The sequence below is a fragment of the Schistocerca serialis genome, chromosome 8 (assembly GCF_023864345.2).
Source record: "Schistocerca serialis cubense isolate TAMUIC-IGC-003099 chromosome 8, iqSchSeri2.2, whole genome shotgun sequence".
Taxonomy (NCBI): Eukaryota; Metazoa; Arthropoda; class Insecta; order Orthoptera; family Acrididae; genus Schistocerca; species Schistocerca serialis.
In genome coordinates this window covers 153,355,094-153,499,272 of record NC_064645.1, presented here as the reverse complement: position 1 = coordinate 153,499,272, position 144,179 = coordinate 153,355,094, and the positions used below count along the sequence as shown (strand labels likewise).

The window sequence follows — 144,179 nt, the reverse complement described above, 5'->3', positions numbered from 1 at the left end:
CCCCATACCATCACGCTGGGTGATACGCCAGTATGGCGATGACGAATACACGCTTCCAATGTGCGTTCACCGCGATGTCGCCAAACACGGATGCGACCATCATGATGCTGTAAACAGAACCTAGATTCATCCGAAAAAATGACGTTTTGCCATTCGTGCACCCAGGTTCACCATCGCAGGCGCTTCTGTCTGTGATGCAGCGTCTAGGGTAACCGCAGCCATGGTCTCCGAGCTGATAGTCCATGCTGCTGCAAACGTCGTCGAACTGTTCGTGCAGATGGTTGTTGTCTTGCAAACGTCCCCATGTGTTGACTCAGGGATCGAGACGTGGCTGCACGATCCTTTACAGCCATGAGGATAAGATGCCTGTCATCTCGACTGCTAGTGATTTGAGGCTGTTGGGATCCAGCACGGCGTTCCGTATCACCTTCCTGAACCCACCGATTCCATGTTCTGCTAACAGTCATTGGATCTCGACCAACGCGAGCAGCAATGTCGCGATACGATAAACCGCAATCGCGATTGGATAGAATGCGACCTTTATCAAAGTCGGAAACGTGATGGTGATTGATTTAGTTATGCCTTAACTGAACATGTTTAACAATATAACTAACTTAACAAAACTAATTGTTTAGTTAATTGAATCTAGTTTATAACTGGAAGTGACACATTAACCTAATGAGGGATTTTTTACAGGTTTTACACTTATTTTTTCCTCTGTAATACTTTTACGTGATGGAATATGTTGTGGGGCAGTGGTGTTTTGGATTATATATTCTAGCTTAGACTAATCTTAATACTAGTGTTTACAAGTTCTCCTTTCCTGCTTTGCAGTACTTGGAGCTGGTTGCTACAATGTTTTTTGCCTTATATCTAGTTTTACATATTCTCCTTTCCCTTTGGTGGTACTTGGAGCTGTTTTTTTGTTAACAATAGTTCTTATCTAGTCTATGATTTCCTTAATGTTATCGTGTTATTGTGCTTTGTGTTATGGGGTGTGTTGTGTGTTGAGTGTGAGGGGCTGTCGTGGTGCACTAGGTCATTTGTTGCTGTGTTATTGTCTTTCGTCTAGGTGGAGTGGGGTGGGGTGGTTTTGCCTCCTGTCAGTTGTGTCATTGTGGGTGCTAAGTCGGGGAACTCAGTTGTGTATTTTGTGCTACTGTACGCGCCGGGTAAATGTATTTCTTTTTCGGGCGTCTTGCTGTGCGTGGCTTGGTCATCAGAATGTCTTCCATATCGGGTCGTTTGTGTAGGATGTGTGAGCCGTATCTTGCCCTGAGTTTTGTCAGTCTTGTTTGCAGTGGGGTTATTTCTGTCGTCTCGTATACTTCGTCGCTAGGGGTGCGGCATGGTAGTTTTACTATGCTGCGTAGTAGTCGGCGTTCTGTCGAGCACAGTCTGTTTGCTATTGTCTTTGGTATTCCGCCCAGTGGTGCAGCGGCGTATTCGTATATTGATTGTATGTATGTCTTGTATGTGTGTATGGCTGTCCTGGTGGAGCAGCCATACAGTCGTCCTTGCACTTGTCGGTTTAACTGTTGTCGTTTCCTCGTTTTGTTGAGCAGGTATTGCAGGTGGGCTTGGTAGTTGAGGTGTTTGTCTAGGTAGACACCGAGGTATCTCGCGTTGTCAGTCAGTTGTAGGGGTTCGTTCCATAGTCGGAGTGTTATGTCTTCTTGTTTTTGCTGTCGTTTTCTCGTCAGGTTGCGGTGTTGGAATAGGACTAGTTGTGTTTTGGTCGGGTTAGGTCGGATTCTCCATTTAGTCATCCATGTCTCTAGTTTGGTCAGGTATTTTGCAGCTTTTCTTTGTATTACGTCAGTTCTGAGTCCTGTGCACCAATATGCAGTGTCATCTGCATATAGTGCGATTTTTTCGTGTTGGTCTGTTGGGTTCGGTATGTCGTGTGTGTATAGCGCGTGCAGAAGCGGGGATGATATTGCACCTTGCGGGACTCCTGCCTCTGGGGTGAATGGTTCGGGGAGGTGGCGTCTTGCACATGTACTCTGCTGTGTCGTCCGGTGATTTGGGTTTTTATGAGGCGTACGAATTTCGGTGGAATGCCGAGTTTGAGCAGTTTCAACAGGAGCCCATTGTGCCATAGACGGTCGAAGGCGCGCTCGATGTCCAGGAATATGGCTAGCGTACAGTGCGATCTGTTGAAGCCCTGGGTGATGTCACATGTCAGTTTGAGAAGTGGGTCTATGGTGGAGTGGTTGGGGCGGAAGCCGGCTTGGAGTAGGGGGAGTAGTTGTTTGCTGTCCACATATTTTCGCAGTCTGTCGGTCAGTATACGTTCATAAGTTTTTCCTATAACGTCCAGTAGTGAGATAGGTCGGTAGGAGAGGGGGTCCGTTCGTGGTTTGTCGGGTTTGGGGATCATTATGGTCTTGCTTGTCTTCCACGCGGTCGGGATTGTTTCTGTCGTTAGGCAGTAGTTGAACATCAGTGAGAGGATTGGGGTTAAGGCAGGGAGGGGGGGGGGGGGGGGCGTTCTGCAGGTGGATACGTTTGATGTTGTTTTGTCCTGGGGCTGAGTTTCGTCCGGTCCGTATTGCGTTGGTGATTTCAGCGTCTGTTATAGGTTTGGTCAGTTCGGAGGTGTCTTCTGTTTCTGCTGTTGGACTTAGTAGGTCAGGGAGTTGGTTCTCTACGTGTCGGTAGAAGTCATTGTCGAACTTGGCGTCTGTTGGGAAGGAGTGGATGATTCGGAGGGCGTTCTGGAATGTGTCTGCTTGTGTTTTAGGGTCTGTGATTGGTTCGTTGTCTACTATTAGTGTCTGGTTGGGGGGGTTTCTTTTGTCCAGTCAGCGTCTTGAATTTGTTCCAGAATTTTCTGCCTTCTTTGTAGTTGAGTTGGCGGCAGGTGTCGTCCCACTCGTTTTGTTTGTGCTGGGAGATCATGCGTTTCGCTTGTGCTTTTAGTCGGTTCCACTGCCGTCTTAAGACTGGGTTATTTGTACGTCTAATTTCGCGCTGTAGTTGCCTTTTCCGCCTTAGGATCGCTAGCGCCTCCGCCGGAATGGTGGGCCTCCAGTTCTCTATCGTCTTTTGTGGGATTGCCTCGTCTATTGCTGTTGTGAAGGTGGTTTCTAGTCGTTCGTTTAGGTATTCCAGGTCGGCGTTGTCTGTCAGGGTAGTTGGCATCGCTAGTTCGTCTTGTATGATGGTTTTGAATTTCCTCCAGTCGGCTTTTGCGTATAGGCGGATGTTGCGTTGTGTGGGGTGAGGCGGTGGTGGGTTTATAGCGGTTGTGGCGAATATGATGGGGAGATGGTCGCTGGTTATGGGGTCTCCTAGGGAGGGATTGGAGAGGTTATTGGTTAGGATCGGGCTATGGAGGATATGGTCTGGGGTGGAGGAGCCGCGGTGTCCGATGAACGTAGGTTGGTCGAATGCAAGTCTGGATATCGGGTCGGTTGTTAGTATGTCAAAGAGTGCTCGTCCATTGTCGTTCGTTGCTGTGCAGCCTAGTTGCGTGTGGCGTGCGTTCAGGTCGGTCAGCAGGATGAATTTGTTGTAGGTCGTCATCAAGTACTGCAAGAAGTCTTGTGGGATGGGGTGTCCGGGTGGATTGTACAAACATGCGACAGTCAGCTTGCATCTTTGTTGTGTCCTAATTTGCACCACAACAGCTTCCGTATCCTGTAATTGCACCTCTATAACTGGGATGTTGCTATCTGTGTATATTGCTACGCCCCCCCTGCCGTCGGGTCTGTTTTTGGAGTGGCAGGTGTATCTGCTTAGTTTGCAGTATTGTTGTGGGCGTAGCCATGTTTCGGCCACGCCAAGGATATGTATCTTGTGTTGATGCATGCTGTGCATAAGTGTATGTTTTCTGTTTCGTAGCCCTTGGAGATTCACAGACATGATGTTGGCGCTGTCGTTCTCTATCGGTCCCGCCATCGTGCTTCTGACCGTTGTAGGGGGGGAGGGGTGGAGGAGTTGTTTACGTCGTGTCTGTAATTGTGACGTGGACCCTGTTGTTGCTTTGTGTCACTTCCAGATCTTTGTTTAGGAGTTGTCTAATAGTTTGGCGTAGGACAGTCTTGATTTCGTGTTTCCTGTCTTGGAAGACGTTGAGCAGGACGGTAGTAAGTGTGCGGATGAAGTCTTCCTTCATGACTGCCTCTTCTTTCAGTTCTGCTGTTGTTTGGGGGCGTGGGGCAGGTTCGTCAATCGTTTTTATGACGGCCTGTGCATAGGTCTTAACCGCTTCTTTCGGTCGGCTCTGGCATTTCAGTGATAGTGCAGAGTGGGTTTCTCCGCAGTTCGCGCATTTTGTGTTGTGTGGAGGCGCGTTACACCTTGAGAGCGTATGTTCGCCGCTACACTGTGGGCATTTTGGCTTGGCCACGCAGCCGTGCGTTTTGTGGTCGAATGACAGACATCGACCGCATTGCGCCGGCTGGGGGGGCAAGAGGTTCGATGGTTCTACCGCTCGTACTTTGTAGTCGATCTTGACACCATCGTTTAACATTCTGTCGATGGTGTCAGGATCGTGAGTCAGTACGCGGAATTTCATCGTTGGCCCACCAGTTTCGCGGGAGGTGATTCGCCAGGTTTTGTGGACCTTCAATCCCTGCTCGATCAGCTGTTGTTTTACTTCTTCCTCATCCACCTCTTGCTCTACACCCTTGATTACTGCGCTAAGGGAGGGCTTGTTCAGTTGCCTGCGTTGTAGTGGTTCCCTGGGTGGGAGCAGTTGCACTTCAACTGCTGGGGAGAGGTGGTTGCGGAAGAAGGTTTGCAGGATTGGCGCAGCTTCCTCGGACGCGTATTTTATTATTGTTGATAGGCCTCTCCTGACATTGATGTTTACAATGTTCGCCTTCATATTTGTGCTGGCGAATTGTTTGAAGGTTGTTGCGATGGTGTTTTGTGTGGTTTCTCGTGGCAAGCTGAATATTTCATAGGTGGATACTCTGGGTCTTCGTGGCGGCGTGCTGCAGCAGGTGCTCGGTGAGGTATCTCTCGATGACGGGGTCCGGCTCCTTTGATCCCGTTGTGCAGATGGTATGTCACCTGGGGATGCTGGGCTGATGGCAGTGGGGCTGGGGGGGTCACCAGTCGGTCGTCCAGTCATCTCGGATTGGTTTTGATGGTGCGCTGGCGTGTTGTCAGCTCGGTAGTCTAAATATTTAGGCATGTGTGGCCGCACTTGGGGCCCTGAGTTCCCGCTTGGTTGGCACCTTGCTTTGACGCCTGGAGGTATCCACGGGAGTGGTCAGCCCTATCTACTCGTGCGTGAGTTACGGAGCAGTGCTGCCGGCCCTGGCACGGATTTGTCCCTATAGAGGGGGGCAGAGCTGCTCTGCCGTGCGGCGCTATGTGTTGAATGGGGCTGTGGCTTTATCGCTTTAGATTCGTTTCGCTGCCATGACGAAACGGTATTCGACACTTTTGCTTTTTTTGATTTAAACGAAAATTGCTTTTCTGGATGTTACCGTTTTAGCGGCAACAGCTATCGTTGATTCCCGGCCTATCTCCTATCTCTGGACGCTTCGACTCGTCCGCTGGCCGCTGCTGCCTTTGTCCTGCGGAGGGGGCTAAACGGTGGCCTGCGACCCCCTCAGCGCTCTGCTTAGACGACCTACACGCTCCGGCTGCCACGGCTCGAGTCTCTTCCCCGGCGCTCTCTCGGACGTCCGCGCCCGACTTGGTCTCCATCTGTGGCAGCTGTCTGAGGCCCGTCTCGCGTCGGGCGCTCCGTTCGCGGTTCACGCCCGCCTGGCGCTGCTCCTGCGGTGTTGGCACTTCCCTGGTGCTCCGACGGTCGTCCGCGCTCGGCTCGTCCATCATCTGCGGTCGTGGCGGCTGTCAGAGGCCCGTCCTGCGTCGGGAGTTGCGGTCGCGGTCCGCGCCCCCCTGGCGCTGCTCCTGCGGTATTACTACTTCTTGAGGAGTTTCTTGGTTCCTTTCGTTGGGCCCTGATAAGCTCCAGAGCCGGAGTCCACGCCGAGCTGAGCTGGTAACCGCTGTCTCAGTTTATTAGGTCGTCTGTGACCTTTATCTTGGTGGCCTCCTTTATAACACCGTCCCAAAATCTTGGAGTCTGTGTCACAATTTTGGTGTTGTTGTAGTCCATTGAGTGGCCGAGCTCCAGACAGTGCTCCGCTATGACAAATTTGGTTGCCTGTCCGAGTCTGGTGTGCCTCTGGTGTTCTTTGCACCTGATGTCCACCGTCCTGGCTGTCTGGCCAATGTATGATTTTCCACACTGGCACGGGATGTTGTAAATGCGTGGTTTACGTAGGCCCAGGCCGTCCTCCACGCTCCGTAACATTGTCCCAATTTTGGAGGGTGGACAGAAGATACTCTTTATATCATATTTTGAAAGAATTCTGCTGATCTTTGCAGAAATAGGTCCAGCATATGGCACGTATGACACCTTCTTCGCCTCCTCTGGCTCCTCTTCTATACCCTGTGGTTGGCTGGTAGCACGAAGTGCCCTTTGGATGTATGTGGAGGAGTATCGATTTCTGCTGAACACCAGCTGTAGATGACCTATCTCTGTGGCCAGACTTTCCGTATCCGACAGAGCCCGAGCCATGTGAACTAATGTTTTCAAGACTCCATTCTTCTGTGCCGGGTGGTGGCATCTACTGGCTTGAAGGTATAAGTCAGTGTGGGTGGGCTTACGATACACACTGTGCCCCAGAGTGCCATTTGCCTTCCTCTTGACCAGGACATCCAAGAATGGGAGCTGTCCATCCCTCTCTAGCTCCAAAGTAAATTTTATACTTGGGTGGCGTGAATTTAGATGTTCCAAAAAGTCATCTAGCTTCTCCCTGCCATGGGGCCAAATGACAAAAGTGTCATCGACATACCTAAGAAAGCACTTGGGTTGGTAAGTGGCTGATGCAAGTGCCTCCTCTTCGTACCTTTCCATGAAAAGGTTGGCTACCAATGGTGATAGAGGGCTGCCCATTGCCACTCCTTCTGTTTGCTCATAAAATTGACCCCTGTAAAGAAAATATGTTGAGGTCAGAACATGCTTGAACAGGACGAGCAGGGCACCATCTAACTTCTCTCCAATGATATTGAGTGAATCGGTGAGTGGCAGTCGTGTGAAGAGCGACACCACATCGAAACTGACCATGATGTCAGAGTCCACAGTGTGTAGCTGCCTTAGCCGTTGTAGGAAGTCCTCCGAGTTCCGCATGTGGTGTGCACATTTGCCCACGTATGTTGCCAATATCATCTTCAGGTATTGTGCAGTGAGGTATGTCGCTGTGCCGATGTTACTGACAATAGGTCGAAGAGGGATCCCCTCCTTGTGGACCCTGGGGAGTCCATAGAGTCCGGGTGGTACAGATGCTTTGGGATGAAGCTTCTTGATGACCTGTTCAGGTGGACCTGTCTCCTTCAGCAACTTCCGGGTCTTCTTGTCCACGTCCGAGGGAGCACCGGCGAATAGACAACACGTTACAAGCAGCGCCAGGCGGGCGCGGACGGCAGAGAGAGCACCCAGCGCCCTCTGGGCATAAATACTGGACAAGATCCTCCAATATGGCAGTCTCAGGTAGCCCCTGAAGAAGGCAACGAGTTACGTGGCCGAAATATTGTGCCAGAGCGACACAAACTCCGGCAGTAGACCCGATAATTCGACATGTCTATGAAAATTGCTATTTGGTTTTTTGGTCAGAAATGAAAGAAACCCGTGTTTCACTGTTTTTGGAAATTCAACCTCTAAGGCAGTGAAATAGAGAAGGACTGAATCAATGACTCATCACGGCCCAGCCGAAACTACTGAGGATAGAAATTTGTAATTTGGAGATGGTGTGGATCTTATACTGTAGATAGAGTTCAAGAAGGGATTGTCAGAAACTCCGCTGCAGAGGGGGCGAAAAAGGGGATGAAAGGCTTTTTGAAAATACGTGGCTATTAATGCAATTTTCAAGATAGAACTACGAAAACTGGCATTTGGTTTCTCAGTCAGAAATAAAATTAATACGTATTATACTATTTTTGGAAATGCAACCATTAAGGGGGTAAAACAGTGGGTGAAAGTTTATTACGAAATAATTCATATTAAAAAGAAATACTACAGCATTTTAAGGCAACATGTATTAAAATCGGTATTTGACTTCACGGTTAGAAATAGAAAAACATGTTTCAGTGTTCTTGGAAATTCAGCACCTAATGGAGTGAAATAGGAGATGAAAAGTCTTATGAAATTATTTTGTTATGAAAACATTTTCAAAGCGAAATTTATAAAAATCTGTATTTGCCTTCTCTGTTAAAAATAAAAATATGCGTGTTTCACAGTTTTTGGAAATTCGACCCCTTAGGCAGTGAAATAGGGGGTGAAAATTTTCGTTATATTACAAAATGTTTGAAACTACGAGGGTGGCTCGAAAAGTTCTCGGAATGGAATAGAAAAAAAAGTATTTACATCACCGGAACTTTTTTTTTATTTTTCAATGTAGTCTCTTTGTAGATTAAAGCACTTGGTCCAGCGTTATCTAGTGCCTTGTTCCCATCTCGGAAACGACTTTCCTCCAGGCCTGCAAAATATTTGTCAACTCTGACTATTAATTCTTCATTTGAAGTGAATCTTCGTCCATCAAGAAAAATTTTCAGTTTTGGGAAGAGATGGAAGTCTGACGGAGCAGTATCAGGTGAATAAGACGGATGTGGCAACAATTCATACCTTAGTTCGTGTAATTTTGCCATGGTGACGGCACATGTGTGCAGGCGCACATTGTCTTGATGGAAGATGACTTTCTTCCTTGCTAAACCTGGCCTTTTTTTAGCGTATCTTTTGTTGCAGCTTGTCCAGGAGGTTAGCATAGTATTCTCCAGTAATTGTTTGCCCAGTGGGGAGATAATCTACAAACAAGGATCCCCTTCGCATCCCAGAACACTGATGCCATGACCTTTCCCGCCGAAGGGATTGTCTTTGCTTTCTTTGGTGGCGGAGAATCAGCGCGTTTCCACTCCTTTGACTGTTGTTTTGTCTCTGGGGTACAGTAGTGCAACCATGTTTCATCTGTGGTCACAAACCGTCGCAAAAAGTCTCGTTCGTTTCTCCTAAAATGGGCCATACATTGTTCCGATATGTCCGTTCTCATGCGTTTTTGATCCAGCGTCAAGAGTCGCGGCACACATCTTGCAGAAATTTTTTTTTCATTTCTAATTCTTAAGTTAAAATGTGATATACCCTTTCATATGACATCTGGCAAGCGTGAGCAATTTCACGCACTTTCAATCGGCGATCCTCCATGACTATTTTGTGCACTTTTGCAATGATTCCAGGAGTAGTGACACATCTTGGCCGATCACTGCGTGGATCATCGTCTAAGTTCTCCCGCACAAATTTAAATCCATTTGCCCACTTGGCAACAGTTGAATATGGAGGACCAGAGTCCTCCAGTGTTTTCTGGAAATCAGCATGAATGTCCTTTCTAATCATACCTTTCTTTACGAAGTACTTAATCACTGCTCGAATCTCGACTTTTTCCATCTACGCAAATCACTACGTGGGAACAACAGTCACGTCACCGCCACAGCTCTCTTCCAAGAGCACTGACGTGGCACGTGTTTACAGGCAACAGTCCAATGAATATCACGCGAACAACTCCTCGTTACGTTAGCGCTGACCTCTCGTGGTGATTCCGAGAACTTTTCAAACCACCCTCGTAAGTATACGAAAATTAGTATTTCAGTTTTCGGTTAGATATTAAGAAATACGTATTAGGGAATTAAAGTTCCTGCGGAAATATCACTGCAAGAACGCAAAAGGCATGACTAACAAAAACGTTGGACTCCAGCTACCAGAATCGCTTTTTGGTCAGAAGTACATGCGGAAAAGACCACGCTTCTGTTGCCTTAATTTGCAAAGGTTAGAAGGTGTTGCAGTTTGTGAACAACATAATAATTTGAGTAAAGAAAAACAAAAAGTAAAAAACATCTGTGCAGACCATACAGACTACGCAAGCGAAGCAACAGGTTTTATTTATTTATTTATTTATTTTGTGGGATCTAAAATTTAAAAAACCTCTCTCACACCGGCCTGATTTAGCTTCACTGATCAGGATAGTAAAAACCATGCGGATATTAAGGGAATTTTCATTCACAAAGCAGGCTTATCACATTCACACAGTTCAATACTGTTCTATCCTGAGTAAATTGAGCTTAACTTAAATTCCATAAGGCAGTGAAGCAATTTCGAAGTCTCGGTGCGACGAAAATTGTCAGTCGATCTCCTGAAAGCATTTGTAATAATTATTAACTTTCGGTGATCACATGGGGAAGACCGGAGATCTGCTGGTAAGACCGTGTTAGCCTATTTATTGAAAGCAATAAACTGGATATCTTGAGCATACAAAACGGCAGGTTCGTCCAGTGCAAATCAGACGTTCCCCACTGATCCCGTGCAACACAGCGTAATAAGCAGACACTGTCAATAATAAATAGTTAAATAATACGCGAACACACTTACTTTAGTTTAGTTCATGTATTAAATTCCTTCTCATACAGAATCTCATCAAGATGGCGACTAGCTCAACAATACATACATATCCAGCTTTGTTCTTTCACGGCTAATCCGCAAGATCTCCTTCATTCTTTTCATAAGACAAAACATAGATAGCAGAGAAGCTATTCCATGGAGTAAATGCACGCTCCACGGAATAATAGGGCTTGAAACTACTTTGCATTGATAATCATCGTATATTAAAGTTTATGAACCGGTAAGATAAGAAGAGATATTTCGAGATATGTACTGAGTTATATAATTTATAAAATTTCTGAAAATATCGCGGAGAGACCGCTGCAAGAGACATTACAGGGTGCTAAGATAGTTTCAAATAAAGCACCTAAATGTCTAAGAAATGCATGAATATGACACATAGGTTTATAGAATAAAAATAGGTTTATACGAACAGAAAGAATTAAATGAATTACACATAAATGAAGAAAATATATATGTACAGTAAATCAGCGGAAATTTAAGCAGCTTAGAATGCAATGAAAATAACATTAAAATGAACACAAAAGTAAATGACGAGTATGTCGGACCAGATAATTCGAGAAGTGTAGACAAAGGATCATATGAAGTTCAGGAAGGAAAAGTTCTGAACGAGCTTGACCATTTAAAATTAAGTGTGGACTGTGTATTAAATATATGTTGATCTTGAGGGTTTCCAAGAGAGTCACCTGTCCTTACTACAGCTGCCGCACGCAAGACTGTGTATTTCTGACAGCTGTGACTAATAAATAGTAAATGTGCCAGACTTCTGCAACAATCAGCTAAGCTCATGTTCAGATTACCTGCTGTTTTATTTATTTTTAATGTTTAATAGTTGGTATGGTTCCAGAATGGAGCTTTTCATAGTCAGGACCCGTGATGTTATGTACTGCACCGCTCTCTAGCAATTTTAGAGGAGAAAATAGAACCTGCGAAAGCAGCGTGAGCAAGTCCTGGGTACCACCACTTTTGCCTGTTGCTTCTTCAAGCGTGAATGGAGCTCCCACGCACCAGCTGAGTTTACTGACGAGAAAGCAACCCAGCGCGACCCAACAAACGCGCTGCGAGGCACGGTCCTGACACACTGGAAACATCACTCACTCAGTTCGATGGGGCGCCTGTTTGACATGCGTCCCTCTGCACGTCAGCAACCCAGGGTTTGTTTTTACTCGTCGTTTACGTTCCTTCCTGCTGCTTCCTTCTCCATGAGGACTGCCTTGTATACCATGCAGAGTAACGTTTATTTGTTTTTTATCCTAAAAAACTAAACGCAAGTAATATTCCTCGTTATCAGAAACTGGGAACTCACTAAAAGTAGATAGTACAGGTGAAACTACAATAAAATCGAAAATAATAATTAGCTATCATTAACTATCCACTCATTATAGCTTAGAGACGTCAACCATTATTGGATCCATCGTTACGTCTTACACGTCTATTTAGATTTATTTTACGACAGAAGTTCCAGCATTAAATTATGATAGTTCTCAGTGACAAGGAAAGGGTCAAGCAAAATGATTATTTCGTTTCATATAGGTCTAATGACCTACAGTAATAACGTAATTCACTTATTTTAAGGGAACAAATGTATTGGTCTCTGTGCTGCGTATATCAAATTCGTGTAAGCTATCCAAATGTTCCACAATGGCCGGTCTGGGTGGCCGAGCGGTTCTAGGCGCTACAGTCTGGAACCGCGCGACCGCTACGGTCGCAGGTTCGAATCCTGCCTCGGGCATGGATGTGTGTGATGTCCTTAGGTTAGTTAGGTTTAAGTAGTTTTAGGGGACTGATGACCTTAGAAGTTAAGTCCCATAGTGCTCAGAGCCATTTGAACCATTGTTCCACGATACGTAGAATTGTAGACGAAGTTGGACACTCCTTGACGAAACTCAGTGTAGAGCATCACCAAGACACACACACACCTCTATAGTTGGCCTCTTGGCCATGTTTTTTTTCGGTGATGTCTTATGCCAACCTCTATATTTCAGAGTAGCAGCTGCGCCACCCTGCGTCCTCATTTAGTTGTTGGATATATTTGCAACCTGCGTTCCCTTGTAGTTTTACCCTCTACAGCATTGGTTCTCAAACCGTTAGGCGCGACCCCAGGGGTTGCTCGAAGGCATGCAGGGGGGGCGTGGTATATTAAAAAAAAAGTTCTTAGTAACAAACAACTTATCTTTTCCTTCGAACAAAAGACGCAATTGATCTGGACTGAATTTCGCCCGACGTCGGTGTTAACACCAGACACGGGCGACGGCTATGAAACCGCCGTCACACTTTCGGCATCGTCGGCGAGCTGGCAGACGTCGACCGTTGGCGGAATAGTCCGCTGTCTGCTGCACTATGATCGTATCCTGAACTAAAGCGCGCAGCGCAAGCCTCGTCTCATGCATCTCAAAGCCTCCTTATGGTCTTTCGGACTTCGCGCGGAAGATTTGTCTGCCGTATAAAGCAGATCCTGATTAGTGACAGACATGAAGACATCAGTGGTCCGTCAGCTGGAGGTTCAAATGGCTCTGAGCACTATGGGACTTATCTGAGGTCATCAGTCCCCTAGAACTTAGAACTACTTAAACCTAACTAACCTAAGGACATCAAACAACACCCAGTCATCACGAGGCAGAGAAAATCCCTGGCCCCGCCGGGAATCGAACCCGGGAACCCTGGCGTGGGAAGCGAGAACGCTACCGCACGACCACGAGCTGCGGACATCAGCTGGAGGATCGGAGGGAGATACTCGAAAGGCGAAAATGGGAAGGCATGAACTATTTATCGTTGGGCTTCACGAAAACCACAATCAGTGTCGAAGAACGTCCGCAGTGTGTAATACCTTTAACTGTTTTAGCTGTTGACAGCATGATGCCTAACAAGTTAGAGAGACATCTTGAAACAAAAACGACCTGAATTAACGTAAAAACCAAAACAATTTTTTGTCAAGAAACTGAATGTTTTATTGTCTACACAGAAGAACTTTACTAAAACAACGAATGTGACTTCTGAGGCCCATTTAGCCACTTACCACATTTCGCACAAGATAGCTAAACATAAGAAACCACACAAGGTTTCAGAAATTTTGGTTTTACCAGTAGCGATTGATATAGTATTAACAATGTTTAGTGTCTTCGCAGAACAACTCAGCTAAGTCCGCCCCGATAGCTGAATGGTGCCAGTACAGCAGCTCAGCGTGTTCGGTCAGAGGGTTAACTACCCTCTGTAATAATAATTAAAAAAACTGAGCGAACGGATTAACGAAGAACCTGAACGGGTGTCATGGCACGTCCGCCCCGAACAAATACAATGAACAATATAAAACAAAATGGTTCGATTCCCGGCTGGGTTGGAGATTTTCTCCGCTCAGGGACTAGGTGTTGTGTTGTCCTCATCCCCATCGACACGCAAGTCGCCGAAGTGGCGTCAACTAAAAACACTTGCACCAGGCGACCGGTCTACCCGATGGAAGGCCCTAGCCACAGGACATTTCATTTCCTTTCAACTCTGCTAAAACTACGAATGTGACTTCGAAACGTCACCTTAGAAAATTTATGATTTACTATGCTGGTAAACCTCTTACGTTATTTGATTTTCAAACAGCTGAGCAAAACTGAACGTACTCAGACACTTCTCTCTTTACTTATTCTGATCAACACTAAACTGACACACAATATTTTTAGCGCAGCGCAATCTGACTTTCAATAATCCCCACAAGAGAATGGCCCTGACTAACAATGATCTCTACCTTTCATGAATCACTTACCTCTCAAAAATCTTCGTTACTCAATTACTGCAATACAGCGAACGCAAATACAGCCAGCTAAATAAAAGGTTCAAGATTTTAAACATGGCTGAAACAAGCAACTGTTGAAATTTTTCAAGGTAAATGATGACAGCCAAAACAGTTGCAGGATAAACATTTATTAAAATTCTTGATCATGGTTTCGGTATATATAAATATACATTCCTCAGAAGTAAAACATCTAAAATTACATCCTGCAATGGTGATTAATAAAACAATTGTTCCAAAGCCGTCGTTATATTGTAAAGACATCATCTCCTTTTGTACAACATGATTATGGACACAGGGTCAACGCGAACACAGTTTAGCACCAGTACTTCCCCAGTAACCGAAAACATGAACCACTTCAGCTCTACACTTACGTACGAGGGCAGTTCAATAAGTAATGCAACACATTTTTTTTCTCGGCCAATTTTGGTTGAAAAAACCGGAAATTTCTTGTGGAATATTTTCAAACATTCCCGCTTCGTCTCGTATAGTTTCATTGACTTCCGACAGGTGGCAGCGCTGTACGGAGCTGTTAAAATGGCGTCTGTAACGGATGTGCGTTGCAAACAACGGGCAGTGATCGAGTTTCTTTTGGTGGAAAACCAGGGCATCTCAGATATTCATAGGCGCTTGCAGAATGTCTACAGTGATCTGGCAGTGGACAAAAGCACGGTGAGTCGTTGGGCAAAGCGTGTGTCATCATCGCCGCAAGGTCAAGCAAGACTGTCTGATCTCCCGCGTGCGGGCCGGCCGTGCACAGCTGTGACTCCTGCAATGGCGGAGCGTGCGAACACACTCGTTCGAGATGATCGACGGATCACCATCAAACAACTCAGTGCTCAACTTGACATCTCTGTTGGTAGTGCTGTCACAATTGTTCACCAGTTGGGATATTCAAAGGTTTGTTCCCGCTGGGTCCCTCGTTGTCTAACCGAACACCATAAAGAGCAAAGGAGAACCATCTGTGCGGAATTGCTTGCTCGTCATGTGGCTGAGGGTGACAATTTCTTGTCAAAGATTGTTACAGGCGATGAAACATGGGTTCATCACTTCGAACCTGAAACAAAACGGCATTCAATGGAGTGGCGCCACACCCACTCCCCTACCAAGAAAAAGTTTAAAGCCATACCCTCAGCCGGTAAAGTCATGGTTACAGTCTTCTGGGACGCTGAAGGGGTTATTCTGTTCGATGTCCTTCCCCATGGTCAAACGATCAACTCTGAAGTGTATTGCGCTACTCTTCACAAATTGAAGAAACGACTTCAGCATGTTCGTAGGCACAAAAATCTGAACGAACTTCTCCTTCTTCATGACAACGCAAGACCTCACACAAGTCTTCGCACCCGAGAGGAGCTCACAAAACTTCAGTGGACTGTTCTTCCTCATGCACCCTACAGCCCCGATCTCGCACCGTCGGATTTCCATATGTTTGGCCCAATGAAGGACGCAATCCGTGGGAGGCACTACGCGGATGATGAAGTTATTGATGCAGTACGACGTTGGCTCCGACATCGACCAGTGGAATGGTACCGTGCAGGCATACAGGCCCTCATTTCAAGGTGGCGTAAGGCTGTAGCATTGAATGGAGATTACGTTGAAAAATAGTGTTGTGTAGCTAAAAGATTGGGGAATAACCTGATGTATTTCAATGCTGAATAAAACAACCCCTGTTTCAGAAAAAAAAATGTGTTGCATTACTTATTGAACTGCCCTCGTAGGTAGTTTGGAAGGAGTGGAGCCTATCTCTTAGGAAGGCATTTATGTTTCCTGCTTTTTTAAGTACATTTATTTTGCTTTAAACAAGCGTATCTACAGGAGATTCACGTCACCACCAGCTATAATTGCATGAGTTGGATAGCTATTTGAAACGAGATTCTTGTTTTCTGTGAACTGTACGATCTGAGTCGGTGGAGGGGGACGCTAAAAGGTACCAGTTCTTAATTTATTGCGGTTATCAAGTATAACCTCTACCCTACTAACTCACAGAAACTCCTGCTGCAATTTCGGTACAAGGTAAAGTACAACTAATAGCAACACCCACGTTACTACCAAATTATGTAAGTATACTTTATGAACACCGTTAGATCCTTTATAAAAATTTCGGCTGAACTTATCTCCGGCTTTAACCAGCTTTCAGTACCCATAACAATTGGAGCTTCGGTGCTTTCTATTAGCGTTTGGCGTTGAGGTTCTTTCCCTGCGCAGCTACGAGAATTTACAGCTACAGCACCAGTTTTTGATGGGTCTACCCATGTTTAGTGTTCACCCTACACCCTTTGAGTCTGAAGCCCTTTCTGTACCTGTTATACAATTCTCTGTTTTCTTGGTGCGTCACATAACCCTCTTTCTATTCAAAACCTGACTGTTGCATTCAAAATGGCGGCTTCCAAAATGATCCTAATGTTTGTAACATATCCCAGCAGCTTTTGTCCCTCTCCTATCTGATACTGCTGGACTTTGAATTTCTGCTTATCCACCTGCTTTTGTTTTAGAAACCTATATTTTGGTCTACGGAGGAGCATGCAAAATTCACATTAAAAACTTATTTTATAAAATTTGTAGGTGGTAGAGGTTTCTTGCTGTCGCCGACAGTGCTGTCGTACGTGATTGTTGGTAGGATGGAAATTTGAAGTAATGACTGCTTTATTTCTTTTATTACGAGGGCGTTCAATAAGCAATGCCACACTGTTTTTAAAATCAGGTTGGATTTATTCAGGATTCCAACACACCATATTATTCCCCACTCTTTGGGCTACAAAATCATAATCTCCTTTCAGTATAATAGCCTTACGCCACCTAACTGGGAGGACCTGTATGCCTGCATAGTGCCACTGCCCTGGTCAACGTCGGAAGCAACATCTTGAGCAACAATAACCTCCCCATCATCCACGTACTGCTAGCCTCAGTGTGGTGTTACCGCCAGACACCACACTTGCTAGGTGGTAGCTTAAATCGGCCGCGGTCCATTTAGTACATGTCGGACCCGCGTGTCGCCACTGTGTGATCGCAGACCGAGCGCCACCACAAGGCAGGTCTCGAGATACGGAATAGCACTCGCCCCAGTTGTACGACGACTTTGCTAGCGACTACACTTACGAAGCCTTTCTCTCATTTGCCGAGAGATAGTTAGAATAGCCTTCAGCTAAGTTCATGGCTACGACCTAGCAAGGCGCCATTAGCCTTACATAGTTTGATAGCTATCGTATGAAATGTCTCATCAAGAATGCTGTATTCACATCAAAGAATAAAAGATAAGTATACGAGGAGCTGCATACTTTTCTTATTAGCATTCAATACTTATCCTGTTCCAGAATTCACGCCCGTCTGCGTTAGATAGCTTCCATTTCGGACTCCTCTATCTACAAGGTGTTGGCACATTTACCAACACATCACTCAGAGTGCTTCTTTCACTAGGTCAGATGGAATTCAGAAGGTGCGAGATCCGGGTTATAGGATGGATTAGGAACAACAGTCCAATGAAGTTCAAAAATGGTTCAAATGGTTCTGAGCACTATGCGACTTAACTTCTGAGGTCATCAGTCGCCTAGAACTTAGAACTAATTAAACCTAACTAACCTAAGGACATCACACACATCCATGCCCGAGGCAGGATTCGAACCTACGACCGTAGCGGTCACGCGGTTCCAACTGAAGCGTCTAAACCGCGCGGCCACACCGGCCGGCACCAATGAAGTCTTGTGAGCTCCTTTCGGGTGCGCAGTCATGTGTTAGGGCTTGTGTGACGGCTTGTGTTGCCATGGAGAAGACGTTCGTTTGTATTTTTGTTGTGACGAAAACTTGAAGTCTAACACTGTAGGAATCACAGCTGTGTGCGATCGGCCGGCATGCAGAAGATTTGACAAGTCTGCACGATCTTGTTGCGATGATGACAGACGCCTCTACATCTACATCTACATCCACACTCCGCAAGCCCCCTGATGGTGTATGGCGGTTCTCCCTTCTATTCCAGTCTCGTATAGTTCGTGGAAAGAAAGATTTTCGGTATGCTTCCTTGTAAGCTGTAATCTCTCTGATTTTATCCTCATGGTCTCTTCGCGAGATATACGTAGGAGGGAGCAATATACTGCTTGACTCCTTGGAGAAGGTATGTTCTCGAAACTTCATCAAAAGCCCGTACCGAGCTACTGAGCGTCCCTCTTGCAGACTCTTCCACTGGATTTTATCTGTAATCTCCGTAACGCTTTCGCGATTACTAAATGATCCTGTAGCGAGGAGCGCTGCTTTCCGTTGGATCTTCTCTACCTCTTCTATCAACCCTATCTGGTACTGATCCCACAGCGGTAAGCAGTATTCAAGCAGGGGGCGAACAAGTGTACTGTACCCTACTTCCTTTGTTTTCGGACTGCATGTCCTTAGGATTCTTCCAATGAATCTCAGTCTTGCATCTGCTTTACCGACGATTAATTTCATATGGTCATTCCATTTTAAATCACTCCTAATACCTACTCCCAGATAATTTATGAAATTACCTGCTTCCAGTTGCTGACCTGCTATATTGTAGCTAAATGATAAAGGATCTTCCTTTCTATGTATTCGCAGCACATTACACTTTTCTACATTGAGATTCAGTTGCCATTCTCTGCACCATGCGTCAATTCGTTGAAGATCCTCCTGCATTTCAGTACAATTTTCCGTCGTTACAACCTCTCGATATATTACAGCATCATCCGCAAAAAGCCTCAGTGAACTTCCGATGTTATCCACAAGGTCATTTATGTATATTGTGAATAGCAACGGTCCTACGACACTCCCCTGCAACACACCTAAAATCACCCTTACTTCGGAAGACTTCTCTCCATTGAGAATGACATGCTGCGTTCTGTTATCTAGGAACTCTTCAATCCAATCACACAATTGGTCTGATAGTCCATATGCTCTTACTTTGGTCATTAAACGACTATGGGGAACTGTATCAAACGCCTTGCGGAAGTCAAGAAACACGGCATCTACCTGGGAACCCGTGTCTATGGCCCTCTGAGTCTCGTGGACGAATAGCGCGAACTGGGTTTCACCCGATCGTCTTTTTCTAAACCCATGCTGATTCCTACAGAGTAGATTTCTAGTCTCCAGGAAGGTCATTATACTCGAACATAATATGTATTCCAAAATTCTATAGCTGATCGACATCAGAGATATAGGTCTATAGTTCTGCACATCTGTTCGACGTCCCTTCTTGAAAACGGGGATGAACTCCGCCCTTTTCCAATCTTTTGGAACGCTACACTCTTCTAGAGACCTACGGTACACCGTTGCAAGAAAGGGGCAAGTTCCTTCGCGAACTTTGAGTAAAATCGAACTTGTATCCCATCAGGTCCAGCGGCTTTCCTCTTTTGAGCGATTTTAATTGTTTTTCTATCCCTCTGTCACTGTTTCGATATCTACCATTTTGTCATCTATGCGACAATCTAGAGAAGGAACTACAGTGCAGTCTTCCTCTGTGAAACAGCTTTGGAAAAAGACATGTAGTATTTCGGCCTTTAGTCTGTCATCCTCTGTTTCAGTAGCATTTTGGCCACAGAGTGTCTGGACATTTTGTTTTGATCCACCTACCGCTTTGACGCAAGACCAAAATTTCTTAGGATTTTCTGCCAAGTCAGTACACAGAACTTTACTTTCGAATTCGTTGAACGCCTCTCGCATAGCCCTCCTCACACTACATTTCGCTTCGTGTAATTTTTGTATGTTTGCAAGGCTTTGGCTATGTTTATGTTTGCTGTGAAGTTCCCTTTGCTCCCGTAGCAGTTTTATGACTCTCACAACGACTCACCGTGGTTTTGTTCACTGCTAGGAGTCTCCGTAGACATTCTGCAAGCGCCTATGAATATGTGCGACGCTCTGTTTTTCCTCCGAAAGACACTCAATGACAGCTCTCTGCTTCAACGCAGCTCTGTTATAGACGCCATTTTGAAGGCTGTTATTCTTCCGCCACCTATTCAAACTTCATGAAACTATAGGGATCGAAGCGGGAATATTCCACGATGTCCCACAATAAATTTTGCAGTTTTTCTGCCGTAACTGGACGGGAAAAAAATGTATTGCATTACGTATTGAACGCCCTCTCGATTTGCGTTCATAAAAAGGAGGAAATGAGCGCTTCAGCTAGTCCAATCGTTCGTATTTTCTTATCCTTCATATTCTGGTGGAAAGTGAGCTTACATATTTCACTTCATGTTTCCGTGGAAGCTCTTGTACATGAATGCCTTCTGGTGAAGTAGAAGATAGTAGTCTTGTCTGAATTGTTTCGTTTTATTTTTCCTACACCAGCTTTCTGTTAGATCCAGATGTGTTGAAGTCTTCTTATTGTTCCAGGCTCCTATTAAACAATGCTGTGTCGTATGCGCAGAGGGGGGGGGGGGGGGATGTAGGCCTAAGTCATCTGCAACGCAAGGTCAGTTCATCAGTGCAACTGACTATAATGAAAGGGCTGCTCGCCGAAATTTTGTCCCAGTTCGAATCGGACATTGGCGGTACACTTCTTTCAACACGTCTGGAGAAGCTGAAGTATTTGACTAAGCGGGTCCCCCCCCAAAGCAATAGAGCAATAGCGCATGGTGTTTGAAAGACATTCGTCCAATTTCATCAGACTATATCTTCTAGGTGAGTGAAAGTTGAAACTTTGGGTAAATTTTATCTCAATGGAAAGTGTAAACTGGAGTGTCTAGATACACTCATACGTCGATGTTTGTGCAACAGAATACACGAATGGATCCCAAAATTTAGTCAAACGTACAGCTGAGACGGGGCACCTGTGATAAATGTTTAAAAAAACCTAAATAAAATATTAATCTGGGAAGCAGGATTTTGTTACGGTATTATCTTCAACGACGTGAAGAGATAAATTCAGCATACTATGATTAAACACAGTTTCAAATAAATGTTTTCGTGCGAGATACTTACTTCATAGTAATTTGAGAAAACGATTATCAAAATAGGTTTCCTCATGCAAGACGTAAACAACGAAAGGAAAGAACCTAAACCAGAACAAAAATTAATCATATGACTGTGAACAAAAAAGTAGGTGACAAAACTTCGTTACTTACTAAAAGCAGAATTAACTATTTAACCTAGTCTGGCGTTTCACAAGCAAAAACTCGGGCAAGAGAAACAGTTCTGACTGGATACTTGTCACTGTTCCTCTCAGAAAAACCACCAAATAGGCTTGGGATATTGGAAAGCTATATGTCGAAATATCGATATATCAAATCAAAGTGAGCCAGCAGCTATGGCCGAGCGGTTCTAGACCCTTCAGTCCGGAGCCGCGCTGCTACTGCGGTCGCAGGTTCGAATCCTGCCTCGGGCATGGATGTGTGTGATGTCCTCAGATTAGGTTATGTTTAAGTAGTTCTAAGTCTAGGGGACTGATGACGTCAGATGTTAAGTCCCATGCTGCTTAGAGCCATTTGAATTTGAAATCAAAGTGAGCGATATATTTAATCGATACTTGCCCAGCAGCGATATCGGTACTATCCATATTTTGCGACGATATAATATGTTATTATTATTATTATTATTATTATTATTATTATCTTTCCTTTCTCAGACCTTAGGTCTGGTTCGGAATGAAAGTGACGCGGACCTTGATCAAGCGTCACTTCCTTTTAACTGTACGGTATATGTTACATTGCGTTTAGGAACTTTCGGGTAATTGAACATGTATCAATAATTACGGATTTCTGAAGTTGTATATATAATTTTGGATGTAGCTGTATTGCATTGATGTACTGGTGGATATTGCGTGGTATGACTCCTGTAGTTGAAAGTATAATTGGTATAATGTCAACTTTATCCTGATGCCACATGTCCTTGACTTCCTCAGCCAGTTGGATGTATTTTTTAATTTTTTCTCCTGTTTTCTTGTGTATATTTGCTGTATTGGGTATGGATATTTCAATTAGTTGTGTTAATTTCTTCTTTTTATTGGTGAGTATAATGTCAGGTTTGTTATGTGGCGTTGTTTTATCTGTTATAATGGTTCTGTTCCAGTATAATTTGTATTCATCATTCTCCAGTACATTTTGTGGTGTATACTTGTATGTAGGAACGTGTTGTTTTAAAAGTTTATGTTGTAAGGCAAGCTGTTGATGTATTATTTTTGTGACATTGTCATGTCGTCTGGGGTATTCTGTATTTGCTAGTATTGTACATCCGCTTGTGATGTGATCTACTGTTTCTATTTGTTGTTTGCAAAGTCTGCATTTATCTGTTGTGGTATTGGGATCTTTAATAATATGCTTGCTGTAATATCTGGTGTTTATTGTTTGATCCTGTATTGCAATCATGAATCCTTCTGTCTCACTGTATATATTGCCTCTTCTTAGCCATGTGTTGGATGCGTCTTGATCGATGTGTGGCTGTGTTAGATGATACGGGTGCTTGCCATGTAGTGTTTTCTTTTTCCAATTTACTTTCTTTGTATCTGTTGATGTTATGTGATCTAAAGGGTTGTAGAGGTGGTTATGAAATTGTAGTGGTGTAGCCGATGTATTTATGTGGGTGATTGCTTTGTGTATTTTGCTAGTTTCTGCTCGTTCTAGAAAGAATTTTCTTAAATTGTCTACCTGTCCATAATGTAGGTTTTTTATGTCGATAAATCCGCTTCCTCCTTCCTTTCTGCTTAATGTGAATCTTTCTGTTGCTGAATGTATGTGATGTATTCTATATTTGTGGCATTGTGATCGTGTAAGTGTATTGAGTGCTTCTAGGTCTGTGTTACTCCATTTCACTACTCCAAATGAGTAGGTCAATATTGGTATAGCATAGTTATTTATAGCTTTTGTCTTGTTTCTTGCTGTCAATTCTGTTTTCAGTATTTTTGTTAGTCTTTGTCTATATTTTTCTTTTAGCTCTTCCTTAATATTTCTATCATCTATTCCTATTTTTTGTCTGTATCCTAGATATTTATAGGCATCTGTTTTTTCCATCGCTTCTATGCAGTCGCTGTGGTTATCCAATATGTAATCTTCTTGTTTAGTGTGTTTTCCCTTGACTATGCTATTTTTCTTACATTTGTCTGTTCCAAAAGCCATATTTATATCATTGCTAAATACTTCTGTTATCTTTAGTAATTGGTTGAGTTGTTGATTTGTTGCTGCCAGTAGTTTTAGATCATCCATGTATAGCAAATGTGTGATTTTGTGTGGGTATGTTCCAGTAATATTGTAACCATAATTTGTATTATTTAGCATGTTGGATAGTGGGTTCAGAGCAAGGCAGAACCAGAAAGGACTTAATGAATCTCCTTGGTATATTCCACGCTTAATCTGTATTGGCTGTGATGTGATATTATTTGAATTTGTTTGGATATTAAGTGTAGTTTTCCAGTTTTTCATTACTATGTTTAGGAACTGTATCAATTTAGGATCTACTTTATATATTTCCAATATTTGTAGTAACCATGAGTGGGGTACACTATCAAAAGCTTTTTGGTAATCGATGTATGCGTAGTGTAGCGACCTTTGTTTAGTTTTAGCTTGATATGTCACCTCTGCATCTAATATCAGTTGCTCTTTACATCCTCGTGCTCCTTTGCAACAGCCTTTTTGTTCTTCATTTATAATTTTGTTCTGTGTTGTATGTGTCACTAGTTTCTGTTTAATGACTGAAGTTAATATTTTGTATATTGTTGGTAGGCATGTTATGGGGCGATATTTAGCTGGGTTCGCTGTGTCTGCTTGATCTTTAGGTTTCAGATAAGTTATTCCATGTGTAAGTGTATCAGGGAATGTGTATGGGTCTGCAATGTAACTGTTAAATAATTTAGTTAGATGTGAATGTGTTGAGGTGAACTTCTTTAACCAGAAATTTGCTATTTTATCATTTCCAGGGGCTTTCCAATTGTGAGTAGAATTAATTGCTTGGGTGACTTCATGTTGTAAAATTGTCACTTCAGGCATTTGTGGTATCATCTTGTATGTGTCTGTTTCTGCTTGTATCCACCGTGCATGCCTGTTATGTTGTACCGGGTTTGACCATATGTTGCTCCAGAAGTGTTCCATGTCTGTTATGTTTGGTGGATTGTTTATTTCAATGTGTGTGTTATCTATTGTCTGGTAAAATTTCTTTTGGTTTGTGTTGAATGTTTGGTTTTGTTTCCTTCTATTTTCACTTTTTTTGTATCTTCTGAGTCGTTTGGCGAATGCTTGTAATTTCTGCTTCTTTTCGTCTAATTGCTCTGTCGCTTCTTGTTGTGAGATTTTACCTAACCTTTTTCGTTTTTTTTCCGAGATTTCATTTCTTATAAATTGTGTTAGCTGTCCGATGTCTTTTCTCAGTTTTTCTATTTTGATCTGTAGCCTGTGTTGCCATGCTGGTTTTGTGGGTTTCTTCTGTGTGTTGGTTGGTTCTGATCTCTGCCTAGTGTGTATATTTAGTGTAGTGAGTGCTCCTATATATACCAGTAGTTGTAACTCTTCCATAGTTGTGTTTTCATTTATTTTGTTGTGTATGATTGTGTTGATAGTTTTTATTGTTGTTTCGACTTGTGGGTTATTTGGTGGTCTATGCAAGAATGGTCTAATGTCTGTATTTGTGTCTTTGTATTCTATATATGTTAGCTGAAATTTTTCTTCTATATCTAATATCTGTGTCACTTTGTGTTCTATTTGTGCTTGTTCTGGTGGCTGCCTTAAGATTTCGTTTTCCTCTGATTGTTTAATTGGTGCGTGTTGTTCTTTGTTTGTTTGCTCTGGGATGTTTGAGTCCATTACTGTATTTTCTTCTTCTTCTGATTGCACATTATTTTGTTCCAGTATTTGTTGTACTTGTTGTTTGATGTTATCTAATTCTGACTGGGGTATCCTGTTATTTTTTATTATTACACGGATCTGATCAGCTAGTCGTTGTTCTGTTAAAAATTTTAATTCTGGGTATCTGGTAATAAATGTTGTGTATACTTGTGATCTGTATCCAGTTGTGTTGGTTCCTAGGTTTGTTGCTTGGTAATAACAGAACATGAGGTGTCGATTAACTTCATCTGACCATCTCATCCTCTGTCTTTGTTTTCCTTCTAGGGTGGTTGCAGGAAGCATATCCTGCAAAACACCTCTATTTGGATTTAAATCATTTTCCAGTTGGCTAGCAGTGTCGTTACCATTGTGGGCAGGCATAGGGTTCAAGCGTCGTCCCCGACCATGACAGCGCTTGTCCGAGGCTTCATTAGTTCTGTCCTGAACCAACAAATCACACTAAAAGGGGGGTTAGCCCTATTAGTGGTTTGTTCTTTTCGTCGCCTTTTACGACTGGCAGAACATACCGGAGGCCTATTCTTTTCCCGGGCCTCCACGGGATTATTATTATTATTATTATTATTATTATTATTATGAGTGTCATCATTATCTAACTCATAATGAAAAAAACTCAGCTTTATTTAAAAACTGTCATAAAGTAACCCCATTTTACGGTATTGAAATATTTACAACATAATAACGATACCTACACTTTTCTATTTTGAAGTTCCTAGAGAAGTTTTATTTGTTCTCGATTGTGTATTTTTCATCCAAAAGTAAGGTTGGCAGAAATATTGGCAATGTGGAAGTTAAAAAAAAGAGAATAACTGTAGGCACTGAAGACACTTTTCATCAGTATATGTATGAAAACCACCATCTGGACTGTTAGGAGATAACTCATTCACAATGTGGAGGGAAATATCTCAGCCAAGTTCTAGTCTGCATCACATAGCTAGGAATTATTGGTCTGTTGGGGCCTTCGGTTACAGAAGAAAGATTTTTTTCAATAGCTGATGAAGTGATTTCTGTTCAAAGAAGTATATTAAAAGCCGAACATGTTAACTAATTATTTTTTAAGTTCTCTTAAAATAAGTTTTGAAATTTTTTCATTTGTATTATCTGTATTTTCCAGTGATTTTTTCCTGTCTATTTTTTCATATGCTGTAGTGTAACATTTTTATTTTTCCCGAAGATTTCTCTGTTTATATCTTGAGTAATGTACAATTACATTTTGCTGTCCTTAATTTTTTATTAATTCATAAAACCCGCCCCATACAGTTTTAAATAACACGTGAAACTATAATTAGCTTGAATTTTAAAATTAAATTTTTGATACCTATATTTCGAAACGTCGATGTAGTTCATTCGATTAATTTTCGATATAGACAAGTAGTGCGGTGATATTCGATATTTATCTTCTGATGTTCCATCGCTACAACCAAATCTGACTTTCTTTTAACGGCTACTCCGCACACAAAGTGGAAAGAGAGCGACACAGACATCACGGTTAGCCTTTTTCAGGTGCGTCGGAATCGATAGTTAAAGGACAAGTTACTCACAAGTCCCTGCAGACGAAGCAAAACATTGACACGCAAAGAAGCTTTCCTTGAGGTGGCTGAGCGCATTTAGAAATTAATAAATAGTAAGTAACTTGGAGGAGTCTTTCTTCAACACCTCACAACGGAATTGTAAAGTTTCTATTTTCTAAGGAACCATGCGATTTACTAGTATATACAGGGTGTTTCAAAAATGACCGGTATATTTGAAACGGCAATAAAAACTAAACGAGCAGCGATAGAAATACACCGTTTGTTGCAATATGCTTGGGTCAACAGTACATTTTCAGGCAGACAAACTTTCGAAATTACAGTCATTACAATTTTCAACAACAGATGGCGCTGCGGTCTGGGAAACTCTATAGTACGATATTTTCCACATATCCACCATGCGTAGCAATAATATGGCGTAGTCTCTGAATGAAATTACCCGAAACCTTTGACAATGTGTCTGGCGGAATGGCTTCACATGCAGATGAGATGTACTGCTTCAGCTGTTCAATTGTTTCTGGATTCTGGCGGTACACCTGGTCTTTCAAGTGTCCCCACAGAAAGAAGTCACAGGGGTTCATGTCTGGCGAATAGGGAGGCCAATCCACGCCGCCTCCTGTATGTTTCGGACAGCCCAAAGCAATCACACGATCATCGAAATATTCATTCAGGAAATTAAAGACGTCGGCCGTGCGATTTGGCCGAGCACCATCTTGCATAAACCACGAGGTGTTCGCAGTGTCGTCTAAGGCAGTTTGTACCGCCACAAATTCACGAAGAATGTCCAGATAGCGTGATGCAGTAATCGTTTTGGATCTGAAAAATGGGCCAATGATTCCTTTGGAAGAAATGGCGGCCCAGACCAGTACATTTTGAGGATGCAGGGACGATGGGACTGCAACATGGGGCTTTTCGGTTCCCCATATGCACCAGTTCTGTTTATTGACGAAGCCGTCCAGGTAAAATTTTGTCAGTAAACCAAATGCTGCCCACATGCATATCGCCGTCATCAATCCTGTGCACTATATCGTTAGCGAATGTCTCTCGTGCAGCAATGGTAGCGGCGCTGAGGGGTTGCCGCGTTTGAATTTTGTATGGATAGAGGTGTAAACTCTGGCGCATGAGACGATACGTGGATGTTGGCGTCATTTGGACCGCAGCTGCCACACGGCGAACAGAAACCCGAGGCCGCTGTTGGATCACCTGCTGCACTAGCTGCGCGTTGCCATCTGTGGTTGCCATACGCGGTCGCCGTACCTTTCCAGCATGTTCATCCGTCACGTTCCCAGTCCGTTGAAATTTTTCAAACAGATCCTTTATTGTATCGCTTTTCGGTCCTTTGGTTACATTAAACCTCCGTTGAAAACTTCGTCTTATTGCAACAACACTGTGTTCTAGGCGGTGGAATTCCAACACCAGAAAAATCCTCTGTTCTAAGGAATAAACCATGTTGTCTACAGCACACTTGCACGTTGTGAACAACACACGCTTACAGCAGAAAGATGACGTACAGAATGGCACACCCACAGACTGCGTTGTCTTCTATATCTTTCACATCACTTGCAGCGCCATCTGTTGTTGAAAATTGTAACTACTGTAATTTCGAAAGTTTGTCTGCCTGAAAATGTACTGTTGTCCCAAGCGTATTGCAACAAAAGGTGTATTTCTATCGCTGCTCGTTTAGTTTTTATTGCCGTTTCAAATATGCCGGTCATTTTTGAAACACCCTGTATCTTTTACATGTGAGTACATAAAATCATGCAATACTTTCCACAACTGTGTTTAGCTTGCAGTACTTTCCACAATTGTGTTTAGGGCCAAAGTTTTCATTTACCTCTCACAGCTCAATGTGCGTAAAAAAGAGTCGGTTACCGCGAAACTTGGTGAACTTGTAAATCAATAGTGCAAAGCTGAGGCTGCTCAGTGTTACGAAATGCTCTTACATGTACAGGGGTAGAACAGAATTATGGAAACACCGCGGAAAATTCGAAACTAAGTGAATACGAACATGTAGCTACTTCTGTGGTTCTCTATTTTTCTTTTAGTTTTTGCGAATAAAATTCTAATGCTTTTTATACGCTTTACGACTGCCTTGATTTCAATAGTATAATTTAAGAATCATTAGAAAACGCATTCACAGAAAATTGTTGTGCTGCTAGTGGTCTAAACTCATAAGCTAAAAGGAATACCAGGTATTTGGTTGAGGTGGACGAGAAATTTCTATTTGGTGCTGCGCAGTAGCATGTTATAACTTGATAAAGTGCTAGGGTGGATGGTGCATTCGTAACCAAGGCAGCCGAAGTGTTTGGAGTTTCAAGAGTTTTCGATCATAGAGACCCTTTGTCTCCCTCAGGAAAAGCGAAGCGACACAGAACCCGGGCAGCCCACAGTTATTGACCCGCCCGGTTCGTTGTAGCCATCAGCCCACAACCAAAGGTCTAGCGGCGACACCAAACTTACATAAAAGTAGTCCAGAAAACCGGAGTGAACGGGATGGAAAGAAGAAAATACACCGATAGGAACTGGGCAGCGATATGGGTAAACGTATCCAACGAACACTTAGCTCTTAAAGTGTAGTCAACCGGGTATGAGGTAGTGAATTAATAAACAGTACCAAATGAAAATCTCAACTCATTTAAACTAAGCGAAACTAATAGCTGTTCATTCTGCTTCAAATACGACCAGATATGCCTGAGGAGAAATATTGAACTTCCTTTAATGAGTGGAACTGTCCCAAGGCACATACAGATAGTAGAAAGCTTATAAGCAGATAAACATACTATATGTGAAGAGTTTGATAGAGCACTGAAAGACCTGAGTCGAAACAAGGCCCCGGGAGTAGACAACATTCCATTAGAACTATCCTGGGAGACCCAGTCCTGACAAAACTCTAACATCTGGTGAGCAAGATGTATCAGAGAGGTGAAATACCCTCAGACTTCAAGAAGAATATAATAATTCCAATCCCACAGAAAGCAGGTATTGAAAGATGTGAAAATTACCGAACTATCAGTTTAATAAGTCACAGCTGCAAAATACTAACGCGAATTCTATACAGACGAATGGAAAAACTGGTAGAAGCCAACCTCGGGGAAGATCAGTTTGGATTCCGTAGAAATATTGGAACACGTGAGGCAATACTGACCTTACGACTTATCTTAAAAGAAAGATTACGTAAAGGCAACCCTACGTTTTTAGCATTTGTAGACTTAGAGATAGCTTTTGACAATGTTGACTGGAATACTCTCTTTCAAATTCTGAAGGTGGCAGGGGTAAAATACAGCGGGCGAAAGGCTATTCATAATTTGTACAGAAACCAGATGGCAGTTATAAGAGTCGTGGGGCATGAAGGGGAAGCAGTGGCTGTGAAGGGAGTGAGACAGGGTTGTAGCCTCTCCCCCATGTTATTCAATCTGTATATTGAGCAAGCAGTAAAGGAAGCAAAAGAAAAATTCGGAGTAGGTATTAAAATCCATGGAGAAGAAATAAAAAATTTGAGGTTAGCCGATTACATTGTAATTCTGTCAGAGACAGCAAAGGACATGGAAGAGCGGAATGGACAGTGTCTTGAAAGGAGGATATAAGATGAACATCAACAAAAGCAAAACGAGGATAATGCAATGTAGTCGAATTAAATCGGGTGATGCTGAGGGTATTAGATTAGGAAATGAGACGCTTAAAGTAGTAAATAATTTTTGCTATTTGGGGAGCAAAATAACTGATGATGGTTGAAGTAGAGAGGACATAAAATGCGTTTCTGAAGAAGAGAAATTTGTTAACATCGAGTATTGATTTGTGTCAGGAAGTCGTTTCTGAAAGTATTTGTATGTAGTGTAGCCTTGTTTGGAAGTGAAAAATGGACGATAAATAGTTTGGACAAGAAGAGAACAGAAGCTTTCGAAATGTGGTGATACAGAAGAATGCTGAAGATTAGATGGGTAGATCACATAACTAATGAGGAGGTATTGAACAGAATTGGGGAGAAGAGGAGTTTGTGGCACAACTTGACAAGAAGAAGGGATCAGTTGGTAGAACATGTTCTGAGGCATCAAGGGATCACAAATTTAGCATTGGAGGGCAGCGTGGAGGGTAAACATCGCAGAGGGAGACCAAGAGATGAATACACTAAACAGATTCAGAAGGATGTAGGTTGCAGTAAGTACTGGGAGACGAAGAAGCTTGCACAGGTTACAGTAGGATGGAGAGCTGCATCAAACCAGTCTCAGGACTGAAGACCACAACAACAACAACATCTGCTAATAAAACTGTTGAATCCTGCCTAATCGTCAAATATGGAGTGCCTAGGAAACCTGCTTTCTTCAATCGCTAGACAACAATTGAAGCAAATCGTATTAATGAATTTTATTACAAAAGGAAGTGATTACAATAGTTAATTCTGTGTTAAACAGATGTGTCGCAAGCAGAGGGCGACAGACAAATAAGAAACCTCCTCAGTATATACAATCCCTAAATAGCTGGTCTAGAAGTGCCTAATCTTGATGCTGCTGTGAAATGGGCCGCGACCAGTCGTGTAGAGGCCGCTACTGTCGCGTTGTCCTCCTAGAAAGGGGTCGGTCAGCGTGCTATTGGTTGACGTCTTCTTCTTATTCCTCTCTGCTTTATCGTTCCCGACCGGCGTGCTGGCGCTTGACTTTACGCCGAAACAAAAACAAAATGCTCTATTATGGTTGCTGGGAAACTTTGGCGACAGCATCGTAAATGAAACTGACAAAGAACTAGATATTTGTTAATTTTCTAAAAATAAAGGGGGCACAGAAGAACAGAACTAAATATTAAAGAGCCACATATCAAAGGTACTTGGAAGCTATTTTACAATAGAGATCTTGGAAAATAAAAATTATTTCAAAACTTGTGATATTCTTCACGGGTTTGCAGCCGGATCAGGTCGTCGACCAGACACAATATTTCGGCGAACCAGCTGGCCGCCATCTTCAGGTGAGTTAATGCTTGTGCACTGCCTCACCGGAACTGAATTCCAGCCACAACGACGGAAACCTTTATACACCACGGACAGAGCACCGCGCGTGCACGAGATGATGGGCAGCGCCTCCAGGCGGCAAGTACACACGCAGCGCGCCGGTGGGAGAAGACGGCAGAAATTATAAATCGCAGCAGCACTAGTTGGGAGAATCCAATGATCGAAAAGAAGACCGTTGTTGTTTAATGTCGGACAAAATCGGATTCCATATCTTACTTAGAGGAAAACCTTTATCCCTGTTAATAATATTACTGCATAATCTAATTTCAATGGATTCCTTAAGAACACATTCCCAATAGCAAGAAGCAGGAGAGATCAATTGTCTTGTCATACATCATCCTGTGTCCTTCGTTAAGGCAGTGTTCCGCCACTGCCGACTTCTCAGGCTGGAACAACCGAGTGTGCCGATGATGTTCCACGCACCGGTCCTGAATAGTTCGAATAGTTTGACCAATTTACTTCTTTCCACAGTGACACAGAATTTCATAAACCCCGGGCCTCCTCAAGCCGAAATTATCTTTAACTGAGCCAAGAAGGGCTCCAGTCTTGGTCACCGGCGTAAAAACACTTTTAATATTATGTTTTCTTAAAATTCTTGAAATTTTGGATAATATGCTTCCTGAAAGAGTAAATAAGCAACAGATTCAAAAGTATCCTATATTTGCTCGCGTGACGGACCAAACTGAAGAGCATGGCATATTTGTTGTTCTGTATATCCATTCTGTTTAAAAACAATCTCCAAATGATCAAGTTCATCTTTCAAATGCTCGTCGTCCGAAATGGCATAAGCTCTTTTGATGAGAGTCCGCAAAACTCCACTACGTTGGTGTGGCGGATGACAGCTGGTCGCATGAAGATAGCGGTCAGTATGAATGGGTTTCCTATACACACTATGTCCAAAAGTCCCATCATCCTTTCTTTGCGCTAAAACATCAAGAAATGGAAGTTTGCCATCTCTTTCAATTTCCATAGTAAATTTAATACTTGGATGTAGACAATTAAAATGATCTAAGAAACGATTCAAAGCATCAGTTCCATGTGGCCAAACCATAAAAATATCATCAACGTATCTCAAAAAACACTTCGGTTTAAGAAACGAAGTTTTTAGTGCCATGTCCTCACAGTCCTCCATAAAAAGGTTGGCGACTATGGGGGAGAGTGGACCCCCCATAGCCACCCCGTCAGTTTGCTCAAAATATACATCATTAAAAAGAAAATACGTTGAAGTCAACACATGACGACATAACATGGTAGTTTCTTCATCTAATTTCTCACCGATAAGTAACAGGGTCTCTTCAAGAGAAACCTGAGTGAAGAGAGAAATAACATCAAAGCTAACGAGCAAGTCAGAAGGACCACAGTACAGACTTTTTAATCGTCGAATAAAGTCGGACAAATTTAATATGTGGTGTTCGCATTTTCCCACATATGGTCAGAGGACTGAAGCTAAATATTTAGCCAAATTATAGGTAGGGGCGCCCAAGTTGCTGACAATGGGACGCAGAGGAATACCACTCTCATGAATTTTGGGTAAACCATACAATCTTGGAGGAACCGCCGCACCAGGATGAAGTTTCTTGGTGACATCACTAGGTAAGGAGCTCTTCTTTAAAAGTGAGAGAGTCTTCCGTTTTATACAATCCGTGGGATCATTTTTGATTTTTCGATAAGCCGATTCCTCTAACAAAAGATCCATTTTGGCAACATAATCCTCACGTGAGAGAATAACCGTGGCATTACCTTTATCAGCCGGAAGAATTATTAGATCACGATTTTCTCTCAGAGACCGAATAGCAGCCCTTTCACAAGATGATGTCAGGACGACGACATGATCCGGCTGCAAAGCCGTGAAGAATATCAGAAGTTCTTACGCCGGGAAAGTCTACGAAATATTTCAAGACTTATCAGAGCATTCCTTTGTATTTCCAAACATTTTTAAAAATTATTTTTATTTATGTGTTGATTCTTTCCTTTACTCAAGAAGACGTAATTCACTTTCTTTCACCTGCCGAAGATTCACATGTACATATAACTTTAAATTATAATATTATGCCAATAACAGAAACCGCCAACCATAACGACAGAAAATTAGTTATGGGACAGAAATAAGAAAATAAATTTATTTTCATGGCAGAAGAGGCCGATGACGAAGAAGGTCATATATTCGTGAGCGTAAGAAGGGGCTCTGGAGATCTTAAACTGAAGCGAATTTTATGAAAGTGGCTCACATTGTTGCCTCTGTATCCTGAGGTCTCGGGTTTGATTCCTGGCCGGATCGAAGATTTGCTTCGCTCACGGATTGTGTGTGTGTGTGTGTGTTGTCCTCATCATTTCATCCATCAAAAATCGAGGCGTAAGTCGCCGAAATGGGGTAAGATAGAAAGGTTTGAACTAGGCTGTCGAACTACCAATAATACCAGGCGATCATTTCATTTCAGTGTAGCCGCCTGCGGCGCTTCGATGTTTTCATTCCACCGTTCTTATGGGGCTACTGCAAGCCGTCAGTAATTAACGTTTCGAAGCGTTTCACGATTGTGTCAAATCAAAATTAAGTTTTAAGATCTGTCATTCACATTCTCCGGCTACACTGTCTCATAAATATTTGTGTTTTGTCATAAGCATTTGTATCTTTGTAGAAATAGATTCTACCATCTTTTTGTGCAACAGTGCTTTTTAGTAATTTTAAAACCAAGCAAATATTTTAAAGTTTTGCTCGCATATTTTTATAAATGCTCTCGATTGACGAGCGACAATGGGGCGCTGCCAGTCGAAATAAAGAAGAAAAATATCAGATGAAGTGATATTCAAGACGCGAACAGTTTCTTGCAGTAATAAATACACTAATTACCATATTTACGGTCAGTGACCAGGCACACGCACAGCGTGAATGATCACGCGAAGGAAACGAAGTACATCTGATAATAACGAAATGGGACACGAGAACTATCGACTCGGGGCGACGTGGAAATCAATTTCGTATGGGAAAAGAAACAGACGAGTTACGAAACGTATTCGTTGCCGTGTGTCGCTGCCGACCCAGCCAGCTGCGCCTGATGAATTGAATATGAAAGCTGCCAACACGGATACGAACTGCGGCTGGGAAACGAAACGTGTGGTTAACGAAATGTCTCACCGACCACCGTATAGGCAGGTCAAGTTTCGTGGTATAACCGTTATTCGATATCGGGTGCCCACTCTTGGCTTAGCGCCCCTTTCAGCCTACTGTTCGATTTTGACAAAAAGTGGATACACGTAGCCCAAACTAATGGAAATGACGTGGCGTATTGTGAAAGTAAAACGACAGTATACAAGGGAATCAAAAAGAACGGATTTCAATTGTGTGAAAGATAGAAACACATTGCGCATGTTACTGGACAAAAGAAGGTTAGACGCTATGCCATACATTCAACGTGAGGACCATGCGTTGCTCGAGAAACACCGCAGAGAGAGTCCATTTCATTCCACACACGGATCAACAGGTCCATGTTTAGTGGATCGATAGTTTCAACAATTTGATTTCCCAGATCTTAAAGATTAGCTGCCATAGATGGGACAAAGACTCCGTCTTTTACGAACTCCCGCAGAAAAAAATCGCAGGGTCTGAGGTCTGGTGAACTGGGAGGCCAAAAACAATGAACAAGGTCTTGTTGTCCATCTCTTCCATTCCAACATTCTGGGATGGTGTTGTTACGACAAAACCGCACCTCAAAGTGGAAGTGAGGTGGAGAGCCGTCATGCACAAAAATAAAATCATTGGAATCCTCATGAAATCGAGGAAACAAGCAATTTTGCAGCATGTCTAGGCATGTCAGTCCTGTCAAAGCTGCCTCCACAAAAAAGAAAGCTCAGTAAACTTTGTGAAAAGAAACGACACAAAACAATCTCAGTATCGGTGAGTCTCTTTAATGTTCGACGACGTCGCCAGGATATTGTGACGCCCATATTCTTATATTATGGAGGTTTACTTTACGAAAAGATGAAACATCGATTCGTCCGAAAAGATGACTCATTCGGAAAAAGTGCCCTCCATCATATCCTGAAAAATTCGAATGCAAAATTCGTACCGTCTTTTTTGGTCGCCAGTACGCAAAGGCTGCAGTATCTGCTGCTTGTAGGCTTCATATGCAGGCGTTGTTTCGGAACACCTTACACCGTTGTTTGAGGTAGTTGATTTCCTTGGCCTGCCCGTCTTGTGGACTTCCGACGGCTCTGTGTGGGCACATGTCTGATATGTTCCACTTTCTCTCAGACGTGCGTGGCCGACGAGTGCTGTTCCCTTTGGGTATGCAACGAACTTCCAATAGTTTTGTATTTCAGTCATCAATCTGCTTCTTTAGAGGTGGCTTCATGCTGGATCGACTGCAGAATGCATGTTGCACTTGCTGAATTGAGTGGCTTAGCCCAAATTCTAACACACGAAATGATATCCGTTGTGGCGTAGTCGCCATGTTGCTACAAACAGACAACAGAGGAGCTGCATTAAAACTTTGAACATTACACAGTGACATGCGCAGTGTGTTTCTATCTTTTATAGTTTGACTGTAACAAACAATTGAAATCTGTTCTTTCTTTCTGATTCACACCGTGTTTCACACGCAAGTATACGCACAAACATTAATTAGACTTACATAGAGTTGTTTTCCACATGATCTCCATTACAAAAAAATGGTAGCGGTCGCGCGGTTCCAGCCTGTAGCGCCCTGAACCGCTCGGCCACCCCAGCCGGCGATCTCCATTACATTCCAAGCATTTTGTAAGTCTGCATTTGCCACATGTTATTGACGCCAATTGTTTTTACCAGTCGCACACGACATCCTTCATTTCCCGCTGTGTTGAGTATCGTCTCCTGCCCTCGTGATCTTTCAAAATTGTGAAAAGTAAAGAGGCACTTGGAGCTAGGCTGGAGCCTAGGGCGAGATGCTTCAGTATCTTCCAGCGCAACTGTTCAATAGCTCAATCATTCTATGCGCAACATGAGTTCAGTCTTTAACGAACAACAAACACACTCCCTGACATAATCGCCCACCCTTCTGCTTTTTGTCGTTCAGTGGTACCTTTTATGGTCTCACATAAACTGCAGATATTTGTGAATTAACCTGCAATTAATAGATCAGAAAATCCCTTGTCGATCTCTAAGGAATTCCATAATGAGTTCCTCCAGTGACTGTTGGGTTTCGAATTCTTTTGCCAACGAAAACCCAGTAGTCTATTCCGGCACTACATCTACAATTTCGTTCTATTTCAAAATATAATTTGATAAAGAGTAGACACATCAGGCCCTAACAGCAACGGAAGTGAAGAGGCTTTTTGGGAAACTAAGGTTACAGGCAGTAAAGGAAACAAAAGGAAAATTCGGAGTACGAATTAAAATCCATGGAGAAGAAATAATAACTTAGAGGTTCGCCTGTCAGAGACAGCAAAGGACTTGGAAAAGCAGTTGAACGGAATGGACAGTGTCTTGAAAGGAGGATATAAGAGGAACGTCAACAAAAGCAACACAAGGATAATGGAATGTAGATGAATCAAATCGTGTGATGCTGAGGGAATTAGATTAGGAAATGAGACACTTAAAGTAGTAAATGAGTTTTGCTATTTGGGGAGCAAAATAACTGATGATGGTCGAAGTAGAGAGGATATAAAATGTAAGCTGGCAATGGCAAGGAAAGTGTTTCTGAAGAAGAGAAATTTGTTAACATCGAGTATAGATTTAAGTGTCAGGAAGTCTTTTCTCAAAGCATTTGTATGGAGTGTAGCCATGTATGGAAGTGAAACATGGACGATAAATAGTTTAGACAAGAAGAGAATAGAAGCTTTCGAAATGTGGTGCTACAGAAGAATGCTGAAGATTAGATGGGTAGATCATATAACTAATGAGGAGGTATTGAATAGAATTGGAGAGAAGAGAAATTTGTGGCACAACTTGACTAGGAAAAGCGATCGCTTGGTAGGACATATTCTGAGGCATCAAGGGATCACCAATTTAGTATTGGAGGGCCGCGTGGAGGGTAAAAATCGTAGAGGGAGACCAAGAGATGAATACAGTAACCAGATTCAGAAGGATGTAGGTTGCAGTAGGTATTGGGAGATGAAGAAGCTTGCACAGAATAGAGTAGCATGGAGAGCTGCATCAAACCAGTCTCTGGACTGAAGACCACAACCTCAACAACAACAACAACAACAACGTTACATTTTTTTTTACTCATGGGCATTGCACACATATTCATTAGACTTACATAGCATTCTTTTCCACACAATCCCCATCACGTTCCAAGCGTTAAGTGTGTCTGCATGTGCCACACCTTCCTGCCGCCAATTGCCTTTACCAGTTGCCTTTACATGACAAATTTCATTCCCCAGTCTTGTTGAACAACACTTTCTGCCCTTGCGATTTTGCAAAATGGTGAAAAGAAAAGAGTCATCAACGATCATGGATAGGGGAGGGGGGGGGGGGGTTTAATGTCCCAACAACATCTGTTCAAGAGCTCAACCATTTTACGCACTTTGTGAATTCGATCGTTAATAGGCAACAAATACACTGCTTGCTGGTTTTTAATCGTTCAACGATATCTTTTATGGTCTCACATTATCTGCAAATATTTCTGGATTAATCAACAATCCGTCGATCAGAAAAATCCGCGTTGACCACCAAATAACGTCTCGATGAGTTTCTTCGCTGTTGGATTTAGCATTTTTTTATGTAAATTGAAGATGGAATGGGGGAGGGCGAAAAAGGAATGGGAAGGAACTACTAATGTTAGCTGCATCGGGACTTGTGAGGAATCAGCGGCGACGAGTGAAAATCTGTGCCCGATCAAGATTCGAACCATGGATCTCCTGCTTAATAGACAGCTGCGTTAAGCATTGTGCCACCCTGGACAAAGTGTTTACTGTAATCGCGCGTGGTATCTTTGCATGCCTCTCGTCCGACCCACATTCCCACCTAGCGCCATTTATCCATAGTCCCCGTCCATGTACACTGTGCTCGTTACTTCGAGATTCCCTCAACAGGTTGAACGCAATTCTGTATACGCACTGAAGGTGATGGATTCATTGCCCATCGAGCCGAAGGAATTATATGAATGCATGGTTGCTGTTCTTTCGGACACCACGCATTCGTATAATTCTCTTGGTGGCGAAAACCCAGTATGCCGGCATTACATCTGCCAGTCACACTAGTTCAGTTCCACAAGTAACAGAGAGGAAACAGTGCAGGACTTTACAGTAATAACTATTCTGACATTCTGAAACGACACGTGAAACTCCAAAACCCTGCATAAGACTGGCTAGACGGGGATTTCATAACAATTCTCCTGAACTACGATGCACTATTTTAATCACTGTGCCTTACTGTCTAGCGAAAACTTACTTAAATATGTGTGGCTGTAGACTGAAGGAACTATTTTCGTTCTCTTTGAGAAGTGCCTTCGCTGCGTAACATCTTGATTCTGGAAAATTATACGACCATTGGGGTCAGTAGTGCTGAATTTTTCAGTTGGGACAGCCAAGTTTAGGCAATTTGTGGAAGTGGTGTCTCATGTAAGCAAGGGGTACAGCATGATCCTAGTGTTAGATTTTCTGCATCAGCGTATCCCGTAATTCACCTTTGACGACATATAGTGGAACTGAATGGGAAGACATCCCAACTAGGAGGAACGCAAGGAGTGTCCAGTCAAACCGCGAGCATTAGCAGTAAGGCTTGATCTACGTGATTGTATGTCGAAAGGCACCGTGTGAAGAAACTGGTTGTCTACTTCTGAAAAAAAAAAACTTTTAATTAATAAAACATGGCCTACACAAGGAATCTGACTAACCCTGTTAGTCATGGACAAAAAAAAATTGGCATAGTCTTCGTCAAAACGTGCAGAATCTTATGTGGGGTCAATAAGACGTCAATTTTAATCTAAATATGGTATGCCAATGTTTACGTAATAAAAAAATAAATTAGGTAATTAAGTACAATTATTATATACATGCGATAAATGATTTAACAGGGGCCAAATGAACAATTAAAGTCAATATAATTCCAGTAAATCTGCAAAAGTAAAAAAAAAAAAAAATTGTAGGGGCATATTAGACATCGCGTATCTGCTAGATGCCCATGAAATACCTAATTTTGTTTTGAAGCTGACAGCCAATGAGAAAGTAGGTGCAAAAATACTATTGGTCAGTTTTCAAGCAGTAATGGCGGACAGCATCAGCTGGTAATATGCGTAATATTATGGTAGCTAATTTTACTGCACAAAAGTAAAATATGTACTCCCTCCAAAAGAAATTACACACAAACATTAAAATAAAATTATGATGCACAGCAAAATGTCTTAGAAGAATTTTGAAAGAAAATTTTTAATTGAACTTTAATTTGGCGGGTTTTCAACACTGTCAACAAGACGAAATAATGGAAAGAATATTTATTTGAACTAAACAAAATTGAACCTTGATATTGTGACAGTATTTTTAAAACAGATAATCTAACTGCAACTGTCTTTAATTTTGAAATGAGAGAGCGTAATAATTTTCTTTTAATGTCTTAACTGTTGCTGCAGGCAGTGCGATGACGTCAGCGGTGGTCCGCGCGGACGATGTGTGAAGTTAATCCTGGTTCGTGCCGTGAAGATAATGATGGATCCTCCTGTTTCATTAATATTCTAGTTACGGCGGTGGTCCACGTCTCCGTTGTAGTCGAATCAGCTGGCAGCACTGGCGCGATAATAATAGTTCCAGTGTGTGCGTTGTCGTTACGAGCGCGACGTTTTATTATTAAGGGTTTATTAATCACGCGGTGCGGGTAATGTTCCTTGACCAAATCACAGCACTGTTCTTTTACTTAACATTTTGGTTTGTTCTACTTTCACGCAATTCAAGTAGTTAATGTCTCCACACGACAATGGTGTCTGTTTCACGGCTAATTGTCAAAAGTTCACGCCGAACTTTTCACCCGCACGTCGGTCGGCCAACAGCGGCCTACCGCAGACCGACACTTAAGAGACACCAAATACAAATCGACATCGAGAGACAGGCCCTGTCATATGGCACTCGCGACGTATACGCTGAAATTGAATGTAGAGAATACGTCTTTTGTAGTGGGCGTCGCTCTACTGCAGTGTCACACATAACGAATAAATAGGAAAACAGTAGAACGTCTGTGTAGGGCCATGTTTTTACCTACAGTGTCACTTGGCTGAATGTGTGTAAGGCTCTGTGGCATCACTCAAACACAGCCAAATTGTGACACTAGCTGTGTATCTCCTACAAAGTTGACGTATGTCCTCACCTCGGTGACGGTTAAAACGATTTCGCCCCCGGGTGGGCTCGAACCACCAACCTTTCGGTTAACAGCCGAACGCGCTAGCCGATTGCGCCACGGAGGCCTTGACTTGGCTCACTTGTGCTCTGTATATCAACGCAATTCGTATACCTTCTGCAGGAATCTCGCAGAATGGTAGCATCTGCTTACGCCTCTTCACATGGATAACGTGCATGCACACTGTAGCGAGGCTCGTAAACGAATGACATCGCCAAGCATGACATTATACTACAAAATGCGTACAAACCACTGTTCTGCCTATGCATTCAGAAAACCTCTGAGGCCCGCGAACCGGCCACGAATACAACTCGTCAGCTCTCTCTCTCTCTCTGACACAGTACTCCTCCTAGCCTAACCAAAGATTTACAAAGCATATAAAACCAGGACATTCATATTCGTACAATATAAAATATAAAACAGTATAAAAATGAATGAAGAAACAATGTGACGTATTAACAAATAAAGAATAGTTGAAATAAATTATGCTTACGCAATATGACAAGGTACTGCACAAAAGAAAAAAATTACTGTCGACTTTCGGGGAAAGAAATGTCCTTACAACCGGGAAATCACTAAGGGTGAATATGGAACCGAACTGGTGTGAAATGTGTAAATAGAACCATTGCAGGGTAGTGAAATACTAGACATAGCATGCTGTTTGGTGAAACGTAGAATTGTACGAGTACAGGAAAAGGACTGAGGAAAAGTGGTAGCCGTCAATGTGGATAACATTGACGCCGAAGATGTGAAGACTTGTTGCTAGAATTCCAGGTTTTTTTTTTCTGAAAGGGCCGTTGCCTGCCACGCCAGTAATACATCACAGGACTCCAGAAGGAAATGAAGCACCGGCATATAGAATACCACCGTCTTTGCAGCCAGTTTTATAATAGTTCATAGCTCAAAAAATAGCAGATGGAAAAATATACGTAAGTAACTGTACATGCGGGCACGCATTGTAATCGTACCTAAAAAGTCTATGGATTGTTCGCAGAAGTATCGGTGCCGTTGCGATTATCGCTATTTGAATAGCAAGACTACAACAGATGCATACCCTATTTCGAATATCATGGAGACCATAAATAATCTATCTAGGCAATAGAAAGTATTTCTCGAGGTTGGAGTTAAAGAGCAGATACCATCGGTTAGGAGTGGATCGAGAAGATAGACCAAACACAAAACTTTCAGCAAATGGGGAACACTACCAGTACAGGAGGATGCCTTTTGGGTTGAAAAAAGAGCTGGTGACATTCCAAATGTTGCTGGACGAGGTACTGAGAGGCCTGAAACCACGCCAGTGACGAGTATATCTTAATGACATTATAACCCATTCAAGGGATATACAGGAACATACACTCCTGGAAATGGAAAAAAGAACACATTGACACCTGTGTGTCAGACCCACCATACTTGCTCCGGACACTGCAAGAGGGCTGTACAAGCAATGATCACACGCACGGCACAGCGGACACACCAGGAACCGCGGTGTTGGCCGTCGAATGGCGCTAGCTGCGCAGCATTTGTGCACCGCCGCCGTCAGTGTCAGCCAGTTTGCCGTGGCATACGGAGCTCCATCGCAGTCTTTAACACTGGTAGCATGACGCGACAGCGTGGAAGTGAACCGTATGTGCAGTTGACGGACTTTGAGCGAGGGCGTATAGTGGGCATGCGGGAGGCCGGGTGGACGTACCGCCGAATTGCTCAACACGTGGGGCGTGAGGTCTCCACAGTACATCGATGTTGTCGCCAGTGGTCGGCGGAAGGTGCACGTGCCCGTCGACCTGGGACCGGACCGCAGCGACGCACGGATGCACGCCAAGACCGTAGGATCCTACGCAGTGCCGTAGGGGACCGCACCGCCACTTCCCAGCAAATTAGGGACACTGTTGCTCCTGGGGTATCGGCGAGGACCATTCGCAACCGTCTCCATGAAGCTGGGCTACGGTCCCGCACACCGTTAGGCCGTCTTCCGCTCACGCCCCAACATCGTGTAGCCCGCCTCCAGTGGTGTCGCGACAGGCGTGAATGGAGGGACGAATGGAGACGTGTCGTCTTCAGCGATGAGAGTCGCTTCTGCCTTGGTGCCAATGATGGTCGTATGCGTGTTTGGCGCCGTGCAGGTGAGCGCCACAATCAGGACTGCATACGACTGAGGCACACAGGGCCAACACCCGGCATCATGGTGTGGGGAGCGATCTCCTACACTGGCCGTACACCACTGGTGATCGTCGAGGGGACACTGAATAGTGCACGATACATCCAAACCGTCATCGAACCCATCGTTCTACCATTCCTAGACCGGCAAGGGAACTTGCTGTTCCAACAGGACAATGCACGTCCGCATGTATCCCGTGCCACCCAACGTGCTCTAGAAGGTGTAAGTCAACTACCCTGGCCAGCAAGATCTCCGGATCTGTCCCCCATTGAGCATGTTTGGGACTGGATGAAGCGTCGTCTCACGCGGTCTGCACGTCCAGCACGAACGCTGGTCCAACTGAGGCGCCAGGTGGAAATGGCATGGCAAGCCGTTCCACAGGACTACATCCAGCATCTCTACGATCGTCTCCATGGGAGAATAGCAGCCTGCATTGCTGCGAAAGGTGGATATACACTGTACTAGTGCCGACATTGTGCATGCTCTGTTGCCTGTGTCTATGTGCCTGTGGTTCTGTCAGTGTGATCATGTGATGTATCTGACCCCAGGAATGTGTCAATAAAGTTTCCCCTTCCTGGGACAATGAATTCACGGTGTTCTTATTTCAATTTCCAGGAGTGTAGATACCGTCTAAAAGAAGTATTCAGCAGCACGTCTCACATTCAACGCAACAAAATGCCACTTTGCATTGGAGGAAGTTAACTGTTTGGGCCATACCATAAGTAAGGATTGTGTAATGACTGCTCCGAGGTTGGCGCAAGCACTACAGGATTTTCTAGGGAGTTGCAATGTTTCCTCGGTCTCGTGAGTTACTATAGGAAGTTCAAGAAGGGATTTGCAAATACTGCAAGACGGCTTACGCAATTGTTGTAGAAAGGGGTTAAGTTTGTGTGGTCGGAGGAATGTCAGGGAGCATTTGACGAGTTAAAGAAAATTTGACATCCAGACCAGTTTTGGTGTTTCCAGACTTTCAGAAAGAATTTATATTGTCATTTGATGCATCAGACTACGCCCTTGGCTGCATTTTGAGCCACGAAACCGATGGTCGGCAACATCCTGTTACCTTTGCATCAAGACAATTGAACGCCGCAGAAAAAAATTAGTGCACAACGGAGAGAGAGAGAGAGATGATTAATCTGGTATAGAGAATAACGTACTTTCAATGCTACTTGCACAGGAGCAAGTTTAAGGTGATATCGGACCATGCAGCTTTAAAATGGTTACTAGGCGTGAAAGCTCGTCTAGCAGATTAACGAGATGAGCATTAAAACTCAGTGTATTTGAGTAAAAAGTAAGACACAAGCCCGGAAGCAAAGAGAAATGCGGACGGACTAACCGGAAAGACAGCTGTAATACAAGTACTGGGTCACGATCTTGCGGAATGACAAGCAGCGCAGAACACCGACAATGAATGTAGGCAGTATAAGAAACAGCACCAATTTGGTGCACATGCCTGATTATTGTGCAGAGAGACAAAATTGGAACCACGAGTGGTGGTTCCGGCCAAGTTAAAATTGGAAGTGTTACGTGAGATGCACGATCACATTTTGTCAGGCCATGATGGATGCAGGGTGATGAATAGAAGTGTGGAAAGGAAAGAAGGATGATGTAGGTAGATACGTCAAGAACTGTGTGGGTTGTGGAAGGATGGCCAGTTTAAATCGGAGGCAGGCACTGTTATAAAGATTGCCAGAAGCAACGGAACCTTTAAGTTGTTTGGGGTGGACTGGTTAGGACCACTCAACCGAATACCAGCAGGGAATCGTTTTGTGCTGACAACAAAAAAGAATTTTTCTCGTTACGTCGAGATTGTGCCAATGCCGGACCAACAGGCAATCAGAGTCGCACAGGCATTAGTTAATGGGCGGATATTGAAGTTTGGAGTGCCCAGACGATGATAATGGACCAGGGGACGAACTTTATGTCAGACCTGATGAAGGAATTGTGTCAGTTTCTGAGATTGAAGAAGATGAGGACTAGCCCACTACATCTGCAAGCTAACGGTACGAGATAAAGACTTCATAGAACAATTTGGAAAGTACTTGGTTACTACATGGATGCAAATCATTCAAACTGAGATAATACGCAGTTTTTATCGTAAACGAACGTAACTCCGCTGTATATACTTGCACTGGGTTACCACCATTCGAGGTAGCGTATGGCAAAAAGATGCCTTCACCTTTCGACCTGATTGACCAGAAGAGTGGCAGAAAGGGGGAAGCAGTCCCCGATTTTGCAAGAAAAGTAAAGGACAGAGCAGTACGACTGCTTTGGGGAAACAGGAAGAAGGTGTGTGGGTGGTGTTGTGAAGTCCATATACGCCAAAGGGAAAGAAAAGAAGTTTTTATCACGGCACCAGAGCCCATACCATGTAGTCGATACCATCTCATTAGTGAACGTGAAGCAGCATTTACCAAGAAGGGCGACGATTGTGCATGTGGGACGTCTGTGACCATTCAAGGGTGCGCCAGGGGCGAACTACGAGAACTGCTAGTTATAGGCAAGGGAGGGTATTAAGAGGAAAAAGCGAAACGATGAGCGACGGGAGAGGGAAATCCGGATACCTCAGACTCGTCATACAACTAAGGTCAAGAGAGTAGTTATGTGTATCGATTATGTGGAGTTTATTTGCATGTGTAGTGTAGGACATAATGTTGATAGTAGTAGGGGTAGACCTATGTGTTTATTTGTGGTAGTCTTGTCAGTAGAAGATCGCTATTTAGAGACAGCAGGCTTCTTGGAGGGAGGTGAGGTGATATGTATCCCTATCCCCAGGTTGCCAGGTGAGGGAGAAGAAGTTGCCAGTTTTGGCTGTATTGTACCTCTTCGCCGGGGACGAAGTAATGGGACTGTAAGTGCACCAGCAGGATGGTGCAATGCTGTTTTCCAGACAGTCAGATGTGGTATTTTCTAGTCATAAATGGTCTCTAAGTTTAGTATTTAATATGTAGGAGCTACGAAATGAAATCAGGAGGCTGGAAGAAGTACTTTCAGGGGAGCAAGAATTGGCGATTAGTAGTGGGAAGCAGAGAGATATCTCAAAGGAACAGAGGAACTTGCTCGGGGCATATGCACGAATAAAGGAGCAGATGTAAGATTGAAGTAGTTCCACATGAGTAGAAATGGGATGGACAGACGCTGGGATTAGAATACTGAAGACAGTCTTCGGGACAGCAGACGCAAGCGATGTGAGCAAATTGCATGAAATGGCAGAAGCAGCAAGAGGGTTAGCAGAAGTGAATAAAGTGACTGTACAGTGGCATTCCACGCAAATTATGAACTTGGAAAGCAGCGTGCTAAGCAGCACATGCTTTCTCCTGAATTGCTATAATAATAATTATAAAAGGTGGCAATTTTATTTACGCACTGTCTTTTAAATAGATATGATGGTATCTGATACTCAAGTACTAATGCAAAGAAACGTAATGATGCTAAAATGCTTTAAATTCTTGCTATGATTTAATCTTTAAAATTTAATAATTCTCTTCCTGTTAACATTTAATTAATTAACTTAAGTCGTTGAGATTTCGTAACGCTGACGGCGCTAAAATTTAAGGTTGTTCAGTCCCTGTTTTGTTTTCTTTCAATTGTTGCGTGGCAGCGATGGTGCAATGCTGTTCGCTTTCAAGTCTACACATTTATAAAAATCAGGTCCAGGAAATACTTTTGTGATCACGGTTGCGATTTAGACGGTATTCGCGTAACTGTACTGATTAAGAGTTATCGTTTCCGAAAGATGTAGGTTCGATTAAAGCTGTGTACAGTTTTGCGCATATAATTAAAATATTCCTAACACGTCGCGTAACAAAAAGTAACATGCGAATCACAACCGTGGTCAAACGAAGAAAATATATGACATAAATGTTCTCCGCTGATATTCAGGACAGGTTTAGATTAAACACCGCAATTTTCAGTCTTAAGAAATCACAAGACGATACACTTTAGAGATATTTGTTCTGAATAATTTGTAGTTACCTTTTCTTATACAATATGTTGATTGTCCGCAAGGATTATCTCTCTCTCTCCTTTTTATAGCCTTTATACATTCACATTACATACATCGGTTCAGAAACTTTTCCTTCTCTACAGACCAGTACGAGAACAAAATCCGCCCAGACAAAATGTCTTACATAGAATCAGTTCTCACTTAACAATCATATATAGTTTCGTAGTACAAACAATGCTAGTTTATTCCGTGCACTAGAAAGTCTTTGATTCACTGAGCACAAAAATTAAAATAATAAAATTATAATTACATTTTTAATATCGTCAATTCTTCTTTATATCATGAAAATAAGGTCTGAAATCGTCGTAATATTATTTTTCATCGTTGTAGCACTATACTCCGTCAGTTGACTAAGGATTATACCAGATGCAACGTTAATCTTGACGAGGTTATTGCAGTCGCTAGGAGATAGCATCTGGGACACAGGGCTAGAGCTAACAAATTTTCAGGAGGCAGTGCATCAGGTGCTACACGGTCAATTAGGTCCATCCTTACCCTCGCCCAAGCAATTTCTGAAGAGGACGAGGAAGGTGCAAGGAGAGCAGCCAACGGAATTACAACTAGAAGTGGAATCAAGTCGTCAGAACTTACCATTTTACTACCATACTGCAGTAGCGGGTTTAGTAACAGATAGCGTGTGATTGTAGGTATCGGGAAAAATACCAGTACCTGGGAAACACACAGTATTTAGGTGCTACGCAGTGCCACAGTGCACACTTAACCGGTGAAGCTAGCAGTAGTTGGGAAATTTATGCAAATGAGAGAAGAAGGGGCGTTACTACTAGCAGAAGGTGGGGGCCGACACGTGGAGATGAGTTTAGGTGAGCTCCAGGAATGTCAGAATGGGGTGGTGACCATATGCCCAACTCATGAGGTTATAATGAGTAGGGACACATGCATCCTGCAACTACACTCCTGGAAATTGAAATAAGAACACCGTGAATTCATTGTCCCAGGAAGGGGAAACTTTGACACATTCCTGGGGTCAGATACATCACATGATCACACTGACAGGACCACAGGCACATAGACACAGGCAACAGAGCATGCACAATGTCGGCACTAGTACAGTGTACATCCACCTTTCGCAGCAATGCAGGCTGCTATTCTCCCATGGAGACGATCGTAGAGATGCTGGATGTAGTCCTGTGGAACGGCTTGCCATGCCATTTCCACCTGGCGCCTCAGTTGGACCAGCGTTCGTGCTGGACGTGCAGACCGCGTGAGACGACGCTTCATCCAGTCCCAAACATGATCAATGGGGGACAGATCCGGAGATCTTGCTGGCCAGGGTAGTTGACTTACACCTTCTAGAGCACGTTGGGTGGCACGGGATACATGTGGACGTGCATTGTCCTGTTGGAACAGCAAGTTCCCTTGCCGGTCTAGGAATGGTAGAACGATGGGTTCGATGACGGTTTGGATGTACCGTGCACTATTCAGTGTCCCCTCGACGATCACCAGTGGTGTACGGCCAGTGTAGGAGATCGCTCCCCACACCATGATGCCGGGTGTTAGCCCTGTGTGCCTCGGTTGTATGCAGTCCTGATTGTGGCGCTCACCTGCACGGCGCCAAACACGCATACGACCATCATTGGCACCAAGGCAGAAGCGACTCTCATCGCTGAAGACGACACGTCTCCATTCGTCCCTCCATTCACGCCTGTCGCGACACCACTGGAGGCGGGCTGCACGATGTTGGGGCGTGAGCGGAAGACGGCCTAACGGTGTGCGGGACCGTAGCCCAGCTTCATGGAGACGGTTGCGAATGGTCCTCGCCGATACCCCAGGAGCAACAGTGTCCCTAATTTGCTGAGAAGTGGCGGTGCGGTCCCCTACGGCACTGCGTAGGATCCTACGGTCTTGGCGTGCATCCGTGCGTCGCTGCGGTCCGGTCCCAGGTCGACGGGCACGTGCACCTTCCGCCGACCACTGGCGACAACATCGATGTACTGTGGAGACCTCAAGCCCCACGTGTTGAGCAATTCGGCGGTACGTCCACCAGGCCTCCCGCATGCCCACTATACGTCCTCGCTCAAAGTCCGTCAACTGCACATACGGTTCACGTCCATGCTGTCGCGGCATGCTACCAGTGTTAAAGACTGCGATGGAGCTCCGTATGCCACGGCAAACTGGCTGACACTGACGGCGGCGGTGCACAAATGCTGCTCAGCTAGCGCCATTCGACGGCCAACACCGCGGTTCCTGGTGTGTCCGCTGTGCCGTGCGTGTGATCATTGCTTGTACAGCCCTCTCGCAGTGTCCGGAGCAAGTATGGTGGGTCTGACACACCGGTGTCAATGTGTTCTTTTTTCCATTTCCAGGAGTGTATTTAAGAAAAAAACCCAACCTAAGGAACATCTTTGCCCAAAGGAGGTGATTGAACCACAACCTTATTTTCGGAGAGCAAGGCTTCCCTGGGTCTCTTCTGTGTACAATGGCATGGTGGTGGTCGCTAGTTGTTATGAACAAGGGAAACTCACATGGGCAAAACGTTTGGATTTGCGAGACAGCAGACTACTAATTAACGGGACTAGGTTGATATAGTAGGACCTAAGTTTCATTTACCAGCGAGTTACCCTAATTAACGTGACACAGCTAGAGCTGTATTTGCCAGATGGACCACTAGAGATCCAAACGGAATCTTATCTTTCTGGACGATGCTTGGGAGCCAGGTCTGGACCACTCCATAAGCCATATGACAACAGTCCAAGAAGGGCAGATAACTGTGGAACAAATGCTAAAGCATGTAGAGCAGTATCAGAATAGGAGATGTCAAGTAATAGCGACTTCAAGTGTTACAATTCCTGGCACCATGATGGTTCAGATTCTGCTCTGCCTGCTTTTTTTTAATATTTGAGGGGACGAAGCGTGAGGAAACACAATCTAGAGATAAAACAAGTTCCGGCAGATTGGATTCTCAGGGCAAGATATGATAGACAGACCGACTTATTTGATATAGTACTTTTGTAATAGGAATAGACAAGAAACTTCCTGGCAGATTAAAACTGTCTGCCGGACCGAGAAGGGACCGATGGCCTTTGTAGTCTGCTCCCTTCAACCCCACACACCAATCAGCCGGACCGAGACTTGAACTCAGGACCTTTGGCTTTCGCGGGCAAGTGCTCTACCATCTGAGCTACCCAAGCACGACTCACGACCCGTCCTCACAGCTTCAATTCTGCCAGTACCTCGTCTCCTACCTTCTAAACTTAGCAGAAGCTCTTGTGCGAAACTTGGAGAACTAGCACTCCTGGAAGAAAGGATATTGCGGAACTGTGAAGACGGACCGCGAGTCGTGCTTGGGTAACTCATATGGTAGAGCACTTGCACGTGAAAGGCAAAGGTCCCGAGTTCAAGTCTCGGTCAGGCAGACGGTTTTAATCTGCCAGGAAGTTTCATATCAGCGCACACTCCGCTGCAGAGTGAAAATCTCATTCTGGAGGAATAGACATGTTGGGGTTATTGTAAGATGAATAGTTGTAATGGGTCAAATTAAGACCCAAGGGACTGGGTCTTCTCCATGGAGGGAGGCAGTGTAGTGACACTGTCCAGTCAAAGTATTAAATCTTTAGCGTAAGTGACTGAAAGTAGCATGGAGGCTGCCGTGCAGTATTAAGATAACAGTGCTGTCCGTCAGTCATGCTATGTCGACATGTAGGGCACAGTAGCAGATGTGTAAGTCAGTTGTGAAGAGAGGACAGCTGAGTAGTAATGGTAAACTGCCCTCTTACATCAAAGAACGAACGACGTAGTAAGCGGGTCGTTGCCACCACACTCGAGCGAGTTGATATGTTATGGGTGATGTGACCAGACACTGTGTTTTAGAGACACAGATGGGAAGTAGCGGATTATAAGTGAGGCTAAATTTGAGGACAGGACATCATTGGGCTCGAGGACTTCGTCATCACTGAGCAACTGCACCACGAGACCTGAGCACCGCCGGACTGCAAGACGACTGGGCAGCACCAGCAGCAGACTCCGGTTTGGGAACAGGCTGTGTCCTCCCGAGACTTTGTGCCACAGCCCCATCGGCCTCCTGTCCATGCCTGCTGCCACCAAAACTGAGATCCAGGAAGGGGCTCGGCCTCGCGACACCAGCCGCAGTCTGCCGGCTGTCTGAGGGGCACAGGTCGAAACCCATGCGCAGCCGCCTCCCCAAGGAATGAGGAACAGTGGGCCTACCATCTGAATATCGCTCTGCCAGGAAGCGCCGCTGTCGCAAGTGGCCAGGGCCTTGCCTTCGCTGCCGGATCAGAGTCCTGTTGCAGCCTCACAGGGCTTGCCCTAGGAGTCGACGCCCACTGCACTGTCCAGAGCTCAAGAGGAGGGGCGTGCCTGCCTGATGTAGAATTCAAGATGTAATAAGGTTATATTGTTAAATTGTCCACAGCGTTTCTACTGGTTCCCCACGATCTACAGCATCAGCACACATGCATGACCCCCCCCCCCCCCCCACCACACACACACACACAGAGTGTCCATACAGAATGCACCAATTTTTATGCTAAAGTATAAGTGACCTCAGTGACTAAACAAGCTTCCACAGGGTTGTCCAAAATCTAAAGTGATAATTAAAACTATATTAGGGAGGGAATAACAGAGAGGTTAAAGAAGATGAGGTCAGCTTTCTGCATGATGAGAGAGATATACAATAAAAAGAATATATCCACAGAGGCAAAGATAAGCCACTACAAGGCAACGGTGAGGAATGCAGTATTATATGCTGCTGAGACGATGACACTAGGAAGAAATGGGGCAGAACAACTAGAGAAAGGAGAGAGAAAAATACTGAGAAAAATACTAGGTCCCAAAAGAGGTGGAGAGACGTGGATGCGAAGATCTAGGGAAGAATTGTACCGGAACATGAGAACAATATCCGGGGAAATCAGACTCAAAAGGGCAAGGTTTGCTGGACATGTAGTTAGGATGAGTATGGACAGGATGACGAAGAGAGTGTGGGAAACAACAGGGAGGACAAGGGGAAAGACAGGAACCAAGTGGGTTGTTGAACTTCGGAAGGACTGGTTGGAATTGGGGATCAAGGTCGAAGGAAAGGAAAATTGGAGGAACAAATATACACCGATCAATATGCCGGAGATCAATGACAGAGAAGAATACAGGAAAAGATCAGAGTGTCACCAGTGGAGCCGACAGGAGAAACGGATACTGAAGATCTCGGAAGAAGAGTGGGAGAGAAGAAAAGAAAGAATGAAGAGGTTCTAGAAGAATAAGAGGAAAATGCAGTCCACGAAGGGGCTACCCGTGGTCCTACAGAGGCCGTAACGCAAGAAGAAGAAGAAGAAGAAGAAGAAGAAGAAGAAGAAAGCTATATTAGGCCCCAATAAAGTTAATTATATGTTTCTTGAGACATTAGTTTCTTCTCCCCTAAAATTGTAGTTGGTCAGTTCGTTTTTGTAGCATAGCTTCAGGTCGATCTAAGATGAAGTGTTAGGTGTCACTGCTGCATTCTATTGGAGAAACGTGCATGTACTGTTATAGAACAATTTACACTAGGAAATAGCACTGAGACACTTCATGTGAGAGTCCACAGTTACATATCAGGTGTCGAGTGTAAGTTACACAGCAACAGCTCTCTTGCAGTAACTAATACATTGTTTTACATTATTTTACGTAACATGTTGTAACGTTCTTTATAAAAAGTTTTGTGTTTTTGTTTGTTAATGAATATGAAATACAAATTTACTGTGTGATGTATTGTTGAGCAGATGGTGTTCTTAACCAGTTTTATTGTAAACCAAAAAATAAAAAAAACTGACAAAATTCCGTGTGCAAATAAAGAATCAAATAATTTTCCTTAGCTCTAGAATCGCAATGGATATAATCTTGGTATTCTGTTCTCACCACAGTGGGCATAGAAAATATTCAGTCTTGGCACAGAGAAGTGCAACGCCGGCTGTAAAATAGCTTCATACAGATAATATCAGTAGATTGGTTGATAAACGAATAGCCTTGCAAATGTTTAGTGAAAATACTGGATATTGACTCAGCACTGTGCAATGCTGCCCGCACTGAAGCTGTTACAAACAGTAACACTTTTCTGATTCTGCCTCATTAACATTTTTCTGACTCAGATTGAAAAATTATTTCTTAAAAAAAAATATTCATTGGGTTCAAATAAACACGACATGCAAGAGGATCAGATACTGATAAGGGCATATCCTAAGACCAAATGCTTCACTTTGAAAATTGTATTCAAATTAAAGTTTCTCCTTCCCAAAATCTCAACTTCAAACTAAGTGAACTTCTCAACTGTTCTACAATTCTCACTTGCTGTCGTAATTCAAAGCGCTTGGATTGTTACATTATAAAAAGTCAGACATCGTTTGGCAAAATAGATACCAAAATTTAGCTTCTCTGTATCAGGATTACACGGCAACTGCTACTGCGCTCCGCACACCCCTACTTACAATCGATTCTGCCACTCAGGCAATATCTTTGGTTCAGTGGTGTCAAAAGTACAATCTTTCCTACATATGACAATCGTTTCAGGTCATTTCGCGTGAATTATACACTCCTGGAAATTGAAATAAGAACACCGTGAATTCATTGTCCCAGGAAGGTGAAACTTTATTGACACATTCCTGGGGTCAGATACATCACATGATCACACTGACAGAACCACAGGCACATAGACACAGGCAACAGAGCATGCACAATGTCGGCACTAGTACAGTGTATATCCACCTTTCGCAGCAATGCAGGCTGCTATTCTCCCATGGAGACGATCGTAGAGATGCTGGATGTAGTCCTGTGGAACGGCTTGCCATGCCATTTCCACCTGGCGCCTCAGTTGGACCAGCGTTCGTGCTGGACGTGCAGACCGCGTGAGACGACGCTTCATCCAGTCCCAAACATGCTCAATGGGGGACAGATCCGGAGATCTTGCTGGCCAGGGTAGTTGACTTACACCTTCTAGAGCACGTTGGGTGGCACGGGATACATGCGGACGTGCATTGTCCTGTTGGAACAGCAAGTTCCCTTGCCGGTCTAGGAATGGTAGAACGATGGGTTCGATGACGGTTTGGATGTACCGTGCACTATTCAGTGTCCCCTCGACGATCACCAGTGGTGTACGGCCAGTGTAGGAGATCGCTCCCCACACCATGATGCCGGGTGTTGGCCCTGTGTGCCTCGGTCGTATGCAGTCCTGATTGTGGCGCTCACCTGCACGGCGCCAAACACGCATACGACCATCATTGGCACCAAGGCAGAAGCGACTCTCGTCGCTGAAGACGACACGTCTCCATTCGTCCCTCCATTCACGCCTGTCGCGACACCACTGGAGGCGGGCTGCACGATGTTGGGGCGTGAGCGGAAGACGGCCTAACAGTGTGCGGGACCGTAGCCCAGCTTCATGGAGACGGTTGCGAATGGTCCTCGCCGATACCCCAGGAGCAACAGTGTCCCTAATTTGCTGGGTAGTGGCGGTGCGGTCCCCTACGGCACTGCGTACGATCCTACGGTCTTGGCGTGCATCCGTGCGTCGCTGCGGTCCGGTCCCAGGTCGACGGGCACGTGCACCTTCCGCCGACCACTGGCGACAACATCGATGTACTGTGGAGACCTCACGCCCCACGTGTTGAGCAATTCGGCGGTACGTCCACCCGGCCTCCCGCATGCCCACTATACGCCCTCGCTCAAAGTCCATCAACTACACATACGGTTCACGTCCACGCTGTCGCGGCATGCTACCAGTGTTAAAGACTGCGATGGAGCTCCGTATGCCACGGCAAACTGGCTGACACTGACGGCGGCGGTGCACAAATGCTGCGCAGCTAGCGCCATTCGACGGCCAACACCGCGGTTCCTGGTGTGTCCGCTGTGCCGTGCGTGTGATCATTGCTTGTACAGCCCTCTCGCAGTGTCCGGAGCAAGTATGGTGGGTCTGACACACCGGTGTCAATGTGTTCTTTTTTCCATTTCCAGGAGTGTATTACAAAATCGGGCTCCACGTACAATTGGACCTCTCACAATGTGTTTTAGAAAACAATAATACAGACAATGGATCTGTTTTATAGAAAATAACATAGACATTATAAAAATGATAAGAACATTGAAATAACCGTTGTTCGTATATGTGTATGTGGGGCGGGGAAGGGGGGGGGGGGGGCGTGTGCACAGACAATAGCAGACTTTTGGAGGTAGTGTGGGGTGGCTACATTGTCAGAAGGATCAGTGGCCGAGGTGTGAGACTGGATGGTAGGCTGACGGGGCCAGGGAAGAAGTGACTGTCAAAATTAACACTTTTTGTCCAACTTACACATTGGTTCTGCATTGTGGTGGAGAGATAATCACTTGCTGGCACCATGCTTTGCTGATGTCTGCACGTGGCACCGGGCTCATGTCTATGTTGAGCGAGCCACAGAACTGATGTCAGTAGTGCATACTGGAATCTTGCAAAGGTAGCCCCTCTCTGATAGACGAACACGCCAAAGTGGCAAAGGCAACTGGCAAGTGGCATGTCCACCGCATTATCGGTAGGCAGGTGCTGTGACCAGGGTGCAACCAGCTGCCTCCTGGGAGGAGTTGAGCTGCTGGTGGGGACTCAAACAGGGCTGCAGTTGGCGGCTCTATGTCATCTCCTAATCTGGTGTATCACCTGCTGAACTGCGAATGAATTTGCTTCAAAATCAACTGTTCTTTATGCCATATAGCAGCGCATTTGGTCTGCCAATGCGTAACTCCTGGCCACGTACTCAGTAACGCCACTGAAAGCCCGCTGGTGGAGACATCGCTTTGCCTATGCCATGCATAACTGGCTGCCCTGGTAAGTCACGCTGAGCAAGGCTAGCCCAGCTCACAGTAATGTCACATGCTTGCTGTCTTAATCCAAATGTCAACGTGCCCAGGTCGCTGGCCACCAGCGGCTAATGCAGTGTTCCACCACACTTTCTAACAAATTTTGCTCTTAACCTGGTAGCAGCAATACATTACACAGCTCCGTGGAAAAGATTCACCCCTTCAGGCTTTCCTTAGGACTGGCTCCCACCATGTCTCACATATACATCACAAACTCCGTTATAAAACGTGTGGTACAATTCTCAAAGTCCAGAGTCCACATTTGTCTTCCACCCTTACATGCTAAACACCTTCTTATACTGTTTAGTTGCTTACATCTACCCCACTTAAAAGTCTACTAGTTTCTCTACAACTTCCATCACTTTGTGCTTCTTCTCGTCTCACATTCTTTCAAAACGTATACCCCCCACAACTTGCGAACATTCACTGCTCACTCCGTGGTCTTACATCCTCTTATATTCTATCCCGTACAACTTTTTTTACAGCACCATAGTCACTTTCAGACTCTAGGAATCAAGTTCGCCAGGATCTGTATTACTGGTAGCCTTCGACCTCAAACAGATGACAGCTACGCAAGGCAGAGTTAAAGTCACTACAGTGCTAGGTATTGTGCCACTCAAGGCCACAGGTACTCGTTGTTGCCCTTTCCGACACTGTTCAGCCCGCATCTCGTGGTAGTGCGGTAGCGTTCTCGCTTCCCACGCCCGGGTTCCCGGGTTCGATTCCCGGCGGGGTCAGGGATTTTCTCTACCTCGTGATGGCTGGGTGTTGTGTGCTGTCCTTAGGTTAGTTAGGTTTAGGTAGTTCTAAGTTCTAGGGGACTGATGACCATAGATGTTAAGTCCCATAGTGCTCAGAGCCATTTGAACCATTCGACACTGTTCAACATGCTGCACGAACTGCTCTGCAGACATTCGCCACTCTTGTGTGGCTGTTAATTCGTTCAGGGAATGGACCAAGTTAGGTTTCCATACAGGGTTGAGAAAGATGGCTCCTATGGCCAGTAAAGCTGCAGCTATGTTCAAGTGATTAACTCCATTCATTGTGGATGGTAGATGGAAAGTTGGCCCAGTTACTTCACATTTTGTCTATCACTCAACAATCCACTATCTTTCAGTTCCAACCATCTCGCCCCCACTAGCCTTCCTTGCTCATAATGACTCGCTACTATTACAACAGTCATACACAGACAAAAATCCAATGCAGACCTATTTGCTGGAAATACAGCCTAGATTCCACGGTATTCCTTGGGCAAAGGTGACCCCCACTCTGCCATGAATAACTGCTGTGCATGTGACTGTGCTCGTCCGAATTACACGAGCTAGACATACTGTAACTTTCCCATCTCCGTTTGCGGTGTACAGCAACCTGAGGCCATGGACTACCATCAGCCCCCCCCCCCCCAGAAAAAAGAAGTCTGTTGTCATTGATCAGTATCCTTCACAAAAATAAAAATAAAGAAGTCTTATTCTAATTGAAAAAACATATGATAATTTTTAATGCATTACTCCCCCTATCCCGCACATAATATTCTAAATAATAATAAATAAACACAACAAAAATAGAATGAGGTTTACACTCTGCAGCGGAGTGAAACTTCCTGGCAGATTAAAACTGTGTGCCAGACCGAGACTCGAACTCGGGCTCTTTGCTTTTCACGGACTACTCTACCAACTGAGCTACCCAAGCTCGACTCAGGCCCCGTCCTCACAGCTGGCAGAAGTGAAGCTGTGAGGACGGGGCGTGAGTCGTGCTTGGGTAGCTCAGTTGGTAGAGCACTTGCGCGCGAAAGGCAAAGTTCCCAAGTTCGAGTCTCGGTCTGGCACACAGTTTTAATCTGCCAGGAAGTTTCACAGCAAAAATACATCTCCTATTTCCTTGATCTCAGAGCATATGGCATTTCCTTGTGCAGGTTCATTTACACTTTCTCATGTATTCCTCCCTTTCCTCCACTTTCTTTTTTCTCTGGCTCCACTCTTATTGTCCCTGGGATTAACTCCAGGGCACCTCTGAACGGCCACAGCTTTCCAACATACACTATTGTCGACCTCGTCGGCAACTATAACCTAACACTGAGTGGTGATGTGGTTTCTGCTACTTGATAAGAACCTTGGTATATCTACACAAATTTCTTCGTCTTCCCTTCAACGTATATGGAGTAGCCAAAATTAGCCACTGCTCCACTCTGTATTTAGGTAAACCTCTCATATGGTTGATGTTTTCTACTGTCTCTCTAATCCTCTGGTATTCACCCTCTTTACTCGTTTCCATACCTCTCATTGTTCCCACGAACTCATGGATTGACTCTCCGCCCTTGCCTACATTATGTCAAATAGTGGTGACAATTTTCTCGCTTACCCCATCTTGTATGATGCTGACAACCCTGCAATGGTGTGGACCTTTCAATTGTACATACACACTACAAACGAAATACACGTGTCTCAATCACTGTGGTGAGAGTTCACACAGTAACTCAGCTTCCTCCAGCTCTTCTGATGCACCTGTTCCATTCTTCCATTCTACTGAGGGTGAAGTGGACTAGTTCTTAATATCTTTACTGGTAAAATCCGACATAATTCCTTCATCAAGTTGACATGAAGTTCGTCTCCTGATCTGTAATCACCATTTTTGGTACTTCAAACTTACTTTAAACATAGCTGCGCTACAGCAACGGTTCCACGTAAATCAGACTAAGAACAGCCGACCAGTTGCAAAGGATAAAGTAATCTTTACCTAGGTTTCAATAGATATAAATCTATCTTCTTCAGAAGACGGCAGTATTATAACATGAAGTGATATGTCCTTATCGTTTAGGCAAACTATGCGGATGTTTGCCTAAACGATAAGGACATATCACTTCATGTTATAATACTGCCGTCTTCTGAAGAAGATAGATTTATATCTATTGAAACCTAGGTAAAGATTACTTTATCCTTTGCAACTGGTCGGCTGTTCTTAGTCTGACTTCAAACTTAAGTATCCATCTATTAACCTTTGCCTGTGCTTACTGGTTTGACACAGGTATCATCACAACGTACAGGAGACATCACCAAATATCATCAGCACAAAATTATTCCCCATTGAAGTCTGGTTAAACAGGCATAACACATCCACCTCAATCATCCCAAACGATTTTGAAGCTTCTGGCAGTCTCTGTAAAGATACTTACTTATGACTCAAGTCAACACGCTGTGCACACTGCACGCAATTCTTCACATATTGATCCACATCTCTTTTTCTTCCTTTCCACCAGTGTTACCTGTACTCTTCACTTCGTGTTCTGCGTCCTGCATGACATTGTCTTACACTTCCTATAGAACTTCCTCCTTCAACCTAGCCAACACCACCACTTGCAGCCCTAACCTTGTTACCTTACACAACAAACCATCACACCTGCTGAACTGTGATTGTATGCTGTATTGTTCGCATTAAATGTCAGCATCTGTGCTGCTTGCCATTCAGCAAGGTCATGACCCAGTACTTGTACTACACCAGTCCTCCAGCTTAATGTGTCCGCATTTTCCATGTTCCTGTCATGGCTTGTGAACTACTTTGTAGTCAAACTAACTGAGTCTTAACGCCGATCGCATTAGTCTGATGGATGGCTCCTTAAACCCTAAGAATCATTCCTGAGCAGTGTGATCAGTCACAACTTTAAACTTTTTCCCATAAAGGTAACACTGTAAGCACATCACTCCATACTGTATGTGAGACTAAGCATTTCCATTTCCTCCATGATCGAATAGTTTCTCTCAACTCTATTGCCTTGACACAAAAGTGATAGGGTGTCCCTCACCATTGATCCCCCCCCTCCCCCCTCCCGTTTGTAAACATTATTTTATGATTGACTATCTGTTATAGAATTTTTGCTTTTATGCTTTTAGACTGCATATTACTAATTCACATCGTTTTATTTTTGACACGGCTCATAATTTTATAATTTTAAATTCTTTCATTTTTATTTGCTTATATGACTGGCATATAACTTGAGGAATAGCAATGCCTTAAATGAAAAAAAGGCTCATGTAATCTACATATCAACTTCATAGATAATATTTCATATATACGGACAACTACTTCGTATCGTATTTGGGCAGCATGTAGTATACATGCCAGCTACAGATTATTGTAGCTTAGTCTTTTCGTTTCAATAAAGACAAGTTGCTGCTCAATAATACATCGTCCGACGCCACAGTCTTTGCCATTCTACTTCGCAACAACTTCGTTGGAAAGAAGCCTGCTGCCACATCTTTGCACTGGCGTTTGTCCTCACCATGGCAACCACTAGTTCGACTATCGACTTTACAACAACTTCAGTGAAAAAAGCCTGCTGCTTCATCTTTGCAACGGCGTCTAACTTCACCATAGCAACCAGTGGTTCCAAATGGTTCACTGACAGGCCTTGAGAGGGCAACCCATGTACTGCCAAACCGAAGTTCATTTTCCTACATATTTAAATATTTTTAACGCTTCTTAATTGACAATAGCTGTTTAATAAGCTAAGTTTAGTGTGTATTTATTTCTAATTCTTGACAATGTTCTTTTAACTAAGAAATTTTAAATTGTAATTCGACTTATAACTCATTGGTTAGTAATGACATCATGCAGTCAGAAGTGGGTGGAGCCTCCATTATATATAGTAAGACGTGCACTGGTTTCTCCGGTAGTGATTCTCCAACAGAAAGAGGTTCCTACTCAATGGTAATTCAACGTTTTATAGCTTTATAACTTTATATATTTTGTTTAATGTATGTAGCCCTCTAATTAGAGCTTTGTATACAACTTATAGGTCTGAAGATGACCACAGTAGTGGTCGAAACCGGTCACCTTGTTAAATAAATCGTGATCAAGACTGTTTTTAATAGTAATTATTTATAAGACATTGATCACTGCTGTTCCTGTAATGCATTCAAAAGTAAATAAAGTAACCCTGAAATGAGCCCGCCCAGTTAGCCGAGCAGTCCAACGCACGACTTTCCAGGGCGGGATGGAGCGCCTGGTCCCCGGCACGAATCCGCCCGGCGGACTTGTGTCGAGGTCCGGTGAGCCGGCCAGTCTGTGGATGGTTTTTAGGCGGTTTTCCATCTGCCTTGGCGAATGGGGGCTGGTTCCCCTTACTCCGCCTCAACTACACTACGTTGGCGATTGCTGCGCAAACAAGTTCTCCACGTACGCATACACTACCATTACTTTACCACACAGACATAGGGGTTACACTCGTCTGGTGTGAGACGTTCCCTGGGGGGGGGGGGGGGGGCGGGGTTTCCACCGGGGGCTGAACCGCACAATAACCCTGGGTTCGGTGTGGGGCGGTGGAGGGGTGAATTGGACTGCAGTAGTCGTCGTGGGGTTGTTGACCACTGTGACTGTGGTGGGGATGGAGCGTCTCCGCCGTTTTTAGGTCCCCGGTTCACATACAACATACAATCCTGAAGTGACAATGATATTCCCATTAGATTCCATGACTGTCACATACAAAAAAAGTAACCAACAGTTCTTCCACTCACCCCATCATGTTAAAACAGCAAATCATGACCCAGACGTCATGTCGCATGGATGATGCACCCTCTCTTATCCACTGAATGCGCATTAGTACGCTTGACACCACTCTCTAGGACAATCCTGGGGGTCATGTGAGGTGTTACATTGTCAGTCAGCTGAGTCGCCGTGGGGTGAGACTGGCTTGGCAGGTCGATGATGCCCAGGAAGAAGCGGTTGTCAAAATTAGTAGTTTATTTACGACTTGTGCATTGGTTCTGCAACTTGGTGGGGAGGTGATCACACCCTTGCCCCATAGGGGTGGGACGGTAATCGGTCAGGTACATCGCCAACATCTGTAGCGTGTACTGCAGTCTTGCAGAGGTGGCCCCTCAATGATGAATGACCGAACCCAGCTAACTGGGGTGAGTGGCAAGAGGTAGATATGTAGCTGCTGCACTCTGAGTGTGACCCATCGCATCTTGGCAGGAGTCCTCCTCCTGCTGGAATGGACCGGCAGACCTGCTGTGCAGTGGCACGAAGTCCGGTGGACGGACTTTGTGCAAGTAACAGGTACCCCAGTAGGGACTCAAACCTGTGAGTGTGGCTTGTGGCTACATGTTGTCACCTCGCATTGTGTATCACCTGTGTCCCGGTCGTTCTGCTGGATTGTGAACTTATCTGCTACAAAATCAACTGTTATTTGCACCAGATAAGGGCACATCTGATGTGCCAATGTGCTGCTCGTGGTCATGTACGCAACAGCACCACTGAAACCCCCACGGTGGAAACATCACCTTGTCTCTACTACGCATAACCACTGCGTTGGTAAGTTACGCAAGTGAGGCCAGTCCGTCTTGCAATAATTTCACATGCTTCTTGTCTTAACCCAAATTTGACACACCACACTCACAGGCCACCGGCGGCTGATGCTATGTTACACCATAACTTCTCACAAGTTTTACACTTAACCTGGCAGTGGTACTGCATGATATAGTTTTGATAAATACACTACTGGCCATTAAAACTGCTACACCACGAAGATGACGTGCTACAGACGCGAAATTTAACCGACAGGAAGAAGATGCTGTGATATGCAAATGGGTAGCTTTTCAGAGCATTCACACAAGGCTGGCGCCGGTGGCGACACCTACAACGTGCTGACATGAGGAAAGTTTCCAACCGATTTCTCATACACAGACAGCAGTTGACCGGCGTTGTCTGGCGAAACATTATTGTGATGCCTCGTGTAAGGGGGAGAAATGTGTACAATCACGTTTCCGTCTTTGATAAAGACGGACTGTAGCCTATCGCGATTGCAGTTTGTCGTATCACGACATTGCTGCTAGCGTTGGTCGAGATCCAATGACTGTTAGCAGAATATGGAATCTGTGGGTTCAGGTGGGTAATGCGGAACGCCGTGCTGGATCCCAACGGCCTCGTATCACTAGCGGTCGAGATGACAGGCGTCTTATTCGCATGGCTGTAACGGATCGTGCAGCCACGTCTCCATCCCTGAGTCAACAGATAGGGACTCCTGCAAGACAACAAGCATCTGCACGAACAGTTCGACGATGTTTGCAGCAGCATGGACTATCAGCTCGGAGACCATGGCTGCGGTTGCCATTGAAGCTGCATCACAGACAGGAGCGCCTGCGATGGTGTACTCAACGACGAACCTGGGTGCACGAATGGCAAAACATCATTTTTTCGGATGAATCCAGGTTCTGTTTACAGCATCATGATGGTCGCGTCCGTGTTTGGCTACATCGCGGTGAACGCACATTGGAAGCGTTTATTCGTCATCGCCATACTGGCGTATCACCCGGCGTGATGGTATGGGGTGCCATTGGTTACACGTCTCGGTCACCTCTTGTTCGCATTCACGGCACTTTGAACAGTGGACGATACATTTCAGATGTCTTACGACCCGTGGCTCTGCCTTTCAAACGACCCCTGCGAAATCCTACATTTCAGCAGGATAATGCACGACTGCATGTTGCAGGTCCTGTACGGGCCTTTCTGGATACAGAAAATGTTCGACTGCTGCCCTGGCCAGCACATTCTCTAGATCTCTCACCGACTGAAAAGGTCTGGTCAATGGTGGCCGAGCAACTGGCTCGTCACAATACGCCAGTCACTACTCTTGATGAACTGTGGTATCGAGTTGAAGCTGCATGGGCAGTTGTACCTGTACATGCCATCCATCTCTGTTTGACTCAATGCCCAGGCGTATCAAGGCCGTTATTACGGCCAGAGGTGGTTGTTCTGGGTACTGATTTCTCAGGATCTATGCATCCAAATTGCGTAAAAACGTAATCACATGTCAGTTGTAGTATAATACATTTGTCCAATGAATACCCGTCTATCATCTGCATTTCTTCTTGGTGTAGCAATTTTAATGGCCAGTAGTGTAATATAGACATGGAAATACTGTAGGTTACATCCATTATGTGTTTTTGACAGACAGTATAGTTGTGGTAACGTCACTGTGATACTTGACAAGTATATAATTTTAACTAGCATCTAATTTGTAAAAAACGCAGAGGGAGACCAAGAGATGAATACACTAAACAGATTCAGAAGGATGTAGGTTGCGGTAGGTACTGGGAGGTGAAGAAGCTTGCACAGGATAGTGTAGCATGGAGAGCTGCATCAAGCCAGTCTCTGGACTGAAGACCACACACACACACACACACTTGTGTCTAAAAGAATTTGGCAATCTAATCATGGTTAATGTGTGATCGAAAAGGTCGAATAAGTATGTAAGTGAAAACATTCGTCTGACTTCATTGCTGGAGATTTGTTTCAGTCGGTTGTCTCGCGTTGAGTGAAGCCCCTCAAACCTGGAGAGTGAATGAGAAACCTTCGAACAGCGGGCGTGTCTGTAGAAAAAAAAAAAAAAAAAAAAAAACGATTGAATGAAGAAACAGTTGACTGGCTAATGGATCTTTAAAACCAGTCCGTTGCCCCATCATTACCTCCAACAGAGCAACGCCTACTATAGCATGATGAAAAAATCTTTCTGAGTGATTGCTAGAAAATGTCGAATAACTTTCTTTTCTTGAGTACTGGAAAATGTTACGAAACTGATTTTGCAGCTCCATGTATGGCAGTAGCAGCTGGGATCGGCGAGGGCGTGGTTTCACGAGGCCCTTGAAATGACTGTAGGGTAGCGTCTGCAGTTCCCCTTATGCAGGTGAGACAAACGTGAGTCACGACTGCAGAGCGGACGATCCATACTGCGGCGCCTCTGCGACCCTAGCGGCGAGCCGCTGACCAATGGCAGCACGCGCCGTCGTCGCGCATGCGCAGTGAAGCCGCGCCGTGACGGTTTACTAGACCCGGGCGGGAGCGTCCCTCAGCCACTCGAGTAGCGACGCGAGGAGGGAAAGGTATACTGCTTCGATTCGTGCGTGAGACGGAAACACAACACACACAAAAATGAGGGAGATAGTACACATCCAGGCGGGCCAGTGCGGAAACCAGATCGGCGCCAAGGTGAGTGCTAAACTGCAGTAGTAAAGCGGCGCTATCTTCCTTGCTTATCCTTGCTTTACTTTTTCGTGTCCGGAAACTACAATTTGTTTGCCCAATATTGGGCAATGTCCAATGCTTCTTCTTTAGCCAGCCATAGATCGTCGAGGGTGCATCTGTGCGGGCAGGCTAGGCATTGTAGGAGATGTTCCATGTCCTGTCGAGTGCCGTAGTCGCATTTGTCATTTTCGTCCAACAAACCCCATTTGACCAGATTAGATTTCACAGGAGCCACCCCAGTTCTGATGCGGTCGAGCATTCTCCAGGTTTTTTGATTGCATTGGTTTCCGGTGGTGGAAGGTTTGGCCGTTGTCCCATTGGGCAACGTTTCCGGGGAGCGCCGGCATTTTACTTTCTTCTTGCTTATCCTAATACATGCTGTGTACACCGACCGGTACCATAAAGAGCGTGTAACCTCTGTGGACTTCATTGTTGCTGTATTGCACTTATAACAAAAGCCGCTGCCTCGTAGCATATGGTCACAGTATCGAACAAATCCATTCCTCTGTTTAAATGTGACTTCCAAGTTTTCACCCTCCCCCCCTCCTCCTCTATCCCGTCTCGCCCTCTTCATTCCTTCAGCAACTTCTAGAGAGTCTTGCACGTGTCTCCTCGTATCGCTCTTTATACACCTCACACAATGTCTCTGAAAAGGCTTAGTTCTATATTTCATCAGCTCGTGTGAACACCCTTTGTAGCATTTCATTTCGACTGCATAGTGGTTTTCTGTCGGAATTTCGTGCTACCCGGATTTCTCGCGCCTAGGGCAATGCTGAATCGTAATGGAAAGTGAACTAATAATTCGCGTTAAGTTTTCCTGTATGCCTCAGTGTTGCTGGGTGTTTGAACTTTTCATTTATTTTCCACCCTCTGGCAACGAATCTTCGCTCGTCAACCGAGTGAGGACGTGTATTGTGTTAAGTTTTCCAATCTCCTGCTTGTTGTTTCGATGTCGTAAGACATATACTCAAGGATTACTCCTCTTGAAAATGGCTATATAGTTAAAAATTGCCAATAATACAGATGTACAATCTCGCGCAAATAATGCCCTTCAGTGAATTCGAAAGGCTATGGAGCTAAACATGAAAAGAACTAATTTTGTAGGAAATACATATTGACAGTTGTTCTTTAATGTGTAAAGTCCCACCGCCTGAGGAGTGCGTAGGACGCAGAGCTTCCTCACATGTATAAAGATACGCTTTCAAGGCCGCTGGTATTCATTCCTGTAGCTAGCAGGCACAGATTCACAGCTTTCGCACAAAATATTGTGAAATACTTATTATTGAGATTTTAGTAGATTTTTCCACTATCCCATTTGTGAGAACGATCGATGCACACCCGACGATTATGGGTTTGCTTATGTTTTTCTTTTTACATGTTACTTTTTAATTTTTTATGAAGATAACTTTTTGTCAACTCTAGAAACAGGTAAATACTCATGTAGGTAACAACCAAGCGTAGTGCTAAGTAAGGAACAACTGCATTATTCCTCATGATGTTGAAGCACCTATGTCCTTGGTTGCTTGCAAATACATTTGCATTATTTGATGCACTGATTGGTAAAAATCCTAATTTGACATGGGGTGGCAGATTACAGTTTAATGCCAATTATGAAGCTTATTCTCCTCCTTCCCTCCCTCCCCCCACTCCACCCCGCCTTTCTTCAAACTTTTCTAAGATAAAGTATGTATATGACCATAGACTTCTGCAGAAATTAAATTTGTTCAGGGCCCCCCTCATCAGAAAAGTGCCAAGCACTGACATCGTTCCCTGGCTATTGCTAAAACCATAATATTGCCTCACTGATGTCAGCCACTTAATGCTACAATTTGCTAGATGAGAAGTTTAGCGGAAACACACGAAATCGGCTGGTCCCGGCGGAGGTTAGTCCTCCCTCGGGCATGGGTGGGTGTGTTTGTCCTTAGGATAATTTAAGTAGTGTGTAAGCTTAGGGACTGATGACCTTAGCAGTTAAGTCCCATAAGATTTCACACACATTTGAACATTAATTGAACACACGAAATCATTTCTAGAATTGTATGAGAATTCTATGATGATTAAAAACTCAATACTCCAGAGTCCAGTCGGAGGAGGCAGGCAAGAGCCCCCTTTTGCCGCTGCCCCCCCCCCCCACTCCTAGAGCAAAATGCAAGATGACCAAATATGGTGACCAACAAATAGTAGAAAGGAAATATTCTTGATGGTTTGTTCGTTGTTGTTGATACAGGCGGTGATATCGCAGCTTTGTTAGAAATGATGATAAAATCAAAGGAAAAGCCGTAAGCGGGAGGAGAGTTTTGAAAATGTTGTTGTAGGTGTCCCTGAATCACGTCAAATGTATGCCCAAACGATTCCTTACATGAGGTCAAGGTCAGATTTGCCCTCTGCCTCCTACGTTGGCCCAAAGTCCAAACCCAGCGACTTCGAAGTCCACTGGGCCTAAACTGTCAAGTTCGTGGTGATAAGGTTAATAAGAAACCACTACAGCCCTACTGATACATCTTTTTTATGTCACGACCGGTTTCGTTCGAAAGATCACAAGAACTAACAAAGTTGAGCCAATATCATGAGAAAACGTGCTTGGTGAAGTAGCCTGCACTCATTACTGCCGTGCGTCTACTTGGATTTTGGCTAAGAAGTCTATGGTTGTTTCGTATTTCAGGTGCCTTTGCAGGGAAGCCTAGATAAAGCGTGCATTTTTAGTTAGTTCGTTTTGTATATTTTTACTTCATTTTTAACGTTAAGGTTAACCTAACTAGCAGTTGTTCTCTTCACTGTGCTAGCTAGGCAGTCGCTTTCCTTCGACTGTGGACACGCCCCGGCGGTTTATCTGAGACCATATTGGTGAACCGTGGTGTTAGCCGATATTTTTCACACAAATGCTGCATTGTCAGATATGAAGGAAAAGTTAAATGTTTAAGAGCAACTGGGGCTCCAAGACAAATAGTTTTTGAAACGAAGAGGATGATTAAAAAGTAGCGTGTAAGGTCCCGTCAACGATGAAATTATTAATAATTAAGGTCGGTGTACAGGTTCTAAGTGTAGATGGCTGGGGAAGGAAATAGGTCGAATCCTTTGCCAAGCCACCATTTGCCTTAGCGCGATTTAGAAAAATCTAAGATTAGACTACCCACCTAGGGTTTGACCTCTCCTCCGAATGCGAGCCCACTGCCTTTAACCACTGTCACCTCCCTCTGTCCTTTTGGCGTTATTTGGTGAATTAGTGTCAGAAAGAAGATTCGATTATTATAAACTTTGACTGTACCACCTTCATTATTGCCAGAGGGAACGTAGGCATTTGTAAGTTTAAATTAGCAACGTGCTCATTTGACAGTGCTTCGCTGTTTTGGTATAATCGTCGAAGACAATGATGCGAGCAACAGATGGTTCTGGTGTCCATAGTCTTACATAGTGAAGCACCTGTGTAGCGTGCCTTCCTAAATTTCTTTAAATCTCCATGTGCAGTGTTTTCTGCTTGTGGCAAATACGAGAACATCAGGCGGGGGAGGGGGGCGGAGGTATGTACTTTATCGATCGTATTACCGACAAATGTGTAGTTCTCCACGTAGACTAATGTGGGACAAAAATTGTCTTCAACGTGCAACTCCGTGAAGAAACGTTTAAAAGGATTGTAGGCGTGTCAAGGAAATTAGAGATGAAGGGGCAAGGAAAACCTGTTTATTCGCGTGCGGTCAGAGAGAAAACGGTGTATCGAACTCATTCGCGAACTTTCTGACGGAGTATGGACTGATTGCGTACAAGGTCATACATAAATTGCAAAGGTTTTTGGTTTCGACACGTGATATTATGGTTGCGTCTGACGTCAAACGTGACTTCCGTCTGTCAGTCTTCTTCTTTGGTGTGTCTTAGGACAGATTTCAGGTCGAGACCCTCCATCGTGTTCCATTCTGAGCATTCTCCTTCATCTGTTGTACGTCCGTCCACATTCCATTGTCAGAAATGTAATTTGTCGCCACTGTTTGTAACCAATTTAAACCTCTAGGTCTCCATATAATTTGCTGGGTGTCAAGGTTTGAAGAAAGCCTAAAGTACTACGGTGTTCAGACTACTAACTATAATCGTCGCGACTGCTTTACCAAAGTAGCAATGGCCATAGTCACCTCCTGCAGCTGTCGATCGCCTGCGTTGCGATCTCCTGCAGCTCACGCTGGTATACACGTAACTGTTTGACATTTTGCTGCTGTGTTAATGTCGAAGGTGCTCTTTGGCTTGCGACCTATAACTTGCCTCGTGTAACTCAGCTCGTAGCCTCTACTGTATACGTTTGAGTCTTGTAGCATATAAGATTTGTTAGCTGTATAGCATTTTTCAGTAGACCAGAGGTGGAACTATAAACCCGTACCAAAGCGGAAGAGGCATTTAGATAATTTGTCTATCGCAAGCAATTGTAATTATTTAGGTCATCAAGGCACGCCCTTAACTTCATGTCACGCTGTCTCGCTCTTATCGTTTCCGAGTAATAGAACCAGATGTTGCCCCGCGGGGTATGTCGACTAGTACCACTGAAATGGCAGCAGGTTTCACAATTTGTGACGCGCTCTACAGCAGACCCGAGGGTGTTAAAGCCAACTGCAGAATTGTAATACAACAATTACAGCATTTTACCAGCATAGTCAAAAAAAATCAGTTACTCATAAGAATAGCGTTGCACGTAATACGTTCTGCTGCAAATTTCCATCTCTGTTAACCAGAAACAGGGGCCCCGTGGAAGGCATTGCAGGTTCATTAGCACTGCGTCAGACGCAAACGATCTTGCCATAATCTCTTACTTTTTGCCATCACGTAACTGAGTGAACAATGCGCGACCTTAAAGCGTTTTAGGTGGCAATTGTACAAGACTTGTACTTTACAAACGTTGACTTATCAAATCGCGAACTACAACCGAATTGAGTTGTGTGTTCAGAGCGCAGGTAACAAAATACCTCCATTCTATAAAATTATTTACTTCTTACACCATGTGCTTAGTGTACACTGCAAACGATCGAGGTGCAGCAGTGGTTAAGCCCCTGGATCCACTTTCGGTAATGAAGTGCGAATACTCCGTTCGACTATCAGCATTTTTGTTTCCCACAGTTTCTCTGAAGTATATCACAAGGATGTCAAGATGATTCGTACAAAAGGGCACGGAAGATTTCCTTCCACCATAGTCATCCAAGAGAGCTCCTGCTCAGCCACTAATGACAATAGCGTCGACGGAACGTTAAATGCGGATCTCTGTAGTTTTTCTGCACTACGTTTATCCGTCGTTCCCAAAGAACGTTGCATTTCAAGTTTTAAATTCGCTGAAGTGAAAAAGTATGAGAAACTTAAGTTATGGTCGAAACGGCCACTCCTCAGTGAAGTGACACATCTGTTTACTGCTCTCACCACAGGCAAACTGAGACACGTTGGGTTTGTATTCGTTAAGAGCATATTTCAAATCCCCGTCTTTGTGAAGGTTCCCTGCACTTTTATGTAGCACTTCACGTGGTCGAGATGGTACCTGCCCTTCCAATTCTGTTCAATCTGAATTTGTCTACCATTTCTAATATTCCAGTGACCTACGAAACCTAACCTTCCCTTTTCATTACTAGCATCCAGGGGATGTAGGGGATAAAGCAACGAACGGATGGGAGTCCAGTGTCCTTTATAACGGCGTCCCAAAACGTTCTTCATAGGAACACACGTGCGGGAAGTTTGGTTTTCAGGGAAACAATTTGTTTTTTTTTGTGCGAAAGTGTTTGTTCCTTTTACAAGCGCTACCATGAAGTCAAAACACCGCAGAAGGTTAAGAATGGTGAATGAATTGAGAGTAGCCATTTCGGGAATCATTCCATGTTTTCTTGCTCTGAAAAACAGATCAATCCGCCCATTTAGAGCTTGAATACGATAGCACAATAAGATAAATGCGTTTGTAACGGTTCAGTATCAGTTCATTCTAGCCACATCCATCAACTGTAGTCTTGACAAACAATTCTTGATACTGTTTTCACTAATTTTCTGGATCCAGAAACCGTTTTTAACGTTATTCTCCCCCCCCCCCCCCAAAAAAAAAATGGAAGACACCATAGGGCGCCAAATTAAGAATGTTTTTAGACAAAACCAATCTCTCACGTGAGAATGGTTAGCAATTGGTGACTTGCTGCTCTGAAAACTCACATCCATTTTGATTAGAACAGGAATGAGGATTATAGCAATTCGTCCAATTGTTGAGTTTATTTCGGATGGACGTATAACACTGCACCGTGACGATTTTCGCACATGAATACAAAATTTCAGTTCAGCTATTTAACGTATAACCTGTAGTAGAGCAGTTATTGACTAAAAGTTTTGAGCCATGCAAAGAAGAAAACAATAGAAAACTGGAGAGGACGCGCTAGGGTTTCATACGGTCGGAATTGGGTCACAGGCTCAGCAGCTCCGGATGTGCTTACATCTTATTGTGTTTGGACGTGGTAACAAACGTGTCCAGAGAAAGATTGCAGGAATTGCTGCCGGCAGCTGCCACGGAAGCAGCTGGCGGCCATCTTGCTCCTCAGCGGCCCTGGTGGTGCTTCCGGTGCCAAAGTGGGACGAGTTTCTCCAGCAGTCTCTCCCACAGGCCTTCCAGTCCATATTTTATTCTGCACGTGAATTACGAGGTGCGCCGAGAAAGCTAAGTTCTCCCTGTCTCTCTCCAGCTGCGTGTGGCGGGCGCCACTGCAGCCGGGCCGTTAGGGGCAATAAACTCTTAATGCGTTCACCTCATTGTCTGTACAGTATCGCACACGCACGCGCAAAATGCGAATAAAAGAATGGTAGTCGTAGTCGGTTTATTACAGCGGTGTTGCTGAATTCTGGCAACTTTCCATAACTCTCGGGTGGGGAAAACCGGTGTGCCACAGGAATGGAAATCTTTCCCAGCCGAAATTTGGCAAGTGTGTCTTGGAGGCTCTAGAGTTATTTTCTGGAAGCATTGGTCCTTTTTTTCTCTTTTTAACCGCATAAGGAAGTATTTCCAAGGATGAAGAACTTAATCTTCTACAGTATTAAACACAATTAAAGGATCACCTTTGCGAAACAACGTAATTATCTCCCATTGGGACGATCAGTTTGAAATTTGGTTCAAAAGTGCCTAGTCTGCCTCTGTAATGATGCAAAAGTGTGGCGATGTCACTCACTGGCTCGGCAACTTTTCTAACAGCAAGGTGGCGACACATACGAAGATGAAAGGCTACAGCTCGCAAATTCAAGCGAGGTATAAGTGAGTTAATGGTATCACATTGGCACCAAATTTCACTAAAATTATGCCAGACGGGGGAGAGCGGCTTAGGAGCCCTTGTCGTTTTAGTCATTCAAGTGCCATTGTCACGCCCTACTTCGATCTCGCCACAGGAGGACGCGAGATAGGTCTGAAAACCATAAGCACCCTTTCCTGCATCGAATTGCATTCAAATCTCGTCAGATGGTCTTCGGCGGTGCCTATTGGTACCAACCTGTACATCAGAGCCAAAACGTTCGTGACATTTGATGCCAATGTGACACCATAAACCCACGTGACACCCCACATTAACTTCTGAGCTTTTTTCGCATGTTGCTGTTTGAGAGGTCGCCGAACTCGAGGATGACATTACAGGGCGGCACGCTTTTGCACCATTACAGAGTAAGGTTGTAGGCACCGTTGAGCTAATTTTCAAACTTGCGTCGCTATGGATGATAATTACGGGGTTTAGAAAAAAGTGATCCTTTACTTTTGCTGCGCAGTGTATTGTGTTTATACGGAGTAATTTCTGGGGTAGAAATCAAGAGAATTAATTCGAAGGCAGATTTCCTTCAGCCATGTGACTATGGTCTTTTGAACACAATTGTCTATTGTTGCTTTGAAGTATGGAATCTTAGGCTTTAACGTCCCGTCGAAGAGTAGGACACTGGAGCACAAGCTCAGATTGGAGAGTTAGGCTGATGGAAATCGGCCAGGTCCTTGCCGAAGGAACCATCCTGGTATTTGCGTTATGCGATTTAGGGAAAGCGTAGAAAACCCAGAGCCCGCATCTCGTGGTCGTGCGGTAGCGTTCTCGCTTCCCACGCCCGGGTTCCCGGGTTCGATTCCCGGCGGGGTCAGGGATTTTCTCTGCCTCGTGATGGCTGGGTGTTGTGTGCTGTCCTTAGGTTAGTTAGGTTTAAGTAGTTCTAAGTTCTAGGGGACTTATGACCACAGCAGTTGAGTCCCATAGTGCTCAGAGCCATTTGAACCATTTTTTTAGAAAACCCAGATCTCGATGGTCCGACCACTCTTCCAAGAAAACAGTGTCGCAGCCACTGCACAACCTCACTAGGCGTCGTGTAACCAGGAAGGTGGCGCTGTGGTAATACACTGAAGAACTTACTGGGAGGAGGGTGGTTCTAATCCCCGTCTAGCCATCCAGATGTTAAGTTGAACACCAGGTTACTTTGTCAAGAAATGGTCTGTTTCCGTCCCCAGCCTGGGCTTCACTTGGGTCACCAATGACCTTGTCGTCGATAAGACGTTAAACCCTAAGCTTCTGTCCTCCTTATTACTAGAGTTGTCTGCTGTTGACTGTAGCGGCAGACGTCACCACCACGGACGGAAACGCCCCGCAAGACGCGCCTACTAATGAATGTTACGCAATCCCATTACGCTCAGTGCTGTTGGTGTGGTGTCACCGCCAGACACCACACTTGCTAGGTGGTAGCTTAAATCGGCCGCGGTCCATTTAGTACATGTCGGACCCGCGTGTCGCCACTGTGTGATCGCAGACCGAGCGCCACCACAAGGCAGGTCTCGAGATACGATAGAGCACTCGCCCCAGTTGTACGACGACATTGCTAGCGACTATACGGACGAAGCCTTTCTCTCATTTGCCGAGAGACAGAATAGCCTTCTGCTAAGTCCATGGCTACGACCTAGCAAGGCGCCTTACATAGTTTGATAGTTATCGTATGAAATGTCTCATCAAGAACGTTGTAAACCAACAAAGAATAAAAGTATTCGAGGAGCTGCATACTTTTCTTATTAGAATTCACTACTTATCCTGTTCCAGAATTCACGCCAGTCGGCGTGTGTGTACGCGTGCCTTTCTTTCGGCTACCCGTCACTGTGGACTGGCTGCCTTGTCAGTCCACTACAGTTGACACCTCCGTAATAAGTGCCCACGAAATGAGTATCGAAGCTTCGCCTGAGCTTATGGGATATAGAGTAGTGAGGGTTCTGGTCTCGTAAATGCTACGCCACGAAGACAGAAACCCAAAACTCCTGAGGTGTTGCCGCTAGCTGCACTAAGCCTGAAATGCTTACCGCGCAAACAGGCAATAAATGGGCTTTTCAGGTACTACCAAATGGATTAAAAATTATTTGAAGAACACAGTTCTTAAACTTTTGTCACCACGAAAACTAGTTTCACCAGTTTTTGTTCGTTAATTGAGTCAAACCCGCTCTAAATCTGACACGGAAACTTAGTGTGCGCTACATATATGAGCAGCACACTCTCGGTCTGTAATATTGATATTTTTGATTGAAGTATTTCGGAATAGCCTTATTAAGGTCCGCGTCAATTATGGAGTACATCTGGAAGCTTAGATGATTGCTTCTGCCAGCTTTGTCGGGAGCGAGAGGAGCAACAGCGGAACGAAAATACATCTAGATTCTCTGTCTCAGATCAGTAGTCTATCATTAGCCTTGTCGTGAAGTTGACAACGAGAATATACATATGAAATGCCTGAGCCCATATCCGCCCCACTCCTGCGCTACTAACGAAGAATGCATTCATTGGCGGCAGGCGAGCTGGTTCATTTTCGGTGCTTTGTTTCTCGTATAAACACTAAACATTTGACCTGTTTGTAAATAGTCGATAGACTAATGAATTGGATGGACGAACTTGTTAACTGCAAACGATTGTGGCATTAAGTACCTCTCAGCAGAAAAGACATCTAGGGATATGTGGTCAGAATCGTATAAAGCAGAATGATCGTACAACATAATTTGTGAGAAAGGCAGATTCATTCGAAGAACGCTAAGAAATATAATTCTACCATAAAAAAGTGGCTCACGAAATCCTCTTCCGACGGGATCTTCACTATAGCTCGTCAGTCTGGATCCCATATCAGGTGTAGAGGTCCAAGGGAAAACATGTGAAGAAGCGAAATGATTATCAGTCTCCAGTGGCAGTCGCTGCAACAAAGGCATTGAGCATCACGAAGAGATCATCAGTTTCAAAATACAGGGTGTACAGAAAGTCCGGGAAAACTTTCAATTAATTATTGCACAAGAACCAAACGTTGTACAGATATGTAATTTTGTAGAGAAACCCTGAAAGTTTTTTTTTTTCATGTATACCGCCAAAGCGTGGTTTGGTAATTTGCCGATAGTCAGCGCTAGACGCAAACATGACGAGTTCGGGTGCGGTGCGAACTGTTTCATCAAATGGCCTCCCCTATCACCAGATCGCAGTCTGTGACTTTTTTCTGTGGGGGCAGATTAAAGGTTTGGTGTATCTACCGCCTGTACCACGTGATGTAGCAGAGCTCCGCGCGATGATGTAGCAGAGCTCCGCGCGAGAATACGGGAAGCGAATGCCACATTCGACGATGCCATGCTGGGACGGGTATGGCAAGAATTCGGTTACCGTATTGACGTCTGCCGAGTCGCTCATAGATTGCAAATCGCCTGTTTGTGAAAAAAATATTAAAGAAAGCTAAGAGTTTCTCTTCAAAATGCGGTATGTATGACATCTGTACGATGTTTAGCTCTTATGCAATAAATAACTGAAAGTTTCCCGGAATTTCTGTATATATTTTTTAAAAAAGTACAGTCTGAATGCCTTAATCGTTGATGTTGACGACGGGTGGCTAGACTGAAGTGGCCCCAAGACTGCCAATAGTATTGTGCAATATTGTTAACCATCTACGGGTAAGATTGAAGTAGTGCAGTGTATTGTACATTATTTAACGGTCTTGCTGAAATTACTCTTTTAAAATTATTTGAGGTCTACAGGCGTGTGTAAAATCAAACGAGTATTGTAACCATCAAAAGAAACGGAGCAATACGATCAGTTGTAGAAATACAGGAAAATGTACTCGGAGGTGGAGAAACCCTCAATTAGAAGAGAAAAATACACTGCGCTTGAATTCTAGGAAGGAACTGAAAAGAATCAGCGATACAACGAAAAACGGAGTTGCAGCTGACGAGCTACTGTAGCCAACACGATAGTACTTAGATGCTATTAACCTTTTGCAAGGGCAAGAAATCCATTCAGGTTCGAGTATAACCAGTTTCATCATTACATACATGTACTCCTTTCTTCACCTACAGGAAACGAAGCCTTGTGCAATAGCTGTACACGTTTCCGTCGCAATTAGGCTTATCGACTGCTGATATTTTAGGTCTTCAAATGAATTTCCTGTAGCGAAATTACACATGCGTTGACTTACAGGAGTAGCGTCTCGCAAATGTCCTTTTTCCTTGATTATAGGCGTATCAGCCGGTCGTTGTGGCCGAGCGGTTCTAGGCGCGTCAGTCCGGAACCGCGCTGCTGCTACGGTCGCAAGTTCGAATCATGCCTCGGGCATGGTTGTGTGTGCTGTCAAAAAATGTTCAAATGTGTGTGAAATCTTACGGGACTTAACTGCTAAGGTCATCACTCGCTAAGCTTACACACTACTTAACCTAAATTATCCTAAGGACAAACCCACACACCCATGCCCGAGGGAGGACTCGAACCTCCGCCGGGACCAGCCGCACAGTCCACGGCTGCAGCGCCCTAGACCGCTCGGCTAATCCCGCGCGGCTGTGTGCTGCCCTTAGGTTACTTAAGTTTAACTAGTTCTAAGGCTAGGGGACTGATGACCTCAGACGTTACGTCCCATAGTGCTCAGAGCCATTTGAACCATTTTTATAGCTGTATCCAGTAGGAAAAGTACTTCAAATGAACGAGCGTCCACCGTCAAAAGTTCCGATAAATCATTTGAATCTTTTATCGTCAATTCGCTAAATTTTCATGCTTTCATCTTCCTCTCTGACACCACTCCCTCATTCATTTACGCTTTAATTTTACACGAGCGCACCCAAGGCACTGAGGTCCATATCTGCCACGTTTGCACCTCCTACATTTGACACGTTTGGGCAATATCACTTCGCTGACCGGAGACCTCACTATATTGTACAGTACTGTTGATTATCTGTTGTTGTGGTCTTCAGTCCTGAGACTGGTCTGATGCAGCTCTCCATGCTACTCTATCCTGTGCAAGCTTCATCTCCCAGCACCTACTGCAGCCTACATCCTTCTGAATCTGCTTAGTGTATTCATCTCTTGGTCTCCCTCTACGATTTTTACCCTCCACGCTGCCCTCCAATACTAAATTGGTGATCCCTCGATGTCTCAGAACATGTCCTACCAAGCGATTCCTTCTTCTAGTCAAGTTGTGCCACAAGCTCCTCTTCTCCCCAATTCTATTCAATACCTCCTCATTAGTTATGCGATCTACCCATCTAATCTTCAGCATTCTTCTGTAGCACCACATTTCGAAAGCTCCTGTTCTCTTCTTGTCTAAACTATTTATTGTCCACGTTTCACTTCCATACATGGCTACACTCCATACAAATACTTCCAGAAACGACTTCCTGACATTTAAATCTGTACTATATGTCAACAAATTTCGCTTCTTCAGAAACGCTTTCCTTGCCATTGCCAGTCTACATTTTATATCGTCTCGACTTCGACCCTCAGTTATTTTGCTCCCCAAATAGCAAAACTCATTTACTACCTTAAGCGTCTCATTTCCTAATCTAATTCCCTCAGCATCACCCGACTTAATTCGACGACATTCCATTATCCCCGTTTTGCTTTTGTTGACGTTCATCTTATACCCTCCTTTCAAGACACTGTCCATTCCGTTCAACTGCTGTTCCTAGTCCTTCGCTGTCTGACAGAATTACAATGTCATCGGCGACACCTCAAATTTTTTATTTCTTCTCCATGGATTTTAATACCTACTCCGAATTTTTCTTGTTTCCTTTACTGCTTGCTCAATATACAGATTGAATAACATCGGGAATAGGCTACAACCCTGTCTCACTCCCTTCCCAACCTCTGCTTCCCTTTCATACCCCTCGACTCTTATAACTGCCATCTGCTTTCTGTACAACCTGTAAATAGCCTTTCGCTCCCTGTGTTTTACCCCACCTTCAGAATTTGAAAGAGTATTCCAGTCATTGATTATCTAGGGGTCGCTAAAACGTTGAGAAGACATCGTATAAGAATCACAGATGGAACTAACATGCCACTGGTATGAATTTATACAACCTATTAGCGCTACCCCTGCGAACGAGTTGAAGTACCTAATGGAGCTCGTCAGGTTGTTGTTACAGGTAAGTGATCGCGGAATTTTAGGGCACGTGGTAACTGCAGCGGGACGCCGTGTCTTTGTTCTGCTGCATCGGCGGCGACTGGGGGAGGGAGTGTGGCACGCGGCGGCCGTGCCAGCCCCACCCCACCGCGGTACAGTCGCTTCACCTCGCAAGTGCACCCTGCATTCTCCACGCCCAGGGTTACAGCCGAAGCCGTACAAGGCGGCGGTGCGACCGCTAACCGGATCCGCCGACCTGGTCTCGCCTTCCCCTTGGCTTCCCTTACGCAGTCGCGGCTTTAAAAGGCTCCCTGTTGTCTTTCCTTAAGAGGGCACCACGCCGTCCTCCGGAAATACCGCGACGCGAGAGCAGTCAAAACAAGTGGAGAGCCCCATATGCATTAGCACTGAAACGTTCCTTTCGTCCGTCCTTCCGAGCTGTCGTAGCTCGATGCGAAATAACACTACGCGTCGCGGTCTGAATCCAAGCGCTCTTGTTTCGTATGCGGCGCCCGGAACAAATTACAAGACGTATTGTTCCACGAATTTTAACTGGAGACGTTCTTAGGCGGGTCCGAATTAACTTGCTACACATGTAAAACTAGTCTAAATTCGGGTCGCCAGCCTGCTTTGGTCCACGAGACAGGGATAAATACCTACCTGCCGGCCGGAGTGGCCGAGCGGTTCTAGGCGCTTCAGTCTGGAACCGGGCGACCGCTACGGTCGCAGGTTCGAATCCTGCCTCGGGCATGGATGTGTGTGTCGTCCTTAGGTTAGTTAGGTTTAAGTAGTTCTAAGTTCTAGGGGACTGATGACTTCAGATGTTAAGTCCCATAGTGCTCAAAGCCATTTGAACCATTCTGTTCGTGCACCACTCATATTTGTTGTAATACTGTGGAAAATACAGAGCATTTCAAAGTGAATGAATCACTTCTTGTAGGCCTGTACATTGGAGGCCTTCTGTGACGGAAAAGTAACTTCGTTGAGCCCAAAACATGATTAAGTCCGGACTTCCAAACGATAAGCTTTTAAGAAATAGCAACTCTGTCCTCCACCTCCCCCCCCCCCTTTCCCCCTCTCCGAGCGTTCGCGACTTGGCACGTAACTTAACGAGTGCTTCCCGCTGCTCTTCGGTTCCGCTTGCTCCAAGCCGCTCCATGAAATTGCGCAACATACAGACCTTCCAGATAACTAGAATCAGGAGCAGCAGAATTTCCTCTTGCTGTTTAACCCTTAAAATGCCAAGCCAAGTCGTCAACGTTGTGTACCAAGCTTAGGTCTTCTAGCGACGCCCCCCCCCCCCGTGTGTTTTTTTTTTTTTCTTAATTTCTCAACATAGAAGTGTTGAAGGTTACTCTGATTAGACATATAAAAATCAAGAATAAAATGAGAACCGAGGTACTGGCAGAAGTAAAGCTGTGAGGACGGGGCGTGAGTCGTGCTTGGGTAGCTCAGTTGGTAGAGCACTTGCCCGCGAAAGGCAAAGGTCCTGAGTTCGAGTCTCGGTCTGGCACACAGTTTTAATCTGCCAGGAAGTTTAAAGAATAAAATGGTTTTAACAGTTGCAGCAGTATCACACAAAAGTCACTCTATGGGGTTTCTTAGAGGACGCCGCTTGGTATATTAAAGGCTAAAACGCTTGTATAAGGTGCTGCCTCGTGTTAGAACTTCACGAAAATTTTCTGCAGCGCCGCAATGACAAAATAGCGAAGAGGGCGACCAGGAACTACGTTCCACAACTACCTCTCTTATCGATACTTATATTTTTGACCTAACCTCTTTCTGTTTAAAAAAAAAATTTATAGTCGCATTACATATTTTCAGTAAGTGGTTAGCCCATAACTTGTAATTAACATTAATTCCGTCGTTGTCAGCTTTTCTGTTCTATATCACGTAGCGTCTCAGTTCTGGGAATTCAGTATATCATACTGCTGGCCTTAAGTTTCAAGATACTTTTTGCCCGATGGCAGTGCACTATCCTCATGGATCAGATGTATCAAGCAGTCTTTCCTTTTCTGTATTAAGCATGAACAGTCGCCCTCCATTTGCAATTGATCTGGCTCGAAAAACATGTCATTTATTACAGGGATATCAAGAGGCTCGGCTCTGAGCACTATGGGACTTAACATCGGAGGTCATCAGTCCCCTAGAACCTAGAACTACTTAAACCTAACTAACCTAAGGACATCACACACATCCATGCCTGAGGCAGGATTCGAACCAGCGACCGTAGCGGTCGCGCGGTTCCTGACTGAAGCGCCTAGAACCGCTCGGCCGCACAGGCCGGCGGGATATCAACATAATATGATAATCAATAGCGTACAGGAACATAGCAGACACGTTTGCTTTTCTATTTTGTCCTTCACATGTATGGAAAAGAAATACCAGTCTCCATCATCTGCATTTTTCCTAGATAATGAAAGAAGCATGAAGCAATTTCTACAGTTCCAAGTTTGGCGCTCCTTTCGTTCGGGTTGTAGTATGCGGCTTCTCATGCTCCACTGTATACAGTCAGGATTGTTCACACCAAGTATTCGTCGATAAAATAATGATTTAGCATTTGTCTTTGGACACTAACAGACAGCCTCTAGGTCAGATTCGGCTAAAAGGTATTTTCGAGGTGCATCTTCCGTCTTGGTGCTGTCTTTCGTAGCCTTTTTTCTGATCTTGCTCAAAACAGTGAGTTTCTTTCTCTGTGGGAATCGTATGGGAGACCTGTAGCATGTTTTTCACATCATTTGTAGGTACATGGTGTTATGTATTAAATATATTTCGATAATACAGGGTGTACATAAAGTCCGGGAACACTTCCAATTATTTATTGCACAAGAACTAAAAATTGTACAGATGTCATACATACTACATTTTGAAGAGAAACACTGAAAGTTTTTTAAATTTTTTTTTTTTATTTTTTTTTTACGAACAGTCGATACCATGAGTGACCCAGCAGACGCCAATACGGTAATCTAATTCTTGCCATACCCGTCCCAGCATGGCATCGTCGTCTGTGGCAGTCTCTTCTCGTATTCTCTCCCGGAGCTCTGCTACATCACGTGGTAGAGGCGGTGATCAGGGTGGCCACTTCGAACTCCAACACACAGAAAGCTCGCCCCGTACCTGAACTCGCCATGATTGCGACTAGCCCTCACTATCGTCAAATTACCAAACTACACTGTGGCGGTATACATGAAAAAAAATAAAAAATAAAAAAAAAACTTTCACGGTTTCTCTTCAAAGTGACAAATGTATGCAGTGCCGTATGATTGTTAGCCGCGCGTGCCGTATGCCGCAGTGAATATACCGAAATGAAACTCAGTGAAAGACAAGTTATTAATTTATTGAATATTCATTTTTACTTACAAATTTTCACGTTAAATGTTGAAAGTGTCCCCCCTGTTGCTGAATACACAATTCAATTCGGCCCAAAATGTTTTCAAACACAAGCCGTAACATTTCTTCTGTAACAGAAGCAGTGAAAGTGGATATTGCAGTTTTCAATTCATCGATGGATTTTGGACGGTTTTTATAGACAGTTGCTTTCGTTGCACCCCATAAGAAAGTCAGGTGATGTTAGGTCAGGCGATCGTGGAGGCCAAGTTCCCTGTGAAATTATGCGATCACCAAAAACATCAGCAAGCAGTGACATTGAAACGCGAGCTGTATGCACGGTTGCACCATCTTGTTGAAAATAAATGTCCAGTATTTCACTTAATACAAGTTCTCCTATGAATGGGTACAGAATATCACTGCAGTACCGTTGTGAGTTTATTGTTTCGTTGAAAAATATGGGACCCACAATCCGACGTCTAGAAAATGCAATCCAAACTTCTATTTTCACAGAATGAAGTGGTTTCTCATGAATACACAATGGATTTGCAGTACTCCATATACGAGAATTTTGAGAGTTCATGTACCCGGATAAATGAAACCTCACCTTATCAGTGAAAAACGTTTCATTAAGAATATCCCTTCCATTTTGTTGAACGAAGGTTTTGAACCATTGACCATAATGCAGTCTCTTGCCAGGTTCAGTATTTTTCAGTTCGTGCACGACTGACACTTTGTATGGGAAAAGTTCTAATTTTTTCCTTACAGCTGTGTGGGCCGTTCCGACACTAACATCGATTTCCTGGGCGAGTTTTCTTACTGACTTGTTCGGACTCATGGACATTTTATCGGAAATATCGTGTAGTTTATCCTCAGACAAAACGCTAGGACGACCACTTCTCGGTGCATCTGTCACTGCACCCGTACTACGAAATTTGTTAATCAAATCTCGCACAGTATCGCGATGTGGGAGTGTTGTCTCCGGGAAAACTGAATTAAATGTTTGACGAACTGAAACTGTGTATTTACCGCCAGCTTTGAACACTTGTTCGACTAAAAATACACGTTCTTCAATGGTTAGCATTTTACCAGTGACAAAAAGGAAACAAAGGAACTAAACTTAAACGTTCACGTCAACACGTAACGACACACACCAGCGATACTACTGACGCTGGCTAACGAAACACTGGAATGTTGGGAGAGTCCACTTGAAGGGAAGTAATCCAGGCAGGCGAACAATCTCATACGGCACGCACGCCGTATGATTATCATACGGCACTGCGGAGTGACTTTTTGAACACCCCGTATCCGTACGATGTTTGGTCCTTGTGCAATAAATAATTGAAAGTGTTGCGGGACGTTACGTACACCCTGTAGATTGCTTTCCAGGGGCGGTGTCATCATCTTTGCATGTTTCCACATATACTAGGTACCTTTTCAAGATTTGACCTCTGTGGCAATTACTCTTCCTCTGAATCATTCGTAGCGTAATGAGAAGGGAGGTGTGGAAAACGTTTGATATGAGATCTGATTTTTTTTCTTTGGCCAAATGTGATTTAGCTTTTGCTAGTTTCTGCCGTTCTCTTTTATTTATAGAATGTGAGAGCCAAATGAAACCTTGTCTTTGTTATACATCACATTAAAACCAGCCTAACTTAGCAGTCATAAACAGTAAGATGTTTTCTTACTTCCAATTTTAGAAAGTTTATACAATTTGTAATTTATTTCCAATCATAAGTTAAATTTTTGAGTGCAATATGTCATCGATATTTTTCATTTACGTAATGTCCTCTAGGAGTGCATCATAAAGTGTAGAAATCATGCTGTAGGGAAAGTTTGGGAGACTTGGGCTGGCAGAGCTTATAAAGTTCTGCCGGGGACACAGGATAACTTTTGCCTCCAATGCCTCCAGGATTGCGTAAAGCACTATAAAAGAGACTAAATGCAGAATATGAACAGGGAGAAAGTGAATGAAGCAGAGACAGAGCGGAGGCGACAGGAACCAGCACGGGGACAGCTGAGCAGAGCCGAGGTCTACGTGAGAGGGAGAGGTAGGCTGTGTCCCGTAGGCTAGGGCAGAGACTGACCGCACCGTGCCTGAGCGTCAGAACCAGAAACAGAACAGAACCAGTTCCCGGTCGCGGCACGCCTTGGGTACGGTCGCTGCTAGCGGCAGGCTGGCGCGGGCTCGCAGCCACTAAACATTGTGCGTTGCGTGCGGCAATGCACGAGCTTTCAACACTGCCGCGAAAAAAGCCAACATATCATCGCCTCCTCTCTTACTGAATCTCCAGCTGATAGCTGCTTCATAGCTAGAGCCTCACAGTTAGAGCCTCGTCTAATTCAGGTACAACATGAGTGGTCTATCTTTTAACTGAAGAGAGAGTAACACTTGTGGGGGTGGAAGTGACCCTTCAAGATGAACGCTACTACTACCGTACAGGACGACTATGAATCTCTCAGTGCAGCAGGTGGTGATTTTTGTAGCTGGCGTGTTGTATGAGGGACGATCAGAAAGTTTCGTTCGAGGGACGTACAGTCCAGAACCTACATCTATATTCCGCAAGCCACCTGACGGTGTGTGGCGGAGGGTACCTTGAGTACCTCTAACGGTTCTCCCTTCTATTCCAGTCTCGTATTGTTCGTGGAAAGAAAGATTGTCGGTATGCCTCCGTGTGGGCTCTAATATCTCTGATTTTATCCTCATGGTCTCTTCGCGAGATATACGTAGGAGGGACCAATATACTGCTTGACTCCTCGGTGAAGGTATGTTCTGGAAACTTCAACAAAAGCCTGTACCGAGCTACTGAGCGTCTCTCCTGCAGAGTCTTCCACTGGAGTTTATCACCTCCGTAACGCTTTCGCGATTACTAAATGATCCTGTAACGAAGCGCGCTGCTCTCCGTTGTATCTTCTCTATCTCTTCTATCAACCCAATCTGGTACGGATCCCACACCAGTGAGCAGTATTCAAGCAGTGGGCCAACAAGTGTACTGTAACCTACTTCCTGTGTTTTCGGATTGCATTTCCTTAGGATTCTTCTAATGAATCTGTCTGGCATCTGCTCTACCGACGATTAATTTTATATGGTCATTCCATTTGAAATCACTCCTAATGCCTACTCCCAGATAATTTATGGAATTAACTGCTTCCATTTGATGACCTGCTATATTGTAGCTAAATGATAAGGGATCTTAATTTCTATGTATTCGCAGCACATTACGCTGGTCTACATTGTGATTCAATTGCCATTCCCTGCACCATGCGTAAATTCGTTGCAGATCCTCCTGCATTTCAGTACAATTTTCCGTTGTTACAACCTCTCGATACACCACAGCATCATCCGCAGAAAGCCTCAGTGAACTAGATGTTATCCACAAGGTCATTTATATATATTGTGAATAGCAACGGTCCTACGACACTCCCCTGCGACACACCTGAAATCACTCTTACTCCGGAAGACTTCTCTCCATTGAGATAGGCATGCTGCATTCTGTTATCTAGGAACTCTTCAATCTAATCGCACAATTGGGCTGATAGTCCATATGTTCTCTCTTTTTTTTATTAAGACTGTGGGGAACTGTCAAACGCCTTGCGGAACTCAAGAAACACGGCATCCACCTGGGAACCCGTGTCTATGGCCCTCTAAGTCTAGTGGACGAATAGCTCGAGCCGGGTTTCACACGATCGTCTTTTTCGAAAGCCATGCTGATTCCTACAGAGTAGATTTCTAGTCTCCAGAAAAGTCATTATAACCGAATATAGTGCGTGTTCCAAAATTCTAAAACTGATCGACGTTAGATGTATAGGTCTATAGTTCTGCAAATCTCTTAGACTTCCCTTCTTGAAAATGGGGATGACCTGTGCCCTTTTCCAATCTTTTGGAACGCTACGATCTTCCAGAGACCTACGGTACACGGCTGCAAGAGGGGGGCATGTTCCTTCGCGTACTCTGTGTAAAATCGAACTGGTATCCCATCAGGTCCAGCGGCCTTTCCTCTTTTGAGCGATTTTAATTATTTTTCTATCCCTGTGTCATCTATTTCGATATCTACCATTTTGTCATCTGTGCGACAATCTAGAGAAGGAACCACAGTGCAGTCTTCCTCGGTGAAACAGCTTTGGAAAAATAATCGGTACTCCAGTCAGGAACAATCGTGAGCGTTGAGGCAGTCGTCCAACCGACGCACCAGGTTGAGGATACCCGTTTGGTAGAACACTGTGTTCTACTGCGTGAAGAAGTCGCTACTGCCTGCTGCACATCCTCGTCTGATAAGAATCGTTGACACTTAAAGGCCTTTTTTGAAGGCCCGAAGGCATGAAAATAGCATGAGGAGAGAGATCAGGACTACCGGGCGGGTGATAGAGTGCCTCCCATATGAGTTGGCTTAATGGATGAGACTGGCCTCCCAGATCGGTGTCGAATCGTGACCAGCACGGAACTTAGCGCACCATTTCACAACGGTGGTTTACGACGGACATGATGCCTTACACACATTCTTCATTCTCCAATGTACCTCTGTTGGTGTTTGTCCTACGGCATCTAGGAAAAGAATAACAGCACGTTGATCTTGTTCGGGCGCACTTGATAATAACGTCACTATGTTTATTGTTGTTGTGGTGTTCAGTCCTGAGACTGGTTTGATGCAGCTCTCCATGCTACTCTATCCTGTGCAAGCTTCATCTCCCAGTACCTGCTGCAGCCTACATCCTTCTGAATCTGCTTAGTGTATTCATCTCTTGGTCTCCCTCTACGATTTTTACCCTCCACGCTGCCCTCCAGTACTAAATTGGTGATCCTTTGATGCCTCAGAACATGTCCTACCAACCTACCCCTTCTTGTAGTCAAGTTGTGCCACAAACTCCTGTTCTCAACAATTTTATTAAACACCTCCTCATTAGTTATGTGACCTACCCATCTAATCTTCAGCATTCTTCTGTAGCACTACATTTCGAAAGCTATTCTCTTCTTGTCTACACTATTTATCGTCCATGTTTCGCTTCCATACATGACTACACTCCATACACATACTTTCAGAAACGACTTCCTGACACTTAAATCAATACTCGATGTTAACAAATATCTCTTCTTCAGAAACGCTTTCCTTGCCATTGCCAGTCTACATTTTATATCCTCTCTACTTCGACCAGCATCAGTTATTTTGCTCCCCAAATAGCAAAACTCGTTTACTACTTTAAGCGTCTCATTTCCTAATCTAATTCCCGCAGCATCACACGATTTAATTCGACTACATCCCATTATCCTCGTTTTGCCTTTGTTGATGTTCATCTTATACACTCCTTTCAAGACACTGACCATTCCGTTCAACTACTCTTCCAGGTCCTTTGCTGTCTGACAGAATTACAATGTCATCGGCGAACCTCAGTTTTTATTTCATCTCCATGGATTTTAGTACCTACTCCGAACTTTTCTTTTGTTACCTTTACTGCTTGCTCAATATACAGATTGAATAGCATCGGGGAGAGGCTACAAAGTGCACGGATTTACCGGAAGCACTTATGAAACGCACGAATGCAACAGTAATCCCTTGTCTGCAAGTCGGTGCTTCTATACTAGCATCTGAATCGCACTACGTTGCATATATGCCGCAGCAACGCCCTTAAACGTAAACTGTTTGATCGCCCCCCAAATTTACTAGTTCTATACTCACTATAGTGTTAACGCATTTATTAGAAACCAAATAGTTCCTGGTGTGTTTTACTATTGTATGCCACTCACTTAAACGGCGCGCTGCAAAAGGGCCGGTATAACGTCGGCAAAAGGTCTGTAGGTACTCTGTGTGCGTAGCGGGGCAGCAGAGTTGGAATTCGCCTGCTCGCACTTCGCTTGGCGCACACACTGCATGGCCCCGCTTAATGAACATCCTCAGCGACCAGCAGTACATGATTAGGCCCTTCAATATGATTATAAGCGTTAGATAATTGTCAACTGTTGTTTACGACGACAACTTGCAATAATGTTTGCTGAACCTTATAAATCTTATTTCTCAACGTACCATTTATTGCCGCTCATTATTCGGATTTTTACTGCGTTGGGACTGTTTAATTTGCCCAGTGAACTTTTCTTAGCGCAACTGTACGCTCGTCGCAAAGTTTAAAACCTTCACATGTCGCCAGTTCGTAAGTTGATATGTGTACCATGTGTAAGTTTGCAGGCTCTTAGTGCAGCCTAAATAACCTAGAAGGGGGCAGAGGGGCAGTTTACAAGTAGTAGACCTCACACATTCATGTACGTACTAGACATGTAACGGTGTTAAACAACGAGATTTACCTGCAAGTGCTCATAGGGCTATTCGGGGGTTTGAACGAACTGATTAATTACTTGGCTTTTCTGTTTTTGGCCGGCCGGAGTGGCCGAGCGGTTCGGCGCTACAGTCTGGAGCCGCACGACCGCTACGGTCGCAGGTTCGAATCCTGCCTCGGGCATGGATGTGTGTGATGTCCTTAGGTTAGTTAGGTTTAAGCTGTTCTAAGTTCTAGGGGACTGATGACCTCAGAAGTTAAGTCCTATAGTGCTCAGCGCCATTTGAACCATTTTTTTTTCTGTTTTTGTATTTAACCAGACCCGTGTCAGTCAACAGTTCCAATAACTCTTCATTTCGGCCAGAAGAATAGAGTCGTTGTTGCTCAAAATGGTTGAAATGGCTCTGAGCACTATTGCACTTAACTGCTGAGGTCATCAGTCGCCTAGAACTTAGAACTACTTAAACCTAACTAACCTAAGGACATCACACACATCCATGCCCGCGGCAGGACTCAAACCTGCGACCGTCGCGGTCTCACGGTTCCAGACTGTAGCGCCTTGAACGGCCATCGTTGTTGCAATTTTGTCATATATAGACACCGTTGGGGACCGTAGCTGTTAAATAAAATAACTTGTTGATGGTGTACAGCAACAATATCGTCTTACTCAGTTGAGCCGACAGCTCTATAGTATTTCAGGAATATGTGCCGTCTGGATTTTAACTGGATGTATTTATTTCACAGTCGCAGTTTCGGCGTGAGTGTCATTTTCACGCGATGACTCTAGCAACACACAGCACGTTAAAAACCGACACCCTATAACTGGTTTTCAGCAAACAGTATGTTGCGACAATTAATACTTCAGAAGGCACAAACATCGAAATTCGGTAAATCCAGTAACAGTCCAGATTGAACATGCAATAATTTCTGCCTTAAAGTTGATATTTGTTCCTTCTGTGCCCAATATTAAAAAAAAAAATTGTGTATGGAAGTTCCAAACTACCGACGAATTTTGAATTTTATTATAAAGAATTTTCGATTTTCGGAACTGTGGACTGGGGAGTAGCTTTGCTAGTACATAATTGAGTTGCGGTGCTACGAGCAGTTGAAATAATTAATACGTAATTTCGGCAGTTCCTACGCCTCAAACATTTGCGGAACTAGATTGTATTGGCAGAAAAGTGACTAATGATAACTAGGATTCAGGATGTCCTATAAGGTAGAAGTCAGATTGCCGTTCTTAATTGTAAGAGACTGACATACTTAAAAGTACCGAGCGAGGTGGCGCAGTGGTTAGCACACTGGACTCGCATTCGGGAGGACGACGGTTCAATCCCGTCTCCGGCCATCCTGATTTAGGTTTTCCGTGATTTCCCTAAATCGTTTCAGGCAAATGCCGGGATGGTTCCTTTGAAAGGGCACGGCCGATTTCCTTCCCAATCCTTCCCTAACCCGAGCTTGCGCTCCGTCTCTAATGACCTCGTTGTCGACGGGACGTTAAACACTAACCACCACCACCACCGTACTTAAAAGTAATGTCGACTGTACCCCAAGATAGTGCTACAGGGCCACTGCTGTTCACTGTAAATATTTAATAATCCAGTGAAAAAGTCGAAAGCTGCGTAACCATACTGGCAGTTGACACATAACGTAAATAAATGCACTGCTTTTATATAGGAAAGATAACCATTATTTTCAGAGTGCGCTGTTGACGATTATCACTGGAAACAGTAACAACTCTGGAATAGCTGGGAGTTAACGTCAAGAGTGACCTGAAGTGACTGACCATATAAAACGGATTCATTGTAGCAGTCTTAATGACCTGTAATTCTTCCTTGAAAGAAGTGGCTTACAAAACGCTCGTTCTATCGAGTGTTGATTATTGCTAAACATTGTGTGGAACTTGTCCAAACTGGATTAATAGAGAAGGTAGGTAAAATCCAATTAAGCGTTGCGATGATGCTCAAAATAGTGGCGGCAGGTTCGACAAGAGAGACAACAGACGTTTCTGTCGAAATTCCGAAACCCGTGTTTCAAGAAGAGTCGGGCAGTGTATTACCACTACCCATGTATGTCTTTGCGAAATGACAGCACGAGAAAATCAGAGGAATGAAGCCTACCGAAGGTCGTTCGTCCCACGTGCTAATTGCATGTCCGACGCAGATGAGGGGGAAAAGGTAGTGGTACCAAGCTGTAGCCTACCGAACACGCCGTGAGGTGGTTACTTCAGCTGCACGTGTTGCGCAGTTCACAGTATTAACGCATTCAAGTTCTTCTTGTCGAAAGTCAAAGATGCAAATCTGTGCTCAGCGTTGCTCGCCGAACCGGTGGCCCAGCTACCTGGAAGGATGACGTAATGGGGCGCGCTCGGCGAACGACGTCAGCGCGCGATTTAAATACGCCGGCATGGCGCGGCCTATGACGTAACCGGCGCGGCGCCGCGAATGGCGGTGGGTGTGGGCGCGCCTAGCTTACGTCGCCCCTTGCTGCCTGCTGCGTGCTGCAGAGCTTTCGTAAGCCGCTGCGGTCTTTTAAAAGGCGCTTCCCGCATTCCGAACGCTAGCGAACAGCTGGTAACTCGTGTGCCCTCTCACGTACTGGCTTTGCCCCGGAGTGCGCCAGCAACGGTACAGTAAGCCCGTTTGATGCGAAACATTCCTGGAAAACACAATTAAGCCAGATCTGCAGGTACTCATTCGTGGAAGGAACACCGTAGGCGAAACTGTCAATGATGTTGCTACTTAATGTGTGTAAACGAATGAATTATTAAATCTTAAACTTTTGTCGAATAAGTAGGTTGTTGTGAATAACTCGTCACTTTTCACCAAACTTAGCGATTTCCCGAAATTTTTTTGCTGTGACCACGTTTTGTTACCAACGAGAACAGCTAATTCTCACAACTCTATTAAGCTAAGTGTTTTCGCGTGCTTGAAAGGGGGCAGCCTCTACCGAAATATTAAAATAATATTATTGGGTTGCTGCAGAAGTTTGTAGCGTTTTTCCAAAAGTTTAATAAACGCAATAAATACACATCAGGACTATATTCTTCACTAATGTATTCTCCTTCACTGTTTGCAACGTCTGCCAATGCTGGGATAACTTTTCGATTCGGCGACTGTAGAAATGTAGTTTTTCTCTATCTACGTTATTCCGTGATTTATTCAGTTTTCAAATTTATACTGACCTTTTGATCACCCTGTACATACTCAATCTATAGACTTTGAGAGTGAATTTGCCAGTATCAAAATATACTAATTTTTTTACGCCGGCAAGGGGACGCAGACGCTAGTATTTGACACAAATTTCAACTTGATAAATGTACCCGTTCCTAAGACAAGGACAGACGGACAAATAAGTGATCCTGTTAATGTTCCGTTCCGTTAGTTCAGAATGAGATACGGAGCTCTAAAAATGTTTGCATTAGAATCTTTGGCGACGTGTGCAAGAGACTTCTGTAGCTCTAGTTCTGTCGCAAATTCGGGCACCTCTAAACACTGGACAAGTCCCTGATTGAGAAAAGACTTAAGTCCGTTACTAGACTGTCTGCGTTTGCTCATCTGCTCTGCGATGATGGAGATTTTCTAATTTAGTACATTGTCAAAGATAATCCTTTAAAAAAGCTGCCATTCGTAAAAGTTGATAATGATCGCAGATTCCTTAAAGACATTTATTTCCTCCGCGAAAACTTTCTTTAAACTGTTTCCTACCCGCAACTACGCAGGGAGCGACCATCTTCAATGGCAAAATATTTTCACTTTCTGTAGGCTGCCCTGAGTGAGTTTTTGCAAATCAGAACGTAGTGAGGTAATATTCCATTCAGAATTCTCCAATGTTCCTAATCCTGCTTTTTTTACGAGTAACAAACACAGTGCAAAAATACAGGCGGATAAGGAGTTACTGAAAACATTTCGACGAATTATGTAATGTTGTTGATGACCATTCGGTCCGCACATCAACATAAAACTTATTTCTCTGTATGTCCATCTTTTCATAGATGGGTACGGGACTCGAATGTTCGATACATCTTTCAGCCGTCTAATTTCCAAACTTATTTTATTTGGTTACCAGTTTCGGCGATTTAATACGCCATCTTCAGGTCTCTGATCGACGTGTAGAAAGATTCCACCTCGGTTCTGGTCAAAACAGGGGCCAGCAATACTGGTATTGGTAGATTTATGCTTGCTGTAGCAAGCAAGAAGAAATCTACAAATATCAGTATCGCTGGCCCCTGTTTTGTTGCTGTAGCGAGCAAGAAGAAATCTACTAACACCAGTATTGCCGGCCCCTGTTTTGACCAGAACCGAGGCGTAATCTTCCTACCCGTCGGTCAGGGGCCTGAAGATGGGGTAGTAAATCGCCGAAACTGGTAGCCAAATAAAATAATTTTGGAAACTAGACGGCTGAATGGTGTTTGATTTGACATCCTAAAACTTCTTTCACTTTGTGACGCAATTGTCATCAGAGATGTCTTGAATTACACAGTCAATTTAAATATAGTAATGCACCTGTGCGTCAAGAGATTGCAGAATAGGAAAACGTGACAGCGCATCAAACCAGTCAGAAGGCTGAAGACGAAAAACGGTTTGTTTTATTAACGGAATCGCAGTCTTGATACATATCCAGTGGTGTGTGTAATATTTGTCAAACATTTCGTACTTTTACTCACCAGGAAAGTCTTTGGGCTCTAACAAACACAAATACACCAAAATCGAGTGAGAAATAATGTAAAGGTCTCTTATTGCACTAGTGATACTCCCGCATCTGCAAAACTCTGCAGTCGTCCGTTAGAGGCCTCTGCGTATGCCATGCCGCATTGCACACTGAACTGCCGGTACGACAGTCGGGACCAGTAGGGACGGTGCAGTGTGGCTCTGAAGTTGCGTTTTGTGACATTATTTGTGTATTGAAGCGTCAGATGGCTCGGCGATTGGTAATGAATCCTGCTAAAGTATTGCGATTGGTTGAAATGAAGTTACGAAGAACCCTTCTTCGTGAAGATGGTATTGGTGTAGAAGACGAATCATTCGCATGTTTTCTGGTATCTATTATAGTGCAGAAATATGAGCATAAGTTAGAAACAGATACTGTTGTAACACTAACACATAATGATGATGATAGGGATAATGACGAACAACTCATGGCAAACGGTAGTGCTACGGTAAGTGCGGGAGGAGGCGATGGAAGCAGTGACAGTGAATACCAACCGTCTCCCAAGAAGAAGGTTAAAGTTGCAAGTATCGTCACGGCGTTTGATAACAACACACTGGAGAACTGTACGATGATTATTACGTAAGAGGTTTCGACACATACGACAAGCTTCTGAAAAGATACCCTAAACTGAAGTCTAAAAGCAATATTAAAAACATACTGAATTACGTGGCAAGGAAAAGAGAAGGAAATACAGTTTTCAAAGGAAATCGTACACTGCTGTTCAAGACCATCAAGGAGCGTGTAATGGCGAAATTCGATGAAGCGCGAGAATGCGGTTCCGCCTTCATTATTGGCATTTACAACATTTGGCATTGGACGTAGCCAGAAATCTCGGGTGTACAAACTTTACAGCCTCACTAGGATTTATTACTAGTTTGAAAAAGGAGTTTAGGATAACATCACGCCGAATCATTATGCTCCAAGCACGAAAAGATAAGGATGACGAAGAAGAGCTGATTGAAAGAGCTCAAATGTTTGTTGCTGACGTCAGTGAGCATACCACGAGAGAAAACATCTATATTAGTTCTGTATGGAACTGTGATCAGAGTCAGTTCAACTATGAACTTTCTTGTGACAGAACACTATCCATGAAAGGGGAGAGAAACACTGTCGCGATGTTGCAGTTCAGTTAACTGTGCAACACATAGTTATATGATCGCTGTTGCTATATCAATGGACGGACGATTGGCAGACAACCTCTATATTTGCTTCCAAGAATCCAGTGGAAAGTTTGGACCCCGCGTGTCAAGGGAAATAGAAACGCTGTGCCCCCCCCCCCCCCAAATGTCGTCGTCGATGCAAGTGTGAGTGGGAAGATGACGAAACATCTGAAGACGTTTTTTCTGTCGGTTTTGGATCCACATTTGTCGAGAAAGTCATTAGTACTTTGTGACTCCTGGTCTGGACATAAGGATGAACGAGTACTACTGGAAGCATCTGGCGGAAAACATGTAGATTTAAAAATCATTCCGCCTAAAACTAAAAAATATGCACAACCTCTGGATGTGTATTTCTTCAGGCAATATAAAATATATGCCAAGAGAATAACGGACTTCATTAAACTACGTTCCAGTAATATGCAGCCGAAATTGCACGACAGATTCTTTACCATGAATATGCATTCTGTCATTTACAATCAGTTATCTGCGGGAGTATACAGACCAATGCTTCGTTACGCGTGGCAGAACGCTGGCTACGATATTGGTGAACCAGTGAACAAAAGTGTCATTGACGTGGCGTTCAGCACTGATATTATAGAATGTGCAAATACGCCATGCGATCAACTTGCATTTCTTCACTGTGCGTTTTGCAGTCATTCGTATTGCTCGGAGCATTTTGACATTCCGCATTTACGTTTATAGTTAAGATTGCTGCATTGCGTACGGCGTCTACAATTAGATCTACAGTGATATCTAGAGCATGACTGCAGAGTTTTGCAGAAAAGACACCCACCAGCACATTGAGGTGCATAATGGTCCTGTAACCAAACGTTCATACAGATCTGTTTGTTCGAGCCCAAGTAATTTCCTGGTCAGACTAAAAACAACCATAGCACAACGACACAGTCTCCAGCTCAGCCACGTATGCGTGTAGTAGTTGAACTCTGCAGCGAACTGCAGCCGTAGACAAGGGCAGTGGTCGACTTACGAGCCTTTAGAGGTGTTGGTACGCAGCTGCTGCCAGTATTTGTAACGGACTGCAGATGGCATGCGGGCGGTTGGTTCTCCACAGGAAACGGGCTTTCCGAGTTCCTGTGGTGGCACCCTGTCCCACCTGCCCCATATCGAGCAGACACACCGAGTCGAAACGAGGCCACGAGAAGCGAGGCCAGGTCACAGGTCGTAGACCGGCTCAGCCACGCTCGTGTATTTTGGGAGGACGGTCTAGTTGCCGCTTCTTCGCGCACTGCCAACGGTTGCCAAAGCGGCGGACCCCCGCTCGCTTTCGACAGGTAGAGCTATGTGTACGTGTGTGGTTCCATACCTCAGTCGGCAAGGGCGGAACCTTATAGGATCACTTTCTGTCTGTCAAGCTCCATTTTTACTCTGAAACGGGTAAATGTAAGAAGCTGAAATTTATGTCGCAAAGTAAGATCCACGATCCCTTGGCGGTGTGAATAATTGAAGCTTCTAAATCTATGCAGTCAAAAGATCGGCGGGTACTGAAAGAGATCCGATCACCGTGAAATGCTGCATGATTTTCAGGTAAACTGTAGGCAGTGGCCAAAGGACGTGATGTCAGTTAGTCGTTCATCTGAGGAGGAATTTTGTTTCATGAAGTTCAATACGATATCCCGGGAGCCAGCATCGGTATGCACGCACTGCCAATATATTCCTAAACGACGCGCATAAAAACGGGATTTTTCTGGTGCTCATACCTCGGTTTCTATGGGTGATGTAAAGGTAGACTTAAGTATTTTGGATAGTGTGCTAGGGACCATTTGCTAGGGAACTTACGGAGGCACCGTTTAGCTCATGTGCGATTCCTGAGAAAACCCGAGAGAAGCGTTTCCACCATTTTTCGCTGTCAGGAGCGAATATCTACACAACGAAAAGCAGAAAATCTCTCAAATTTTAACGATTTATTCTCTAGGCATTTATCTAGAAACGTCATGTTCCCGTTTTCAAAAATCTGTATCTGCTATCGAGATAGTATTGGGTACCAAAACCGAGCCGCGCGTTCCAAATGGCTGATTTTTTTGCGATATATTCCTAATATCCCGATCGCAAATAATTGAAAAATTTCTGGATATATTTATCCGTTTCCGAGACAGAGAACTTCAAAGTTACCCTAGGTAAAATCCGGCGTAGATTATAAAGTGACGAAGCTGTAAAGCATCTTCGTTGTCAGATTTCTGGGCACCTTACGTTGTAGTACTGAAGCAAATGCATATAGTGCTGAAGCACACGTGAAATCCGGTCAGAGGTGGAAAATTAGTTTTCCATTGTTTTAATTTCACGTAAGTAAACTATCAAAATTTTCCTGACTCATAAAGTTCTTTTCATACGATTGAAATGCCCTGTTGTAGTGAGGAAAAGAAGCAAACCAGCAGTAAAATGTTTCTGCCAGAGCACAAAAACAGGCGAATATGCTCCTGCTTTAAGAGACTCAGACTGAAAAGTGCGGTACCAGCGGACTCATTCTACCTTCCTCAGTAGCGACTTTAAAAAGGTGTTTGAGTAGAACGGTAGGCACTGTTCTTGCACTCACAGCAACTTGAAAACGAAAGTTACTATCGTCGCTGGACGTAACGTGACTCAACAACGAATCACAGTAAATTCACGCAGACACTTGGTGGCGCTACTGAGGTCACAATACTGATAGCCTGTGACGTTCCACTACGCTATTTTTCTTGCTACGGGATGCGTCATGGCCAGAACAAGCGCGTAAAAAGTCAGGACTGATGCATTTCGCACCGAGAGCAGCAAACAGCTTTCGCAATGCAACCTCGCGGTGACTATATAATTTTTTCCCGAGGGGAAGCAAGAAATAACTGTTAACAACAAGCGTCGTCTGCCATCGTACAGATCAGCTTATTTCAGTTGAGGGGAAAGGTCGTGACCTGTCAGACAGTTGTTCCAGTGTTGAGCTTGGCTGCCAAGAAGGCCACATACTGTGTTAGCGTGCCTCGGAAAAGATAGGTCTCTGGATTGAGATACAAGCGCGTGAAAAATATCATGTAATTTACCGGTGAGTTTGCATCGGGTGCTCGTAGAGAGATCTTCCTCAGTCCTTGTCATTCCTGCATGACTGATGAGTATCAGGTATTGGTTGGTTTAAGGAAAGGGGGGGGGGGGGCACGAACTGCTCGGTCATCTGTCCTAGTATCAGGTATTAACTAGACGTGTACATCTGCAGCTGTGTGCGTGGGAAATGCATATGTTGTTCATGAACCATTTCATTTTCCGCTATTTCAGTTCGTAGAGGAGGCAGTTTTACCACGCTTTCACAAGCACAAGGATGGATTTTAGTATCTTAGCTTCCGTCACAGTTCCACGGCCAGAAGAAATACCAGTAGTCAGTTAATAAAGGACCAAAAACAGATTTTTCTGTCCCATTATCGCTAACAATACTGAGTGATGTGGTTCGCGGCAAAGAAAACAATATTCCTTTTGAATAATTCTTCAGCTGTACGCACCTTTTTTGACAGCGAATAGCCCCTGTACGATAGACTAAAGATGGTGCGACGTTGTATTTGGATCATCCCATCTATCGGGTGTACGCGTTCCGCTCAGTTTTACGAGAATAACTGATAAACGGTTTGAGTAAAGGAACCGAACTAGTTGACGTAATGGTAGTGCAGTCACATTTAGGAGAACTGGTGTTACAATCCATTTGAGAGAACTACATTTTGGTTTTCTGTGGTCATCCTAAAGTCTTTTTGTAATTATTAAGACCGGATAGCATACAATATTTAACTTCATAAACAATTCTGATGTGATGGAGGCGGAGCGAATTCCGAATGTCGGAAATATGGGTAAGGAAATCTACCCCTTCCTTCTGAAACAAACTATCCCGGGATTTTCCCTAGTAGATTTTAGGGATATGTATCACGGACGGTGACCGAACCACCATCTTCCCGAATGAAACTCCAGAGTCTTACCACTGCTCTAACTCTCTCGGTGACAATATCACGACGGAATTCGATTATACGGTCAGTTTTACATGCAAGTGAACGCCGTAATTTTAAATGTAACGTCCGCAGCCACATCTCTGGTAGTGGTCTGGAATCTGTATCAGTGCGGTTTTGGACAGTGTATAGATAAACAGTGTAATAGTTGAATGTTTTGTTTTGTCGGTTGCAGTTTAAAATTGCAAAATATCTGAAGAGTCGCTTATTTATATTTATATAATTATCAGAAATGCCTTCTGAGGTGCTTTAAGAAGCTATTTGGTTCGAATGAGGCAAACTGGGTGCTACAAGAGGATAATGATCCGAAACCTCGCAGCCTTCTCTGTACAGCGTGGAACGAAGACTGTGGGGTGTCCACGATGGATTGGCCTGCAATGATCTAGATGCAAATCCGATCGAAAATTTAGGGACGTATATCAAGATAAAGCCTAAAGGAAAGCGAATTTATACTTTGAAGCAGCTCTTAGATCAAATGAGGACGATATGGAGATCGTTACCGAGAGAATATTCAGAAAATATGGTGAAAAGCATGCCAAATGGTTCAAGTGGCTCTAAACACTATGGGACTTAACATCTGAAGTCATCAGTCCTAGACTTAGAACTACTTAAATCTAACTAACCTAAGGACATGACACACATCCATGCCCGAGGCAGGATTCGAACCTGCGACCATAGCAGTAGCGCGGTTCCGGACTGAAGCGCCTAGAACCGCTCGGTCACATGGGCCGGCCAAAGCATGCCAAAAAGGTGCCAAGCTATAATCCATAATGGCGTACACTTTCTTCTGGAACTGACTATAGGTCGGAACCAATCGTTTAACTCCTTGCTGTAGGAGGCAGTTGTCCTCGGCCGCGCAAAAATATCTGTACAATACCTCACAGAACTTGTTTAAGGCCAAAGACAGCGTACTCACTTTAAATAGGGAATAGTCTTTGTTCCGCTTCATTCTTATTCAACTATGACGATGCTATTTTATGATACCGGTGTCGGTGAGCTGTGCTAAAGTTTTCCTTCTGTGGCTGAGTAGGACAGAAGTACTGACATGTTGGATGTGGTATATGAAATGAGCCATAAGATTTGCGTATCTCCTTTATACTTCAACTGTTACGGGGCAAGTGACCCAGCTGGAGGACGTCTGACCTAAACAAAGGCCACTATAATCGTGCGCTTAGAAGTCAGTGACACGTAATGTATTCGTCTGATGGAGGTTTACCATATTCTGAAGTTGCTCTTTGCACCGTGCCCCAAAGGTGAGAGTAAATATGAATCCTCTTTGAAGATTACGAGCGGCCGTCTCTGTGATGATCAGAAAGCCGGCGATGAAGCCATTGACTCGGCGCCTCTGTTTATGCCACACGTGGACGGGGAGGACGACGACGTAGGGTGTGGCGAACGCTGGCAGAGAGACGGGTAATGTGGCGCCAAGCCAGTCCCCGCGGTGCGTGCTATTCTTGTACGCAGGTCACACACGCACCGCACACAGCACGGTGGCCACCGAGGCGACTTCCCCGTGGCAGCCTCTTTATCGCCACCTCTCTACGGTCTGCTTGAGAACCTCCAAAAGCGAGACTCGTAGCTTATCGCTGAGAGCTTTCTCACGCTTCCGGCGCCTCTCTGAAGTCATAAACCGGTGAAGAATCCTAACTTTGCTGCCTTAATTTCGGCATTCTTATCTTGTGTTTCTGGGTCTGTTGAGATCAGAAGTTGGGAGGACACTAAGCGTGACTTTTGGATCCCAGCCTGTTGGAGGTTCAGACAGCCTGCTGGAAAATAAGCACACAGATGTCTTGCGGTTATATTAAACATCTTCCGTGGAAGACCAAGAAGATTTAATTTCTTTTTATTTTGTTGAACCCCCCACTCGCATGTTCCCAGAATATTGAGTTGCTTCTGAACCTCTTCGTGCATAATCCTGTATATGGCTGGGAAAGATGCGACCCTCTAGCCTTTTACCTTTGTGTTAGGTGATTACCAACGCTATGTGGTTTTTATCCTTGATCGTAGTTTCCATAGTTGTGGAAACCACGATACAGTGAGACAAACTGTTATAAAACTTATTTTTCACCAAACGTACGCGGCAAAACATCAATACAAACAACGTCCGTCATATTGTCAAATTTTGTCAGTTTCCCTCAAACAGGCTCTGTGTTTGACAATTACTTTGAACAGCACCGAAAACATTCAAATTTTTGGCGAACATCGTAAAGTGTGATGGCTCTGAGCACTATGGGACTCAACTGCTTAGGTCATAAGTACCCTAGAACTTAGAACTACTTAAACCTAACTAATCTAAGGACATCACACACATCCATGCCCGAGGCAGGATTCGAACCTCCTACCGTATAGCTGTCGCGCGGTTCCAGATTGTAGCGCCTAGAACCGCTTGGCCACTTCAGCCGGCTCGTAAAGTGTGACAAATTATGTGTCCGTTTACGGGGATCTGTTGATGAACTCTCATAAAATGTGGTGTTGCGATGTGGCACAAATGCCAGAACACGTCACTTTTTTTTTCTTTTGTTCGTAGTCCTTTAGCTTCAAACTACGAACTGTTTCGAATAGCTCAGTATTAGGGATGCGAAAAACCGACTAGTTAAAACCTATACCGGTATTTTTGCTCTGAATAACCGGTATTTTTCATTATTTCTTTGGTTACGGTGATGACAGCTGCTTGTTATTTTTTTAGTAATAACCCATTAAAAAAGATTTATTAATTAGCCATAGCAATAATGCTAAAATGTTTCATTTTTAAATAAAACTTTTTTTTTAAAAAAGTAATTTTCATTCTTAAAATTTGCTTTGGTTTGAAGCATTGCGTTATTATAAAAAATGGGAAAAGCGATCAGAGCTATGTTAATAACAATGCCGACGGAAACGAGCAACAAACACATGGCATAAGAATTGATACAGAATTGCTGAGACAATAACTCCGTTATCGTGTGTCGTAGTTTAAGGTACGCTTGTACATTCAGTGTGTTAGAATCACCCACACATGGGACATCGGTAGTTTCTTTCTGTCGTCGTCTGTATTGCAGAATGGCATCAACCCTAGTTTGGAAATATTTTCTAAAATGACGTAGTAATGAAGTATAATGTCTCATTTGCTTTAAAAGAAATATTTGTCTGCCACTTCTGTGAAATCATAAATGAGGAAGCAGATTATGATAACAGTGATAAATTAAGCTTAACAGCATTTCATTCATAGGATACAATGAAGTAGACAGTACCGTAACAGATCTGCTGTCTGTGTCTACGTAATATGCCTTCATCTGCTTGTAGCCCTTGATAACGGGCAAATTTAACACGAAAAATAAGAATTCTTCAGCCTCGGTTTTCACCCTTTAGCAATGACTATTTGTAATGCCCGGATAGTTGTACGATCCCCGATTACAGCATGGTTTTTGACCAGAGTTCCAAAAAATGCTGGCTATTTTGTCTAGTGTTCAAATACTTATCACTTTTCGGGAAAAGCAGCGAACGGTGGACGAACTAAGTTTTCTTTTATTTGCCTATTTAATTTAACATTTTGATTATGTGTATCTTGAGACTGAGTCAAAATTGTTCAGTCTTTGTTCGATTACTACATTTATTGCAGCAAATAACACGAATAAAATACCGAAAAATCGGTCATTTCAGAAACCATTTATTTTGAGCCAGGGATAACCGCTGTCCCTACTCACACCCAAACCTCCAGGTGTCAGACACTCAGATCGGCACCAAACGTTGAGTGTCGAAAGAGTATAAACCAAAACTCGGATTTAGTTCGTACTATGTGCTGCCGTCCAGGAGAACGGGCGTAAACTTTAAAAAAGTAACACCAGAACTACGTATCAAATCAAAAGCATAAAAGTAATACGTATAGCCTCCGTGGGGAAGTTGGTAGCGTGTTTTATCGTCGTACCAAGGGTTCTGGATTCTAACCCTCAGTCTTTTTTTTTTAACTGTTTATACATGAAAGTGTTATACGCGACTAATAATACTTTCGCACATGTGATGCAATTATTTCTTTATTCTACTGTTCTGATTGTTCGTGTTTATTCTGTGAAATTACAAATGTACTAACTGCTTCATTACGAGTTGTCTGTGCTGTCGCACATGTCGACAGAAAACCACACTGCTCATAAAAGTTTCACGCGCAAACAGTTAAAAAAATTATCAGTGGGGTCTGAACGCAGGACCTCACCCCCCCCCCCCCCCCCCCCCCCGGGGAACTCACCTGCGCGAAATTTACAAAGCGGTTATTCACAGATACGCCTTTCCAGCCCTCCGTCGTTCTGGTGTTACTTTTCATTACTGTTTACCCATGTCCTACTGGACGCCAGCACATAGCACGGACTAAATCGGTGTTTCGGTTGACTCTAACGACGTAAAACGTTTAGTACCGATCTGGATGTCTGACATCTGGAGGTTTGGGTATCAGTATACCAGCCTATCCACAGAGGCTCCGTCATTTGCAGACGCCCTTCCTCTGAAGGATTTGCGCAGTGCAGCGAGAGCACTGAGCGGGTTGCGGTGCTCTCGCTACACACACACACACACACTTCTTTCACACCCGCCCGCTAACCACACGCTTGAGGAAACGCGTCGGCCTCGCTGGTGAAGAGCCCTGCGCCCCTCGCGGAGCCCCATTCTGTCCGTCAGCCTCTGGGCTTTCAATTACGGGTGCGCTCTCGCAATTAAGGCCGAGCCCAGCGCAGACGCTCATTACGTCCTTTTGCACGCTCCCGCAGTACACGCATCTCCTGACGCGGCTCAAAGTGGGACCTCGCAGCCACGCCCCTCGTTACATTCACGCTGTAGCTACCGAGTACAGCGACGAAACACACGTCAACAGGTGCTCACGCCCATATTCAGCCGTCTCCTCTCCCCCTGATGATACCGCGGTTGTAATTACATACGCACACAGCAGCGGACTGAAACTGCTTCATAAAAGAAAAGAATACTTTTTTATTATTTCGCATCTGAGGAAGCCGCAATGCCACAATAATACAGGTGTTTATAAATCAGTTATACACAAGTAAACTTCAGTTGTGAAAATGGTAAATAATTAACAGTAATGTTTGATAAGCACTGAATGCAGTATGTCTTCCTAACACTGTTAGTTCCCGGCATTCCCGCTAGGTGGCATGCGCGAATGAGTGCTGCAGTATATCTTCAAAGTTTTATTCCCACCTAACACTATTAGTTCCCGACGTTCCCGCTAGGTTGCATGCGTGATGGAGTTGTTCTAACAGTCATAGAGTTGCGTAACGCGGCAGTGTGCGCACTGTTGGTTATGGTTTCCTAACACAAATCCGCTACTGCAATTCAGAGACAATTCTACATCTGCATAGACACTACGCACTTCACCTTACGGCGCGTTGCTTAGGGAACCCTGTACAACTACCAGCCATTTCCATTCCTATTCCACTCGCAAATAGAACGAGGGAAAACGACTGTGTGCCTCCGTATCAAGCCTAATTTCTCGTATCTTATTTTCGTGGTCCTTATGTGCAATAAATCGTGGAGGTAACAGAATCGTTCTGCAGTCAGCTTCAAATGCCCAAATGTGTTTCTCGAAAAGAATGTCGCCATCAGTTCCCGAAGCATCCCATTGTTATTCGAACTTAACCGGTAATAAATCTAGCTGCCAGTCTCTGAATTCCTTCGATGTATTCCTTTAACCCGACCTGATACTGCCGACCGGGTGGCCGAGCGGTTCTAGGCGCTACAGTCTGGAACCGCGAGACCGCTACGGTCGCAGGGTCGAATCCTGCCTCGGGCATGGACGTGTGTGATGTTCTTAGGTTAGTTAGGTTTAAGTAGTTCTAAGTTCTAGGGGACTGATGACCTCAGAAGTTCAGTCCCATATTGCTCAGAGCCATTTGAACCATTTTGAAGCCGACCTGGTACGAATCTCAAACGCACGAGCATACTCAAGAATGGGTCGCACTAGCGTGCTATATACGGTCTCCAAACCGCCTTTCCTAGCAAAATCCTCACGCATTTGTTCCATTTCATATCACTTTGCAACGTTACGCCATGATATTTAAACGACGTGACTGTCAAGCGGGACACTACTAATGCTGTATCCAAACATTACAGATTTGTTTTCCTACTTGTCCACATTACCTACATGTTTCATCGTACCAACTAGAAATTTTAAGTCATCTTGTATCCTCCTACAGTCACCCAACTTCGAAGTATTACCATACCCCACAGCATCATCAACAAACAACCGCAGATTGCTGCCCACCCTGTCTGCCAGATCGTAATGTTTATAGGGAATAATAACAGTCCTATCCCACTTCCCCTGGGGCCCTTCTGACGATACCCTGATTCATAGACATAAACTTCTGTCTCAAGAAAATTTATTGTATTCGAACTGAGGATACATTCAAAGATTCTGCAGCAAACCGATGTTAGGAATATTGGTCTGTAATTTAGCGGGCCTGTTCTTTTGTCCTTGTTATACACAGCAATCACGTGCGCAATTTTCCAGTCGCTTGGGACTTTGTGCTGGGCGAGAGATTCGCGATAAATGCAATGGCCAATGTGGTAGCGTACTCTTTGAAAAACCTAATTGGGATTCTGTCCGGACCTGGTGATTTATTTGGTTTCATCTCCTTCAGTTGTTTCACTGCGCCTGGGATGCTTATTACTATATCGTCCATATGGGAGTCTTCTGTTCGACGGTCAAACGAAGGTATGTTTGAACGATTTGTTGAACATGAAATTCAAAACTCCGGCCTTCGTTTTGCTGTTAAACTAATTGAAGACAAAGTACCACCAACTACCACCTCAAAGACAGTTTTTAATTGGTACAATTGTTTCTTCGAAACTGGCAGTGTAGCACATAGGACGCCGACTCAGGGTAGCTAGCAGTCTCTGACGCAGCAATTGAAAAAGTTCGGCAGTCTTACTACAATCGTAATCTGGCTAAATCACTCAGACATTCCAGATTAGAATTGAATATGCCTGATGTTACGGTGTGGAAGGTATTGCAAGCTTTAAGAGAAAGTGACAAAGGAAAATGAGCTTAATTCTGTGCAGAGATGATTAGCAAAATGCAGACAGCAGATAATTTTCTTAATAAAATTGGTGTGCAATGTCGAAGCAACCTTCCGTACCTGCGATAAAATAAATGGGCGTAATGTTAGGGTGTGGAGTGCAAGCTATACTGCATTCAGTGCCGTATCAAACATTTCCCTGAGTTAATTACCTTTTTCACAAATAAAGGTTACTTTTGAATAATTTATAAACAACCTGCATACGCTATTCGATCAAAGGTATTCGGACACCGCTATGACATACGGAACTGCCCACTAGATGTCACGAAAGGCACACCCGCCAGTATAAAAGGCGACAGGAAGTACATAGTGTATCAAAAAGAATCATCCGATTTAAAAAAAAATCGTAACTTGTTATTTTAGATCTGTGCGTGAACAACGTACTGTTGGAAAGAGCAAACTCTCGAGTTTTACATGGTTCCCGCTAGGTGGCAGCAGTGTGGGCCCACTTCAGTTCCAGTAAAAGTGGTGTCGGGGCAATAGAAAGCGTTTTGTGTTCTACGTTTTGCGCAGTGCTGGTCAGTAATAACAGTTCAGCGTGACTTTCGTACCAGCTCTGGTGTGTAGGTCCTCCTATAGCATAGAGCATTAGACGATGGCATGAACAATTCCCAGAAACAGGTTGTTTGTGTAAAGGCAAATCGCTGGGCCGTCCCCGAGTGTCGAACGCATCCGCCATAGTTTCACATGGGCTCCACAGAAACCTGTTCGTTGTGCAGCTCATGCCCCCGATGTCCGTCTGGCATGTGTTGCGTCGATGTTTACACATGAAACCATACAGAATTAAGTTACTGTAAGCTCTTCGTGAAGGTGGCAAACAACAAAGTGTGGAGTTCTGTAATTTCGTTCTTGGCAAAATGGAGGATGACAGTTTTCTTCCACGCTTAGCATGTAGTGACGAGGCAGCATTCCATTTAAATGGAAAGGTGAATCGTCATAATCTGAGAATATGGGATAGGAAACAAACACATGAAGTTGTACAACATGAGAGGAACTCTCCAAAATTTAATGTGTTTTGTGCAGTTGTACGGGAAAAAGGTGTATGGCCCATTTTTCTTTGCCGAGAACACTGTTACAGGAAGTACATATCACGATATGCTAGGGAACCTTCTTTTCCAGCATTTGGAGACCGAACGACTTCATTTAAAATAGGATGGGGCACCGCAACACTGTCATCTGGAAGTGCGGGAATTTTTAAATCAAAGGATTACTGAACGATGGATCGGTCGCACTGGACCATTTGACTCAGCCTTACATTACTGGCCACGAAGGTCACCGGTCCTGACTATGTGATTATTTATTGTGAGGGTTTATAAATGACACTGTTCGTGTCTCCGTTACCAACAACAACAATGAATGAACTGAGACATCGCATAAGAGCAACTGTTGAAGCTGTAACTCAAGGCATGCTCGCTGCAGTCTGGGAACAGTTTGAATACCGCATTGAAATATGCCGTGCATCTCAAGTGGGGCATATTGAACACCTGCGAAAAGATACGAGAAAAACTTTTTCAGTTTGCCGTTCATCAAAAAACAAAATTCATTATATATGTTTTCAGAAACACAGACGTGCCAAATCGGTTACACCCTGTGCTGTGCTGTCAGTAGCGAAGCAGTAAAGGCAGCGTGGGTCGGTCACGAGAGCTGTGACTTCGTACGTTGAATAGTCACGCCACCTGAGTAACAACTCGATAGTGACATTTCCACCTTTTTAAAGCTGCCCAAGTCGACTGTTACTGTGACAGTGAAGTGGAAAGGTGAAGTAATAACCACAGATAAACCAAACTTTGGCAGGGACTATCGAGCATTGTAAAAACTCGCATGAAATCGGCGGAAGGAATCACTCGTGAGTTCCAAAGTGCTACAAGCAGTCCACCTAGCACAATGGCTGCGTGTGGTATGTTAAAAAGAATGTGGTACCGTGGTCGAGCAGATTCGCATAAGCAACACATTTCTATAGCGACGCTTTATGTGATAAGTCAGGTAAATAAGATGTGTTGCAACGATATTGGGATGTTTTTCGCGGTTAGTGTGTTGTCACCTTTCAGCCCTAAATGCGGAATGATATGAACACATTACTGCGTACAGTAAAGGAGCAGTTAGGAGACGGTGATTGATTGCATCAGCAGGACAATGCCTCTTGTAAGAAAAGAGCATCTCCGTAAGGCAATGGCTAGTGGACAATAACATCCCTGAAATGGACTGGCTGCTCAGATAAGCACCCACTGGAAAATCTTTGGCATGAGTCTATCGTGGGGAGCATTCAGCTCACGCTAGGTGAGGAGAACCCTAAGTCATAGTGACGTAACATTACATCATCGTGACGTAAATAACCTAAATCGACTATATGAGTGCGTATATCGACCTTTGCGGTTGTACCGATAACGTCAAAGCTAAATGTAAATACATGTGTACAAACGAAGAGACAGGAGTTACGTTACGCTCATCCCAGTTGAATTAATTTTTAAGCTGTAATCCCAACAATTTGGGATGGTATTATGTGTTTCAGGAACATAATGAATGTCTGAACAAAGGAACCATAACGAAAGTAAAAAAAAGCTTTGTCAACTTTTTCAAGAAATCCGATGAATCGTGCATAAAACGTGTGGATAGAAACGTGAAATAATTATTAAGCTGAAATCCAAAGAATGTGGGATATTATTGTGTGTTTCATGTACATAACGAATATCTGAATGAAGGAATCATAACCATAACGAAAGTGTCTAGGCATTTTTTAGTCTGATTAATCGTGCATAAATCAAGTGGATAAAAACGTGCAATAGGGAGAAATTAGTGTTCCGTATTTTTAAAAAAGCCAATGAATTGTACATAATTCATGTGGGCAGAAACGTTAAACTGAGAAACTGAAGTTCGAAGTAATTACGAATGTTGCTGGAAATATTAACCCATCTAGTTCCATTTAACTTTGCCTTCATTTTGTAAATCAACTAAGAACAATGAACAGTGCAGATTCAAGACGCACACAACAGTCGATGTATACAGAATGCACACAACAGTCGATGGGACAACTCGTGAAACTCACGATGACGCGTGCGTACGTCACGTTGACGTAGGGCTCTCCTCTCCTAGTGTGAAATGAATGCTACCCATCGTTGGCTTGCTGCTGCAGATGTCGGAGCTATGAGCCGCATAAATAATATCGCTGGAGTTACAGTAAATTAGAATACCCCTTACATAACAAATGTATTAGACACCTGAACCATTGAACTGAAAAAAATAGACTTATGGGATGAAGGTATTTTCTTTTCTCATCTGATTGTTGTTTACTGTTTAAACGAAATAGAAGGTCAGCCGCATATGATTGTGTGAGTGCTATTTCCAAGATACAACGAGTCTTCATAACATGCCTATTTTCAGCGGGCACATCAACGAATGAAATTACGGAGAAACCGCATCATCTATTCTTCGTCTGAATCACGGACGTCCGGAAAGTTCTGTGCTGCTGTCGTTTATAATTAGAAATGAAACGAGCGGTACTGGCAGCTGCTGAAGACGGGCCGATTTCCAAGAAGCATTCCTGTGGGCACCCAGGTGTCTCGCTATGCAGTTCCTCTTCCTGCTTAACATGCGCCAACGACTGTAGTCGGTCTGATACCTTCAGAAAAAGAAGCGAACATGTGTTTTCCTAACCTACATGCATGCTGCCACACACTGTTTAAGCAAAATGCGTAATAACGGTGAGCATTAAACCGTCTGTAGTCCCGTAACTGTGATATATAATCGAAGCGTACTTAAAACATTGTGTTAAAGTCTGACGGTGTTTATTATGGGGACGATGGTAATTTACCGCGCGGCCACTAGGGTAGGATGGGCGTATTACCAGTCAGAAAGTTTGATTGCATTCATTACCATTGAATGGTCATCTGACTTCTAACTTGGAGTATTGAGTACACGTTCGCGACCAGGTATTTCCAGCAAATGTTTCACGTTTATTGGCCGCTCCATGTCCTCAAATAAAAGAATGCGGTTGGAAATAGCTAAGTTACAGAAGTCGAAACACTGGTTAGTTTTAGAACGTGATGTACACTACTGTTCATTAAAATTTCTACACCAAGAAGAAATGCAGATGATAAACGGGTATTCATTGGACAAATATATTATACTAGAACTGACATGTGATTACATTTTCACGCAATTTGGGTGCGTAGATCCTGAGAAATCAGTACCCAGAACAACCACCTCTGGCCGTAATAACGGCCTTGATACGCCTGGGCATAGAGTCAAACAGAGCTTGGATGGCGTGTACAGGTACAGCTGCCCATGCAACTTCAACACGATACCACAGTTCATCAAGACTAGTGTCTGGCGTATTGTGACGAGCCAGTTGCTTGGCCACCATTGACCAGACGTTTTCAATTGGTGAGAAATCTGGAGAATGTGCTGGCCACAGCAGCAGTCGAGCAGTTTCTGTATTCAGAATGGCCCGTACAGGACCAGCAACATATAGTCGTGCATTATCCTGCTGAAATGTAGGGTTTCGCAGGGATCGAATGAAGGTTAGAGCCACGGGTCGTAACACATCTGAAATATAACGTCCACTGTTCAAAGTGCCGTGAATGCGAACAAGAGGTGACCGAGACGTGTAACCAATGGCACCCCATACCATCACACCGGGTGATACGCCAATATGGTGATGACGAATACACGCTTCCAATGTTTGTTCACCGCGATGTAGCCAAACATTGATGCTACCATCATGTTGTAAAGAGAACCTGGTTTCATCCGAAAAAATGACGTTTTGCCATTCGTGCACCCAGGTTCGTCGTTGAGTACACCATCGCAGGCGCTCCAGTCTTGTGACGCAGCGTAAAGGGTAACCGCAGCCACAGTCTCAGAGCTGATAGTCCATGCTGTTGCAAACGTCGTCGAACTGTTCGTGCAGATGGTTGTTGTCTTGCAAACGTCCCCATCTGCTGACTCAGGGATCGAGACGTGGCTGCACGATCCGTTACAGCCATCTGGATAAGATGCCTGTCGTCTCGACTGCTAGTGATACGAGACCGTTAGGATCCAGCACGGCGTTCCGTATTACCCTCCTGAACCCACCGATTCTATATTCTGCTAACAGTCATTGGACCTCGACCTACGCGAGCAGCAATGTCGTGATACGATAAACCGCAATCGCGATAGGTTACGATCTGATGTTTATCGAAGTCGGAAACGTGATGGTGCACATTTCTCCTCCTTACACGAGGCATCACAAAACGTTTCACCAGGCAACGCCAGTCAACTGCTGTGCGTGTATGAGAAATCGGTTGGAAACTTTCCTCATGTCAGCACGTTGTAGATGTCGCCACCGGCGCCAACCTTGTGTGAATGCTCTGAAAAGCTGATCATTTGCATATGACAGCATCTTCTTCCTGTCGGTTAAATTTAGCGTCTGTAGCACGTAATCTTCGTGGTGTAGCAATTTTAATGGCCAGTAGTGTATTTAACTTCCTAGAGTGATTCTATAGATTCTGATTCATGCCTTTTCTCATAGAACGTTCAGCTCCCGGATTGGGGCGCTGAAACTGTAAAGTGCACGTTCCCGCGCAACAGATACTTCGCCATTTGATCCTATATGAATATTGCTTTTATGAAAATATAGGCACCCATGTAAACTGGATCCTACAGATCGATTTACTCTTGCCACTGTCTTCACCGTGTACCAATTTGTAACCATAATGCAGAGTGAAGATGTTGATCTGGATAATGTGCCAAATCACATTTAGTCTGGTTTAATAATCCGCGACTCATCTACATTTGAGGAAGGACAACATTCGACAGAACTGTATTACGCATGGCGATTTTTGTATGACGAAATGAGGACGATATATCAACATCGGTTTTAGATGTCCGAAAGTAGTAGCGCTGAATAACGTATGATAATGAAGTACAGCATGTTGGAATGAGGTCTTTCCTCAAATTTATCAAGGCTATGGTGCCCACCCAGAAGATACGTTACCTACCTCCACATGGTGTTAATCGTGGCGAATGTAGATAATGCATTCCCCTGTGGAAAGCTCAATACATGACTTGAGATATGGAGAACCACCATACAACTGAGTCATTGGCATGTCATTTATATTTGTATAATATGCTAACCATTGTGAAGTGCAGGGAAGAGGGTACTTAGCTTGGTACATTGCTGATCCAATGTTAGCTCACGTATTTTAATGTGAGATGGCGGTTCTTCCCCATTTTGTTCATGACTAACTCACCCAGCGTCAGTATGTTGAGGTAGCGACACATGCCACGCCAGAGTCTAAAATTCAGTAAACAAGACAGTCATCATTCCAACATGATGTAGCCAAACTGCTAATGAGTGTAATTATGGTGTAATGCCAAACAAGAATTCAGGTAGCAATCTTTGACAGAGATCTATAATTAGAGAACTTACAAATGGAAAAAAGTTGATAATATACTGGGAAAATGTGTACATTATTCGGCTGACAGACAGGCATTTGATGATATCATCCGTGTGACATTTGCTGTTACACACAAAGACCTCCTCTTAGATTTTTGTATGCATTATGGCATCTTTCCGTAGCTTTTGGAATACAGCAAAGAACTTCTTTGGGTCACCTACAATTTGACCCTACTTAGAGTGCGTTTAAATTTGTTCATAATTGAGTTTCTACCAAGAATTTCAATTATGCATATATCTGTTACATGCTGAGCAAACATCAGTGTTTGCACAGTTCCCAAATTAGAACTTCCCATTTCGAACATGTCATTACTGTGAAACTATTTAATTTATCTAAAGTTATGTATTTTTTCCGCTTTTGTTTATGTATTTTGGTGTTAATGACTCAAATGGCTCTAAGCACTATGGAACTTAACATCTGAGGTCATCAGTCCTCTAGACTTAGAACTACTTAAACCTAAGGACATCACACACATCCATGCCCAAGGCAGGATTTGAACCTTCGACCGTAGCAGCAGCACAGTTCCGAACTGAAGCGCATAGAATCCAAACTGAAGCGCCTAGAAACACTTGGCCACAGCAGCTGGCAGTGTTAATCAGTTCTTTGTCTTCAACTGCCTTCATTGTTGGTCTGTTTCGATAAGAAGCACACTGAACAGAGCAATCAGATATGTTCCATTAATTTTCCCTCTCTTTGTTTTTGTAGTTCCAGGATTCAAAAATTTCCTCTAGGTTTTCTTAGAATAGTTCTGATGATACTCAATCTCTTTCTTTGGATCCTTTTTAATTTCCTAAACCTTAAATATACAAATACTCTCACGGAATCTGTTGCATTGACATATGTATTATTGGGTACGCTTTCACAGATTGAGTAAATGCCTTGCTTGTGAGTGGCTGTCAGCACAGATCCTCTACAATATTACCATGCAATGACACATTATACAGATGGAGTTGTGGTTAAATGAAACTTCCTGGTAGATTAAAACTGTGTGCCAAACTGGTACTTTAACAAAGAACCTTGCCTATTGCTAGCGCTGCTCTTACCGACTGAGCTATTCAGGTATGACTCACAATCTCCTCACAGCTCTCCTTTTGCCAGTAGCTCTTGCCCATCTTCAAACTTTACATAGTAGCTCTGTGGGGAAAAAGAATATTGCAAAGAAATGGCGTAGCAGCAATCTAGGGGATTGTATCCAGAATGATTTTTCACTTTGTTGTGACCATTTCTCTACGATAGCCTTTTCTTCTGGCATTATGGTCCAGCTCGGTATGCAACAAGACGTGTGAAATTTGCGAGGTATAAGACAAGTACTGGTGACAGTGAAACCTGCATATCTTGGCAGGTAAGGCAAGGTTCTAGATTAGTCTGTCTGGCACACAGTTTTAATCTTCCTGGAAGTTTCAAAACAGTGCACAGTCCACTGCAATAAAAGACTAGTTCTAGCTGTCTAATGTTTTAAAAGGATCAGCCCAGCAAGTATAGTTTTATACAGCTGTCTTTTGCAGACGAAGGTGTTTTAAAGGGCAACTTGTCTCATTGTTGCAGTTCTGGGAAATCATATCCGACGAGCACGGCATCGACCCGACAGGCGCCTACCACGGCGACTCAGACCTGCAGCTTGAGCGCATCAATGTGTACTACAATGAGGCGTCGGGCGGCAAGTACGTGCCACGTGCCATCCTGGTGGATCTGGAGCCCGGCACCATGGACTCTGTGCGCTCCGGACCCTTCGGTCAAATCTTCAGGCCGGACAACTTCGTGTTCGGTCAGAGCGGCGCTGGCAACAACTGGGCCAAGGGCCACTATACGGAGGGCGCAGAACTTGTCGACTCAGTGCTCGATGTTGTGCGCAAGGAGGCCGAGAGCTGCGACTGTCTCCAGGGGTGAGTAATCTGTGGTGATGCCTCTTCTGAATCACTTTTGGCCATGTCCTTAAAACCTTGTCCTTTCCTTGGCAAAACAAGATGTGTACATGTCTGCATGGGTTGATGATGTTATTGAACTAGAGCAACCTGCTTCAACTTGGACCTGCTTACTGTCTTAGTCTCCCACTTCTATATTTACCACACTCTGTTAACAAATCAACTGTTACTTAATCCCTCTGGATGTGCCCTATCAACTGAAACCTTCTTCTAGTTATTCAATTTACCTATCTGAACTTCTGTATATATCCGTACATTCTTATCTAACCTGAAATGCTTACTGCCTATGTCTCTCTTCTGTGCAATCCTCTACTTCTTCAGGCAAACTCGTTCACAAAAGGCTTCCTAACATTTAACGTATATAGGAAATAACTCATTGTCTACTGTTGATGGATGAGTATTATTTGTTACTGTTTGGTTATTACTATTTGCTTACATTGACGTCATGCAAGTTTTACGCCAGTCATGATGGTCTGTAATGGTCCATCCTGTTCGCAGGTTCCAGCTGACGCACTCACTGGGTGGTGGCACCGGCTCCGGAATGGGAACGCTGCTCATCTCAAAGATCCGTGAAGAGTACCCAGACCGCATCATGAACACCTACTCGGTGGTGCCCTCGCCCAAAGTATCTGACACAGTGGTAGAGCCCTACAATGCGACACTCTCCGTGCACCAACTGGTTGAGAACACCGACGAGACCTACTGCATCGACAATGAGGCCCTGTATGACATTTGCTTCCGTACACTGAAGTTGACCACACCCACATACGGTGATCTCAACCACCTCGTCTCGCTCACCATGTCCGGAGTCACCACATGCCTCAGGTACGTACGCTGCTGATTCCGTGCCGCGCATAGTTACATTGGCAACACGGCAAAGGGATGAAAGGAGTGTAAATCACAGCTAGGAGGAGACTCTGACTGGTTCATTTATATGCTTGGCATCTTGGCAAACATAAGAAACCCTGTATACAGAATAGCCATACGGTCTTCAAATAACTTTTGTCAGAACGGATAAGCTATCACATTGATATGAGATAAATGGAGTGGACACCATCATTGTTAGTACATATTGACATGCTGCCTGTTACATTCTTCTCGGGATCTTTGGCCGATGACCATTTAGTGATTTTTTGATTTTTTACATCTCATCAGCAGGAATGGTCGACGTTACCAGAGATCCACCTTCCATTCCTGCTGAAGGTAAACTGGAAGGTGAATCTTTGACGTAATGTATTTGGTACTGTGTGTCACTAATAAATTGCTCCCCAGAAAATAAGAAATTAGAGGATGCGGCAACTACTGAGATGGAATGATGAACGGAAAAGAAGACAATTGAGTAACAAAATGCTTCAGACATGAGGAATACTTGACACTCAGTAATGCACATGATATGTAACAACCAGAGCTGTACATCTCAGGTTTCAGACTGGTTCGTAAACTCACATACTCTGTTATGAGAAGCAGCAGTGCATGAACTGACAATGTGATAGGCATCTGGCCCAAGGAGCCTGCAAGTTCTTCATGTGCCTGTACTGCATATAAGTTAACAAATGGGACTTATATTTGGCTGGACAGTATATGAATAATCTGTGGTAGTTCCAGTTGAGTTATTCACCAAAGTAACCATCAACCATCTTTCAGCCTGGGGCCATTGTGAGAATAATCAGCATATTATTTTCATCTTTGCTTTTTCTCTGCCTTTAGTTTTGAAAAAATTGCTTAATTATTTTGAAATGATTAAGGAATGATATACAGAGCTGTAATCAACAGAACAAACTTTTATAAATACAGTATTATTTTTAATTTCTGACATTGACTGAGGCATACTCGTAGGCAAGACATGTGGGTTATGTTCAGTGCCAAAGAAAGGGATGTGGGGCATTACTTGTATGTCATCTCTTAAAAAACATAATGATCATGAAATAAACTCAAAATTTGAGAAGGAAAACATTTTATTTCTAGGGAAAAAGAGAAGACAAAAATTTTACTTCTAGAGACATGCTCAAAGAATGAAAAGTGTGACTATTTTCTGATTCCACTATGTTTGCGTGCAAGAGAACGAGAAAGTGTCAAAATATTTGAATGAAACTATGTATTCATTAACGGGCACTTTACCATGTATGCAGTCTCCACTGAGGCATTGAGGCATTCCTTACCGCACTCTGCCAATTACCTGTCTATCACTGGTGTGACTATCATCTCACTCACGAGCTCTTGTACTCTAGCAAAGAGTATCTCACTACCCCATTCCTGAGCAACTGTCGAATCACGAATAATGAGCAAACTTGATGCATGTGCTGACTGCTTGTAGTTTGAGCAGAGTGACAGAGTTGGTCTGTTTTGCAGGTTCCCAGGTCAGCTGAATGCCGACTTGCGAAAATTGGCAGTGAACATGGTACCTTTCCCACGGCTGCACTTCTTCATGCCAGGCTTCGCGCCACTGACGTCACGCGGCTCACAGCAGTACCGTGCGCTCACCGTGCCAGAGCTTACACAGCAGATGTTTGACGCTAAGAACATGATGGCTGCCTGTGATCCCAGGCATGGCCGCTACCTCACTGTCGCTGCTGTATTCCGTGGCCGCATGTCCATGAAGGAAGTAGACGAGCAGATGCTGAACATCCAGAACAAGAACAGCAGCTACTTTGTTGAGTGGATACCCAACAATGTGAAGACTGCTGTCTGCGACATCCCACCCCGTGGACTCAAGATGTCCGCCACCTTCATCGGCAACTCCACCGCCATCCAGGAGCTGTTCAAGCGAATCTCTGAGCAGTTCACCGCCATGTTCCGCAGGAAGGCTTTCCTTCATTGGTACGTAATTCAGAGTTGTGCAGTTCCCTGAATAATGTGAATGAAACAATCATCATGCATTCCCTAGTGTAGTTTTCTTATTCTTAAATATTATTTAACAAGTAATTCAGGAGCCAGTGGCGTAACTAGGATATCACAGCTAGGGACCATGCCATGGGTACTCCTCCATTGAGGGCAAAGTTTTATGGTGGGTAAGATGAGGAGGAAGGGCAAAAGAAAAGAGAAGAGGGAGAGTGAAAGAGGGGTGAGAAGGGGACGTAATGAATGGTAGTAAGATGGAGAGATATATGGTGATGAGATTCAGACTGGCCTATGCTGAGCAACAGTTCCATAAAGCCTACCTCTCCCGTGGAAAGAGATGCTCATGTCTAGTTGTTGGCTAGCAGATAGTCCCTTTCATTATGCTGTTATGCAGTTTAACAAATATGTAAGGTGTATATTTTGCATTTGTTGTTTTGTTTGTTATTGTATTTCATTCATCAGCAATGTAACGGTGAAGAAAGAATTATTTTTTGTTGCAAGCATTGTTACTTTGGACTGAGGGTTTTCCATGCTTCATATTGTATTGTACAAAAACTAATCACTGAAGAGTGTGTGTGTGTGTGTGTGTCTTTATTTGGTTGAATAGAGTACTAAACAAAAAATGGGAACAGGTTGGCAGGGGATGGGAGGCACGAAGTTAGTTTTCCCTGGGCACCAGTTACCCTTGTTCAGCCACTGGCTAAAACACTGCACTCATCTGTGAAGTGACAAGAGAGCATATGAGCCATTTAGTCCCAGTGTCAAATCAAAACCTGCCTAAGCAAACACACTCCCAGACAGTGATCCGTATCTTGAATGGGAAAAAGGTGCATTTTTGTTAAGTGTTAATTTTAGTTGTAGTACTCTTGAAAATTATGTGAAAAGAATTGGCATACCTGAGGGCTCAACGACTTGATACAAAAGGGTTATCTTCCACCATGTACAATGACCTCTTTGCTTGTAAAGTCAGAGTTGATCGAAAAGTACAGGCTGTATGATAAGTGTGGAAACTTGTACCAGTTCATAGCCTTCTCCTATTGAATAGCACTAAACAGATCACAAAGTTTAATATATCCATCTGTCAGATGGATCACCATGCCATGAAGTGTCTTATGCCCACATTTCACGAGACATTGTGTATAGGCTTGGAAATTTTGGAAATTAATACAAGATATTGTTAGAGCAGCCTCAGATATGGGGGGGGGGGGGGGGGGAGAAAGAATCTGCACTGTCCAAGCATTCTTTGGAGACCTCCTTCCTCAATCAAGACTAAAAACTGCAAAACTGATAGTATACCATACTGCCTTTGTCTCCATGTTGCTGTGTGGATGTCAAACCAGACCACTTTACTACTGTAACACTAAAAAAATGGAACATCTACAGTGGAACCTTTGGACAATCAAATAAACTGAAGCTGCCCTCAGCTAGAAGGCTGGTGTGAACACCATAATTCTTTCCAACACATAGTGATGTTGAACTGACTTACTCAGCCAGTAATTGGGGTAACTACAGTTTAACATTAACTCCAAACCATGGTGCAGCTGGGCATTTTTCATATTAACAAATAATTGCCAGAGGTGAAACAAACAAGTGTCAAAATAAAATCTCAGATCATCTTGGGATGAAGTCCCAGGCATTTAGATTTGTAGTCTGATAATTACTGACTTAACAATTGAGCCAATTTGGAAGATAGAATGGGAGAACTAAACAGCCTATTTGCATAAGAGCACCAGTGAACAGTATAGGTATCATCTGGAAGGTGCTGATGAAGTGTATTAACAGTGACAGACTTCCTTGAAAAATTCTCTATATCAATTTCATTCCTGCTAGGAGTCACTGTTTTGTCCTTCTACAGCACAGCAAAGAGCTGTTGAAAAAAAAGTTGAAAAAGCACGAACAAAATGAAAATGCTAGCCAGTGTATGACAAGCTCTGGTGCTTAACCATCTGGAACTCATCTGTTCAAACAAGATCAAAAAGAGGCAGAAGTATGAGTAAGGCGAACAGTCCATCTAGTAAGTCCACAGCCTCCTCCTGTGGATTCATATGACACATAAGTAATATCACCAAGAAATTTACTGGAGGAAAACATTTACATGCATATGAATGGTGACCAACAATGTTAATGCATGTCTAATGCTGTTCTGCCTTGTTTTCTGTGGAGAATGTAGCCTGTCAACTTACTATTGAACAGAAAAGGTGTACTTCCACTAGTTTCTCCAGTTTGTTGTAAGCATTACAGACAGTATCTAGTTCAGCACTTTAGTTTTTCTGCTGTGGGAATGTTTTGTTGATAAGTCTGGTTGTCATCATTAACATCAAAATTAGGTTCTGTTGAAGAATAAAAGTTTTCTGCAGAGCTTAGGGCCACAAAACAATACCAGATATGCACTGTAGCATAAGCATAAAAAATACCTACTTCAGATCTAAAACAGTGCTAATGTAAATTTGAGTCTTAGACAGCTTCTTCTGAGAAGGCAGCCATTTACTAAAAAGAAATAACTATATGATAAATAAGTTTACATGTGTAATTTTTTCACATCTCAGCTCCACATTTCCATAAATCATGGAAAGTATGGTTAAATTTTCTTATTTGCCCAAGGTATGAAATAATACCTTGTTTACTGAGAAATCTAAAATAGAAACTAGTGTTTTGGGAGTTTTTATTTACGAATCTAAGAAGTTATATAGCAACAATGAAGTATACTCTCCATAGTTCTGAATGAAAGCAGACAGAATGGAATCTCTTATTGGAGCATTATCCAGTCTCAAAAGCTTTCATAGACAAGTGCAGTTGAAGATGACTTCCAAAAACAAAGTTAAATACCCAGAAAGGACTAACTAATACCGTGCCATAAATCTTACAGGAAAACTGCATGCAGTTCTGTATTAGTAAAAGGAACTCCAATGAAATGCCTTGAGAATGTCACCACTGTTACAGATGACTTTTCAATGGTATTATTCTCAGGGATAATGTTGTCCATATATATTAGTGTCCATGATCCATAGTTCATAATCATACAACATCCAGTCTACTTTCTTTGCTAGAAAAGCCCTTGTATGCTTTTTAATTTTCAAGAATTTGCCTCTCGTTATCCAAACTCAAGGTGCCCAGACATTTACAAACTGTAAAAGTTCCTTATGCAGAAGAAATTCTACTTCCTCATATCTTATTTAGAAATAAGAGAATGTTGATGTACTACTATGTACTACTATTTCTTTATTTGGTACTTCTTTATTTTAGGTACACTGGAGAGGGTATGGATGAAATGGAGTTCACTGAGGCAGAGTCCAACATGAATGACCTGGTCAGTGAATACCAGCAGTACCAAGAGGCCACAGCTGATGAAGATGCTGAGTTTGATGAGGAGCAAGAAGCAGAGGTTGATGAAAACTAAGCTCAACCCTCAACCCACAAGACAAAGGAGGCAAATTGCAGTGAACAGTCATTCCCGGGGAAGGCGAATTGTGCCACAGGCGGCTTTACTGCAAAGACTGCATCTCTCCTACAAAAACAGTGCCGCCGTGATAGTACTGCCACTTCACTATACTGGTTATTTAAAAACTTCGTACGATGTTTTACTGGCATTTCTCCTGGATTCTTCCCAGAAGAAGTAATTGTGAAGCTTTTTAAATCATAGTTTATACATTTATTTGTAATATATAAGTACATGGTAGAAACTGGCATGTTTCAAGTTTACAAAATCTGAACACTGATTTTTTTATTTTCTATTTTTTCAATTAAACTCAGTATTTAGCAATTCACATGTGGACATGTTATTTAAATACCTTGTAAAAATAAATTTGCATCAAGTGTGTACCGAAACTGTTTTATTTTGTTCTAACAATATATCTGCAAATAGAGTAAAGAGTAGAAGTTGCGTGGTACTCAACATCAATCTGAGACAGGGCTCTCACAAAAAGCCAAAAAAAATTCTGCTTAAAATAACAATGGAAACTGAAAAAAAGGTACCCAGCAAATATAATTCTCGTTGAGAACTTAATTTGCAATTTTAAAATATTTTGTGCGGAATTACCCACTGGAATTTAGTAACGGTTATAAGGGAGTAAGTGGAAAAAAATTGCAACCAACCAGGTGAACTTCTGATCATGGGATAAAATTCCATTATTTATGACCCAAATCAGTGAACTGATGCATTTCACATGCTGGACTCGTCGGAGGAAAAAGTGGAATTAAAATTACTATCTAAATACGTTAAAGCTGTTATACAAAGTTTCCTTAAGTTATTTAGATGAATGCTGATGTAGTTTCTGCACAAACTACTGCATAAAACTTCTGTCTCCTTCCCCCACCCCCATTTGCTAACCAGCTTTGTACTGGAAATGTGACCTTCACTCCTTCTTTCTGACATTTAGCAGTGTTTTGTGTTGATGTAAGTTCAAATCGAAGTGGATCAGAATAGAAAACATTTTTACTATTTGATTACATTCTCAGAGAAAAATACAGTGAGCATCTAAAACTAAAGGACACTTTTGTTCTGGACCTAAAATGCTTGGTGAATTTGGGGGACCCCCCCCCCCCCCCACAGTTTTTTTGCAGTTTACTCAAGCTTTCATGTCTCACCCAATCCTTTTATAGCTACTCCATTTTGTGACATCTTTCGTTTCATTTGTCAGGTTAATCAATCTTGTCTTGGAAGTTGCTATTACAAAAACTGACTCTGTGAAAACCCTATATCTTTCTGGTAAGTTAATTTCCTGGATCTCTATTTGGTTAATGCACCAACTGAATGTTTCAGTAAGCAAAGTCTTAATAAATAGCCAATAATAAATATGCCAAATGGGAATAACTTACATTGCGTACAATTGTGGTTACATTTCCTGCATTGTCATATTTGATAAGTATTGCTTCAAATTGTGAGATTTGAATAGTCAGTGTGCACCAAATGGTTTTGTTTCCTTTGTTTGGCTATATTAAAGCTTTCAACAAATAATTATATTCTGTTGAAAAGCAGCAGCATTTTCCCACTGGTGAACTGAAGGCCTTTCTGATTTAAGCTGTTTCGTGGGATTATTTGTCTTTTCCTGTCCAATTCTATGATTGCAAAGTCTGCAGAATATTAATTCCAACCTTTCGTGGGCATTCATACTTGTGTGACCCATGCTTGGCAACACTACTGATTGAATTGACAAGGCACCTGGCTAGAAATAGAACCAAAAGTAACTCTATTTGAACATTAGGGGAAGACTTCTGGCACAGTTGAAAAATGTGACAGAACTTCTTTTCCCCCAGTCCCTATAGCTATAATAGCAGATGGCCAAGAGCATAAATGAACTAGAATTTTTATGCCAGAAGGGAAAGGATTGGTGCAAGAAATAAACCCTGCATTCCTCTCTCAGGGCAGCAGCCTAAAGCAGAACTGTCACATTGTCATAGGGATTGCTGATCTCTTATGGTGTTGTAAAGGTCATAATTGAAATCCATGATGGAGCATGATTAATCAGTTCACTCACTTGAAAATAAGAAAATGTCAAGCAGTGTACAACACAAAGCATTCATGAACAGTGTCCACGCATTTGGTTGTTGAGGTCAGCAGAAAATTGTTAACAAGGTAGTTCAGACCCAACATTTTGATGTATTTGATGTAACCACAGTTCAAAATATGCCCATTAAGAGTGTTTGTATTATATCCACTTTTGAGCTTCATCTAAGAGAAAAACATATGCATTTCTTTCTTATAAAATGCTACTTCCCCCCGACTGAGTAATATGTTGCATTATGGGGCATATCTCTTAAATAGACTATTCAGTCATCCATAGTTGGTGTGGCAGCAGCAGAGCATCAAGTGCTTTTATATGCCATTGTGTTCGTACAATTTTTATTTTGCAAACTGGTTCTTATGTACATTATCTTTCAAAACAGGACTTCACCAGATGATGTAGAATACCAGTAACTGAGAACTGATTAATTTTCAGTATTTGTATGCAGAAAAGAAAGCTATTTCAAACTATCTCAGATAATATAGTTCATCCAGATGCAATTTGCTATGATATAGGCTCTACCATATAATTCCGCAGTTTGAGGCAGAATTTACATCTATTTCACATTTATTGCAGCACATGGTTTTTTTCCGCTTCAGAGTTATAGCAGATGTTTAAGTTGAAGCAGTAGAAACTAACATTGTGTAAAACCTGATGTTCTTGGTCCACTCAGAGTTATTTATTAGACGGTGGACTGCCCGCCGGTATAACTGAGAGCCACATTCTATGCAATCCAAAAATATTTTTTTGCTGCAACCATGTCATCTTGTTGGACTGCATTTTAATATCCATTTCAATATGGTAACCAATATAGTAGACAGCTCAGAAGAATCACTCTGAAGGGTGAGGTGGGGATTGGAGAAACAGCCCTTCCTTTCCTCCCCACAGTTGCCCATAGTCCCTTATAAGTAGCCATCATTGTCAGTCCTTTTTTGTCTCTTAGTTCATAGTTTATGGTCTCCAGTTTGTTTATTACAGCACCCTTATTTTGTGTCTGTTGATAGCAGTTTTTTTGTGTTGAAATTACCGGTTTTAAGTAATGTCTCCCATAAGTAACTTAAAAGTAGATATCATCAGAGTAGTGAGTCAACTTAAATCATTTAATAAAAGTAAGCCTTCCGGTCTAGATTGTATACCAAATAGATTTGTCTCAAGTACACTGATTCAATAGCTCGACACTTAACAATCATATAAAACTGCTCACTCAACAAAACATCCATACCCAAAGAGTGGAAAGTTGCACAGGTCACAGCAATATTCAAGAAAGGCAATAGCAGTAATCCACTAAATTACAGATTCATATCATTAACATCTATATGCAGCAAGGTTTTGGAACACATATTGTGTTCAAACATTATGAATTACCTCGAAGAGAATGGTCTATTGACACATGCTCAATACATACTGAAAAAACATCGTTCTTGTGAAAGACAACTAGCTCTTTAGTAATGTGAAATGCTGAGTGAGTGCTATTAACAAAGGATTTCAGAGTGATTCTGTATTTCTAGATTTCCAGAAGGCTTTTGGAACCATAAGTCACAAGCAGCCAGTAATCACGTTATATGTTCAAAGATCATTGTCTCATTTATGGAACTGGATTTATGATTTTATTTCAGAGAGGTGACAGTTCGTAGTAACTGGAAAGTCATCAAGTAAAACAGAAGGTAGTGTTATAGGCCCTCTGCTGTTCCTTATCTATATAAATTATGTAGGAGACAATCTGAGCAGCTGTCTTAGGTTGTTTGCTGATAATGTGTCATTTATTATCTTGTAAAGGCATCAGAAGAGCAAAACAAATTGCAAAATGATTTGGAAAAGATATCTGTATGGTGTGACAATTGGCAGTTGACCATAAATAATGAAAAGTGTGAGTGCTAAAATGAATCTGTTAAACTTCAGTTAGGCCTACGTGATAAATCAATGAAGTGTAAAGGCAGTAAATTCAGCTAATTACCTAGGAATTACAGTTATGAACAATTAAATTGAAAAGGAGACACAGAAAATGTTGAGGAAGGTGAACCGAAGACTGCCTGTTACTGGCAGAACACTTAGAAGATGCAACAGATCTAATAAAGAGATTGCCTACACTACACTTGTCTGTCCGCTTTTGGAGTATTGCTGCACAGTGTGGGATCCTTACCAGATAGGTTTAAAGGAGTACATCGAGAGAGTTCAAAGAAGGGCAGCACATTTTGCATTGTCGTAAAACAGGGGAGAGAGTGTCACGGCCATGATACAGGATTTGCAGAGGACAGCGTTAAAAGAAAGATGTTTCTCATTGTGGTGGGATCTTCTCACAAAATTTTGATCGTAATATTTGTTCACTGAAGACAAAGATATTTTCTTGATGCTGACCTTCATAGGAAGAAAAGACCAACATAATAACATAAGGGAAATCAGACTCATACTGAATGATGTAGGTGTTTGTTTTATTCTGCATGCTGTTCGAGAGTGAAATAACAGGATTATTGTGAAGATGGTTCAATGAACCCTTTGCCAGGCACTTGAGTGTAATTTTCAGGGTAGCCATGTATATGTAGATCTTTAGACCACATCTTGTAGTTACAGAGTAATCTGTCCTAATGGAACTACTAGTTCCAGTAGGGCAGGTTACTTTGTGACTACAGGATATGATCTGAAGATGGGCAACATAGGCTGAAACCAGTCATTTTGAAATAAAAGAACAGCAATCAAGAGACAGAAAATAAGCATGTTTTCTGTTGAACTGGTTGTTGAACAGCTGTTAACATTACATACACACAAATGAAGAATCGGTGCACCCAAGAGATGAAACAGTATTATATATGTACATCGTTAAAACCTCTCCAAGCTTGTCACAGATACAACATTGACATCAGTACATTCAGTATATGGTATGTACTATCCTGCCCCAGGGTGTGTTGCATAGGTGGAGACAGTGGATGACTTGGGCTATGTGGCCTTGTCCAAAGATTGCTAGAGGCTATCCTCTTTCCAGGGAGGATAGTTATGTCCTACACTTATATCTTAGACTTCTCATTCAGGTCAGTCATATCGGTTTGTTCCCACAGCTTACCATTAAATGACAAGTTTTAAAACAGAATGGAATGCATGCCAAGTGAGTTAGACAAGAACTCGATTCATCAGTCCATACCACAGATTATGGGGAGAACAAAAATCAGAATATTTAAATCAACAATCATAAAAATTTTTTTATGAACACACCGTCATTTGACTGTATTGTTGTTTATTTAATTACGACCCAAGTATATACATGAATCTTGAAACACAAGGAATTTGATATCTCTTATGGAAGTAGCCCTTACAGCAGAAGTGTGTTTCATACGCTATTCAATGAGGAAAATTTCAGTGTATAAACTTGTATTAAATATAATCCACATGCAGTGCCACACATAAATTTTGCAAGTAAAACAGGTAGAAGAACTAATGGAGAAACACTATCAGATGTCCTGCAAGGGTTCAATTTGTTTTACAAAGAAGGGCAATGAAGATGTAGTCTATGGATCAGCTGAGGAAACACAATGAAATCCACTGTTTTATTCTTATTAATTATCTGTAAACATGTCAGTGTGCATAAACAGTTCATTACAAAAAGTGACTCTTCGATTATAAAGGAAACAACAGAACTTGGACTATACAAATAAAAAAAGTAAATGAAAGCAGCAATTTGTAGAAAAGTGTTAATGAAAGCAACATTATAAGTGGGTGTTAGGCACTGAAGTTAACTGCAAAAATGAACACGGTAACTGATGTGATGGAAAAATAGAACTGCATTCAGCACTAGGGGAGGAGTTTCAACAACCATTCATAACATTGGATGGTGAATGTGGTATAAACCACTAAAAGAGCTTGAAAACACTGACCCCATAAATATTGTATTTAACTTTTTTAGGAAGCAGAGCTTAATAATGTGCTGAAGTATGATAAAGAACATAAATCTGTTGGGCTGTATAAAGCTTGGAGCAATGATGTAACATTGTACTGGAATATGGACTGTATACAGCCTGGTGGAATGATGTCTTCCCTCAGATTTTTTGAGGCTGTAGTGCCCACCCAAAAACAAATGATAAATTCACTGGAACAGTTGGCCTAAACATTGTAGACATGCCAAGAATATTACTTAGTGCAGTTAACTGAATCTGAGAGAGAGGAACTAAAGGCTACAAAGTCCTTCCAAAGAAGTGCCCAATATGCTGGACACACAGTGTCAGCATCTGTTGGTACCAATGGTACAAGCAAGGTGAGAGAGCTCATCAACATACGGATTGGCAGCAACGTAAGAATTCAAATCCACAACACCCCATCAGTCAAACAGCAATCACTGATTGCACAGTGAGCACAGCGCCAATTAGAGCTAGTGTTCCATTAAGAGTAAAGACGATCAGGAACTGTTTCTTGGAAATCAAGCTGTAAGGGTGCTTCTCTCACACCTCACCACTGCACAGACATCCAGCAATGTTGTACTGATTCAGACAGCTGCAGGAATGAATGGTTCATCATGGTAAAAAATAAAATTATTTGGGTTGAGTATCCTTTGTCTGGAGGTTGCATCTTTGATTAGGAATCAAAAGTACTCTGTCTCGGATTTGAACCCTTCCACTGCCTAAATTTTGAATAAAAATCATCAGGAATGGCTGCGGAGGACTTCCAACATAAGAAGACACCCTCATTCTGCCAGAGAGGGCAGAGAAGCGAACATAGGTTCAGGGTACTACTCTCTTGCCATTGGGATGGGCTACAGGCTTTCTCTGTTGGCAAAAGATTCCGGACTAGTCCCTCAGTCTGATATCTGGGAGGGTACTGCCAAGGGGGAATGACCATGAGAAAAGCATGAAGTAACCAGTGAAAGAATAACGGTCTGCAAGTTGGGACATGGAATGTCAGGAGTTTGAACATGGAAGGGAAGCTAGAAAAATGCTAAGACTCAGTCTACATATAGTGGGGGTCAGTGAAATGAAACGGAAGGAAGAGAAAGATTTCTGCTCAGATGAGTGTACGCTAATGTCAACAATAGCAGAAAATGGCAGGTGTAATATTTGTTATGAAAAGGAAGGGAGAGCAGAGAGTGAGTTACTGTGAACAGTTCAGTGTTTATAGGATTGTTCTCATCAGAATTGACAGCCAACCAATACTGACAACAGTGGTTCAGGTATACATGCCGAATTGTAAGCAGAATATGAGAAGAAAAAGTAAGAAAAAGAGGAATATTATGATTTAATGTCCTGTCAACATCACGGTCATTGGAGACAGAGCATAAGCTCAGATTGTGTCAAGTATGGGGAGGGGAATCAGCCATGCCCTTTCAAAGGAACCACCCCAGCATTTGCCTGGAGTGATTTAGGGAAACAACAGAAAACCTAAATCTGGATGGCCGGACGTGGGTTTGAACTGTCGTCCTGAATGTGAGTCCAGTGTGCTAACCACTGCGCCACCTCACTCAGTGAAAAGATAAAGTATATGAGGATACTGAATGGGTAATTCTCCATGTAAAGGGAGATGGAAGTAAGTCATGGGGTATTGGAATGCAGTTGCAGGGGAAGGAATAGAAGAAATGTTATGGGAGAGTATGAGATTGGTAGTACAAATGAGAGGGGAGAAAGATAACTGAATTTTGTAGTAAGTTTCAGTTATTAATAGCAAATACTGTGTACAAGAATCACAAGAGGAGGAGGTATACCTGGAAGAGGCCAGGAGATATGGGAAGATTTCAGTTAGATTACATTATGGTCAGGCAGAGATTCCAAAATCAGATATTGGATTGTGAGGTATATCCAGGGGCAGATATAGACGCAGATGACAAGTAAGAGTAGGCTGAATTTTAAGAGAATAGTCAGGAAGAATCAAACCAGAAAGGAGTGGGAAATGGAAGTAGTATGGAATGAAGAGGTATGCTCTAAGTTCTCTGATGCTATAAATACTGTGGTAATGGATAGCTCAGTAGGCAATTGAAGAGGAATGAACGTCTCTAAAATCACAGAAGTTGGAAAAAAACGTTGTTACAAGAGAGGTAACTGGGAGGAAATTAGGAGTATTAGAAGAAATATTTCAGCTGATCGATGAAAGTGCAGAAGGAGGGAAATGGAAGTTGAGGATCTCTTAGATGGCGATCAGTTTTTACTTTATGAAAGGTAAAGGCACCAGAGGAGTAGTTGTGATGTTGTGGTTGATAATAGAAGAATGACAGAAGAAAAATCAAGACACATTCATAGGTTTTGTCAACCTGGGAAACACATTCGACAACATAAAATTGTGCAAGATGTTCGACATTCTGAGAAAAATAGGTATAAGCTATAAGGAAAGACAGGTTGTGTACAATATGTGCAAGAAACAAGAGACAACAGTAAGAGTTGAAGACCAAGAATGAAGCGGTCGGTTTAAAATGAGTGTTAAGTAGAAGTGAAGTATTCCACCCCTACTATTCAATCTATGTGTCGAAGAAGCAATGGTGGAAATAAAACAAAGGTTCAAGGTTGGGTTAATAATCAATGTGAAAAGATATCAATGGTAAGATTTGCTGATGGCATTGCTGTCCTCAGTGGAAGTGAAGAAGAATTAGAGGATCTGTTGAAGGGAATGAACAGTCCAACGAGCACAGAATGTGGATTGAGAGCAAATCGAAGAAAGATGAAAGTAATGAGAAGTAGCAGAAATGAGAACAGCAGGGAACGTGAGAATCAGGGAACACAAAGTTAAGGAATTCTGCTACTTAGGCAGAAAATAATCCATGACGAACGAGGAAAGACATAAAAAGTTGACTAGCATCTACAGAAAGGGCATTCCTGTCCAAGAAAAATCTACTAGTATCAAACATAGGCCTTAATTTGAGAAGAAATTTCTAAGGATGTACGTTTTGAGCACAACATTGGATGTTAGGGAAACACGGATTGTGGGAAAACTGGAACAGAAGAAAGTCGAACAAAGCATTTGAGACGCCACAATTGATGCTGAAAACTGACATGGTTGAGAGCGTTTGGGGGGGGGGGGGGGGTCAATTGTAAGTCCCTGGTGTGGAAGGATGTTGTCAGATCGGCCCTGGCAGGTGTAGACTTTCAGCAGGACAATACACACAACTAAAAGCACTCACCAAGGTTTTGTCATCTCGTCTGACCAACATGTTCACCAGAGGTCTTCCCCATTCTGCATATGTTGGACATTATACGATAGTGTCAGGTTCAGTCTGTTTTACCACACATCCGTTGATTACCTGTGTCAACAGGTAACAGTAGCATAGAACTCTATGTACCAAAATGACACCAGACAGCCGCATGAACATACATGGGTCACAGAATTCCATTATATTCATATTAGGGCTGGGCACGACAGCTGCCTACCTGGCAGCGCGCTAGGATTGTGAGCAAGGTAGTCTCCCTGAGAGCGTGATTCGCACGCTGCCTGCCTACGTCAAGGGAAAAACTTGCCAGCGAATGCATCAGTCCTACAAGTTGAGATGGAAACACGTATCTGTTTCGATTCACTGCTTCAGCCCACGCAGTTTCGAAACATTATTATATAGTTTTAATATCCTTGTCACAAATGAAACACTCAAGTAAGATAATAAGCAATGAACATATGCTATTTACTAACATCTATCATCATATTTCATTTAATTTTACACAAAAGTATGAAGCTCGGACCAGTTCTACCACGTGAAAAAAAGAAAGAAACACTTTTTTACATTGCTCAACACTTTTTAAACGCACTTTTGTTAATATATCGATGTTTGTAATAGAATCACTGTTCTTTTAACGGATTGCTCCAGTAAGACGATTATGAGACCACTCTTAAGTTTTGATTACTGAAAAAATATTTTTACACACGTGTTTGGCTACGGACGTAGAACTGCAGAACTGAGCAGGTATTTTAAACAACTGTGGGAGTTGTTCATGAGAAATGCTGTTGGAGATGGTTTCCAAATTTTCTGCGGTGCGAATACTTTTCCTCTCCATACGATTACAGGGAGAGCTGTGAGCTCCAACAGTATGTCAAATACTTCTTCTCAATGTCCACTACAAAATTAGTTGCAAAAATATTAAAATCAAATTCCAACTCATATAAGTCTACCGCCAAGGTTACCGCTCAGAGTACTTTGCACATACCAAATCCATCGAAATGTTCGTCCAGGGTCTCCTTTTCCATTTCCACTTACAAGTTGTCTAAAGCCTGGAAAGCGCAAGCACGAACTTTCTGAAAGTTTCTTTAGTCACGGTGCCAAATACGTCGATAATTCTTTCATGTTTGCCTTGCAAATTTGTGTTCAATACATTGAGATGCTTTGGCAGTTCAGTTATAAAAGACAAGACCAAATATTCACCGAGAGCTGCCCAACTCTTTTACTGGTTTTTCTTTCATATTCTTGAACAAAGCTATGTCTTTAAGCATGTTGAAAATACGTTAGAAAAAACACACCTCTACCCAGCTAGCGTACTTCGTATTTACGACTGCACTGTAACTTCATATACAACACAGTGTATTGCCGATACTTTCCTATTTGATACCAACTTTTTTTTTCACCAAAGCAGCGACATCAGGGGTTCTATACATACGATCGATGAAACATTTTCCGAATAAAAGATCGGTCGTATTGTGTTGGGCACTGTCTTTAGTAAGCCAGTCGATTGTGTCAGTTTTGAATGCACAGTAAGCAAGTAAAGACGTGTAGAAAATAGTGTCTCCCACCAAGTTCGAGTGCCTGCTGACAGATTTCGCCTGATTTTCTGCAACAAACGTGTGTTGGATTTCCTTCTTCATGGCAGTTCTCAGCCGGACCCTGCAGGGGCAATGAAGACGCTCCTTCAGCGTTTGCAATGGGAAGTGTCTGATCACCCACCATACAGTCCGCACTTGGCTTCCTCTGAGTTTCATCTCCGCTCACATGGACCAAGCTGTATGAAGACAACATTTTGGCACAGACAACGAGCTGCAAGACCAGTGTAGAGAACTGGCATAAAGCACCTTTTATGACGGGGGTATTGGTAAGTTGATACAAAGCTATGACATATCTAAGGCAGTGCAGCGACTATTTGGTGAAGTAGCTGGAAGATGTAGCTAAATGGTACTGAAACAGAGGATGACAGACGAAATGTTTTTTTCCAAAACTGTTTCACAGAGGAAGACTGCACTGTGATTTCTTCTCTAGACTGTCGCACAGATGACAAAATGGTAGATGTCGAAATAGATGACAGAGGGATAGAAAAAAAAAAAATTAAAATCGCTCAAACGAGGAAAAGCCGCTGGACCTGATGGGATAGCAGTTCGATTTTACACAGAGTACGCGATGGAACTTGCCCCCCCTCTTGCAGCGGTGTACCGTAGGTCTCTAGAAGAGCGTAGCGTTCCAAAATATTGGAAAAGGGCACTGGTCATCCCTGTTTTCAAGAAGGGACGTCGACCAGATGTGCAGAACTATAGACTTATATCTCTAACGTCGATCAGTTGCAGAATTTTGGAACACGTATTATGTTCGAGTACAATGACTTTTCTGGATACTAGAAATCTACTCTGTAGGAATCAGCATGGGTTTCGAAAAAGACGATCGTGTGAAACCCAGCTCGTGCTATTCGTCCACGAGACTCAGAGGACCATAGACACGGGTTCCCCGGTAGATGCAGTGTTTCTTGACTTCCGCAAGGCGTTTGATACAGTTCCCCACAGTCGTTTAATGAACAATGTAAGAGCATGTGGACTATCAGACCACTTGTGTGATTGGATTGAAGAGTTCCTAGATAACAGAACGCAGCATGTCATTCTCAACGGAGAGAAGTCTTTCGAAGTAAGAGTGATTTTAGGTGTGCCGCAGGTGAGTTTCGTAGGACCGTTGCTATTCACAATATATATATATATAAATGACCTTGTGGATAACATCGGAAGTTCACTGAGGCATTTTGCGGATGATGCTGTAATATATCGAGAGGTTGTAACAATGGAAAATTGTACTGAGGTGCAGGAGGATCTGCAACGAATTGATGCATGGGGCAGGGAATGGCAATTGAATCTCAATGTAGACAATTGTAATGTGCTGCGAATACATAGAAAGAAAAATCATTAATCATTTAGCTACAGTATAGCAGGTCAGCAACTGGAAGCAGTTAATTCAATAAATTATCTGGGAGTACGCATTAGGAGTGATTTCAAATGGAATGACCATATAGAATTAATCGTCGGTAAAGCAGATGCCAGACTGAGATTCATTGGAAGAATCCTAAGGAAATGCAGTCCGAAGACAAAGGAAGTAGTTTACAGTACACTTGTTCGCCCACTTCGTTACAGGATCATTTAGTAATCGCGAAAGCGTTGCGGAGATGATAGATAAACTCCAGTGGAAGACTCTGCAAGAGAGACACTCAGTAGCTCAGTACGGGCTTCACCGAGGAGTCAAGCAGTATATTGCTCCCTCCTACGTATATCTCGCGAAGAGACCATGAGGATAAAATCAAAGAGATTAGAGCCCACACTGAGGCATACCGACAATCTTCCTTTCCACGAACAATACGAGACTGGAATAGAAGTGAGAACCGATTGAGGTACTCAAGGTACCCTCCGTCACACACCGTCAGGTGGCTTGCGGCGTATGGATGTAGATGTTGCAAAATAAACATTTTTTTATTTTCACTGGGGTTTCCATTTAGCGACAGAATGGGCCTTAATGAACGAACAGCTGACGTAGGTTACTGAACGTTTCACTTTGTCCGTAGTTCATAGTGCGTGGTCCCAGCAGAAGGCTGCCTATTCAGTGCTTCCAGGGCAACAAATTTTATTTGCGATATTTCATATAATTGTTGACCGAATTTAAAAATTTAAAATTGTGTCGTAATGTATTCATTAAGATGCATAATTTTATGTTAAAGGTTTAACACAGTCGGGCAAGTATTACAGTTAGAAACAGAGTGTATGTCTTGAGTCAGCGCAACTTACAGCATGCCAATAACGCACATTTTATTCATCCACTATTTAAGAGCGAGAGCGATTGGCGACTTCCAGCAAACATCGTACACATTTTCAATTTACGAAATTTTTTCTCAGTGACACCCACTAGAGTGTAGTGAAACTTAAGCTTCCGGCAGGACGTTTTAATTTATTAGTTCTTTACTACTGTGGTTAGAACACTGGACTCGCATTCGGGAGGACTATGGCTCAAACCCGCGTCCAACCATCCAGACTTAGGTTTTCCGGAGATATCCCTAAATCGCTACAGGCAAATGCCGTGATAGTTCATTTGAAAGGGCACGGCCGATTTCCTTTCCTTTCCTTGACATCATACAACCTCCGTCTTTAATGACCTCGATGTCGATGGGGCGTTAAACCCAATCTTCCTTCCTTCTCTTCTGTTGTTATTGTTGTGGTCATCAGTCCTGAGACTGGTTTGATGCAGCTCTCCATGCCACTCTATCCTGTGCAAGCTTCTTCATCTCCCAGTACTTACTGCAACCTACATCCTTCTGAATCTGCTTAGTGTATTCATCTCTTGGTCTCCCTCTACAATTTTTACCCTCCACGCTGCCCTGCAATGCTAAATTTGTGATCCCTTGGTGCCTCAGAACATGTCCTACTAACCGGTTCCTTCTTCTTGTCAAGTGGTGCCACAAACTCGTCTTCTCCCCAATTCTATTCAATACCGCCTCATTAGTTACGTGATCTACTCATCTAATCTTCAGCATTCTTCTGTAGCACCACATTTCGAAAGCTTCTATTCTCTTCTTGTCCAAACTATTTATCGTCCATGTTTCACTTCCATACATGGATACACTCCATACAAATACATTCAGAAACGACTTCTATACACTTAAATCTATACTCGATGTTAACAAATTTCTCTTCTTCAGAAATGCTTCCCTTGCCATTGCCAGTCTACATTTTATATCCTCTCTACTTCGACCATCATCAGTTATTTTGCTCCCCAAATAGCATAACTCCTTTACTACTTTAAACGTCTCGTTTCCTAATCTAATTCCCTCAGCATCACCCGACTTAATTCGACTACATTCCATTATCCTCGTTCTGCTTTTGTTGATGTTAATCTTATATACTCCTTTCAAGATACTGTCGATTCCGTTCAACTGCTCTTCCAAGTCCTTTGCTGTCTCTGAGAGAATTACAATGCCATCGGCGAACCTCAAAGTTTTTATTTCTTCTCCTTGGATTTTAATACCTACTCCGAATATTTCTTTTGTTTCCTTCACTGCTTGCTCAATATTCAGATTGAACAACATCGGGGAGAGGCTACAACCCTGTCTCACTCCCTTCCCAACCACTGCTTCCCTTTCATGCCCCTCGACTCTTATAACTACCATCTGGTTTCTGTAAAAATTGTAAATAGCCTTTCGCTCCCTGTATTTTACCTTTGCCACTTTAGAATTTGAAAGAGAGTATTCCAGTCAACACCGTCAAAAGCTTTCTCTAAGTCTACAAATACGAGAAACGTAGGTTTGCCTTTCCTTAATCTATTTTCTAAGATAAGTCATAAGGTCAGTATTGCCTCACGTGTTCCAACATTTCGACGGAATCCAAACTGATCTTCCCCGAGGTCGGCTTCTACCAGTTTCTCCATTCGTCTGTAAAGAATTCGCGTTAGTATTTTGCAGCTGTAACTTATTAAACTGATGGTTCGGTAATTTTCACGTCTGTCAACACCTGCTTTCTTTGGGATTGGAATTATTATATTCTTCTTGAAGTCTGAGGGTATTTCGCCTGTCTCAAACATCTTGCTCGCCAGATTGTAGACGTGATGGCTGGGTGTTGTGTGCTGTCCTTAGGTTAGTTAGGTTTAAGTAGTTCTAAGTTCTAGGGGACTGATGACCATAGATGTTAAGTCCCATAGTGCTCAGAGCCATTTGAACCATTTGATTGTAGAGTTTTGTCATGACGGGCTCTCCCAAGGCCGTCAGTAGTTCCAATGGAAAGTTGTCTACCCCGGGGGCCTTGTTTCGACTCTGGTCTTTCAGTGCTCTGTCAAACTCTTCACGCAGTATCGTATCTCCCATTTCATCTTCATCTACATCCTCTTTCATTTCCATAATATTGTTCTCAAGTATATCGCCCTTGTATAGACCCTCTATATACGCCTTCCACCTTTCTGCTTTCTCTTCTTTGTTTAGAACTGTGTTTCCATCTGAGCTCTTGATATTCATACAAGTGGTTCTCTTTTCTCCAAAGGTCACTTTGATTTTCCTATAGGCAGTTTCTATCTTACCCCTAGTGAGATAGGCCTCTACATTCTTACATTTGTCCTCTAGCCACCCCTGCTTAGCCATTTTGCACTTCCTGTCGATCTCATTTTTGAGTCGTTTGTATTCCTTTTTGCCTGCTTCATTTACTGCATTTTTATATTTTCTCCTTTCATCAATTAAATTCAATATTTCTTCTGTTATCCAAGGATTTCTACTAGCCCTCGTCTTTTTACCTACTTGATCCTCTTCTGCCTTCACTACTTCATCTCTCAGAGCTACCCATTCTTCTTCTAATGTATTTCTTTCCCCCAATCCTGTCAATTGTTCCCTTATGCTCTCCCTGAAACTCTGTACAACCTCTGGTTTAGTCAGTTTAAGCAGGTCCCATCTCCTTAAATTCCCACATTTTGCAGTTTCTTCAGTTTTAATCTACAGTTCACAACCAATAGATTGTGGTCAGAGTCCACATCTGCCCCTGGAAATGTCTTACAATTTAAAACCTGGTTCCTAAATCTCTGTCTTACCATTGTATAATCTATCTGATACGTTCTAGTATCTCCAGGATTCTTCCATGTATACAACCTTCTTTGAAGATTCTTGAACCAAGTGTTAGCTATGATTAAGTTATGCTCTGTGCAAAATTCTACCAGACGGCTTCGTCTTCCATTTCTTACCCTCAATCCATATTCACGTACTATGTTTCCTTCTCTCCCTGTTCCTACACTCGAATTCCAGTCAGTCATGGCTATTAAATTTTCGTCTTCCTTCACTACCTGAATAATTTCTTTTATCTCATCATAAATTTCATCAATTTCTTCGTCATCTGCAGAGCTAGTTGGCATATAAACTTGTACTACTATAGTAGGCGTGGGCTTCGTGCCTATCTTGGCCACAATAATGCGTTCACTATGCTGTTTGGAGTAGCTTACCCGCACTCCTATTTTTTATTCATTATTAAACCATTCCTGCATTACCCCTATTTGATTTTGTATTTATAACTCTGTATTCACCTGACCAAGAGTCTTGTTCCTCCTGCCACCGAACTTCACTAATTCCCACTATATCTAACTTTAACCTATATATTTCCCTTTTTAAATTTTCTAACCTACCTGCCCGATTAAGGGATCTTACATTCCACGCTCCGACCCGCAGAACGCCAGTTTTCTTTCTCCTGATAACGACGTCCTCTTGAGTAGTCCCCTCCCGGAGATCCGAATGGAGGACTATTTTACGTCCAGAATATTTTACCCAAGAGGACGCCATCATCATTTAACCATACAGTAAAGCTGCATGCCCTCGGGAAAAATTACGGCTGTAGTTTCCCCTTGCTTTCCTGCTACTATGTCTATTCGCAACACTTTTTGCAGACATTACATACATATTTACATATTCCACTAAAGTACCTGCAAAATTATATCATTCTACGGCACATATTTCAGGAGACAGGACGTCACAAAAAATGAGATGTGTGGAAAACTAGCTTTTGCTTAATACGAAGTGCAAATTACCTATGCTACACTCAGGGCCGGCTACAGGTATTTTGCTGCCCTGTACGAAGCGCCGCCCCCCCCCCCTCACTACCCCTCCTCTCCCCCCCCCCCCCGCCGCCCCCCCCCCCCCCCACCAACCCTGAATTTTCAGGCACAGTCAGTCTTGTTCACAATGTCACTCACTATGATGTCTTATTTTCATACATCACACTTATTTATACGTCATTATGAAATGAAGACTTTTTTAAGGTCAGAGCCAGGTATGGGATACGTCAGTGAAGCGGAAGGGAAAAGTTTGCAGTGTAATAAATTCTGAGTTATAGTTCCAAAATGAATTATGTCAACCATTAAAGTTATGTTACTCGCAGAGTATATAACTAAAATCTGTTCAGTTTTTCTCATTCTCTGAGCAGAGGGGGGCGTGCGGTGTGGGGGGAGGAGCACCGTGATCACCGTGGGGGGAGTAAGAAGTGGGGAGTAGAGGTAAGTAGAGCTCTCGAGTACTCATTGTTTACGATTCATACCTACTGCTGACTGTGGTGCAAATGACGTACTGCAGAGGCAGGTTTCGTGAAAGCGTGGATTTACATACGTGTTTATCTTCACACGTGGTACATATTCGTAGCACACCACAAAGACAAAGAAACCGTTGCACACCTTTTCACTGTGCATTTCAAACGTTTACTGCAGCACTGAACAGTGGTAGATCGCATACGCGGGCAGAAGCTGCAAAAGGCACGAAACGCACCAAATCATGTTAACCAGTTCAAGCAGAATTATGGGCCTCAGCGAACAAGTAAACTGTCAACATTACATTAATGTGAAATAGCACCTCCAGCTGCGTTTGCATAAGGTGACATTTGGCGAATTGTCAAGCCGGTAATACTTGCCCTCACGCGCTCTGTATTTATTGGTAATACTGAGAATATTTTGATCGCCATCAATACTGTTCGTCAATATTTGTGATATTGTATGGATGCGCGATGTCTGTTCTTTCGGACATGTATGAAAGGTATTATTCATGTCAGCTGCATCGTCTCAGTTGTGTGACTGGATTCCTGATTTCCAACCAGAGAGGAAATCATCGAGTAGAACGGAAGTGATATCTGACGTTCCGCAAGGTAATGGCATAGGCCCTCTGCTGTTCCTGATTTATATAAATAATCTAGGTGATAATCTGAGCGGCCCCCTTTGATTGTTTGCAGATGACGCTGTAAATTACCGTCTAGTAAGATCATCAGACGATCAGTTCCAATTACAAAATGTTCTAGAGAGAATTTCTGCATGGTGCGAAAAGTGGCAATTAGCACTAAACAAAGAAAAGTGCGAGGTCATCCACATGGATACTAAAAGAAATCCGATAAATTTTGGGTATACGATAAATCGCACAAATCTAAGGGCTGTCAATTCGACTAAATACCTAGGAATTACAATTACGAACAAGTTAAATTGGAAAGGCCACATAGATAATATTGTGGGGAAGGCGAAACAAAGACTGCCCTTTGTTGGCAGAACACTTAGAAGATGCGACAAACCCACTAAAGAGACAGCCTACATTACATTTGTCCGACCTCTTCAAAATGTTCAAATGTGTGTGAAATCTTATGGGACTTATCTGCTAAGGTCATCAGTCTCTAAGCTTACACACTACTTAACCTAAATTATCCGCAGGACAAACGCACACACCCATGCTCGAGGGAGGACTCGAACCTCCGCCGGGACGAGCCGCACAGTCTGCAGCTCCACAGACCGCTCGGCTAATCCCGCGCGGCTGTCCGTCCTCTGCTGAAATATTGCTGCGCGGTATGGGATCCATACCAGGTAGGATTGACGGAGGACATCGAAAAAGTGCAAAGAAGGGCAGCTCGTTTCGTGTTATCGCGCAATAGGGGTGAGAATGTCACTGATATGATACGCGAGTTGGGGTGGCAGTCACTGAAACAAAGGCGGTTTTCTTTGCAGCGAGATCTATTTACGAAATTCCAATCACCAACTTTCTCTTCCGAATGCGTAAATACTTTGTTGACACCCACCTACGTAGGGAGAAACTATCATCATAATAAAATAAGATAAATCAGAGCTCGAACGAAAAGATTTATGTGTTCCTTTTTCCCACGAGCCATTCGAGAGTGGAATGGTAGAGAAGTAGTATGAAAATGGTCCGATGAACCCTCTGCCAGGCACTTAAGTGTGGATTGCAGAGAAACCATGTAGATGTCGATGTAGGTGCATTAGGACGCTGAATCAGCGGCGACAAGGATGTGCTACTTACTATGCAGGTGCGTTCACCGCTGCGCCATGCAGACACAGCGTTATCACAACTGCGCCGACTATTCCGGCACGGCTCACAGCCAACTCACATTCTCACCGAAAAGGAGAATTTTCATAATTTTTAATTATAATGCTGTAAGTACAATATAAAATTCAGGTACTTTGTTTCATATCTCAGCTTACACTCAGAATTTCCAAAATTTACTTTTGAGACTACATTTATTGTTTTTATAGAAATAAGAGTACAAAATTTCGTAATTCTATCGTCCATAGTTTCTGAGAAAGAGGTGTACAAACTTAAAGAAAAATCGTTTAAAGTTCGGCCTAAGGTTTCCTCTTAAGTCGTCTCTTCAGAACGCCCCAGAATTGTACTCAGTGTCCCCTTTCCCTTTTAAGCTTCTCTTCCGGTTTCTTATTTTGTGTCACGTCCTCAACTGGCTTTTCAGCTGCAGTTAGGCGCTATAAATCCATTTTTCTCAAGAAGAAGAAGTCTTGTGTGAAATTTCCCATCTTAAAGCCCTTTCTCTCTAATACCTTCTTGCTCCCTACGTCCGTCCCCGGTAGCTGAATGGTCAGCGTGACGGATTATCAATAATCTGGGCCCGAGTTTTCTCCGCCCAGGGATTGGGTGTTGTTCTGTCCTCCTCATCATTGTATCATCCTCATCGACTGCAGGTCGCCGAAGTGGCGTCAAATTGAAAGATCGGCACCCGGCGAACGGACTGACAACCGTATCAGACGAAAATGTGGCTTCAGGGCGTCCTTTCCATACGAATGAATTTAGAGACTCGTTTGTATTTTGGATCTTGGCAGAAACAAACTTTCTTAGAGTTCAGGATCGGACAGAAACCTGCAAGTGGACTTGACAACATCCAGGGTAAAATTTGGAACCCTCTCCTTTTGAATGTAGGGGTTGTTACCCCTCTGAGCCTGTAGAAATTTATACCCGCTAATGTAGCACAGACGATGAATGGGATTTAGATCTGTTGACGCCATATGGAAATATGTAGCCCATACAACACTTTTTATGTCACTTACACTCTTTGTGACAGTGGCATTACTGAATCACCGAAGAATCGACCACTTGCGTAAATCTCCGTCAGTAGCACGGAGCAAAACAAGCAGTGTTTCTTCATAAAAATAGCATTTGAATGTTATTGTTTCTAAGGAACGGAACAGAGTCACAGATGATAAGACCAAAGAGTATACATGCATCACAGCGTTCTAGATGTATCGGCTGCAAGTTTGCTTGAAAATGACCCTTGGAATCCTGGTTCATTGAGCTAGTATTGAAATTTTGCTCCAAAAAACTAGGCATGGCAGGGAGGTTGCATCACACAATTAATTACACTATTGGCCATTAAAATTGCTACACCCGCGAAATTTCACCGACAGGAAGAAGATGCTGTGATATGTAAATGATTAGCGTTTCAGAGCATTCACACAAGGTTGGCGCCGGTGGCGACACCTACAACGTGCTGACATGGGGAAAGTTTCCAACCGATTTCTCATACACAAACAGCAGTTGACCGGCGTTGTCTGGTGGAACGTTGTTGTGATGCCTCGTGTAAGGAGGAGAAATGCGTACCATCACGTTTCCGACTTCTATAAATGTCGGATTGTAGCCTATCGCGATTGCGGTTTATCGTATCGCGACATTGCTGCTCTCGTTGGTCGAGATTCAATGACTGTTAGCAGAATATGGAATCCCTGGGATCAGGAGGGTAATACGGAACACCGTGCTGGATCCCAACGGCCTCGTATCACTAGCAGTCGAGATGACAGGCATCTTATCCGCATGGCTGTAACTGATCGTGCAGCCACGTCTCGATCCCTGAGTCAACAGATGGGGACGTTTGCAAGACAACAACGATCTGCACGAACAGTTCGACAACGTTTGGAGCAGCATGGACTATCAGCTCGGAGACCGTGGCTGCGGTTACCCTCGACGCTGCATCACAGACAGGAGCGCCTGCGATGGTGTACTCAACGACGAACCTGGGTGCACGAATGGCAAAACGTCATTTTTTCCGATGAATCCAGGTTCTGTTTACAGCATCGTGATGGTTGCATCCATGTTTGGCGACACCGCGGTGAACGCACATTGGAAGCGTGTATTCGTCATCGCCATATTGGCGTATCACCCGGCGTGATGGTATGGGGTGCCATTGGTTATACGTCTCGGTCACCTCTTGTTCGCATTGACGCACTTTGAACAGTGGACGTTACATCTCAGATGTGTTACGACCCGTGGCTCTACCCTTCATTCGACCCCTGCAAAACCCTACATTTCAGCAGGATAATGCACGACCGCATGTTGCAGGTCCTGTACGGGCATTTCTGGATACAGAAAATGTTCGACTGCTGCCCTGGCCAGCACATTCTCCAGATCTCTCACCAATTGGAAACATCTGGTCAATGGTGGCCGAGCAACTGGTTCGTCACAATACGCCAGTCACTACTCTTGACGAACTGTGGTATCGTGTTGAAGCTGCATGGGCAGCTGTGCCTGTAGACGCCATCCAAGCTCTGTTTGACTCAATGCCCAGGCGTATCAAGGCCGTTATCACGGCCAGAGGTGGTTGTTCTGATTTCTCATGGTCTATGCACCCAAATTGCGTGCAAATGTAATCACATGTCAGTTCTAGTATATTTATCCAATGCTTCTTGGTGTAGCAATTTTTATGGCCAGTAGTGTATTTTTTGGGCACTTCGGATATGATTTCATCATTGAACCTTCAGGAAGTTATTGTTCATGGGCTATAGAAAAAAATAAAAAATGAACTGAAAATTGACATTTTCGGTTAGCTTCACGAGTGTCCCCACTGATTAAGCGATTTAGGCAAGCTGTGGGGAAACAAAACTTTTATCGCCTGATATGGATCTCGTGTCCAGGTTGTGAAAAAAAAAAATGGCTCTGAGCAGTATGGGACTAAACATCTGTGGTCATCAGTCCCCTAGAACTTAGAACTACTTAAACCTAACTAACCTAAGGACATCACACACATCCATGCCCGAGGCAGGATTCGAACCTGCGACCGTAGCAGTCGCGCGGTTCCGGACTGAGCGCCTAGAACCGCTCGGCCACCGCGGCCGGCCCAGGTTGTGAGTCGAGTGCCTTAAGCACTGCATTATCTCGTCCAGGCAAATTTCAGAAGAAAGAACTGCCTACTGGAAGCAGCAATAACTAAGTGTTGCGCCGCTGACAGAGGGCGCTTGTGAACGATGTCGGCGAAGAGTGCGCGCCTGTCGGGGCCGATCGCATTAGATTTAACAGTAGGATGCAGACGTCACTGCGGAACGCGACAGAGATGAAGCCGCAACGTGGCCAGCGGAGCGCTCAGACAAAGGCCGGAAGTAGTGCCGCCTCTGCGGGGGCGTGCCGGCGGCGGCGGGGGCGGAGGCGGCGGAGGCGCTAAGGATTCTCAGGGGCAGCCGGGGAGCCGGTCGACCGGTCCTCACTGTTGCTGGAGCCGTCAGGCCGAAGGCTGGAGTGGAGCGGCTCTCCACATTGGTACGCCCTCTGCCAAATCTCCCGTCTCTGTAGCTGCTAGTCAAGCCTTGGGAATGCTCCACAATTTCAACTCACCATCAGCCACGGATCCGAGGGGCAAGGGATGGGGAAGGGCAAGGGAAGATGGCGTAATAGCTGTCAAGGCACAACCTCCCCATCCCAGAAATGTTACCACTACCAATTCCCAAGTTATTCACATAACTTTCGAGGAATAAAGTAACATGAGAACTGTTGTTGTTGCTGTGGTCTTCAGTCCAGAGACTGGTTTGATGCAGCCCTCCATGCTACTCTATCCTGTGCAAGCTTCTTCATCTCTAAGTAACTACTGCCACCTATAGCCTTCTGAATCCGATCAGTGTATTCATCTCTTGGTCTCCCTCTACGCTTTTTAACCTCCAAGCTGCCATCCAGTTCTATATTGGTGATCCCTTGATGCCTCAGAATATGTCCTACCAAACGATCCCTTCTTCTAGTCAAGTTGTGCCACAAATTTCTCTTCTCCCCAATTCTATTCAATACCTCCGCATTAGTTATTTGATCTACCCATCTAATCTTCAACATTCTTCTGTAGCACCACATTTCGAAAGCTTCTATTCTCTTCTTGTCCAGGCTATTATTGTCCACGTTTCACTTCCATACATGGCCACACTCCATACAACTACTTTCAGAAACGACTTCCTGACACTTAAATCTATACTCGATGTTAACAAATTCCTCTTCTTCATAAACGCTTTCCTTGCCACTGCCAGTCTACATCTTGAATCCTCTCTACTTCCACCATCATCAGTTATTTTGCTCCCAAAATAGCAAAAGTCTTTTACTACTTTAAGCGTCTGCCGGTCAGGGTGACCGAGCGGTTCTAGGCGCTACAGTCTGGAACCGCGCGACTGCTACGGTCCCAGGTTCGAATCCTGCCTCGGGCATGGATGTGTGTGATGTCCTTAGGTTAGTTCGATTTAAGCAGTTCTAACTTCTAAGGGACTGATGAGCTCAGAAGTTAAGTCCCATAGTGCTCAGAGCCATTTCAACCATTTTTTTTAAGCTTCTCATATCCTAATCTAATTCCCTGAGCTTCACCCGATTTAATTCGACTACATTCCATTATCCTCGTTATGTTTTTATTGATGTCCATCTTATATCCTCCTTTGAAGACACTGCCCATTCCGTTCAGCTGCTCTTCCACGTCCTTTGCTGTCTCTCACGGAATTACAATGTCATCAGCGAACCTCAAAATTTTTATTTCTTCTCCATGGATTTTAATTCCTGCTCCGAATTTTTCTTTTGTTTCCTTTACTGCTTGCTCAATATACAGATTGAATAACATCGGGGATAGGCTACAAACCTGACTCACTCCTTCCCAACCACTGCTTCCCTTTCATACCCTCGACTCTTATAACTGCCATCTGGTTTCTGTACAAATTGCAAATAGCCTTTTGCTCCCTGTATTTTAGCCCTGCCACCTTCAGCATTTGAAAGAGAGTATTCCAGTCAACATTGTCGAAAGCTTTCTCCAAGTCTACAAATGCTAGAAACGTAGGCTTACCTTTCCTTAATCTATTTTCTGAGATAAATCGTAGGGTCAGTATTGCCCCACGTGTTCCAACGTTTCTACGGAATCCAAACTGATCTTCCCCGAGGTCGGCTTCTAACAGTTTTTCCATTCGTCTGTAAGGAATTTGTGTTAGTATTTTGCAGCCGTGGCTTATTAAACTGATAGTTCCGTGATATTCACACCTGTCAAAACCAGCTTTCTTTGGGATTGGAATTATTATATTCTTCTTGAAGTCTGAGGGTATTTCGCCTGTCTCATACATCTTGCTCACCAGAGTACTGTCAGGGCTGGCTCTCCCAAGGCTATCAGTAGTTCTAATGGAATGTTGTCTACTCCCGGGGCCTTGTTTCGACTTAGGTCTTTCAGTGCTCTGTCAAACTCTTTACGCAATATCATATCTCCCATTTCATCTTCATCTACATCTTCTTCTATTTCCACAATATTGTCCTCAAGTACATCGCCCTTGTATAGACCCTCTATATACTCCTTCCACCTTTCTGCTTTCCGTTCTTTGCTTATAACTGGGTTTCCATCTGAGCTCTTGATACTTATGCAAGTGGTTCTCGTTTCTGCAAAGGTCTCTATGAGCCTCAAACGTTGCAAGAAATTTTACACTGCCTGCCAAAAATGTAAAGTACCTAGAAGACATTGTCAGATATCAATGCACTAGGGCCATTCAATAAGTGATGCAACACATTTTTTTCTCAAGCAGTTTGGTTTTATTCAGGATTCCAATATACTCTTTTGGGTACAAAATCCTACTTTTCAACAAAATGTTTGTTGGCTTCTGTTTCAGGTTCTTCGCCCAACGTTTGTTTGACTTTTTTTT

At 43.5% G+C, this 144,179-nt stretch overlaps 1 protein-coding gene and 1 non-coding gene across 2 annotated transcripts; one reads left to right on the top strand and one right to left on the bottom strand.

Annotated features, from left to right (window-relative positions):
• Positions 1-40,840: 40,840 nt before the first annotated feature.
• On the bottom strand, positions 40,841-40,914 carry Trnan-guu (transfer RNA asparagine (anticodon GUU)). Its single transcript has one exon. It is a non-coding gene; the product is annotated as a tRNA-Asn (tRNA).
• Positions 40,915-64,653: 23,739 nt separating this feature from the next.
• On the top strand, positions 64,654-119,678 carry LOC126416541 (tubulin beta-1 chain). Its single transcript, XM_050084286.1, has 5 exons — positions 64,654-64,810; positions 112,645-112,982; positions 113,520-113,846; positions 115,371-115,838; positions 119,103-119,678. Exons 1-5 carry the CDS (start codon positions 64,754-64,756, stop codon positions 119,254-119,256), a joined length of 1,344 nt encoding a protein of 447 aa, XP_049940243.1. The 5' UTR covers positions 64,654-64,753; the 3' UTR covers positions 119,257-119,678.
• Positions 119,679-144,179: the final 24,501 nt, after the last annotated feature.

Excerpts from the sequence above, each read along its gene's own strand:
- LOC126416541 (XM_050084286.1), top strand. The coding sequence starts at position 64,754 with ATGAGGGAGATAGTACACATCCAGGCGGGCCAGTGCGGAAACCAGATC. Across the intron at positions 112,983-113,519 it reads AGCTGCGACTGTCTCCAGGG|GTTCCAGCTGACGCACTCAC; the intron begins GTGAGTAATCTG and ends TCCTGTTCGCAG. Across the intron at positions 113,847-115,370 it reads GGAGTCACCACATGCCTCAG|GTTCCCAGGTCAGCTGAATG; the intron begins GTACGTACGCTG and ends TCTGTTTTGCAG.